The sequence below is a fragment of the Drosophila eugracilis genome, unplaced genomic scaffold, assembly GCF_018153835.1.
Source record: "Drosophila eugracilis isolate 14026-0451.02 unplaced genomic scaffold, ASM1815383v1 contig_445, whole genome shotgun sequence".
In the NCBI taxonomy this organism is placed as follows: Eukaryota; Metazoa; Arthropoda; class Insecta; order Diptera; family Drosophilidae; genus Drosophila; species Drosophila eugracilis.
In genome coordinates this window covers 1,455,734-1,593,074 of record NW_024573311.1, presented here as the reverse complement: position 1 = coordinate 1,593,074, position 137,341 = coordinate 1,455,734, and the positions used below count along the sequence as shown (strand labels likewise).

The window sequence follows — 137,341 nt, the reverse complement described above, 5'->3', positions numbered from 1 at the left end:
ATATTGGTATGGCATGACGCTTGACTAATAGCTGGAAAATTAGTCCAACTTAAAACTTAATTGGTCACAGGGGTGGGTAGGAAAATGCCATCTAATTTGGTTGGCTCAAGGGTCAAGCTGTCAAGTGAAAATCGAACCCAAATCCAGAGCCCAACGTTTTGTTCGATGTCAAAGGACCGACCTACATTTCCCCCCTTTTTTACCAGCTATACAACCAACCAACCTACCAGCCAACAGCTGTGGGAACATCCTGTGTGTGTGTGGGACTCGACATAACAATAACCATTTTCGGCTCACACACAGAAACACACAGGGCCAAACGCACAGAGAGCGCCAGGACTTTGTGCGCTTATGCTGCATGCCAGGGCATAGATAATGTATACGCACTGTGGTACGGAGGGCAGTGGGACTACGAGTCGTACTCAGCACCACTGGCATGTCAATCAACAACTGTGCAACTTGTTCGGTCTGTTGTTCTTGCACTGGATGGTCTGGCCTGGAACTTTGAGGTGGGCAGCCAAGTCGGGAAATGGGAAATTGAGTTTGCAATACACTGCCATCCCGAAAAAAAATGATAAAAATAAATGGAAAGAGAAGCGTTATGCTTTGGGTGTCCTTAAAGTTGTATAGCCAGGCACTCTCCATTCGGCTTTCACCCTGAGTTATTTTGTTGTTTTATTCCTCCTCTGCGTCACGCATCTCCCTGACAATTGGCAGGCACACAAAAATCAATTGATAACAGGTGGCGTTGGCACAGGAAACGACCTGCCTTTTCCCCCTTTTTACGTTTTCGCTTTTTTTTTTTTGGGAAAGAGTCAACGGACCAACCTGAGACAGGCATAAAAATCGTTATGAAAACACATAAAAATTTAAAAATTCTCCAGGCCCATGTGTATATAGGATGTTGCCTTTGCATGAAAACGCTTCGGGCGGCGTCACTTGTGTGTTGATATTAAGCTAAAAGGGCCATTAGCTATAAAAATACTTAAGATGGAAATATGCGCAATGCCGCGGGGCATTCGAGTGGCAGAAAGAGAATAACACAGAGCGTGCAAAAGTCGCTTCAGAAGAAGAAAAGCTGCGGATCCAAACGACTCGGCAAACTGTCACCGAAGTTGTCAACAGCAGTGCCAGTGAGATTGGATTGTTAGTGTCTGTCTGCAGGTGGATACAGGTATATATACATATATATATTTTGCCTACAGACCATGCCCACCTCTATCTGGCAATGGCATTAACATTTTGCGTATACGTAATACATGCGGCTTGCCTTGTTTTAGAAGCAATGAACCACAATTTACCAGTAAAAGGCCGAGGTTTCTATTCATATCAATTAGTTGTCAAAAGCATTCATTTTCATTTCAATTACTTGAGAGAAAGAGAGATTGTGTAGTGTCAGGTCAAATATGTAATTGCTACATCATGGCAGACCAAACACTTATGCATGACTGGCAAGGAGGCTGAAAACAATTTAAATGTTAAATAAATTTATGCAAATTTGGCCACAGTCCAAAATCGCTAAATTGCCTTCAATTGCGCGCATTTAAGGACATTCAATTTACTCCCAAAAGCCAAAATACAGTTTCTACAAAAAAGTACCAAGCGATTCCCGCGGGTTTCGCGTCAGTATTTTCAATTAAACTTTTCGCATAGCATTTAATAACTCCGCATAGTTTAAAAGTCTGTTGGGCCTAACAGACTGGGTGTTGGTACAGGTCCATTTTCAAGGGACCCACATGTTTCCTATTGCAGCTTCTGAGAGATAAATGACTTTTTCGAGGTGAGCATGCGCCTTGCATAAAGGGAAAAGAAATTTGAGGAGATGCTGAGAGTCGCTGGAGTTGGACTGACTTCAAATTTCGTTTCCTGTTTACCTCACCTCGAACAAGAAGAAACACTAAAGTTAAGTGCATTGACTAAAAGATACCTCGTACTTAGCAAACAAATTTCAAAATAGGCTTAAGAATTGCCTTCCAATTTCGCTTACTTAAGCTTTATGATTTCATTTTTACAGAAAATAAACAAAAAGGTAAAGAAAAAAGAAAACTTCTCATTGAAAGTTATTAATAATTTTTTTTATATCTTAATGATCAATTAAATTTTCAGATTTATGATGTTATTTTTGTAAAACATAACTATTATTAAAGGCAAACTGCTTCGCACTCTTCCTTATATTGAAAAATATTTGGAGTTGCTCCACATCCACCGTAAGTTAAGGGCTCACATTTCCCTTCATTAAAGACCCACATTTCAACGCCAGCCTTGCACAATCCTGTCACGCTGGGAGGAGCATTGCACATTCCTAAAAATAAATAATAATTCCCCTGATACAAAGAATTATTAAACATTTTGTTATGTGTACCTTCGTAGGGCGCGGCAAAATTACAAAATGTAAGGATGGCAATGGTAAGGAAATTAAATTTTGACTCCATATCGAATATTCTTGCTTTGATGGTTGCCAACTTATAATAAAACCTAATATGTTGTTAAGTATTTCTACTTTCCTAATGACTAAATGCTTTAATTAGAGTAGTTAAGTTCGGAAACGCTTAAATCCACTGGAAAATAAGTTAGGAAAGTAAAAAGTCGAAGTTCGTAATAAGTAAAAAGTGTTACATATTTTAATATTTGAATGTTTTGAAGATCAAATTTTAATTGACTTTTATTTTTTATCTAAGGCAAGCTGTTTCACATTCAGCTTTTAAATCAAAAATGTTTTTAGTTGCGCCGCATCCACCATATATAAAGAACTCACACTTTTTATCCTTAAAAGTATAACTACGAAAGCCAGCTTTGCACAATCCTGGTACGCTAGGAGGGGCATCACACTTCTCTAAAAGTAGACAATTAGAAAAATAGTATCATACATCATTTTTGGTAATTTTACCTTTGTCATACGCAATGCTAATAGTAGCAAAAGTAAGGAAAGCTAGGACGAGGTAAGTTAATTTGAAGTCCATGTTGTATCTCCTTTCTTTGGTAGTTGCAAACTGCTATTCAGGCTTATTACCAACGAATATATAGCAACTCAAATGAATAATCTCATTGAAATGGTCTTTTAAACCGTAGCCCGTTTGTAAAGTTTTTAAAAAATGGATGATTAAATTAAAGTGGAACGGATACCCTTTTTAAGTTGTGTTACCTTTTAACAGTTTGCTTACTCTTCAAGACCCTTTTCAAAAGTATGTAACAGCTAGAAACTAGCGTTTCCAAACCTAAAAACTATATATGTTCTTTATCAGGATCAAAAGCTAAGTCGATTAAGACATGCCCGTCTGTCCGAATGAACGCTTAGATCTCAGAAACTATTAAAGATACAATGTTGGGAAAGGGTATGCAGATTCTTGAGATAACAACACAGTACAAGTTTTCAAGCATCCTGCCACGAAAAATGTAACTAGTAGACACTTGCAGATAATTTATGTATAATTTATGTTGAAAGTTGAAAAGGATTTTATTTAAATTTTAAATTTACTTTTATGTTTTATGTAAGGCAAGCTGTTTCACATTCAGCTTTTAAATCAAAAATGTTTTTAGTTGCGCGGCATCCACCATATATAAAGAACTCACACTTTTTTTCCTTAAAAGTATACCTAGGCATGTAAGCCTTGCACCATCCTGGTACGCTAGGAGGGGCATCACACTTCTCTAGAAGTAGACATTTAGAAATATAGTATCATACATCATTTTGATAATTTTACCTTTGTCATACGCAATGCTAATAGTAGCAAAAGTAAGGAAAGCTAGGACGAGGTAAGTTAACTTGAAGTCCATATTGTATCTTCTTTCTTTAGTAGTTGCAAACTGCTATTCAGGCTTATTACCAACGAATATATAGCAACTCAAATGAATAATCTCATTGAAGTGGTCTATTAAACCGTAGCCTTTTTTGTAAAGTTTTTTAACAAATGGATTATTAAATTAAAGTGGAACGGATGCCCTTTTTAAGTTGTGTAACCTTTTAACCGTTTGCTTAATCTTCAAGGCCCTTTGTATATCCGTTATTTGTAAAGAAAAAGGGTATATTGTATTCGTTGAAAAGTATGTAACTGTTTGAAGCTAGCGTTTTCAACCCTAAAGACTTTATGTATGTTCATGATCAGGATCAAAAGCTAAGTCGATAAAGAGATGCCTGTCTGTCCGAATGAACTCTTAGATCTCAGAAACTATTAAAGATACAATGTTGGGAAAGGGTATGCAGATTCTTGAGATAACAACACAGTACAAGTTTTCAAGCTTCCTGCCACGAAAAATGTAACTAGTAGATACTTGCAGATAATTTATGTATAATTTATGTTGAAAGTTGAAAAGGATTTTATTTAAATTTTAAATTTACTTTTATGTTTTATGTAAGGCAAGCTGTTTCACATTCAGCCTTTAAATTAAAAATGTTTTCAGTTGCGCTGCATCCACCATATATAAAGAACTCACACTTTTTATCCCTAAAAGTGTATCTAGGAAAGCCAGCCTTGCACCGTCCTGTTACGCTAGGAGGGGCATCACACTTCACTAAAAGTAGACAATTAGAAAAATAGTATCATACAACATTTTGGTAATTTTACCTTTGTCGTAGGCAATGATAATAGTAGCAAAAGTAAGGAGAGCTAGGACGAGGTAAGTTAATTTGAAGTCCATGTTGTATCTCCTTCCTTTGGTAGTTACGAACTGCTATTCAGGCTTATTACCAACGAATATATAGCAACTCAAATGAATAATCTCATTGAAATGGTCTTTTAAACCGTAGCCCGTTTGTAAAGTTTTTAACAAATGGATTATTAAATTAAAGTGGAACGGATGCCCTTTTTAAGTTATGTAACCTTTTAACCGATTGCTTACTCTTCAAGGCCCTCTTCAAAAGTATGTATCAGGTAGAAGCTAGCGTTTCCAATCATAAAAACTATATATGTTCTTGATCAGGATCAAAAGCTAAGTCAATAAGGACATGCCTGTCTGTCCGAATGAACGCTTAGATCTCAGAAACTATTAAAGATACAATGTTGGGAAAGGGTATGCAGATTCTTGAGGACTGAAATAACTAACTAGTTGACACTTGCAGATAATTTATGTATAGTTTATGTTTTAAGTTGAAAAGGGTTTATTTAAATTTTAAATTTACTTTGATGTTTTATGTAAGGCAAGCTGTTTCACATTCAGCCTTTAAATTAAAAATGTTTTTAGTTGCGCCGCATCCACCATATATAAAGAACTCACACTTTTTATCCTTAAATGTATAACTAGGAAAGTCAGCCCTGCACATTCCTGTTACGGTAGGAGGGGCATCACACTTCTCTAAAAGTAAAAAATTAGAAAAACAGTATCATATATTATTTTAGTATTTTCACCTTTGTCGAAGGCAATGATAATAGTAGCAAAAGTAAGGAAAGCGAAGACGAGAAACGTTAATTTAAAGTCCATGTTTTATCTTCTTTCTTTGGTAGTTACAAACTGCTATACGGGGTTATTAACAACGAATATATAGCAATTTAAAAATTCACAATTATATGGTATATTTACCCCTGTTTGCAACCTGTTTTAAAAATTAATGATTCAACTGAAATGAAATTGAAACAATATGTATGATTTGTTACTCCTTAAGATCTGAACTAAGTAGCCCTTATATTTAAATAGTTAATAGTTAAATCATCTCAATAGAATCTGATCAAGAAGCAAAAAACAAGAAACACTTTTCAGCGACTTAAATATACCCGTTTACGTCAGAGAATAACAAGCTCACTTAAAATAGCTACTCTGAGTCTGAATACTTGTTATTTCCTCTTAATGGACTTAATATTTGAAATAACGTTCTCTGATCATAATTATATATTTGACATTATCTTTAATAATTAGCCTAATAAATGCCACTGCCAATTAACTAAACATAATTTGTGCTCAGAAATCACTTGATTTTCCATTAGACCACTAAAACCTGGCATGAGGTGAAACTTACTGAAAGTACCGGCTGAGTGCCCATCAATTTGGCAATTCCGACACATTAAATGCTGGTCAGATAAGCCCCGATGCACTCTCCAGGGCTCCTGGTGGCCACAAACACGCTGTGATGTCAGCAATTAACAGAGTCTAATCAGGGTAAACCCAGTTACCTGTGGCACAAATGATTCACTAATTGTCATTACCAGGGCAACAGCTCCGTGGACTGGATGCAGTGTGGCTCATACCAGTAGTCAGTTTTGTTTTGTTTCGTTTCAGTCATTAAAAGAGAAAACAAACTTAATGCCTGACTAATGCCCAAGCAGGAAAGCAGGAAAACAGGAGGAACTGGAGGAGGAACCGGAAAAGGAGCAGTCAAGGTGGCCAAGGCGAGCAAATAACCAACAAGCGTCGCCATAATGATAACAACGTGGATGACGTCCACAGCTGCAGGTGCTGACCCACACACAGCCATTAACACTTGCAGAAAAACTTTAAGATACAGAGGGAACAACCTTAACCCCTTATCTGCCATAAAAGTTATCTTGATAGTAAAAAGACATTATCAGTTTGATCACATTTTGATACAACAGTTTTTTTCGAGTGCCTCAAGTTGTTGAACATGACTTGGCCAACTTATAAAACCATTACGAATGACAGAAATTGCATTGGAGCTGGCATTTTAAGGAGCCAAAGCGGATTTACACACGCGGAGCTGGTAGGATCGAAATGCACGTGGGGTTAACTCGCTGCCATGTTCTGCCCGTCCTGCAATGTCCTCCTATCCACCACCAGGTGGTGCTCTCAGTTATGTGACTTTCTGCGTGCCGAAGTGTGCCCGTGTGTTGGGGACTTGTTATCCCGGGCATTAAATTGTTTGTACATGCAACAGACAAGACAACACGACACAAAAGGAACAGGAGGCGGACTATAAGTCAGCCTATTTGCTAGATAACAATAACAAAAGCTCTAACAAGCCATGTGAGCTCAGGAGGAGGAGAATGAGCTGTGCCTGGTGGATGATAGAGCCTCTCCTAGACTGGGGCTGGAACCTTGCCAGAGCTTTAAAGTAGCTTTTGTACATACGGAATTACGAAGTTGTTTGACTCTCTAAAGTATTTCTAAAGCAATATTGCATAAACTGAAGTTTACATTAAGATTAAGATCTGCCAGATTTTAAGTACCAATTAATTCAGACCCCAACTAACACTTATAATCACCCCATTAGCCATTCTTCGGGCTTATCCAGCTCTTTAAGTGTCTGCCACAGGAATTTGTATTGGCATGACAAATTATCTGCACTCCTTTGATGAAGCCACATCGCCGAGAACATTCCTCAAAAACGAGACAAGTTCGGGGGAGTTGACTCCAGTATCCAGAATCCTTGAGAGTCCTGGCTGGCAGGTATTGCCACTCCCCACTTATGTAGGTGTGCTCTTAGTTGAGTTTCGCTGGAGCGTGAAATATTTTATTGCCGATATAAATCTTGTTTATGCTCGGAAAGAATAAGAGTATAACTTGGCCAGAGGCAAGGATGCCAGACACTCCCTCTTTTCTTTATATTTTTTTTAACTGGTTTTCACCCATTGTGGCTCACTGACTTAGTTGATGTTTTTATCGGCAAAACCAAAACCAAAAAATTCGATTTAACTTAATCGAATCTGAGGCCCCGTAGAGTGTGATTCAATTCTTGGCTTGCCTAGACACTTTTCCCCAATATGTCGCCATTGTCAGACAAGTAGGACAAGGAGAATATCGGGAAAATGGGGGAAAGGATACGATGGGGTGTGGAGGAGGACTCAACTGGTAGAGAGCAGCCATGGCAATAACAGTGCAAAATTGGAAAGTAAATGTGAAAATCGTGTTTTAAATGCTTTCAACGTCAGGCCAATGCGACGGCAAAACACTTTCGACACTTTGGCATTTATCAAGTTTGGATCCGGCTGACAAAACAATTTAAAATTTGTTGCCTCGACAAAGCTGAACTAATTGAAATGTTTGCCTAGGTCAAAGTAACACATGACAGGATATCTCAAGAGTCCTGGAAATAAAACTTTAGTTTTGTCGTTAAGGAAGGCCGAGGTGGTGTGTGTAAGTCCTCAGGCTTATTTTGCAATTGTTGTTTCAAGTGCTGAGGCAAAATTAAAGTTTTCAAGTGCCTATTTCTTTTTATATACTTTGTTATGAAGTGCAATCAGGACATGATTCTTCGTAATTGGGAATAAATGAAAATTTTATTGAGAAAAACTTTAATGGTTTGAAAGTCACTGGTACCTTCATCCGAGCATAAATTCATTTTCCCACTTAACCGCATCTGTTGTTAATTAAAACCTAGACTGACTTAGAGTAATACTTTTATAATCACCATATGATTGCATATTCCTTCCATCTGTTGCTTGAAATTAATATCCTTAATGCCTTAAATTAAGTAAGCTAAGGACCGCGACTAGCCAGCTTAAAATGTGCTCATTAAGAGTCGCTCGACCGCAGGCCAGATGGAAATGAAGTCCTCTTCCCTTCGCTGCTCTCGCCTTTTTTCCGCGTTGTCATTTGCTGCTCATGAGCGTGTTAAAACTGCGTTGAAATGCAAATGCAAATGTCGCAGGCCATGAGGCAGCTCAGTTTTTCCGCTTTTCCACCCACTAATCCACTGCTAGCAGCAAGCAAATGGAAATGCTTATAAATTATGCAAGGTGTTTTTTGTTTGTGGGTGGGTGGACATCTGGCGGGCAGCAGACATTGTCATTGTGTTTATCCTTCATTTGGCAGGACTTGCTGCACTTTAAGGGGAGGGGGTGCAAGTAAAGGACGAAGTGGAGAGGCGCCTTGTTTATTCTGGCTGTGTTGTTGTTCTCCTAATAGCTGCGAGCATTGACTTTTGTTTGTGTTTGTGGCTTGTCACCAAACAGGACTAAAGCTTCTGCTTTGGCAGGACTCAGATGTGTCGGTAGGCAAAGGCGGGGCCAGGGACTGGGGTAGCTGACAAAGAGTTGTCAGATTTGCATCACAAAGCAAAAATCCTGCGGCTGGTTTTTGGCAGCTGGCCTTAAATAGTGCTTAAAGTTAGACAAGTCTAAACTAAGAATGTCCCATTTAAAAGTATATTGCAAATTAGGTACTGGCGTACTCCTTCTGCATTCAAGCCTCATTGACTTTCTGCATTTCAATTAATGCAAATGTCAGCAGACCGATCTAAGAGATTGCACTTCCAGCGAACAGCGAACAGCTGCATTGCGTCTAAATGCACGCGAAGAAAAAGGATGTTGACGGGAGAGTTACAGGATTCGATCTAGTTCATTACTCGTATGACATATTTTTAATATTTTTATTAGTTTTATTATTAAGTTAAGTTACTTATCTTAAACTTTCATACTAAACTCCAACTTTCCTAAAGTTTAAAAAACTTAAAATGGTTCATACATTTAACATAGGATCGGCAGAAAGTATAGTTCCTTATTAAAACAGCTTTAAATACATTAATAAGATCGGCGATTTTAACAGTTAACCCAGTTGATTTCTCACCCCGAAATTGGTTTGTTTTTCCCTCTGTACTGAGCCTGCAACAATTAGCGTGATTTTCAACGGCTGATGCAGCCGGAGAGAGTGAAAGTGGTAAAAGCGCTCTGGAACGAAATGCAAATCAAGCGATGCCTGCACCAAAAACGACACACAAACAAATCGCCAACTGCCGCAGTGCCAGCCGCTGCCTGTCCGCATTTCGAATGCCACAGAGTTGCAGCAATTCCAACGAATTCAATTTGTCTCCAGGGAGGAGGAGGATGAGCATGGTGAAGAGGATGAGGAGGAGCGGAACTGATGGGACTGCCTTTGACAAGTCGCTCCGCCAGCGTCACGTAAAAAGACCCCGGACGCAGCTCCGTTTCCTGGTCCTGGGTTCCTTGTTGCCGCCTGACACGTGTGCAACATGCAGCTCATGACAGACAACTTTGTTGCTGCTGCAGCTCATTTTTAAAGGGTATATGGGAATATTAGACTGATAGAAGGCAAATCTATTTTTAGCTCTAAAAATAGAATTTAAATCAGGTATAATTTATATTTTTAAACTTCTAATAATAGCCCATTTGCTAATTTATTGATAATTTTTTAAAGGGTATTCAAAATCCCTAACGTTTTAAATTTTCTTTTTAGAGTCAGTATCAGCGACGAGGTAACCGTAAAAAAAAACACCCCTTTCAGGTAGGAGCAGAAAAGTTTTCATGGCTAAAACTTTTACGCGCACGATTTGACAAGTCAAGCTGGTTGTTGCTGCTGGCATCTTCAGCCGAAGTTGGTTGCCACATGTTTCCGGGCTTTCTCTTGCAACCTCTGCCCCTCTGAACAGACTTCACACAATGCATTTGGTTACTACGGCAGACCCGAAAACCCATAGTTTGGGGTTCCACAAGCTCTCTTTATACCCCATACTAAACACTTTTAAATACTTATGTGGTGGTTGGATGGCTTAGGAAAGGGATAAACTTAAAGTGGGATTTACATGCAAATTATAAAAAATAAAAGAGAAACCTTACTAGTCAAAATGTTAAATAATGAGTAAATGTAGCTATCTTAAAGAGTATATAAGAATTAATAGCAATAGAACTTTTTAATAATATCATAAATAATTTATACATTTATTCTTTTAGATTTAGGTATGTATTAAGTCTACGAGCACAAGCAGTATAATATTTAATATAAAATTTATAAACTAGCATAAACTACTTTCTCAATGTATAGTTTGTTAAAGAAAGAGTAAGAACTTAGAATCATAACTTAGTGGTTTTAATATCCTTACTCTGCTGCTGGGCATCCTATTCGAGTATTCGTTGTCAAACCCACAAGTTCCTCTCGTTGGCCCCTATCTTAATTGGCGTGCGTGTGTGTAGTGAGTGTGAAAAGTTCATTAAAGTTTCACGTGCGAAATTATATAAAATTTTAAGTGCATGACTTGGCCGCGTGTCTGCTCCCAACAGTTCCCTACAGCTCCTGGCTTCCTGCCACAGCCCAAGGGCTAGACGGAGCGTTACGGGGCACGGAAGTGCAAATTATTTTCCCCAGACATTTTGCAGTTGTTTACGCTTAATTGCTACCGCCATTGCAGTCATTACTTCATCCTGGAATGATTTATTATTTAATTGAAAAATAAGTGCTTCCTTTTGTGGGAAATTTTTTAGGGAAATACAGCATAGTTGTTGATGTGAGAATCTTTCATAACGAGTGCAAATTTAAATTAATTATATTGTCTCCCTTAATCACCAACAAGTGGTCTGTCCTTGGCTTTCGTTTTTTAATGACCTGTATAAATATTTATGCAAATTGCCTTCCACACGAATGATTTCAAAAATATTTACTTTTTAAAACCAAATTACCCAAACCACAAAAGAACACTCTGCCCCCGCCCAACCCGTTCAAATGTCAAGCGCACAATTTTGATTGATTTTTCTACACGAACGCTTTCAATTACTGTGCCCCCCAGTATCTGACTTTCTTCAGTCCTATCTCCATCACTATCCCTTCAAATGAACACATCCTTGTAGCCTACATTTCCCTCCCTCAAATACAATAACCAAAGTCATGCTGTGACACCTCCAGTCATGCTGAATCCTGACCCACGCCAACTTGTTGCATCCGAAATCAACTGTGATTCCCGGTTCACTGGAGAAATCACCAATAAAAAAATGCGAACAGGATCTGGAATTCTCTGGCCAAAAACTGTCAGTGACACTTACAAATTGGATTTTCGACAGCGGCAACAAGACTTGAAGGACACACCATTATCGCATGCTGGCGTAAAATCGCTTAAAAAGATATCCCAAATAAATAATGTCGCATGTAAATAACAACAAATCAATTTTTAAATAGACAAGATGAACCCGAAACACGCACAAACAAATACGAGACCCCATTCCTGACAACAATGAACCCTCTTCATCAGTGGGCTTAATGTATATGTGAATTTTTTGGAACAGTGGTAGAATTTAAACTAAAACTAAACTTTTCTAAGTGTATATAAAAAAAGTTTTGACTTCATTTTTACCCAAAGTTATTGGATGCAGGAATAATATTATTTCTTCAAGTTAAGTAAAAGTAAAAGTTGTTCAGTTGTTTTAAAACTGTAAGAATCTGATCAATAACCCCAAAACCTTTTTTGGGGAAATAGAGATTTACAATCTTAGTTTTTTTTCAGATTATTAATATATATAATGATAAATTCATAAAAATATTTAAAATTTCTTGCGCTCAAATATTGATCCTTAAAAAAAAATATTGTTCCTTATAGATTCAAATAGAAAAGTATGCCTACTAGCATGAGTTACCACTGTGCCACATGCCGTTTAGCAAAAAGGTCTTTCTCCGTGTCAGATCCAGGCACTTTCACTTAGCCGATGCCAATGGCTTTGATAGAATCAAGTTCACAGTGGGCCGCCAGGTAGCCATTCATCTCCCGCTCAGCCCTCCTCAGCCACTCTACAAAACTCAGAGACAGAGGTTGTTAGCTGACTTTTGGAGGGAACTGTGTTGTTTCTGGGCTGTTCATGCGGTTCAATGACATGGCCTGACTGAGGAGGACTTGGGCGACGGGCCGATTTAATTTTGATTAATTGCGGTAAATGTTATGTTAATTTGCTGGCACTTTTTTGGATGACTGCCTGGGCTGCCACGCCTGTCAGACTGTCTGGCGACCGATTTTAGATAAGCGGCTAATGTGAGACTATTAGTAGGCGGGTCGGTAAACTAATTTTCTCCCAAAGGCTGTCACACATTGTGTTTAAGTCTGTGTGCGTGTGTGCAGATTTCTCTGGGTTGACAAACACTAATTAATTGCAATGAGCTCCACTTTGAAGGGGTTTCCTTTGACGCTTTTGGCTTCTGCTGTTGATTGGAGCATGCTAATTATCGAGGGACTGTCAATCATTTTGAAGTAAGTGGGTGAATCTGAGCTTAATGGTGATTAAACATATTGTTAGGTTATTTGCTTTTAATTGATTAAGAATTTTGATTAAGAAACTAACCGAGAATACTTCAATTATAAAAAAAGGAAGGCATTTATTATAAATGGAAATTAAATGAAAATTTCGAACATAGTCGGCTTAAATCTAGTTTTCAATGATTTTTTGGCAATAAACTTTCAATATTGACAATTACACTTTTTTGTAAATCTTTTAAGTTTTCAAACACATATTAAACCTAATAGATGGAAAGCATTGCAGTGGGCCTGGCGGCCTTTTTTGAACTGATGGGCTGCCAGTTTTTCCTTCCCCAACCAAAGGATCGCTGCTCCCCAGCTCCAGATTTGGCCAGCTGGATTTTCTTGGCTGCAACGGTGTGTTTACTATGGGATATCTCCATCTATCCTCGTCGATTTATGCACATGGGTCGTGCTTGGCGTGTCCTGGTTGAGACTATGGCAGCCATTTTTATAGCGGAGTTGGGCACCATCGTCATTTGGTGTGGCATCGAGAGGTTCCTGTATGGTGTGACGGATGAGATCTTGCATTTGATACGAAATAGCTGCCGACCATCACCCTATTTATATTGGATTTCTGGACTTATTACCACCTTTGTTAGTGGGGCCTTTCTGTATTTCGTCCTTAGAGCAACCGATAGCATATACTATATAAATAAATTCGTTTTGGAGCTCTGGACTACCATAAAGCTATCCTTGCGGATGCTTCGCTGCTATATGACAATGAACACCAGGGGCAGACGTCAGGCCTTAAAGGTATGTCAATTAACCGGAAAAATGACTAACAGAAGATCATCGTCGCGTAGATGCTCTACACCGAAAGAAGAAGAATACAATTCTGACTGACCTGTTTTTCCTATTTGGTATTCTTGTCAACCCATTAAAGGTGTTTTATATCCCCTTTAAAGAATAGTTTTTCTTTCTGGCCATCTATAGCAATAACTCTTGCTGGAGAAAGACACAAAGGCAAAGGAAAGTGTCTTTTTTTTCAGTTTTTTTGGGGTTAACGCAGTTGGCAATTTAGAAGCCAAAAGAGGGTCATCGGCCTGAGATGTTGTTGGTGTCTAATGGAAAGAAGCCGAAATTTAAGAAGTTTATTTACCCTTAATGTTGTAGTTTGCAATCAGCCTTTATGAACTTTGAAAACTGTATAGTTGGTGAAAGTTATTAACATGTTGCTATCAAACAAGTCTTCATAGTTCTTTAAGAAACTAAGCGAAAATAAGACAATTTAATTTAACAAACTCAACCTTAAATATTAATAAAAATGTTCGTTGTCTTTACAAGTTTTTTATACCAACTGATAATAAATGAATGCCATTTAATATCAAGTTATTACAGTTGTGATGCGTTCATTGTGTTGATGAAAAGTTCATGGCTTCACCCCAAAAAAAGACAGAATAAGATGTACCGATTATTCATCGAAAGGAGCATTTCTCATACGCCCTGTCAGCCACACCCTCTGGCTGTGTGCGTGGCCATAACAAACACTCACACAATACACAAACGAACACACAAAAAGGCAGCTGAAAATGAATAAAAATGGGCGTGTCAGACGAGTTGCAGACAATCAGAGAACACATTTGGAGTTTGCCATGCATTTCTCGGCAGCAGCAATAGCGGCCATATGCTAACTTTGATTACTTCTTCTGGCTTTTATCGCAGATTTCCATCCCTCCCCAAAAACATTGCTGCCATTTCCCAGAGAAATGTAAGCAGCAATGGAATAGCGCAGAGAGGGAAAGCGAAGAAATTGTATTTCATTTTCCTGGGCCTGAGAAAAGACGGAACCGGATATGCGACATTTTATCAAGTCAGGCATAAATCAGCAGCTTATGCTGGGGATATCCAGTTGGTGGTGGTGGTGGTGTGACTACAATTTCCTCGCCTTAACTCGGGTTTCACTTACTTTCGTTGTTCCTGCATGTTTGAAACTGGCAAATAATTTATTTTGCATAAATTTGCCAGCACTTAACGATGGGGATCTACGGGCACACCTATGTTACTGCAACCCACCAAACATCCAAACCCGAACCTGAAGAATAAGCGCGAGGAATATGTTCCGTGTGCGGGTCACGCTGAATTATGCCATCTAATTTGTCTGCAGGCAGGTGGTGCTCATTAATCTTACCTCGCTTATGAGCCGCTACGCTGTCTCCGTCTGTTTTTCTTGCCGTAGTACCCTCCCGCCGTAGCACACTCCTGGGACTCTGGAATACTGGGATCCTGCTCTGCAGATAAGCTCTTCGCCTTGGCAGCGGGCTCACGTAGCGGGTTTTGTGATTTCCTTTGCCCGCTTCAATGCCAGGCGTGGGATTTTACATGATACGCTTTTGGGTTAAGATGCATTAACTATAGTTATCATTTGGAGCATATATAGGGTCTAATAAATAAGAAATAAAATAAAAAAGTAAAACTATATAAAAAAAATTACAAAATATAAAATGTATAATATATAAATTTGTAAATATCCAACGAAGGTACAAAAATAAAGATTTCGATTCAATTTTATATTTTCTTTTAGTTAAATAGATTAACTGTTGATGGCGAAAAATGTAAACCGAAAACCAAATACAGAAATCTAATAATAATGAATAGCAACTTTTTAATATTTATTAATCATAAAACAGGGTATCTATATACCTTATAGAATCCGAAGTTGTGTAACTCCGCCCGCATAGTTCGGCACCTGACTCCAGCCTAATGCTTAATGGATTTGCGCTTTGATGTGCCAACTGCCTGTACGTGTATCAAAATCGTACAGGGATGTGTATATGGGTATGTGTGTGTGTTTTTGGCCTGGTTGTAAGTGGTTAAGTGTCTATATTAGACGCCATCACTTGCAGTTTCCCATTTCTAAGGGCCACATGGTATTTTTTGCCGGTGTTTTTTGGTCCATTTTACTGCAAAGGTGGCAAACATAAATTTCCCTCTAAATGGCCTTATGAGGGCGGCCTCGAAGCTGATCCTCTGTTTATGGCCTGGCCAAATGAAAAGTGAGTGGGAGTCGAATTCGCATTTGGCTGAAACGTGTGTGTGTGTGTGGGAGAATGCCTCATGCTTGGCCCTTTTAAATTAAAAATCCTGTCCGTGGCTTCTGTTTGGAGCGGCCCTGAAATTGAATTTTCCTTCCGCCCCGGTTTTGATTAGCATAAAATGCGGTACGTGTCTTGGTTTGCCTGAAAAACGTGTGGTAATGGTGAGGATGATGATGGGTCCGTGTAGAAAAATCATTGAAATATTGAATGCTTTTTCAAAGAATTTTTATTTCTGTTAAAATGTATTTCGTTTTTGTTTTTGCACACCACAATTTGTTGTTGTTTATTTATTATTTACCATTTCCGGATCTTATTATTTTTCAACATTTAAAAATTCGCTTTGTTTGTAAACAGTTTTGGGTTTTTTCTTCTTCTGTTCTAGACACTTTACTTACAATAAGTATTGTAGAAATGTTATTACACTGCACTGTCGACATTTATTTTTAATGAATTTTAGTTAGTGTTTGAGATTAACTATATACATACAGATTTATTCTTGCAAAAATTCATGTAATTTACGTTCAGCCGGGCTCTTGTTTCCTGTCTGTGGTGGGTGATTTCTTTCAAAAGGATTTATTTCTTGAATCGATTCTGTATGCAATGGTTTATTTCTGCCACTTTTTGCATTGACCGGTCTAAACTTAGTTATTTGCTAGGCAAAAGTTAAATATTATTTTAGTATCCCACTTGTGTTTTTTAAACTAACTATATTCCTATTGAAACAATATTTATTTCAATGAGAGTTCGCTGTCCCGCTACAGCATCTCTTATATCAAAAGATTCATTTCCTCTTTCATTTAAGATTATGTAAAATTATTTTAATTTAACCTTTAGTTAAAAAGTTTGCTCAAGAATTAACAATACATATTATTTACTCTTTTCAGAATTTTCCTAATTTTGAATTTTCGGTTTGGTAATATAGGAAAACGTGTTTGGTTTTCTTTCTAAATTGAACAGTATTTAAAGCAACGATTTCCTTATACATTTTTAAAGTAATAAATCTATATGGAAACGAGAAAAAATGCTTAATCGGCAAGCCGAAACCAGAAATACTCTTACACAACAATTAGGCAATTATTTAACATTTTAATCAGAGTTTGGCTAAGTTAATAAAGAGTAAATTTAGAACGACGCACATTCAGACCAACGGATTTGATTACACTGACTAATTGGAACCACTTCCCTCACCACAGAGTTCGGCCCATGATATCTAGTTAAATCTATATGTCCAACTATTTTCCATATACACTTACAACGAGCTTTGGTTTTGGTCGTTAAAAAGCCTTCAATTTTTTTTAAGTCTGAATCAAAATTGTTCGTCTTCGTTTGTTAATCATTTTTTAGCACATCAAAAACTATAAATATTGGACCAAAAATTACCATTGAACCTTATTTAAAGTCAAATATGTCTTCTACTTTTTTTTAGCTTTTCTTTCATGTTCAGTTTCATTTTCTTTTGGTTAGTCCTTGACAGTCATACTCAAATATTTACAGTTCCATGCGTTTAGCTTTTCTCATTTTCCAGCTTTTCTTCTATGAATACATAAATCAATTAACATTTATGGGAATAAATGTCGAAGAATGAAAACTTAGCACTGAGACTCCACAAAATACTTATTTACAAGGTCAACCACACCATACGGACCGCTATCAGTGGTGGGTGGGATTGAATGGGTAGAGGATTGAATGGGTCACGATGGGACACCAAGGACACAAATGTCGTCGCCGTTTTAGTTTTTGGCTGTCGTCGTTGTCGCCGTCTTTTGTGTGCGTCTTGTCGACACAGTTTTTGCTAGCAAGTTCATTGAAATGGTGGCAGTCAATGTGTCAGATAAACAAGCCCTGTGACACTTTTGGCCATGATTCAGGGTCTGATCCCGGGGAAAACGGAGCGTGCGAGTCAAGTGTGGGAATTTATAGTTGGCCATGCAATTTTTGCTTCCCAAGATTTGCACAATAAACACCTTGGACTTGTTGTTGTTGGATAGAGTGAGAGTTTCCCAGGACCAGGGAGAGATGGTGCTTTATCGCTAGTTGGCTGCACAGAAATGGTCACATTTATATGGGAGGATATGCGGGTAGCTACTCTTTTGACCCCCGTCCATCCTTTGTTTGCCTGGACGTGCTTGGCTGCATGGATAGTCAGCCAGCCATCCACCCACACACAGGCATACAATCCTACATGCACGCTGCCAATGACAGTTGTCAACATGACAGTTATAAGGACACTGATACAAATGTTACGGATGTTTGTCTTGGCCAGACAAGAAATGTTGTTTGTCGGATGCCGTAAGTAGAGAGCAAAGATTGATTAAAACAGCTGATAAATGGGTGCGAAATGTGAAATGTCTGCTTTGAAAATTAATGGAAAGTTTTCAAAAGGAAAGGCAGTGACATAGGGACTTACTTTAAATTATCAGTTTAGTTTTAGGAAATTGTTAAGTTCCGTAATTTATGATTTTGAAATTTTTATAAAGTCACATATAATGCTTACCATTTAAGAACACATGAAGTTAAATTTTAGAAACACTATTTTATACTTTCTTAAACCGTTGAGCAATCGAGCTTAACTTGTCATAGATTTTCAGTAGCTAGACGTTTAATTTTATGTACATTTTGAGAAGATTGTAAAATTTAAGATTGGAAAACAGAATTATTGCAGTGTTAGCTGAAAAAATGGTTATAAATGTAATGGCCGCAAACTGAAAAATAAAACAGAAATCTTTCTTTAAATATTCATCATGGGATATACCAGAAATTTAAGTAAACAATAGAACTGGGCAATAGTTTGAGTATGATTGACCGTGGCTTTAAAACTTCAAAGGATTCAGGACCTTGTGCGACTTCTTAACCGATTAAAGATCCTTTCAGCATTAAGTTTAGAGTAGCACATCTAAAGATTCATTCACAATACACATACATTAGAATTCTTACATCTTTTAAGCTTTACCTTACTTTCACCGAGTTGCAGTTTTTGGAGCAGTTTTAGGCAGTTCTGTCAGAAGTTGGTAAATCTTATCTTTAGTGCGGGAAATCCCAGTTAATGTCCGGCAATCAATGCCTAGGACCTATGTAGATTCCACCCAAACTATCGCCACTATCGCCGCCCACTCCACTACCCTCACCGTCCTCATCGACCTCATCGTTATCCAGAAGACCATCATCCAATCCGATGGCTTCCGTTCCGTTCTCCTGGCCACTCTGACCATTGTTGATGGTGGCTCCCTCGTAGGTATCGCTGTCTTCGACGAGGCAGCAGTCCCCACACTCGTCCGTCGAGGAGTTGATTTCGTCGCTGAGATCGTCCAACAGCGTCACCTTGGGAGCACGAAACTCATCCTGACAGCCCATTGAGACTCCCGCGGAGGCAACCGAAATCTTGATGTTACAGTTCGTAGAGGCGTGGCAGGCATGGGCATGTGGAATGGGCTGCTGAATTGTGGACACCTGGGATGCACCTCCGTGAGCTGCCCGGAAACTCAGATTGGGGGTTCGCTGACCCATGCTGGCCATACCGGGTGGCATCTGCGTATGCGACATACTCAACGTGGGCGGGACATTCAGCACAGTCGCCCCACTGCCCGTCTTGTGGGGGTGGGCGTGGCCCGAGTACATCAGCTGGTGCGTATCTGAGGCTAAATTGTGGGCGGTCAACTGCAACGGATGCTGATCCTTGCGTTCTGTTGAATGAAGAAGGGAGAGAGGAGAGAAAAGATGGCAACTATAAACACTTCAGTTTGCAAAGTATCTGAAGGATGCGGACACGGAAGCGGAAGTGCATTCGAGGACATGTCGGCGATTGGTTTATCGCCTCCACATTGTGCAGGCATCTGTAAGGACTTCAAGTGAATGAGCCAGCACTTCGCGTCCCTCAGCACTTCCGCCTTTCAGTGGTTTGGTATTTTGTGAATGGGACACTTTGTACCCTGTCTTGAAATGAAACTGGGTTTCTAACGAAGCTTTTTATAATCAGTACGGGAAATCAAATTTAAATGAATAAAATAAAATGCGTTGATTGTGTTCTATTCTATGTAGTATTTCTTGGTCTGCAAGTCCTTTGTAGAGGGAAAACTGTTTGGTATGGTTAGTGCTTTCTAATTAAGTTTTTAAATCTTTGGTTTGGTGGTAATTTAACACAGTCTTTAACTTATAATGTGTGTTTTAAGTGCATTAAAACCCTTTTTCACTATTATCAATTAGCGTTGAGAATAAAGTAATAAAAAATATTCGGCAAATTTCAAATATTAATGAAACTTTGGCAAGGTTATTTTTTGACTTTCTATTATTTATTATAATTATTATTTTTACCATGTGATTCTTAGTGGTTAGTGATTCTTAGTGGTTATCATCATTAAAATTAAGTTATTATTACCAAATTTTTGTAGAAACTTTATGTAAAAGACTCATCAAGATTAATAAAATTAAAACAAGCCAATAACAGCCCTTTATTACCAAAACTAGCAATCAGATTAGGGAATACTCCCCGATCCCAGGCTCTACTTTTTTTAAGAGTGCAATGTATGGACGTGAAAACTTTCCCGTGACTCCCTGCCCTCGACCTGACAAGAACCATTGTCCTGGCCATACAATGGCTCTCAAACTATGTATGTGGTTACAAGTGGGTTCAACTGCGTTGGCCTCACCTTTTCCGCCGTCTCCCCCACCGCCCCACAATTATCTGTCCGCAAAACTTTCAACTAACGTTTGGCCTGAAAGGGGGGAGACTCTTCGTCTGACGGCGGAGGAATACACATAGCCGAAGGAAACCCATCATCAACTCACCCAGGGGGCCAAGAAGTTTCGGCTGGAGCGGCAGCATGAAGTCGTGGCCAGTCGTCGCCGCCCGCGGCTGAAGGCTCTGCACCGCCGGCACGCTCAAGTAGTCCGCTGCAAAGTCAGAGGAGGCGGCCCGGAAAAGCCGGGGAAATGCGTTAGTGCCGTCGGAGCAAACAATGTAACGGTGGCCGAGCCAAGGCAAAATTTTCCCCCCCAAAACAACCGAAAAGAAAACAAACACGAAAGCAACATGAAAAAAAGACAGCTAAGAAGGAAATGGAAAACCCAAGGCGGTGTGGGTTTGGTTTACAAAACTTTAAAAAGGCACGCAGCTAAAAATTTCTTCTACATAGCATTCGGAAAAAAAGAAATTTGTAGGAAAAAGTGAAAAGTTGCGAAATAATTTTTAATATTTCTATAGATAAAAACACTCACATAAATAAATATATATACAACATTATCAATTCTATCAACAGGCACTTGACGAGCGGACGTGAAAAACTTTTAACTTGCCATAATTACAAGTGGGGGAAAATCTATTTGGAATCAACTTTAAGAAAACAAAGTTTAATGGAGGTTTTGTAGAAAGAAGCTAAAGAAAAGGTTAGTGGAAAATAAATGTATTAAGCGAAAAAGAAAACGATAAGAGCATTGAAGTCTTTATATACGCTGGACAAGTAAAAAAGTTAAAAATCAGTTTAAAGTCACATTACATTATTCGAAAACAAAGTTTATTCTGGTCTTTAAACATTCAAATCTCTGTTTTCCTCACCAAACATATCTTATTCAAATTTAACCAATGGAAAGTTGTCACAGAGAACTCCTCCACTTAACAAGGCAATCCATCAAAGGACCTACGTTTCTGGAAAACTTTTAACTGTAATTGACAGTTGTTGAGAAGTTGTTACCGTGAAAATTGGTTTACTTTTGCAGTTCGTATTTGAGCTGGTGCAACAACTTTAAATATTAAAATTAATTTGCCCGTGCTCCCAGAGCACTTGGTGGTGCAAAGAACAAAATGAAATTGCAGCAAGTGAAAAGCGATGAGGAATGGTTTTGGATTTTTTCACAGACTCTCAGATGCCTTTAGGTGAGTGGGCATCGGCGCCCACGCCACTGTCGGCCTTAATTGAAATTCCTCTTTCTGGCCATCGTCGTTGGTCTGCCTTTGGCATTCAGTCTTGGCCCACTGTGGCCATAAATTGTTCAAGCCTTTCGCCCATGCCTTTTTCTGAAGAGTAGCTCTGTTTGTGTGCATTTGGTAAATGACCACTACAAGATCGTAGAAATAACCCGTAACCCTGTTACCATCCAGCAGCCACTTGGCCTGCTAATGATTTAGTTGCTATTTTTATGCACCGCAATTTGCAACCTAAAAGTGGTAAGGCAAAAGCTTTTCCCCCTCTCCTTTCAAGTTTCCACACCTTGACATAATGCAAAGCAGCTTAGTGAGAAGAAAAGAGTAGCGAACAGGAACCGTGCCAAATGTCACCGCTCCTGCATTTCCGGCAAACAGAGAAATGTCATTTGCCCCAGTTCAGAACGTGCCAAAGTATGCAACACTTTTTCTTCTTGCCTTTTTTAGCCAGAAAATGGGGCCAGTTGCGACTTCTAAGCGGCTTATAAAAACTTTCGCTACGTGTGAACCGTTCTTAAAATAAAATAAAAACAACAACAAAGAAAACGTTAAATAATTACATTGCTCAAAGCATCTTAGATTGATTTTAAAATGCTTGACTGCCCCTAAAAGTGTTTGTAAAAAGAATTTTTGCCCCGAAAACTGGAGGAAAAGATGAATATATAGTTTTGGTTACTGTTAAATTTTTCCATATTTTTAAGAAATCATTTTAACAAAGTTCCTTTGCGGGAAATTACTAGAAGAGCTACAATTAAACTTCTATCATAGCAAACTTTAAGCCCCTGACCTTTTCTATGTATAACTACAGCTCAAAACTTTAATCTCTTTTTCGAATTAGCATTTATGGTTCTTTTTTCTTTTAACACTTTCTTTCGAGAAACCCTGTCCTCTTCTTCCCACTATACAACATCCTAGTAAGTTCAACAAAGCAACTTTCAACTTTTGACTGAATTTCTTAATTTTTTTTCTGTGCTCTTTTCACAAGCTCACAACTGGCTGAAGAAATTAATCGCCTTTAGAGCCGCAAACTGCCTTCCGTTTTCCCATTTGAGTATGGCCCCAGGTCCTTATTTTTCCTGGACAAAAGAAAAAGGAAAAGTCGAGATTTGAGCTTGCACACTTGAGCTTTTGTGGCTTTAATTAAAATGCACATCATGCAGAAATTTTCCTGACCAGGTTCCTCTTATTATATAGAATTTTTTTTTGACAGGTTTTCCTTTCCCATTTTTTTTTTTAACATTTTTTTTATTCAATTTTATTTTATTTTTCTTTTTTTTTTGTTCAGTTCGTTTGTGAGGTGGGCTATTTTCCAGCGCTTTGGTGGACTGGCGAGAAAATGGAAAAAGTTTTTCAATTTGTTTGACGATAAATGAACTTTATTTCTATATATGTTTGAGTACTTAAGTGTGGGCGGGAGCATATAGAAATGTGTGCGCCGGTTTGGCCTTTTTGAAATATGACATAAAAAGGATTTTCGCCTAGAATAATAAAATTGCAATTAAAGTTAAATGCCGAAAATAAAAAGAAGTTACCAAAAAGCTTTTAATATGCAAATAAACATAAAAAGTTCTTCCATTTCTTTCCACCCCCACGATTTGTGTTTGTTGCAACCTCTTTTATTGACTGACTTTCGGAGTGACAAAGTTATAGCATTCGGGTGAAATTTATAGCATGCAATAAATTTTAACAAGCCCTCGGCAATGACACTCGGGATTGGGGAAGTCTTACCCTCCTCCTATAGGACTAATTGTAGGAGTCTGTAAGAAGATCTTACTGAGGCTTTAAAGGAAATACACTGGGAGCTAAATTTGTTAGTATGGCATAGGATTTCAGTTAAAATTTCTGATAAATAAAGAAACCTCTTTAATTTATTATAAATCAAAAGGGCGTAAGGATTTCGATAATTTGATTTTGGTCTTGAACAACCTCTGTAATAAACAAAGTAATAAGTTTATTAGTTGTAAGTCATTAATAAAACTAAAGGTAAGTCAGTCAACGAAAATATAAAATATCTGCACATATTTCACAGATTATAACAAATTGGTTTTTGAAATATTCAATTCTATCCTATCTTTTTTTCATTTCAATAACGTGTTATATCCAGATAGTTATCATTATTCAATTTAAACTAATTTTCACTAAATGATTTTATATAAATATACATATTTTGTGACTTTTCCCTAAATGTAATTTGAAATAATAATTTATCCTTCATTAAAGCTACGATTTATAAATATATCAAGATTTTTTGCAAATTAATCTGTAAAATAAAATTCTGTAAAAATAAAATTAACAACCGGTGCTTAATTTTCTGAGTGCTTTCAAAGGCATAAAAAGAAAATTTCTGCAAATGGTTAACAAACATTTGTACACGTGCAGCATGCCAAGACAGAGACATAGGGCGACAAACGGGTAAGAGTCAAAGAGCAAAAAGAGAGCGGTGAAAGGAGAAAGAAGAAAGTAGAAAGGGGCATGAACAAATAGACAGATAGGCACAAGACAAGACAACACTTACAACTGATGAATGAGGGACCGGCGGTGGCGGCTGCGGTTGCTGTGGCAACGGCTGCTGTGGCAGCTGAGCCTGTTAGCGATACCGGTGACGTCATCGACGACGACGCCGCCGCCGCTGCCGCTGCCGCTGATGCGGGGCCAAGGCCAGGGGCGTGGGCGTGGACGTGGGCATGACCATGGGCGTGACCATGACTGTGGGCGGGCGGGGGCTGGAGCATAGGCACTTGGTAGGTCATTGCCGACATCGGCGTCGGATCAGCCACATTCGTCGTCGTCGTCGTCCTTTGCGCAGGATGTAGGCCAATGACATTGATGCCGTTCACGTTCACGGTGCCTGGGATTACGAGTATTTACCGCCGGACGGATGATGCATTTACATTCGGATACACATATACAGCACACGCATTCGTTTACATGTTTGTTTTTTTACACCAACACACACAAAAAGTAACAAGTACAAATACAAATAGACAAACATTAAAAGAATAGAAACAATAAATACAGTTTTAGAACAATATGCAGCATCATTAAATTTATGGGAGTTTAGGTTTTAGGGGTAGGAGAAAATGTTAAAGTTTTCAATTTTGTAAAACCCCAAAAAGAAATTTATATAAACAGACACTTAAAAATTTAGGGATTTTAATTAATTAAAAGCAGTTCGAATGGTGAAATTACACATAGACACATTTAGATAACAAAATTTATTGTTTAGACAATTTTGAATAAATTCAGATGCGTTCTATTTTACCAATTAAATAAAATAAAGTTTTTTGAAATGAGTAAAAAAATTAAGAGGTTCGTCTTCTCTCTGTGTTTTATAATCTTTCAAAGGGAAAGTTAAACTAATAGTACTTGTCCACCTCAAGTCAAATTTGTAACTATTATTTGTATTCCCTGGAGGCTATATAACGACCATAAATAATCGGGATTATCTCAAGTCAACAATAATGAACTTAGCCGTACGGCAAAGTTAACTCAGCAAGGGAAAATATATCCACAAGCCGGAATTGGGAGCATTAAGCAAAACCGAAGCGATTATAAATCCTCGTACGACATTAAATTTATAACCCTTGGTGAATCCGAAATTGCTCTGCAATTGCAGCTGCTGGTGGCTGAGGATAGTGGGAAATCTTGTCCTCGGTTGAGTGCATATATCCACTTAAGTCCTTTGGCCTCCCATCCCCTACCCAGGGGGCCCGGCAACCTCATCAGCATCCAAGCCACTCGCATGTGGTGAAAGCCCTGCCTTCAATGCTTTTGAATAATCAGTAAAATGGAAATTTACCACATGAAACTCCCCAAAGGGAGGTGGTAGAGAAGGGATAGGGGGTACAATCTCCGGGGGAAACTGCAGCGCCCCGGGGAATACTAAATGCTAAATAACAGCTGACTCGCCCAGTGAAGGGTGCATAAATAATAAAATAATTAAACAAGAAATTCAATGAAATTAATTCAGGCCCCAACAGCGAGGGAAAAGCAAGAGCCACAGCGAGTATCTGTGTATGTGTGTGTTTGTGTGTGAGTATCTGTGTGATATATGCCGCATGTGACAGTGTATTAGTTTGTAGCACTGAGACTGCTCTAAATATCTGCAGGCCGAAAAGCAACAAAAAAGAAAATTAAATTTAATACAATCTTAAAGTAAGAAAAAGAGACAGACAACTGAGTTAATGTCGAAAATTCCAACATTTTTGATACCCTGTACTCGTTTTTTTATATACCTTTTTAATATAAGAACCTAAAAGTAATCTTCAATCTTATGCTTGTCAAAACCACCTTGTAGTTCCCTTGAATTTAATGAATTTTCTGAAAGATTGAGGTTTTTCCGAGTACCGGGTATGCAAGAAGCCAGCAAGCCAAGACTCACCGATTTTGGCACCACCGAATGCATCCTTGAACATGGGCGCCCCTGCAGCGGGGTGACCCACAGCATGGCCACCGAGTCCTGGCCCTCCTACTCCCACCGGACCAACGCCCCCGGCCACCAATCCCGACCCTGTGGGTGGTGTCTGTTTAATGGCATTCGTCCTTCCGCGGTGCGGAGCAGTTGGCTCCCTTTTGCGACGTGGTTGCTCCACGGGCAGGACACGTCTTCTCTTCTTGGGCAGTTTGGAGCGAGCCTGGGAATTGAAACACAAATGTGGGTAAACATCGCGGACAAACAGCTTTCCGGACCGCCATCTAACCTGAGTGTGGGAGTAGAACATGGAGAAGTTACTGACGATGACTGGAACGGGCAGGGCGATGGTCAGCACACCGGCCAGAGCACACAGAGCGCCCACGAACATGCCCGGATAGGTCTTGGGCGCCACATCCCCATAGCCCACGGTGGTCATGGTCACGATAGCCCACCACAATCCCAGAGGGATGCTCTTGAACTGGTTGTCGGGATTATCCTGGATATATTCATATTAAAAATTGTTATTAATGTAATTATTTTCTGTGGAAATAATATTTTAAGAGAACTTTTGATTTATATATATAAACTTAAAAATAAAAAGTTTTAATTTTCTTTTCTTGTCTTTTTAACTATTCATTTATATTCTTTATTTGTTAAAAAGTTGTAATCATTGTTAATTAGCCTCACCTGCAACTTCTCTGCATAGTAGGCCAAGCTGGCAAAGAACACAATGCCCAGAACCAAGAAGAATACCAGCAAGGTAAGCTCCTTGGCCGAAGCCTTGAATGTGTGGATGAGGATTCTCAGACCCGGTGAATGGCGGGTCAGCTTGAACAGCCGCATTATCCTTACGATGGAGAAGGCCTCCAGAAGACCCGTATACTCGCCCATCCGCTGCATTACGTCCGTGTAAAAGCTCAGGGTGGCCGTAAAATCAATGATATTCACTGGAGACTTAATAAACTGCCATAGATTGGGCGAGACCTGATTAAAATGAAATAAGATATCCCATTTTTAATATATTAAGTAATAAATTCTAAGTTTTAAATAGTTTTTTGTAGTTCATCTTAAATTTATATCCATTTATATTTCCGATAACTTACAATCAGCCTGATGATGACCTCGATGAAGAACCAAACGTTGCACACCAGTTCCACGTAGAAGAATGCTTCATGGGGCTGACCATAAGTCTCGATCCATCCGTGCTTTCTTCTCCCATTGTGACCCAATATCTTCTGCTCGATGAACTCATTCAGGCTACTTCCATTGATAGTTCGTTTCAGTCGCTGCCGTTGACCGCCCTTAATGGTGGCAATGGGCGTGGACTGGCCGGGAGCGGTAAAGTTGCCACTGCCGTAGCTCGTGTAATTCGTGACACGAAAGGTGGGTCCGATGCTGCCGCTGGGCGGCGTGATACTGTGCTGATGGTACTGATGGGTCTGAGGTGGTTCGCCCATGGGATCGTGTCCATGTGGAGGTCCTCCCGCACCCGGACCATTGGCATCGCCGGGACTGGCGGGCAGATCCACACGAAAGCCAGGATGGGTCTTCAGGCAGAATGATATCACAGAAACAAATATAAAGAAAACCGACATGCCAGCAACAATCTGTAGAAGAAATAATAAGTAATGATAAATATATATATATATATAAAAGTTAAAACCCACCTTGGCCCCCGTGGAGCTGGAGGGCTCATCGAACATGGCCCAGATCTTGGGTTTTAGACGCTGCCAGCAGTTAAGCTCGCCGTTGCTCAGTGCCTCCTCGAAGCCAAATAGACGGGCTATCTGCTCCTCTGTGGGCTTTTCATTTTCAATATCTAGCTTATCTAATATGGCTAAGGTGTTCTATAGGAAGATTGAATAAATGAGTATAGGTTCCAAAGTCGAATAATTATATAACTTACTTGCGTATCGCGATGTATGCTATAGGTTGACCAACAGCAAGGTTCTACCTGGTTAGAGTCGAGTCCCCAGAATTCCAGCTCCTCCTCGAAAAGCGGACCACACACGTCAGTTGGATAGTGCAGTTTACCAGTTCTGCAAATAATAACAAGGAAGTTAGCTTTTGTTTAACATATCAGACATCCTTTGTTTATTACAAAATGCATATATACAACGTGCCAGAAGATACTCAACCTCCTTCTACTGTCTATTAGTAAAACATTCTAGTCAAGCAATTTGCTCATAAATTTAAATACCACTTAGCTCGGTCTTTGTTCTCCAGTTATTCAAACTTGAGATGCCTTGTTTGCCTGGAATCTCATTAAGACAGAGCAATTATGGCATAAGTAACCTTTGACTAAATGCTCTCTCTCCCCTCCCCATCTCTATCAACGATTCCACTTTTCCGACTCTTTCAACCGGTCAAAACAAATTCATGGACTTGGCCAAGCATGTAGAGGGCTTAGACCGAATAATATTATGGCCAAAACGGCACGTCTGAAAATGTGGCTGCAAATTGCGCAACTGAAAGTCAGAGAGAACGGGTGTGGGTAGGTATCACTTGCATATGCATGGTGGGAAAATGTGTGGATATGCATTGCATCCATGTGCACCTGGTAGAAAAAAACAGACATGGTCATTCCACACCCACCTCTTGACCCCCTTCTCCAGTACTTGGCATATTCATAATGCTGCCTTGGCCATTGTTCCATTCTCTTGGCCAACAACAATTTGTGATGCTTTCAATCCTCTCTTTCTCTGTATAAGAGTCTGTGTGTGTGTAAGCTCAAATTGCAGTAAATGGCTGTAAGGGAGTTCAAAAAAAAAAAAAAAAAGTGCCAAGGGGTAAGGAGGGGAATCGTCCTTGTCCACAGTTGTTGGCCAACTTGTAATGCCATATCAGCTGCCGGACAGTCACCGAGTGCGGGGGTGAGTCCTTGGCTGGTTTTATTTTTGGATGATATCTTCACTTTCCGCCCTTTTTACCCCTTTTAACCCACTTTCCACCCGCCCATACACACACACACACACACACATAAGTGTGTTATTGTGTGTACGCCACGTGTGCGCATCCTGAATGTCCTTTTTTGTGCCGGTTTTTACCAACATATTTCGTGCACAACTTTTTCACTCTCTTGTGCTGACCAAACTTTTGTTCTGGTTAAAAATCATTTCGTACCATGAATTCCTTAAAAAAATATTTTTAAATAAAATAGTATGAACGGATATGTCACTGTGTGTACGGACTTGGAAAGTGGCGCTTTTATTTCGCGAGATCCCGATCCAGCTCCATTACTGAACTTTGACATTTTGACACGTCCGCCTGAATTTTTTGGGTAATTCTTAACCGAACCAGTTTTTTCCACAATACCCTGTAAAGGCCTTAAAGGAAGATAGTGAAAGCAGTCAAAGCACTGCTATATTTACTGCTGATATTTAAACAATTTTTAATTATTCAAAAAATTCTTGTTCAATGTTTTAATATCCTTCTTCGAAAGTCCACTGAAGCTACCATTTTTTTTATGATTCATCCCCTTACCATAAGGTATCATTTATTTTTAACCCTGTACTTCAAAGAACACTCACTATTTTTAAATCTCATGAAGCTCACTGCAGTCATTGTCATGGCTTTTCGATATATCTCTCGTCCCACATGCACGTGGATCGTTAATTGGTTTTCTCCATAAAACCCGCAATTCGGCCAACTCTTCTTTTATGCCGATTTTTCACCATTTAAATATTTTTTTTTTGCGCCAGTCCTCAAATTACATTTTGGTGAAATCACTTCCATTCTCTCTCTTAATCCTCCAACTTTGCCTTTCTTCGCTTTTTTCGTTCATCATGTGTGCATAACAAATATTACGCATACGCAGCGTGCAACCGATGCAATCAATATTTATAGCTGACCTCAACAAGCACGTGAGCCGATCAGGCGCATAAAGAGTCTCCGCGTTTAAATGTGCATAAATAATTATATCGATTGTCTCGGCAACACTCCGCTTGAGGGATTTTTCATTAAATACATATTAAGAGGTTTTTAACGGTCTTTTAGTAAATAATATTAATTGTAAAACAAAGAAAAACTACGAATAAAATCTTTAAGGAGATTAAGAAAAAGCAATTATTGGTCAATTTATTATATAATATTCTTTCTTTCTTAGCCTCTTTTAATGTATTTCTTTAAATGCCCAAATACGTCATAGAAAATCATCTACTAAATGATATTTATAAAAATATTTTAAGATAATATTTGTATTAAATTATATTTAGCCACACACATTTAAAGTCCAGCTTATACACATAACTTAATATGGCAAAAGTAATATATTTCTTCCCAAAAAATCATGGCTTTTCCCCATCGAAAACACAAATACCAATCGATAAATAACAATCCCAAAGCGCATTTTGCTTTGTTATTTTACTGCACTTTTGCTTGCTCTACAGCTTATCGATATGAAATCTTTTCACACAAATTGTCTGGCGCATTTGGTGCGTGCATAATTTGATTATATATCCCCTGAGGAGGATGAGTATCCGAAGGACCCCTAGTTTCAACCACACCCCCTAGGGGGAGACTCAGTTTCATTTCCAATCAACACGGAATGTTGCAGTATTTTTTTTCCAGATGCTGCCCTTCTTTGACACCATTTTCCTGGCCGTCGGTGCCTGGTTAATTGAGTTGGAAAACTGTTTGGCCAAAGCCCCCGGAGTCATGGTTGTTGCGGGTGGACGCTACCCTTGCCCCAATCAATGAAGATGAAGGACCCTGGGATGCTGACAGCGTTGTTTCATCCGAAAACAACTCCATCTGCAGGTGCAGCTTCAGGTGCGGATGAGGATGGAAATGGGTGATGAGCAAAACAAACTTTCATTAATTTTAAACAACTTAAGTCATCGCAACGGGGCAGACAACACCTCTACTCAACTCAGTTCAGCTCACGGCAAAAGATAAATGAGCCCGCTAATGACCCCGAAAAACGGTTGGATAAACTTTCGCTACTCAAAAACTTTAGATTAATGGACGAGGCAAGTTCGTTCTGCTCCTGGGGCAGCAATTAAAATATTAGTTTGTTTATTCATCATGGCAATCTATTACGAAAACTGACTCTTGATATGTTTTTCGCCGAGCGCCATTAATCAGGGCAATCATTACTGCAAAGAGCACAATTTGAAAAGCCAAAAGTAGCTGAAATAAAATAAGGATATCTCAGGTGGAATTTTCTAAGGAAAAATCTTTCAGTTTCCCCCTCACACTTTTCCTATCCAAAGTAAATGATGTAATTACCATGCGCTCAAGGCTACTGCTGCCCATTAACAGTCATTGCACGTCTAAACAGCTTTTAGTAGCTTAATTGGCCCGACACTCACCTGTAATAGTTGAGGATTTGGGTGAAGACCCCGGGGTGGCGATCGAAAAAGTATTCATTGAGTACTGGATCATAGTTGGCCAGGGCTTCGGTCAGTCGGGAGAGACGTGTTGCAGGGATTTTCTTGAGCGTGGCCTTATAGGTTTCATATCTGCAATAAATAGTAATCATTGACAGTTAATTTTTTTGACCAAATTAACTAATAAGTCAAACAAATTAGGCCAAAATGTATGTATTACAATTAATAACTTAACAAATTACTTAAGCCTTAACTATCCCTTAACCGCTTCACAGTCCTGCAGAAAGCTCCTATTATATCGAGCCATGAAATCCTACCCCTGAAAAAATAAGCGATAAAAAAAGGTAGAGCATTGCAGTGGGCAAAAAAAGACAAAAAAAAAGGAGAGGGTCAAGCAAGTGTAAGCAAAACCCAGCCATAAGCCATTTGCATACATTTCGCTTTATTTTTTCCCATGGCTCTACGCGGCCATTCCTATTTTTTCGACCTCTCCCCTTTTTTTATATTGTGTGCCAAAAGCATAAAGCATTAGGGTTTTGGTTATGGTTCTGGCCAATGTCCAAAGTGGGTCACGTAGATTTTGGTCTAGAATTTCCTTTTGTTTGATTTGACCTTTGACAGAGATCATTACCGCACAAAATTGATGGATTTCTTCTATTCATCCTGTTTGACGTCTGTTTATGTTTGCTGACCAAACAAAAATCAATTTAGTACATGCTAGGAGATTTCCATGATTTGAATATGCTAATATTCGAGTGTGAGATCTTGAGGTTTAGTATTTCACTTGAATCACTTTTCATAAGTGTTCTCAATTAAGTATAAAGATTATAGTCATCACCATAAAACTAAACCATTAAAATGAAATACCACTATTATCCCCAATCATCACATGCAATCACAGCAATTCTACTTATTTGCAAATAATTACCAACAGTTCTTGATATTTCTCCCATTGGACTATTTAATATCCATTCCCAGGAAACATAAATATATAACAAGTGTTAATTATATTCCCGCCATTGGTTCACCTGGGCAACTCTACACACAAAGTATCATAACGCCACACATACAAACCAAAACTTAATTTACGTAATCATCCATAAAATTATACGAGCACAAGGAGCGACAACGACTCCCACCAGGCGTAATTAAATTCAATTGAAAGTAATTTCCAACAAATTGTTGTAAATTTCATTTTCACATTTATAACCCACACATTCCCGGGGCCGGAGCAGCAATCCATGACATTTAAGTGCGTGTCCTGGCGAAGCTGAGCTGTCCATATGCAATTTATTTTTTACGCCAAACTGTTTGCTCTCGGTTATTAAATATTTCATGCATCTGAGGACAGGCAACCGCAGCGTTGCGACAGCCGAATCATCAATAACAGGGTCCGCCGCATAACAATTGCCATTAAAGTTTATTCGGGCGGTTTGGCGTTGGTAATTGGCCCCGGCGGAGGACCAATGGACGGGAATTGAGCCGGAGTCGAACAAATGTTTGCTCAGCCTCCAATTTCAATTGTATGCAATTTTTTGGGAGCGGCCATCGTAGCATTGTATTGAATTAGTTTTTCCGACTGTGATTGGTTTTTGTTCGTTCTTTTTCGGTCAACGATGCGTATGCGTGATTCACTTGACAGCTGTGCTGAGCTTTCAATTTACGACTGGAATAAATTTCGAAAGATTTTGACAAATTGGCCTAAATCGTATTTAATGAATTATGTTGAAATAAATTTCCTTCCTTTTGTGTGGCCCATCAATTTTGTGCTTGTAATATGACTGACAGCCGAAAAGTATGCTAAAATAATTTGTATAATGCGAGTGGTATGAGAAGAGATGGAAAATGTCGAAAAATCAGCTAAATGATTGAGTGGAACAGCGACCAAGCAAACATCAAAATAACGATCAATAAAATCGCATAACTCGAAATCGGACATTTCACTAATGCTTTCTGATTTTATTCAATGACTTTTGTGTGAGAAAATGCTGTTTTTTGTTAGTTTAATAAGCCGAAAAGAGCAGTAACAGTAATAAGCATTTAGGGGCTTAAACTCAAGCATTTTAATAATTTACAAGCATTGGGACAACTTATCAGTATAAATTGAGTATTTTGGCCATTTAAAATGACTAATTATTATTATTATTTTCAAAGTATAAATTGTTTAATTTAAATTCAATACACATTTATGTTTAGAAAATTTCCGTGGTTGGTAAACATTGTATAAAATTTTATTTTAAGAACAAATTCAAAAGTTTATTGATTGATTGGCGTAGATGAATGCGGAAGGTTATCAGCACTGCACAGACTGCTTTTATTTCACTCTATTTTAAATTGATTTCCTCTAGTTATGAAATTCCAATCAGATTCTTTTCTATATAAACTAAAAAATAGCAAGTCATCAAGAACGAAAAACATAAAATTCTAGAATGTTTTTTCTTTCTCCTCTTTAAACGAAATTTTATGGTAATTTATGCCGTGGTGGCCTGCCAAGTTAATCTATCCAAAGCTTCCATAACTCACTTCAACGCATGGCACTTTGATAAACAATATTATTATATTTCCTCTCCCGCATACAAAACAAGCCAACATGCAAATGCAATTTAATTTAAGTATTTTTAATTTCTGCTTATTTTTACTCTTTGTTGTTGTTTTCTTTCTCTTTCTGGTTCTCCTTATTAAAGAGATTGTTAGTCTCTAGTGCTATCTCACTCGGACATCATCAGCGACTATCAGTGTTGGCAATAAAGCTTTTTAAAAGATTCATCTACTTTAAAAATTTGTTGACATAGTTAGATATATATCTGTAAAACGCCTTAAAAATAATATTTATGACTTAAAAATATTAAATAAATTTCTTAATATTATATTTTATTCTTTTTTTGTAAAAATGAATCATTTTCAAAGGTTTCCCATTTATTCATTGATTTTGTTGTCAAATAAATTCTACAAATTTAAAATTCTTTTCCCAAAAATCTTCAGTTTGGCTATTTTTAGTTTGGTTATTTTTTTAATGCGCTATATTTGACAGCACTTGCGGTGTGGCGTGAGCTGCCGACGAGACTCTTGAAAAGTTCCTCCGTAGTTTTCGCGAACGGCAACGCTGCGATATAGAGTCAGTTGTCCGACAACCACTGAGCAATTAACACGCAGTTCTAGTTTTGCGTTTTAGATATTTAACCCTCTATTCCTTATCCGGAAAACTAAGATCAGAACAAAATGCTGCGCGTTTTGAAGACCGGTGCCTTGCTGCGAGCCCAGACCAAGAACTTTGCAGCTGCTGTTGCCCACTATTCCGCCCTCCCAGAGCCACAGACCTCGCCCGAAATTCTCTACACCGGGGTAAGTCCAAGCACAAGATCATAAAAAAAGTGAAAACAATTATTGGTGAATTGTGACATTAATCGCAAACTTAATCGGAAGAATTAAATCAGCAAGAAAGAAAGTATTAAACATGTTTTTGAGTTGACCTTGAGACGTTCAACTGCAGCTGTTATCGCTCAGAGCCCCTCCTCGAATGCCCTACATATGCGGAATCAAGTTTTTAAGGTTTTCCAGTTTATGTTTCCCCCTCGTTTCGTTCAACGAAAAAATTGGCAAATCAACGAAATGCGAGCCACATTCACCACATTCAGATCACGTACACCAAATGTTTATCGGCAGCTGTGGGGGATTGTAGGGGATTAGGCTGCCTAAGCGAATCGAAAGACCGGCCACTAAAAAAATAGACAAAAACGATATGGCATAAGCAAAAAAAGACAACAACAAGTTCGCCGGCTATATTTGTTGTTATTTCTTCGATATTCGTTGTTTGCCATTCCCGGTTTCTTTGTTACGTCAGTGCTGCTCGCACAAAAAAAAAACAAATTTGTTTGCCGCGAATTCTCTTCATTTGTTCTTCTCTTTACTTTGCGCTTTCATTCCTTCATTCCGCCTCCAGGGAAATTTGCATAAATTCTAGCAATTTGCTATCTTTATTTGTGTTATCTTTAGTGTCACCAATTAGAACTAGCGGTCGATGGATTTAATTGAGAGGGGATTGCGGTTGGGAAACTTATTGCGTATTTTGTAGACAGATGTGGCATCCCATGAAATTAAAGCATTTGGAATTAAGCTAAATCACTATTTTGTGGGACTAACTAATTCATGTTCAGATATCAAAGCACATTAATAAATTTCAAAAAATTGGTCTTCAATATATTGGATTAATACTCATAAAAAGGTTTTTTAATATTCAGCTTATTCTTATACTCTTATAGAGTATAAAAAATCATTTTAATTTTAAAAGCATTCGAAAAAATATGTACTAAGTTGATACTTAAATAGTAATTTATTTAAACTATTTTATTATAGTTTACATGCTCGATTGTAGCCTAGGAAACACACTACCTAAAATCTAATTAAACTGTATTATTAATTTTATTTATTACCTTAAAAAAATGTTTTAGGGAGAACATTGCTTAATATTTTGTATAATAAGTAAAACAAAAAAGTAAAAACTAGCAGGAAAATGAAATGAAATGTATGAAAATATTAAGTTAAATCAGTTAAGACAGTTAAATCAGTTTATAATTTTTATAGGTATTTTTTACAGTTCAATAAATCATATACCAGAATCTTGTAATCTATTTCCTGAACATAAACATATCACCCCACCATCTTTTACTCCTCGAAAACTTTCTTATCTGTTGATTCATCTAATTGTATTTGTTGCTATTGGCAGTTTCCATTCCTTATCACCAGTAGCCTTATTAATTTTTGAGGGTCCCTTGCTATGTAGATAACATGGCACACTTTATAAAATCGGACTCCCTCATCAAACCTGTTCAATCGTCTAGCCAAATTCACGAAAATTTCATACACGTGCCTCCATCGCTATATTTATGTTTGGCTGTGTCTGGTGGAAAGTTTTATATTCGCAAGCACATTGTGAAATACAAAAGTAGATGTATGCAAAAAAATAATAAAAAAAGAAATAAAGCATGAATATAAACAGAAGGAACTGAGGATGACGTGAGGGGTTAGAGGCTGACTTCATTTCAATTCTAATCAGTTAGCCGGTAAACGTTTCAGATTACACGCGTTGGGGGTTTGTCAGGTACACATGCTAACTGAACAATCAGTCGATTGCGATAGAGAGAGAAAAAACACGCACTACTAGCAGCTAATAATAACAAAAAACCAGCAGCCGAGGGGCTTATCTTATAAATAGTAGAGGTGCGGCTTGTTTGACACTCCAATAAAACTTAGTAAAACGTAAAAGAATTCAATATTCGAGATTATAGAAATGATATGGTGGCATTAACTGATGTTATTATTTCTTTATTGCAGCTGTTCATCAACAATGAGTGGCACAAGAGCAAGTCGGGCAAAACTTTTCCCACCGTCAACCCAACCACAGAGGAAACCATCGCCGAAATCCAGGGCGGTGATAAGGAAGATATCGATATTGCCGTGAAAGCTGCCCGCTGTGCATTCAAGTGAGTGTCAATATCTGATTTTAATTAATTAGTTTTATTTATGACCGTTTTGTGTTATATAGGTTGGGATCCCCATGGCGCCGTATGGATGCCTCGGACCGTGGTCGTCTGCTCTACCGCCTGGCCGATCTCATGGAACGCGATCAGGTTTACCTGGCCGTAAGTATTAGTCACATTCGAAATGAAAAGCAATTGACTATAAATTTTTGCGTGCTAACACGCCCAGGTTTAGTCAAGTCTTTATTTATCAATTAACCTTTAAGTCTCTTCTAAAGTCATTTTAATTCTCTTAAGCAATTTAAATCAAGGCTTTATAGGAAAACATTAACTTTACTTCTTGCTTAATTTTCGGTAATATTATTTACAATCTAAATTATATATTTTTTTAACAGAGCTTGGAGACCCTGGACAATGGCAAACCATACAGCATATCCTACAACGTGGATCTCCCGACTGCGATTAAGAACCTGCGCTACTTTGCTGGATGGGCGGATAAGAACCACGGCAAGACTATTCCCATGGATGGAGAATTCTTTACCTACACTCGCCATGAGCCTGTTGGTGTTTGTGGACAGATCATTCCCTGGAACTTCCCCATTCTGATGATGGCCTGGAAACTGGGCCCAGCTCTGGCCACCGGCAACACCATTGTGCTTAAGCCCGCAGAGCAGACCAGTTTGACTGCTCTATACATTGCTCAGTTGGTGAAGGAGGCTGGATTCCCAGAGGGTGTGGTCAACGTGGTGCCCGGATTCGGAGGAGCTGGTGCTGCTTTGGCTAACCACTGTGATGTGGATAAGGTGGCCTTCACCGGATCCACTGAAGTGGGCAAGCTCATTCAATTGGCTTCGGGAAATACCAACCTGAAGCGGGTGACTTTGGAGTTGGGTGGTAAGTCGCCTAACATTATCCTTGCTGATTCCGATTTGGACTACGCCGTGGAGACTGCTCACTTTGGTCTGTTCTTCAACATGGGTCAATGCTGCTGTGCTGGATCTCGTACTTTCGTGGAGGACAAAATCTACGATGAGTTCGTTGAGCGCAGCGCTGAGCGTGCTAAGAAGCGCACTGTGGGCAACCCCTTCGATCTGAACATCGAACAGGGTCCCCAGGTGAACGAGGAGCAGATGGAAAAAATTCTCTGTATGATTGAAACCGGCAAGAAGCAGGGTGCCAAACTGGTTGCCGGTGGCAATCGTCCAGAGGGTCTTCCCGGCTACTTTGTCCAGCCAACAGTGTTTGCCAATGTTGAGGACGACATGACCATTGCCAAGGAGGAGATCTTCGGACCCGTTCAGCAGCTGATCCGCTTCAAGAAGCTGGATGAGGTTATCGAGCGAGCCAACAACTCAGATTATGGATTGGCTGCTGGCATTTTCACTAAGGATCTGGATAAGGCCAACTACATTGTTGGCGGTCTTCGTGCCGGAACCGTGTGGGTAAACACTTACAATGCCCTCGCTGCCCAAGCTCCATTTGGTGGCTACAAGATGTCTGGCCATGGCCGCGAGAACGGAGAGTACGCCCTGTCCAACTACACGGAGGTCAAGAGCGTCATCGTCAAGGTGCCCCAGAAGAACTCCTAAGAAGGATGCGTTATTTCCTCCACGAGGGAATGGTTAAAATGGTTCGCCCTGTTTAGATGCTCTAAATACCGGCAGTAATCTTTTACTTTACACCTACGATCTACATCTCCTTATGCACATAGGTATAAATACATTTGTTGGATATAACTACTTGTCTACGGCCAGTTTCTGTATTCTTTCCATTTGGTTAATTCAGTTTAATTGTAAGTCTCTGATTTAAAATAAAGTTTTTTGAGAAATTTATAGATTTTAAAAAGCGGCTCTTTATCTTAATGGTATTTACACTTAATTGTACTTTTTTCAAGTTCAAAGTATGAAGATAAATTGATAAATTACCTAAATAAAGGCAGTTAAAATAGCTTTGATTCCAAGAAATCTATAACAAGGTCAGCTATTTTCTTTAGCAATTTGAAAGTTGCTTTTCTGTTAGTGCCTTTTATACTCCCTTTTGCTCTACAGTTTTTTATAGTTGATCACAATGTTTGCCGATAGATTCTTGGCTTTGTTTATGGCACACTCTGAACTGAATGTCATTATTTTGCTTATCCAACAACACCGAGATAAAGCAAACAAACACCGAGATACTTCCTCACAGCTTACACTGCACGAAACATTGATTGGTTTAGCTTAGAGCCAAAAGCAAATGGAAAAGTGAACAGCTCGGGGAAAACTACTAGGTCGTCCATCTAGGGGAAATAAGCTTACATTTATTTGCATTTATTGGCATTTTCCATCGTTTTGTTTTACCCCAGAATGGTTTGGTGTGTGTGTTTGTGAGAGTTTGTGGGTCTGTGTCTGAATATTTGTGAGACTTAGACACACATATCAGGACACTAACTCTTACACACACAGCAGGTCGTCTTTCATCCGACATCAGGGCCAAAAAAAAAAAAGAAAAGTTGTCCATTAGATTGGACAGCAGCTGAGCGTGTCAAGTGTTTTGCGGTTAGTGCAAAAGTTTTTCTCTTATTTTCCACTTTGTTATTTTCGAAATTGAATAAGCGCATTTGTATGCAATTTATTTAAAATTTGTATTTCAATTTATACTTTGACCTAAGGCCAAAGTGCAAATGGTTATTTGCTTTATTTATTGCCTGGCATTGAAAACATCACTTACATGGCTGCCATTTGAATATTTAAATCACATTTTTGCACCGAATTATATTAATATATTTAACAAATTTCTCATGTATTATTTATGAGTTTAATTATTTATTTGAAGTGTAAATTATATACAGAGAATTTCCTTTGTGATTTAAAACACAAAAAAACGATGTTGTTTTACTTTAAAATGAAGTATAGGTTTGCTTCAAAATGATTTATTCTTTTCAGATTCCTCTTTTCAGTTTGTTATGCGCTTAGTTTGCAATTTTAGCTTTGAATTTTATACATTTTTTTTTAAATCACAAAGCAGCAGAAGTATGAAACACTATTAATCGTTTATGATTCATGAGCTTAAATATTTCATAGCAGAGTGCATTTATTGCAGAGTGAAAACTTGTCCGAAACTGAAATTTATTTTTTATGCCGTTTGCAAGCGCTACAGACCTAATTCAATTTTTGCTACCTTTTTCGAATCGAACAAAAGGAGAATCAAAACTCACTAAGCCACTCACTACGTATACGCAATTATTTTATTTCACCTCCTGTATTCAGTATTTTGGCCTTGTTTTGTTTTTTTTTTTTGCCAGTTATTTTAAATTGATTTTCGCTTGATGGCAACCATTCATACAAATTCAAGAATGAAAAAAGAAAAAATGAAAATCCCAAGCGTATAAAATGGGCAGGGGGAGAGAGTGTGGAAAAACTGTTAAAATTGCAAATGATCCATGGGCAATTTTAATACACCAAATGGCAGGTGGCCAACTTGAAAAAAGGCGACTAACAGGACTTTAGTTAGGGGGTTGGAAGGGAAAGAGAATTTTGGAGAAAGGAATGATGATTGCCAAAAGCGCAGCCGTGCGCATTGAGGCGCGTGCACAGGTGCGCTCGAGCGTTGTAGTTCTTAGTTCAGGCTCGAATGCGGGCCATAATTGAAAATCATTTTTCACCGGACTTAATGCTCACCCAGAAATGTTATAAACTGCTAGCCATACTTTAATTATCCTGCTGCACACCAAAAAACTATAATTCAGAATTTGCACTCTACGGTCGAAAGCAGCCAAAAAGAGCGAGACCCAAAAAACAAGTATCCGCCATGATGGTCATTTTGCAGGAACTTTTTTTCCTTTCCCTCAGCCAAGGCAATTCAACTTTATCGCAGTGTCTACACTCGATTACATTGTTATGTTCACAGGCTGCCAAAAAGAGGGAAAAAATCGAAAGAAAAGTAACTACTCCCATCGGGACATCGAAGAGATGCCAGCACTTTGATCATTAGCCGGAAAATGACCACGGACACGGTGCAGATAAGCCAACAGGGCAAAAAAAAAAAAAATAAAAAAAGAGCAACATAAAGAAAAAAAATGTCATCAGGAGAAGGGCAAACAAAAGGCTTAACAAGGATTAGCAGTGTAACCCAGATCAAAAAAATCTTAATGGCTGATATGAAGCAACTTAAATTCTGGAAGCCCAAAATTATGCAACGATATTTGCGCATTTAAAAATCGCTAGGGAAACGCTATGAAAACGCAAGTACGCCATAAGTGAAAAATCAAATTGGGTTCAGCACACTCGTTCACTCACGCAATTGCAGCGCACTTAACCCAATAAAGTGCCTACGATCCAGTTTCAGGCCAGATGTGTCAGCATATTGCCCCAACTCATATCCCCATTCGTCCTCTCTGCCAATCCTCCGATTTCCCTTCGTCGTTGGCCTATTACCTCCGTTAACCAGGCTAAATACTCTGACACAGGCACATCGTCGTTTTATGGCCGTAATGCGATTTACGCACAGTGGGATAAAAGGGATAATAAGTGAGGCAATCCGATGAAGTTGAAAGGGAATGTGGCAGAATAATATAGTCAATAATTTATGAAATTTCATAAAAAGTTGACAGATTCTTGGTAAAATTTTTCATTGTACCTATTTGCCAAGATTCTATGGCTAATGTATAATATATTTCTGCCCTTTAAGCCAAATAAAATTTGAACGTAATAGTTAGTTAAAAATATCTGCACTACGTCTGCTTCAATATCGATTGATTATTTTATTTTAAGCTCCTTAATTGACCTCAGCCACTCGGCCAAATCAAGCCAGTAATTAAAAATTCAACATAACCCGCATTTGTTGGATTTGGTCGCCGCAGATGCCATCGATTTTCACACCATCAACGTCAATAGCGTGAAAATGCGCAAAAATGCTGTTGCAGTCAATAAGGTGGAACTTTGTCGTCCTGCCACACCAGCAACATTCTGTTACACCAACAACTACAACAGTTACCATTGCAGTAACAAAAAGAGCTACCATTGCTGCTACAAAAGTGAAAACGATGATGGCTTTGATGCCACTTCAAATGGAAACGTTCCCATACATCATACCAACCTACCTACAGCTCGACTACCAGCTCGTCTGGTTCTTAGAACCCACCGACTGTTGCGGGCCTTTTGTTGTTTGCCGAATGCAATGGCATTTCCGTGTCCGCCCCCTGGCCACGCCCTAAGCTACACATGTCGCACACGAAAGCGGCAACATCAGTGTACCCTGTAAATCGTAAATTGGCAATGTTTCTACGTTATGATTGTATAAGATTGAATCATTTTTAAAATATGTCATCAATTTTTAATATCTAAGAAATTTTAAAGGTTTTATATATTCTATTCTCAAATTTCTAGAGATTATTTTCCAAAGGACAGTTAACCTTCTATAAATTTCCTTGTGTAAATAACATATTTCTTTGTCAATATCAAAATATTTGTAAGATATTGACCTGATAGGCTTAAAGTAATCTGATGATTCGGAAAAACTGGGCAATGAGCAAATGGAAATGCATTCAATATTCTTATCTACCTCAAAGAAAACTAAGTTATTGGCCATTTGGTTTATTAAATTCATAAATTTGGTAGCCAAGCCTATTTGCAAAGCTAGCCAATTAGCCTTTATACCAGGTACAGATAGGAGCAAAAATAGCACAATTTTCGGAAAATTGCAGAAAAAACATTACAATATCATTAACTAATAAAAATATTCATTCTTAATAACATTTAAAGGAACTCCTAGTTGTACTAAAATTATGTCATTTGGGTAGAACAACCTACCGGGTATCTTTCTGTCGTGGACCTGGATAAAAGCATTTTTGGCTTGTTCGTGCTGCCTATGGCCCCGTCACCCATTTTTTTGTTTGCCGCGCTAGTCCGGAAATGTGCATAAAGTGGAAGTGTATTGCGCATTGGCGTGAGAAGAGCCATTGATGCTACAGTCTTCCATCCCCCTCCCTATCGAATACGTACTCGTACATATAACCCATCTGGGGCGCCTCCATTCCACTTGGAATCTTCTGGGCATGCCGGAGGCGCCACGGAAGCCAGACTCAGACGCTGGCGAGGTTGATGAGTTGCCAGGCATTGCATCGGCATCGCCAGCGCTCTTGGCTATTAACTTGCTCAAATATTTGCTCAGGCAGCCGCGATGCACTAGACGCTAAAAACAGCAAACATGGCCAACACAAAGCAAACAACGGTAGGGCTCACAAAAAAAAAAAGAGGCAAAAATGAGCGATAACGTGGAAGGAAAATGTCCTTTTGTAGCTAGAGTAAGCCAACAACGAGCAGCACAGCTTCAAAGGAACAACACTTTTTTGTTTGCGGAATACAAGCTGAAAGCACTTAGAATCCACAAAAGTGTTTATGGCATACATTAAAGTTTAACTTAAATTACCCAGCAGAATTTGCAAAATATTTTATGCTGGCTTACGGCTTAGTGTCATAATTAAGCCATAAATATGAAAAAGAGAAAACAAAAAGGGAGGCTTTTATTAAAGATTCTAAAATAACAACTTTAAAATTCTGTTTTATATCTGTAAATCAAATATATCTTTTACCCAGAAATCATTTCTTAAGACACCATAAATACATTTCCATTTTATTTAGATTCTATTGCCAGAAGCCTCGTTTAAGCACAGTAACTAAGTAGCATTACTCAGCCTAATAATATACCTAGAAATTTCCATGAAAAACCTTAAAGAGGCTTTTCTCACAATTGAAAATGAAGCAACGCTCGAGCGTTCTTTATGAGGGACTCCGAGGAAAACAAATTTAGCCATAACTTCTAATGCTAACCCCATGACCTAGGCGAAATTACATTGAAATATATGAAGACTTTCTCCTTTTGGCAACAGGGTTACACCTCCCCTTACTCCTATTCCACCAAAGAGACCTTTGTGCGCTGATTGTAAAACCCTTTTTAATTAACTCGCACAAACTCGCGAACAAAACGCGTTCGCGAGTCACAAAGTAACACAAGCGCCCAAGCCAAAACGCGTTTGCAAGCCATTTTTATTTGGCGTTACCAGAGGCAGAAAAAGACCTGGCCCGAACAGATATTTTCCCTTGCATACCCTGCCATCCTACCTCCCTTTCACTTTTCCAAAACATTTCTGAGTTTGTTTTTCCTGGAGCCTCACCCCGACCGCTTGCATCATCATCCTTATCCTCAGCCCCTCAGCTTTACAAATTGTATTTCAACGGTTTCGCGCTTCATTAAAATTGCTGTTAAAATAACACACGCACATGCGGCAGGCGGCATGCGGCGGGGGTACAGGGAAGCCCTTGCACAAGGACGCATAGAAATAGCTAGATATACTCGCAAGGATGCATGGTGAAAAATATTGGTAAATAAGTGGCCTTCTGAAGAAGCTTCAGGGATATCAGAAATTAGTTTTGCTTTAAATATATTTTTAAACGTAAATTTTGTAGTTATTTTTACATTTGCTAGTCATTTAATATTGTCAGTTTTTAAGTTAGTATATAATTTTTCTAAGTGCAGGACTGCGTGTTTGTAAGCTTGTGCCAGCTGACAAGGCTTACAATATGATTTTGTGGTTCTGTTCATTTTTTGAGCTTGGTCTGGCTCCTGTTGTTGTTCTCTTCTGAGTTTAAAAAATTGTTCTCCGCATATAAACACACCATTCAACGCACTCGAACACACACAGACACACAACTGTGTATTCACGAACATTTGAGTTAACCCATGAGTGGAGTTGGTTTCTTTCCCTTTTGTTGGCTCTTGAATTGAGGCACTGAATTCAGACTCATCCAGCTAGTTTATAGAGTTTATTTAACTTCAAAACAAACATAAACCACAACTTTCAGAACTTTGAAATGGTTCTGTATCTCTTCGTTTCTCAAAGAAAGTTAGACAAATTAAATCGGAGTAGTTGGAGATGGTTTTAAGGCTTGTGGAAGTAATCAAAGGGAGGGTTATTCAAAGATTTAGTTTATGGGTAATATTTATTAAGCAAATAATTAAGTTTAAAGTGAAAAACAATAGAAAAATGTCTTTAAATTAGTATTTTATTTGCTGTAAACTATTTAGTTTGCTAAAAAGCTTTACAAAAAGAATATTTAAAGTTCCTTCGCAAAGGTTTTTTTAATACAAAAGACAGACTAAAATTAAAAGCAATTTCCAATCTTCAGCCCACAAAAGTCTCATCAAATTTAAGCATTTGTGACCTAAAGCACGCCTTAAACTTCTTAAAATGCGCCTGGGCCTGCAAAGATACCCGCCAGGCAAAGTGTCACTAAATCTCACACCTCGACACCCAGAAGGGTTAAAGAAGGGAATTTTTTTTTCGGCGGCATTTCTTTTCTTTCTTTTTTAGGCCATAGGAGGTATTTGTTTTCGTTTCGTTTTCAGTGTTTATTTATTTTATGGCCCTTTTTTCCGCTGAAGTTTCAAAACAACAACCAAAAAAAAAACCGACGACAACACCAAAAACAAGCTAAAAAAGAAAACCAAAAATGTTTTCCAATTTCGTGGAAACGGCAGACAGAAGACAGGCAGAGAGACCTCGATGAACGGCTGACTGAGTGACAACAACGTTGGTTTTGGGGGGTGGCTGGCGAGCAGGATAGGGGTTAAGAGGGCGATAGGCGGAAATTTCGGGTCTGGCGGAGTATATTAAAAGCCAAAAAGTTAATGAAGCGTTAGGCGCTGCAGACGTAGCCGCAATAAAGCGGTCCAAACAGCATAAAACAGCAAAAGAGCAGGAAATTTATTTATTACTTTGCTATTTCCGCCCGGCCACGTCCCTTAACTTGGCTATTTAAACAAAACAAAAACAAAACCCCAAAAAAATAAAACCAAAAGCGAGAAGCATTTCAAGTTGCTACTTCAAGTTTTGTGTTTTTTTTTTTTTGTTTTTTGCGTGCTCCTTCTGTCAGGACACGCGCAGCTGTTGATTTTAAATTGTTGTTCTCCTTGTTGGCTGTGGTTTTGTCAGCTTTTCCAGCTTTTCCCGCTTTTCTCACACCGGGTTCTTTGTTTCTCTGTGTAATAGTAAGGGTGTAAGAGTAAGTGAGTGTGTGAGTAAAGCGGGAGGACTCGCTTTGGGCCATTGTCTTTGGCACTTGCCTCTAAGCGGCTACTTGAGCAGTGAAACCGGCACGAGGAGCATTTGCATTTTACTTCTGCTTTCACTTATTCTTTTTTTTTGCAATTTTTTATTCTTGTACGGGTGTTGGCTTTCATTTTTCAAGATTTTTTTTTTGTTTTTTTGCTGCAGCAAATGCCGCAGAATGCTTGTCAGCAATTTGTCATCCTCCACAGCTCGTCCTCCCACTTATTTGTTCCGCTCTGCAGCAGCAGGACAATGAGCCATTTTTGTTGCTTTCCCCGCGTAAAGTTGAATTGCAATTAAAAAGCAGTTCAAACAAGTCGATATCGAAGTTAATTTGACGATTAAACAAAGAGGAAGATGTAATTGCAGCAGTAAGGGGCAGATTAATGAACTTTTAAGTTGAAATTTTGCTTATTTTTTTTGGTAAATTAAAACTAATTAAGGAATTTAAGTTGATTGATGGTTTTTAAGGCATAAATATATAACTATAAAATGCCCAGGCTATGCTTTGTACCTAAAATATATTTAATATACGCATGTTAAAATGTTTAAAGAATGCTTCTATCAATTGAATATAAAATACGAATCTCCTCTGAACAAATTAAAGCTTCTAAGATAAAAGTAAAGGAAAGCAAATCAGCATTTATCTTCTGTTATGAAGATGAGCCTGTGATCCTGTGATGGTTGATGTCGCAGCCCGCTTTATTTATTGACTGTTAAACTTTTCATTAGCCATTTCGTTTAATTCGCACACAATGGCGTGAGATTGAAGAGGGCACTGAAGAGGGCCAAGGAGAGCTGCGGGGACTAAGGGTATAAACCCAACAATGGCGAGGAGAAAATGGCAGCGGATATACGCAGCATCACAAACAAACAACCAGCGGCACTAAGTATAATGTATTTGTGTTGAAAGGCAACCACAGTGGCAGCTTTATTGCCAGTGTGTGGGTGTTTTTGTATGTGTGTGAATCAAAGATACAATCAGTGCGCAATTGTCTGCGTTGATGAGCAGCAGGATCTGGGAGTAGCCCATTCTTAGACCTACCAATTCCCAAGCCTTGGCCCATACAATATTTGCTCATCTGTTTCGCTTTTTGCTCCTTCTTTTTATCTTTCTCTTTTTTTATGACAAAAAATGCCTCGTAATCACAATGATAATCATCACACATCTGAAATACCAATGGGAACTTCACGAAATTCATATAATTTCTATTATTATTGGGCTGAATGAAGAGCTTTTTATGCTGGTCATGATTGAGTTTGAGATACAGAATTTGAAATACACTCATGAAGTTTAAAATCATTGAATTTAACATCAATGTTATATGGAGAACTAATCATAATTTCAATTCACTTGATAAAATACATTATTTTCATATCAGGATGTTTAGTACATTTGGTGAGCCATCCTATAAAACCATCAAAAACATTCCAACTTTAATTAAAATTTGATTTATTTTACTTTCATATGGTAATTATTTGAGAATTTATTTCTCTTTTAATTTTTATTACCCACAATAATGTTCTTTAATGTTAAGCGAACTCTGCCGCTAAATTAAATTAGATTTCAGTTGCAGTTTAACTGAATTTCTGTAAAATTCATGCATTTTGATTTAACATAATCGAAACGGGCAGCCAGAAATGATTTCCAGTGCTGATGTTTGGCCATAATCATCTGTATAGTTGATGTGTAAAATTGGTAAACCTATTGATTTGCAAATGAGTAGAACATCATTTGAATATCGTCTCTAATTAGATTCCACATCCAATTCTCGTACACAGCATGCAAATTCTGCAAACATAACTTCCAATATGAACTGTGGATTATTAGTACATAACAAGGATCATGTGCCGTTCTCATTTGCAAAATTCTAAACAATGAATCGCATTTTCCTTGTTTTCCACAATTCAACAGAACTTAACCTGCTTTCCTGCTCCGCTGAGCCGCAAGTATTTTAAGCGCATTTTCTTCGTGTTCCCTTTAAGGCGACAACTTTTGGTATTTCAAATGCGAAACTTGGGGAAATAGCAAACAATTTACAGCAAAATATACTCGCCTTGCAATGTATTCTATTTAATGCTCACACTAACAATGCCTCTGTATTCATGTATGTATGTATGTATGGGTGTGCATGTATTATTTGTGCTAAAAACGTCGGCAAGCTGACAGCATGATGCCAGTCAGCCAGCGATGGCCCGCATAAGTATGCTACAACATTATGTGTATGTGTGGAGTCTAGAAGAATACTCACACACATGCCTCTAGCTTACTTACACTCATGCAGAGCAGAACAGACAGGACTTAAACAAGCATTCGAGTAGTGTGACATATTACAACACCCCCATTTTTCCACCCATTTCGCCTCTATTGCAGTCCGCAGACCTTTAAGCGAAACTGAAACCGAAGCCTTCATCTATTTAGATGGCAAATGTCGGTGCGAGTTTTTCCCATACATATATATATTTTTGTGCAGAAGAAACTATCCACTAGAAAAAATATTTAAGTTAAAAATTTTCTTTTAAAAAAGATAAATAAATTAAATAAATTACTATTTTTGAACTTTTTTATGGCCTTTTATTCAAAAACAAAACAAAAATGGTGTCAAAGCTACCTTTTCCTCCTCATTTACCACATCCTTACATAAATATTTACCATTTGCAGTTTTTAGCTGAACATTAAATGTTTACCCGAGTGCAGCATTTCAGTGCTGCACCCACAAAAACCGCCTGATGACGCCACATTCAAGTGATTCTTTGTGTGCCACAATATTTTATTTATTTATTTTTTTAAGAAATGTGTCAATTTAATGGCTTTGCTTTATGGGCGTGGTAGATTTGAAAATGGGACTGTCCACCCACGCAAGAATGCATTTTCCCACAATTTTCTACTCTCTGTTGATATTTCATTCTCTTTTTTGTGGTCATTGCTGTGGTCGATGGGTAGAAAAAAAAACAATATAGTAAAATAGAATTTATACTATGATGATGCAATTGCAATTGCATTGTTAATTTTGCAAAGTGCGGTTAACCGAGCGGGAAAAATATGTTGCCAGCAATAAAATTAACCCGCTTTGTATGGGTTAAAGTGCTCCCCGTAAAAAACATGCCTGAGTGACTGACAACAAAAAAAAAAAATGGCTTAGAATTTATTTTAAATGTAATTGAAAACGTGCAAAAAATACCTTTCTGTAAGCTGAAAAATAAAAGAAAAAAACAAGGAAAAATATACCATGGGACTTTATTCTTAATCGCCCCTCTCACATTGCCCATTAACGGAATCATAAATTATTAACTAGGCACGAAAATCTGCAGCTGGATAAATGCTCTCAGCCAGAAAAGTGCGCTCAAGCAGACAAGGGCCCAACTCGAGGGAGGCTTTCATATCATATATGGTATATATATCCCCAAAAAAAGCACATCCATACACATGAGAATAATGTTCATGATGACGATGATGATGATGGAGATGGTCCCGATGACGATGCTGATAATGAAGCGTACAACTCAAAGCCAGAGCACAGTTATTTACATGAAAGTACATACAGAAACTCAGACTAAAATTGAACGACACTCACACTCACTAGAATCAACATTTCCTGTTGTAATACACACAAATTGTGAACAATTTTACTAGTTCTATTTTGTTTTTTTCTCATTTATTCCTTTTCATATTGTTGGCAAGGATAACAGATCCCGTATCGCTTCCATTGTTTTGCCAGGCGTAATCACAACAATGCCCAAAATAATGACGGAAGTACATGGGTACTATCCTGGCCCAATATCCTGTCCAACAAAAACTACCGCCCAAGTGAGCAATATTGGATTGAATGTCGGTGTACGAGTATTTCTATGGCAATACAAATATGCTGAATATATTAAATCAACAGGATGTGCTACGTGATTTGGCAAGGCCCAAGATAAATACAAACAAGAGTCAAGCCAACTGTGAGCCACATAAGTTTGGAAAGTTGAAACCAAATGTTAGTTAGGAAAGCCATGAAAAGAAACTTAAAACCTTTTATGTGGATTTTTTATAACCAAAAAGGTAATGAAGCATTTCTAGTCATTTGACTCTATAGTTTTTGCCTGTTTTCATTTTGTGTGGGAAACGTTCTGCTGCTCCAATTAAAATTTCTTCATTAAATTGCAAAAATATATTTTAAATACTTTTATTTTTGATTTTAATACATTTGGGACATCAAAGGTCCATTACATAGTTTAACTATCCTAGTAATTTCTGTTTAATTTAAACTCAAACTCACCTTATTCCGCCCACATTGAGTATAATCCGATTTTCGCCATCCATGTTGCATGCAACAGTTGTGGCAACAGCAGCCGCATGCCAAACTAATTCTTTGATGGCCCGCCAGCAAATCGAACAAGAACTGCAACACCTCTCGAATAGCTTTTCACGTGTTGTAAGCTTTATATTTTAACCAAAAAAGCTGCCACAAAAATATATGTGGATGTTCTCGCGTTCAACACGGCGTATGAGCAATCTGCAGCCTTGGCGTAATACTTTTTAATTAGACTTGGGCTCAGGTTGCACTTCCTCCTCCAACTACTCTTAGCTCTTCGCTCAGCACTCATTCACAGGTCACAGTTTGTTCTGCACTTTGCATTTGGTGGCTTTGGGTTTATGGTTTTAACTTGTCCTATCTGCATCGTCTCCTTCCAACGTCATTTTCCACTTCTGGCCCTAGGCGTCTCGTTTGTCCTTTGACTGGAAATAAAAACGAAACAAAATGGATACCAAGGACTTTAGTCGAGTAATATGCATACCGAGATTGGGTTAATATCTGTGCAGTAATGCGTTATGTGCCCTTAAGATATATTCGCTTATGTAGATGTAAATACATTTTATATAAAGTGCATTAGATGTGTATGCAAATCCCCGATGCGCAAAGTGCGCCAGCTTCAAAACTATTTTCCTTTGACAAACGCAAATTTAATTATATATTTTTAGTGCAAGGAATTTCTCAAGTATTTTCTCAAGGAAAGAGCTATTAGAGGTTGGTATTTTAGTTGCAAAGTGGTTGACATTGTTGTGTGTTTAAAAATTGTTGGTTTGAATGAAGATAATGAGAGAACTCTAGACTTTAAGATTTCCAAAAATCTGTCTGAATTATAGTTGAACTTAAACTTTATCCCTGGAGCGAGTTTACACCTTTAAATGACAAGACAATAAGACCAATATTATGATGGAAACTATTTGTAGATGATAGCTGCCCAGAGTTAAGCTACTTACTTGCAATTTATCTCCAAAACTTATTCACAAATAATTTATTTTATTAATTTTCATAAATACAACCTTATAAACCTTAAAAATACCTCCACAATCGTTTACTTAAGAAAAAACGATAAAGCAACCTTAAATTTTTAAAATGTAATATAGAAAAAACACATCTTTTGATGAAAGACGCGACTCATCGTTTCACTTTGTCAAATACCGGGAAGAGGCAGCTGAAAAGCCTGATATAAATAACATATACGCCACGTAAAAGCCTGAGGAAATTTTCAAAATTACGAATGAAGCGAAAAAAAAAACACAATACAAAAAGAAAAGTGAAAGTTAACGTTCAAGGAAGTCAAGGAAAACGTTAGGCCTCATCACTGCGGCAGTTTAATGGCCCAATGATGTGGCCAGATATGGAGACAGACTTGCATTGGAAATTCCTATACATATATATACTATATATAGTAGGTTCAGTTTTTTCTTTCTTTTCCCTCTTTCATTTCGGTCGCTTTGGCTGAGTATGCAAATTTTTTACTTGGCCGCACTTTAGCAGCATTTGGGCCAAGACCCGGGAGGAGCAAGCCGGGGCCATGTGTTCGCTGTCAAAATGACAAAATGTTGGTTAAGTGCGACGAGAGCGCAGAGAAGTCAAAAGGAAGAGTACGAGGGTAAGAGTGAAACAGAGAAGAGGTAGTGACAAGACCACTCCACCGATCAACTGACTGAGTGACTGACTATATAAAAAGGACACTCAACGGGAAATACGGCTTGCAGTCGGAATGAGATTCCGAGTGAGCAGCTGGGGCCAGCATCAAGTGCGTCATCAATCTCGGCGGCGTTTAGAGAGACTTTCCATTCATTAAGTGGCTGCCGCCGCCGAGGATTGACAGGAGCAGCTCCTCATCGCTGAGTGCTTTCAGTTCGCGCTTTGTCTTTGGGTTTTGGTTTCCTCCATCCTCCATCCTCCATCCTCTCACCCTCAATCCCACCATCCCTGTACCTCACGGCTGCACCGCCTGTTAGTGGCACTTCTCAGTCTCAGTCTCCGCCTCCAAGGACCAAAACCAAGGACCAGGGATCCACCGATTTTCCCCGAAATCAATCATTTGCTCAACGAGGCCCGGCATGTTCGAAGACGGGTCCTATCAGGTCCTTTGCTCGTTTCCCTTAGAGTCTTATGCCCAAATGTGTGTTAAAGTGAATAATAAGTTTTTGCCAATTTCGTGTTCTGATGGAAGCGATTTGTTTAACTGCCTTCGGGGAATGTCAACTGTTATTTGGTGAAGGGTATTGTTTAACAATCGGAAAAGCTAAGGGAAAGTGCTGGTTAAATTGGGCTTTTTAAATTTTCAAGCAGATCTTTAAGTTTGACAGTGAGATATGTATTTGTTTCAAAAGGAAACCCAAACTAGTTTTCATATATTTGATGTCTTAAAAAAATCTATATTCCTCAATTCCTCATAAACTTCTATACTTTGAGTTTCAACCATAAAATTTTTATAAATTCCAACTCTCTGTGAAAAATTTAATTTGGCGAGTGCAAACAAAGCTTATCAATAAAGCAAAAATAAATGGCCTGAATAAATGGAAAGTTTGCGTTACACGAATTTCCCATTTTAATTGCATAAACGCAACGTCACTCATACGCCACATTAACCCAACTGTTTAAAGCAACTCTTTTTCACAGCGGAAAAAAGCAAAAACAAAAAAACAATGAAAAACCCAACTAAAATGGAGCAATGAAAATGGACGCAGATAACGCTGACTCCGAGTCGAAATCTGAATCAAATTCCGACTGTGGGTTAGTGCCATCGGGAGAAGCAAGGAAAATTCGAAACAATGCTGCCCACAGGCCAATCGAAAAAAAAATACACTAAAGTCATTCCAAAAAGGGAGGGGGAGAGGAAAAGTTTTGCTGAAAACAAAACTACGGAAAAACTAAATAGAAAAACTTTCGGGTCAAACAAAACGTTTCCCTTTCTTTCTTGCTGCAGAAATAATGTGCAAATGAAGAGTGCAGAAAATGGCAACACACACAGACCCATAAATCGAGTTGCGTTTCCCTTGTAAATTAGAGATGCAAGAGGTCCCGACGCCCGACGATTCTGGTGATGATGGAGAAAATCAATGGCCAGGAAGCGGGCTCCTTCGGCGTCGCGGGAAAACTATTGCGGACAAGGTCAGCCCCAGCTCAGCTCAGCCCACTGTACAATTGTCCAGAACGGAAATAGACAGAGCCAAGAGCCAAAAATGAGGGTAAGCTTGAAGGGAAGTTGGGAGGTAAACATTTGGAGAAGGAAAAAAAAGGAATCTTCTCTGTTCCTAATATCGAAAAAAAAAGTTTTTAAGGCAAATCCTTTCATCTTATCTTAAGAATAAGCTTTAAATTTTACTGTACTATTATTTTACTATTTAAATTTGAAAGTTATTAGATTTGATTTTCATTTTATAATTTTATCTATATTATATACATTATATATATATATATATATCTCTATAAAGTTAGTTTAAAAGCCACTACCATTCCATAAAAGGGTATATAAAAACTGATTGCAAGGCTCGTACTAAATGAGAAGAAAAACTCTATCTGACTTGTTTGCTGGCAGGCAAAATGCAGCCAAATGACAAACAATCTAGCTTCAGTCTATTGTTTGTAACTGTCTGCCTTGGAATGCATTATTTATCAGTTTCAAACAAAAGTTACTTAAGTAAAAATATTGTGAAAAAGTTTGCAAACTAAAATAGACAAGTTTGAAAATAAAAGAAGACATTCGAACTCACTTTGGATAGGTAAAGTTAAGTGAGTAGTTTTTGAATAAAGGTATATATTTAAATAAATTTTAAATCTATAAAAGTTAAACTTTGATACATCAGGTGATAGGCAAATTGCCCGTTTCTTCATCAGTATACAAAAATCGTACAACAAAGGATGCCTGATCAGAACAACAAGCGAGGCCCTCAATAATCCGACAACGGAGCAAAAAAAGAGCATTGGCCCATGATAATAGCAAAAAAATTCCATAATTCGTTTGTTTGACCAACTCCACAGCATCCTGGAGGAGAACAAAGGGAAGGACCAAACGTAATCGCAAAAACATTGGCCAAGGCAAAAACCGACTCAGCAAATGGGGCGCCTAAGTAGATGTTTCATGGGACACCAAGGGGGGAAAATCGTGAAAAATCGAATTATGAATACGCTGAGACAGGGAAGGAAGAAAAGCAAAGGGAGAGACATAGGGTGGCAACGTCATGCAGCGCATTTGAAATCATTGGCCTGTACTGAATGGGATTATCCTCAGAGTGTTTGTTTGTTGTGCTGCTGCTTTCGCTTGCTTTTAGCCCGAAAAATATGATTACTATTTGGCAGCAGCTCCAACTTTATGGCACTCAAATGCCACGCCCTCTGAAAGAGTGGGGAGATTGGCGTGGGTGTGGCTGCTTCCTGGATATTTCTCCTACCATCCTTTTGTTAGGCATTAAATAATAGACCATAAGAAATTGAATTGTAATTTATGCCATTTATTATTCCTACACAGCCCAAGCCCAAGCCGTTTCGTATGCATGTGAAATATGTTTGACAGATGCATAAATAATTAGTGGGAGGAAAGCAGGGAGAAAGGTTTATTACGGGGGTGTTAAGAAAATACAATATTTATAGAAGAAACACAGAAGAATTAAGCAAATTTATGTACTCTACTGCAGTCAAAGGAAATGAACAAGTTTTTTTCTTGAAGCGATTATTTATAAGTTAAATCTGTTTTCAAGCCATAAAGAAAACTATCCCCTTAAAACTAAACGCAAGTCTCTTAAACTAAAATCAATAACCATTTATTTATGAATCAAACGAAATTTAAACATAATTCTCTAAAGTAAACATTAAATATAATCCAAAAAGGCCAATGAAAAACTCACTCTTTAAACTCCCCACAATGACAAATGTATCAATTGAAGAAAACTTGCCACAATCATTTCTCTCATGAAAATTCAGTTGTAAAACGTTTTCGCAGAGACCACTCATCGATAAATACTTTGAAGTAAAAAAAAGAACTAGAAAAACGAAATCATAGCATAAAGATTTATTATCGACATCCGCAGCAGCTGTCAGCATAGAGTGAAATTTATGTTTTTCCTTTTGATTTTCCACCCGATACTCAAACTTACTTTGCTTTTTATATATATATTTTTGTGGGAAACCATCGCATCAGTCACCGCTCATTGGCAGTTATGACCCGACTCCACTTCACAGCGTTTTTATTTTTGCCTAACTTTTTGAAAATCTCTTCAACTACCTAGGAGTTCTTCAACAGGATGGCCTAGAAATAGCAATGTTTTCACATAACCAACATTCACGTATAAAACTTATTTTAGTGCTTGCTTTTCTGCGAAAATCCCCACCATTACTCTTCCTCAGCTATTCCTTGTTGAATGCAAAAGTAAAACTAGAGAATTTTCCCTTTTTTTCGTGATGTTTGACATGTAAAAATATTTGAACTAAGCCAGCCAAAATGGAGGGGCGAACTATGTGTGTCTGAGAGGAACTATTTTCTTTTCATTTTCCATTGCCGGCACAGCACTTATGATATATAATAGACCATGGATTTCACATAAATTATGTGAGTTGCAATATACAGAGAGAGAGCGAGAGAGATACTGGCAGTGCTCTTGAAGCGACCTATTTATACTGCTGGCATTGGAATATTGAAAAATATTTCATTACATTCTACCATTGGAATATCGCAATTTGCTCGGCTGGCAAAAGTATGCTTAGTTTTTGCTTCTGTTTCTGGTTCGCCGAATGTCCCTGCTGGCCTTTAATTAAAAGCAAACATGTTTGCCTGCAAACCCAAGGCAAACATACCAGACTCTCCCTCCGCCCACTCACCAGCCGTACATTTTATTTGCCATAAAGTAAATGTTTTACAGACTTAAATTACATTTTCGGCAGGGACTTGCCCATGACCATTTCCTCACCTTTGTCTTTTGTGTGTGTGTATTTTGCATCACGTGTCGAGATTTCAGCTTAAATAATTTGTTTTCCGTCGGAAAATCATGTTTTGGATTTTGTTAAATTGTTTACACAAGCCCTGCTCTCAGTGCTGTGCTTTATGTAAAACCGATTTTATGGTTTAGCCATATAAACATATAAATTAAAAATAAACCGCAGTCCTTGATTGAAGCTGCGGTAATGCAATTTCAAGGTTCAATAGCTTGTTAAAGTAATTAAGAGTCAATATTTTGACAAAGCTGTTTTAATTTATGTTTATTTGTTTAAAAAAAGATATTTTCTGAGAAAAATAATGAAAGATACCACCACTTTTACGTAACTCCCTTCGAAATGATCTGTGAACTGATTGCTTCTTGTCGCCTGCTATCATCAACCCTATCATTTCCTGACATAGTTTCCATATAACTACTCGCAACTTGGGAATTCTTATCAAGCCCACATTAAGTCATGCGGAATGTGGCAATCAGACCGCAAAAGAGTCTTCGATGAGATCACGAGCACATGACAAATGCGCTGAAGTTAGATGCATGGAAACGCATTTCTCTTAGGGCGACACGGCTTTCACATACTTAAGGAAAACTCGGTTATGTGATGACGTCAATGGCGGGTTGTTTAATTAAATTTTCAAAGTATTTTTCATGCTCTTAATTGTGTCAACGTCACTGCCAGAGAATTCGAGGTGGTGGACAGAGATGGGTTGGGAAAAATGCAGCAAGGCCGACGCTGTCATTAAGCGCAGCTTCCGCAGGAGCAAAAGAAGTGGGTGGAGCCCCGGAAAGTAGGCTACACAAGTCAGTAGGTCACAGACATGAAAGCAGCAGCACCAGCACCAGCATGCTGCTGCAGCAGCGATAGCAGCTGTTGTCGATGACAGGCCCCCAGCTCCTTTTTCGTTGCCCATAGGCATTTCGAGGTCCTTTTCCCCCCAACCCACTTCGCATCCTCATGAAGGGGGAAGTCTTCCGGTTGATGGCCGCCTGTCCCCGCAGGCAGCCCAAAGGAAACATTTTTCTAGCCACTCTTCCCATGGCATTTTCTTGGAATTTCATTGCAAATATTTTTGGGGTCATTTTGCTAACCACTTTCTATCCAGCCAAGGGGAAACTTTACCTTTAGTGGCATTTTTCAAAAACCTGTTGGCCAATATCTTGAGTTTATGCTGTCAGCGAAAAAATCAAGGCGGATGGAACTTTTCCATTTAGGCAAGTTTATCCCCGTTCTTTATTAATAAAGGTCTTGAAAGTTCTTGCGGCTTACTTCTAGATTTGCTCTTAGCATAAATTAATTGGCAAAACTTGCGTATTTGAGCAAAACTTTCTCTTAAAATTGTTAATATATATGCAAGTGAGTGAAGAAAAAAAAATTAATTAAAAAAACAAAATTTAATTAAGTTTCCTTTTTGAAAAAATGAAGAACAGAAGGGAATGCATTGATTTTTAAATATTTAAAAATAAAATTCAGGTGATAAAATTCTTATTTTAATTAAGATAAATCACGTAAACATAAATCAAAGAGAAAACTAAATGGATAAAGTAAGTGACATCCAGGGCGATACGCGCCAAAAAATTAATGGAGTTTGTCAATAGCCATTTAAAAGGAAATTTACATCCGCGACTTAAACTGAAATAAAAACCAATAGGAAGATTAAAAATGAAAGCCCCAAATTATCTGTAACTCGTTGATTAAAAATGTATTGATTAAATATTAAAGTTTTGAATTTAAATTTGTCTTTCTTTCTTCTACTTTTTTTTAGGTCAATAACCTAAGTAAGTTGAACTAAAAACCAAAGGCAGCCCCAATTCCAGCTAGTGCCTTCCCTACAATTAGAATTTTATTTGTTTGCGAGTCATTTTCCAATTTAAACATAAATTATTCATATTGTGTATACGCCCCGTTTGCCATAGAGCAACACTTCTTGCTGGCGCACTCTGAAGGATAAAGCGAGATAGAAACCAAAGGCGAATGACAGTTCGATAAAGCAAAATTACATGCCAGTGACGACAATGACAATTGCGAAATTATAAAGCAGGCGAAAAGCCATTAAAGGACATCGCCGTAAAGGACATCGCCAGTGTTAGCGAAACACAGTCCTCAGATTCTCATTGTCCGCTGCATTAAGCTCACGACGTGCAATAATCTGAACAATTGTAGTTTATGCCTTAATTTTTGTTTCCGTACATGTTTTATGACCAATCCGTCTCGCTCCTGGCCCCCCTTGTGTGTCTTTCCATCTCCCTCTGTCGCCTTAATTACATTTCTCGGGACTGCTTCACTCTTCTGTGGTTGTCTCCTGCTTTGTTTTATATCCTTTTTCAGTAATTTACTCTCCCCATTTGAATGCCGCTGACGTCTGCTTTACACAGGAAAAAGTGTTATGGCTTTTAAAGGATTATATTGTAACTAAGGAAGTATAATATGTTTTAGTGAAAGTTGAGGAAAATATTCGTTGCCTTTGTTTAAGGATGAACATTGATTATGTCTCTAAGAAAGGTCTCTTCAAAATCTATCTTTATAGGCATTTTAACCATCACGTAGTACCCTCATGTCCCGAATGTATATCACACTTTCTTACCGTGTACTAGTACCACCTTTTTGTGTGCCTGTTTACTTATCTAGCAGTGTGGATAAGTTGGTAGTTAAGTAGTCTAGGTTATTTCATTCTTGTTCTTGGTAGCGCCTCATAACTCAATTACAATGCATAAAGGATTTTCATTGCTGGCACGCATCTCGCATAAAGCGGAAAACTTTGATGAATGTGAAGAAAGTTAACTGGCATTTCTTGGTGGCTTTTTACAGCTTTTGTTTTCTTTTTTTTTTTTTTCGTTCAACACTTGCGACTATTTTGTGTTTATGTTTATTGGTCTTGGTGTCTGCCTGCTTGGTCCACACATAAAATGTCACCAAAGTTGACAGTAAACAAAAAAGTTTTCGGCACTGCAAAAGTGTCTCGCAAATGTATCATGGGCATTGGGCCAATCTGAAAAGGCCATAAATTAAACCTTTTTCTGTAGCTGGCCAGCACCAAAAAAGAAAAACTAAAATAAAATAAAAAAGGCATGTACAGCGAAACAGTGAAAGCGGAAAATTTTCCCAGCTGAAACTAAAAGACAAAGAAATATTTTAAATTTTGGTGCGTTAAATAAACTATCAGTTTTATTTTTTATCATTTAATGATGTGTAAATTTGTAAATTTATAAATCTGTTGACTTTATTATAATAAAAATATTTCTTCTTTTCAATATTTCGATTTAACTCCTTAAAATTACATAACGTTTATCTAAATAAGTTCGCAATTTCCTTATCATTACCCCATAAAATATATTTAATTGCCTGGTTATCATTTTGCTAATTCCAAGTTGCCATAACTAGACCACCATTACTATAGATAATCTCTGCCTGGAAAGTTGAGCTCATTGGAGACCGAAAATAAATTCAAGTCGGCACAAAGGGCCACCTACATTTTGGCTGATTTATTTTATGGCTCCCAGGGTAGTGGGACAAAAACCGAAACAGCAGCAACTAAAAGTATTCCAAGGGATGACATTAAGGGTCCGGGTCAGGAAAACAAAGTCGACAGTTTGCCCCCAAAAAAAAGAGTGGAACTTCAAAACAAACTAGACAAACTTACCTATAACAAGTCCAGGGCGGCTGTTTTTTAATCCTTTCCGGCAAACTTTCAACTTAAATCAGAAGCGGCAGCAGATTTGTGACTTTTTATCGTATTTTTTGTATTTTATTTTCGTAAGACTTTTTGGCCGCACTTTAACACTTCGGGAAGACGGGGAACCTGTTAGTCCCAAGGACACCGTCTCCACACCTTCACCCTCACTCACACAACGATAAACGCGGCACTGACATATTGACACATTCCCAGCATTCCACAGATCCTGCCGACTATCCGTTTGCCCATTCAGGCACTAACCGTTCGATTGCTGGCACACTAAACAGTAACCAATTAACCATTTAACCAGGTCCGATCCGAGGCTTTTCCAGCTGGTTCTTGCCGCACGCACGTCCACAAGCGAACTGAAACCGAAACCAATAACGGAAAACTGAACGCAGCGCGCAGCCTGCCAAAAGGACATGCCGTAGTACTATACGTAGTAGGCCGCGTGGGCTACTCGCCTTCGGGCCCTCGTGCCCCATGAGCTCTCGGGGAGCCTTCGCGAGGACCATTAACAGGATGCTGCCGGATGAAGTTGCCGAAATGCAGAGAGAGAGCGGAGCTTTTACCTCTCAATCTCATTGCCATGTGTGGTGAATAAAGTTCGGCCATGCACTGAGCAGAATTTTTAAAGATAATTGTGGGTTTTTATATTTGATTTAAATTAACATGTTTTACTTTATTTAATAATTACAAATTATTCTTAAATTATTACAAATTATAATACTAAAACTAGTGGGCACTTAATATTTAACACTAAAAAATTAAAAAATTACCTATTTAGATGCTTTTTTTTTATTTAAAAATTCAATTTACGACTTCGTTTCTGTCATTACTTCATATTCCATCTATTTTAAATATAATAAAAAATGTTACTCAATGAAATCTTAATAAAAAACTTCAAAAAACTCAGTCTCCGTGAGTAAGTTACATCAATTGGATGAATAAAAACTACATTAAAAAGTTTTATTATATATAATTGAGTTTACGACCCTCTTTCTGACATCAAAAACTACCAATAATAAATGATAGTTTATAACCTTTTTTTGTCTTTGAAAAGTTTTTTAAGCTTTTCCATATCAGTAAAAAAACCAGATATATATTAGCTCTAACATCTATAAACAAGTTCAATAAACTGTGCGTAATAATGCGAAAAATATCGTTGACTTCAATCGATGAATTAATATTCTGTTCCACTGGCAACCAAGTTGAATTCAAGTAGCAATCTGGCCAAGAAATCCAGTTTCCTCATCATGGCAACTACATTCCAATAATAGTTATTAAAAAATAAGAAAAAAAACCCAATCAAAACGAACAAGCATCGAGCGACGCAGACGGCAATAGTTGAAATTCAAATATGAATGCAAATATGCTGGGACAGCTTTTAATAAATGCAAAGATCGGCAGATCGACATTATCTTGGATGGATGGGGAGTAGCACTGGGTGACACCTACAGCTACAGCTACAGCTGTAGAAAGGTGAAGAATTCTAATCAAGAAGTACGGAAGTCGGTAGCTTCTAAGGGAGAACTCTTAACATTCGACCAATCAACGGAGATAACCACAACGGAGATCTCTGTTAACCGTGTACCGCGTGATGTTAACATGGCCAACAAGTGCGGTTTAATTACGTTTCTCTCTGCACACGCTCTTGCGATCGAATAGAGTCTAGCCGACTCTCTTAGCCGGATCGTTTCGGGCCGTTATCACCTGCCGAAGCGGTCGAAACGAGCCGTTCAAAAGGGTCGAACTGGGCTAAAATCACACTCAGTCTTAGCGGGTTTTCTTCGGCACACCGCTGGCTATCTTCAAAAGCGCCTTAGTTGCATTCGCGTCGAGTTAGTTGCGGTTTAAACGGCGAACGGTTCACATCTATCTAAAGTTTATATATAATTAATAAGCAGAAAAGGAAGATATCCCTAATTTGTAAGGACTTTGCACCTGGTAGCCTCAAGTGATTGGTTTCCGAATGTATTTCAAGCCACAAGTTAATCTCAAAAGCAATAAAATTCGGTCGCGTCGGTTCTAAGCAAATAGTATTTTGTGATATCACAGTGCCCAGAGTCGTCTGATAAGTGAATTAACTCGGGATAAAAAGCCAACAGAGTGGAGGAAGTTCATCATCATCACAAAGCACCGAACACAATTCACGTAGGCCATAAATGTTTTAACAGTGTTCTCCATAAACATTTTATAAACACAAATTTTGATATAACCCTAAACTTACAGTGATGATAAATGTGGCGAAATCTTGTTTTTCGAATATGAAATAATTGGCCTTCTAATTATTGGTAGTAAAATTGATCTTAAGAAACCAGATTTTGGTTTTTAGTTGCCAGGCGAAAGATTTTTCATTGCAATTTGAAAAGATCTTGGGAATATTAAGAGAATTTTTTACTTTTCAAGATTTGCTTATAAAATCATATGACTAGTGTAAAATAATTAAACTTTTTAAGTGGAAAATTTTAATCATTATGCATTTATTCATTTTTTAATAACCAATTAACCAATAAATAAAAGATGAAATTCATGCCGAAATGAGTTTATTTTTGGCCAAAAATATGAATAAATTATAATTTATGATGGGAAACTTCCATTCGACGCTTTGACTGTCTCCACTTCCTCCCACCACTTGTCCACTTACAAACGGCCTTGACATTGAGTAAAATCTCATAAATTGTTTCTTGCCCAGTGCAAGGCACAGCGAACACGAAAAATAATTCCTCCATTCATTTAACCGTAGAGATTCTAATCGCCAAACAAGAAAAGGCCCTCAAGATTAATCTTCCAAATGCATGATTCACAATTCATAAATTACTGTCGAATTTTTCAAGACCTTAACCTAAGCAAATACAAAAGGTTTGGGCTTTTGTTCTGCACTTTTGCCTTTTTTTCACGTCGGCACGTAACTCGATTCCTCTAAGCATGACCCGAAGTTTGTTTTGATTTTGGTTTTGTTTTGTTTTGATCGCGGCTTGTGTGTAAAAATAGCTCGACGAAGACTGGTCAGTCGAAAAAACCGGCTGACGATGGGTACTAGCAATAGGATGTATGGGAAAGAACCTGGCTCAACGTACGGGATGCGTGATGTCTCAGGGATTTCCAAAGAGAGAGCTGTGTGAGGGGAACCCCAAATTGGCCATCGTAACACCGGACCTGCGATAAGCCGCTTAAAAACCTTCCACTTCATCTCCGCTTTTGCCATGATTTTAATGGCATTTCACTCTTCCACCACTGCCTACCCCAACATATGTTTGGTCATCCAAACAAAAAGATCGAAAATGCGGTCAAGCAGCGACTAATTGTTGTCAAAAAAAAATGGCCAAAACGGTGAAGATACTCATATAAAAATGTCTTAAATAAATCAAATTATAATAAACAAGCCCGATAATTATATGTAAAAACGTGAAGCGGAAAACACTCTTGGTTATTATGCAACTTTTTACGAACGTGTGATTCGGTAGTACCTCAAATAAAAAAAAAACTTTCGAGGCAAAAAAACAAAAATATAAAAGCAAACTTTGCATAACAACATTTTTTCTGATTGATTGCCAAAGAAATTTTTAGGGTAGAAAGAAATTGGCCATTAAACGAGTCAACAATGCCGTTTAATCTGATTGAATTCGATAAATGAAAAAGGTGTAAAAGCCACTTCAGAATGCATTTTAAAATGAAAAGCTTGATTGGATAATATTCGTATTTTCATTGGCAGAAACTGTGAAAAATGTCAAGAGCTCACTTAAAAAACCCATTACAAGATTTAATTTAATTTGTAATTTAATCAAGTGGGCTTAAAAATTCCCAAGTATTTCTTGAAAATCTGAGCTTTAACTCGATCATCTTAAATTTCCATTGTTCTAGTTTCTCAAGATTTAATATGTAAATGGTTTGGGGATCTCCAGCTACTGTGGTCATTCAAGGGGAACCGTAACCCTAGCTGGCTGGAATTTTAAGAAAGTATAAATAAATATTCATTTGGTCACCGCAAAAGAAAATCACAAAAATTAATTTCCTAGGTGCTAATTTAGAGGGAATACCCTGCTGGGATTTTAATGACAGCTCCAATCAAATCTCAGGTCTTAGAGCATATTCTCGTACACAATGAATAAGCGTTCTGACCACGTGACTTTTGCAATTCAGAATCCAAGAGGCATGTTAATCGAAGTGATTGTATGTCGAAAAGTATTAGAAGTTAACTCATGTCAGCACAAAAATACCAGTCAGAGCCACTTAAGAAATTTGTGTAAGATGATCAGAATTAATTGAGCCAAAAGTCACCTAAGGGAAGCATTGAATAAATATTTGAACTTTGATTGATTACTCATTTGATTGAGCCAAGACTCAACCATTAATTAATATTTTAGTTCCGCTTGGCAGCAGAATTAGATTGCTCATAAAATGATTAGATCTTGTTAATAGGTTTTCAATTTCGGGTTTTTTTTCAGCTTGACTTAAATGAGGTGCCACGTAGCCGGGTACTTAGTTCCTAATGAACGGAAGTGCGTTAGGTCCATTTGGCCCTTAAGGTACTCGCAGTACATAAATCTTTAAGATGCTTTAAGTGTTGTCAAATAAAAGAGGAAGTCATGGGGATAGGCAAAGGAAGGTGTCTACTGAACTTGGGAGAAGTCTGAATACTCTGTAAATACTCTGTTCTTAAACCAGTGAAGTAAAATTAAATTTAATATTAATATTAAAAAGGAAATTAGCCAATACAAATTAAGGTCAGAAAAATATAATTTTTACTTTATAACTCTCTTGTTTTTGGTTTATTATTTAACATAAACTGTAATTCTTTTATAGCTCCGATTTTTGTAGCACTAAAACTTGTTGATTATTGTAATAAACCCAGTTTTGAGGGATAATTTTTACACCAAACACTCTGCTGAGAAAATTGGAGCATAAACACAACTTGATGTATATGAAAAATGTCTTGAGCCATTTCTTTCGCATTTTCTTCCCCAGCTACGTTTTTGTTTTTCCTTTGCTTTTCATAATTTATGCGCAGTTTTCTTTATGTGTGGGCTGATGGGGCTCCATCGGACTTTGGCTTATAGACACTGGACCCATTGGCGGACGTGAGCTTGTGCCTCTGTGTGTGTCTGCACGCGTGTGTGTGTTTAAGGAACAGCGTGCTAATTAATTAAATTCGTACGTGCTTTGTATGTATGTGTGTATGAGTGAATGTATATATGTATTTGTATATATATATGAATGTGCAACTGTCTTGAGTTGAGCTGGCGAATCAACTTGCTGGCCATGTGCTGATAGGACCAACATCAAAAGCACACACATGCACAACGTGGCGTATGAGTGATATTTACAGTCGAGCCGTAAATCATACTTAACTTAATATACAATATATACCACCCAGCTCATATGCTTGGCCTTTTCGGCCATGTGCGTGTGCTCCTTTCTTTTGCGGGGCGATGACGAGGTCAATACAGGATGCTAGGCTAATATGGTTATAGGGTTAGAGGATATTCCCATTGATTGAGTTTGGCAATAACAAGAGAAAAACAATTTGTGTAATTGTTATTGTTTATTAGATGAAACTCGATTAGGCAAAAGAGTTTGGGCTGGAGCTGGGAGTGAATAAGAATTAGATTGGATTATTTATTAGCCTGAAGAGAGGCTCTTAACAAAAATAAACTAATTAAAATGTAAACTTTCTTTTATTTAACCTTTATTCCAACATCTTAACTGGCCTTGAATAGGGTCAACGCCTTTCTTTTCCCCATATACATCAGAATTTGTCTTCAATGAAATATAATATAACAACTTCAAACCGAAAGCAACTCGTTTCATAAACAATCAACAAGACCATCTGCCAAGCCATTCAAATATAATTGGACAATATGAAAAATATTCCAATAATATTCGAAATTAAATGCTCCAATCGGCAGCTGAATAAATACATTAAATAACAATATTAAGTGTAATTTATATCACAACTTGTTCTAATAACAGTCGATGCTCATTTTGTGTGTCCCATTTGCAGGCTATTTGTGGTTTAAATCAACAACAACTTCCGCATAACCACATACAAAAGATCCAAAAATATTCAATAAAAGAGAATCATAGCCAAAAAAAAAAAATAAAGTGGAAGCCAGTGAGCAACAATTGGTATAAAAACCAAAACAATAACCTCAAATTGAATGAGCGTAAGCCATAATTATGACCAAATGAGCCAGCCCAAAACAACAGAAACAGCAACAGCTAAAACAACAAAACGGCCAAGGACCAACAACAAAATGAGGGTTGTCAACAGCAGATTAACAGAGTTATCTCGGTTAACAGTCGTCTTGGCAATGCTGCTGCTGCAGTTTGTGAGTCATGCCAGTGGCTCGCAAACTGTAAACCAAACAGCGGGTGAGTAAAAAGCATTGGAAATAATTTGAGAGGCATATGATTAAGTTTTAATAATTTTAATATTTTTTTAGTTAAAATTTATATATTTTTTAATATTTATAAATTGTATGAGATACTTTATATTCAAGTTTTATTTTTTCATTATAAAAGTCTTATTTTATAAAATATAGAAGCTAGTTTGGTTTATTTTACCCATTAAACTTAACTATTTTTCTCAGTGTTGATTAAGCACAACATGCATGTAAGCCTCCAGAAGCTTCACGTGGCAATTAACGCCCAGCGACCTTGGCCAAAATTAATGCCGGCACAAGCATTAACACCAAGGAAAAATATATACAAGCATATATATTTTCTTTAGACAATGTAAACAGCGGTCGCCACTCACATGCGAAAAATAAGTATCTGCCCACCTGGCATGTGAATTTGCGTAAGTCCGGCAAATAATCAAGCAAGTGCTTGATGGTTAAAACAAACGTCGGTAGCCAGGCAATCATAATAATGGCCATAACGAGCCAATAAACGATGCAGCCCAACGTTGAAACCCCCATACACTCACACTCACCGAAAAACAGTCAATAAACGCGGCCTTAATGCTTAACTGACAGACATCCGCCTAACGGAGTTGGGTATATATGTACGACGTACGTGCAGCTCACGCATATAGTATAATTTATATGCCAAACAGCTGCTGACATAGCCCAGTCTCCCTTTAAAAAAAAAAATAAGGAAAAAAGGAAAAATATAGGAAAACCCAACCAGGATGAGCTGGAGTCCCAGATGCCTCGAGCTCATATTTCACTCCACGACAAAACTGTTGATTCATTCATGAATAATGTGTTTTGTTATTGAAGAGGTTTTTAAAGTCAGCCATCAAATAAAAAACTTCTGGTCTTAGCTTTTCTCAAAAATGTATATTATTTGTTACTATAAATCATTTACCTAAACTGCTAAGAATGGGCAGTCGAATGTGTAATTTGTAAAGTGATTTATTAAATTCGTATGACAGCTCGTGAGCTTTAGGAAGTTATAAATTTAATTTCAATTTTTTATATGTGACATAATTTCTAGGTGTTCACCAAATGGGAAAATCTAATTTTAAACAATAATCCCGTTTCAGGGAAGGTCTATATATAGTTTAAAAATTATAATAACTCTGAAATTTCTAGCTGTTATTTGTAAGTCATATTTCTTAAATTAGTATTTTCTTTGCCCTAAAAGACTTAACAAGAACTTCTTATCAGCTTATCAGTTTCTTAATCTTAATGCTCTGCTCTCCTAAAGTTAATTGTTTTTTAATGAGAGTGTATTTTTAACAGTGATTTTCCGATTACCAATGGTCATGCCTTTTAATGATTAGAATTGCGAAATACTTTTTGTTTGTTTGACTAAGTTAAGCCATTTTCAAGACCACAATTCTTTGTGGGTTACGTTGGGATCTATAAAGATTACCTGAAAATATCGAATTACTAGCTCATGCTTACTCATTTCACATTTCCAAAGGGCAAATACCGAACTGGAATTAGCCGCGAAAATTATAGACAACTACATCTAGCGGGTCAGGTTAACCAAGTCGATCCGGATCTTGATGGCATTTTAATTTGTATTTTATCGCCTTATTGGACGTGTGTGAACTAATTTACATACGAATGTCGACACTTGTCGCCTTCTCTATGAGCAATCGCATTTGATACCCATAAAGACGGCTAAGGAATGTCAATTTAATATTAAACGGTTAGTAAGCGGATTTATTAATAGTTTTAAGCAACAAAGTTAAGTATTTTGACAGTTAAACGTTGCTATAAAATGTTAAATAAATACTTTAATAACATTTTTATATCTGCAAAACTGGTTTTCATTTATATTGTGAGAATAATACCCATAGTACTTCTCACTTTCACAATCATTCGCACTTGTCCCTCCCCATTTCTGACTCAGAGTTCAAGGCACCTGAGGCCAAACAGTTAGCACGTGTAATTAACAATTATTAACTAATAATAGAAGTCTCAAATCTGTATATATGTACACAGAATTCCCAAGTGTGAAACTAAGCCAGGCATTCAATTAAATGAGCTATAAATTACGAATCTCAGGCGCGTGATATGCCAACCAAAATGACAACCAACCATGTTTTGGTCTCAAATTGTTTTTATTTGTCTTTTCTTTTTTGTCTTTTTTTGTTTATGACCCACTGAATTATATTTGCTGGGTGTTTATTTTTATCACTAAACAATTGTTTACCAGGCTAAACAAGAACAAAGCCGAGTAATTACTCAAAAGAAATTTTCCTTGAGCTGTCTATTTTTAATATGTTCTAGGGTAGTAAATAAAATTACATTGATAAATCAGGGTAGATACCCTTTGGTGTTTAGATTATAAAAAGCTCATTTAGTAATGTTTATATTGACATTATTTTAAATCTTATTTTAGATGCAAATACTGTTTGTCTGTACCACGAACACAACACCACTTACCACAAGGATATCGGAGCTGTGTGGTTTGCCTCTAACGATCCTTGCCTGGTATATTCCTGTGCTGCAGGTGTGGCCAAGGATCCACAGGCCCATATTGTTGTGAACCAGGTCGACTGCAATGAGTTCTATTGTGAAGTGGTAAGTAGCATATTAACCATATCTCTAAAATATATTATTCTGATCCAAGTTTTCTATAGGGTTCAGAGCTGCGTAGTGTCGAAGGCAGCTGTTGTGGGGAGTGTGTTAGGACCCACTGTCAACACAATCATACCCTTTATGCAGTTGGGGAGTCCTGGCACAACGATGCCGACTGCACCCTTATCGAATGCGGACGTTTGGACAATGGCCAAATCATCATGAACACCTACAAACGGAATTGTCCCGAATTGACCGAAGACTGTCCAGCTTCAAGATTAGAGGAGCGAAACTGCTGTCCCTACTGCAGACCTCTGCAAACAGCAAGGATTGAGGAACTCCAGGATAATGAAGAAGAGAATACAGATGACATTTGGACAGCCGAATGGTATCGTAGGCATCCCTGCAATCGGGATTGTCAAGTAGGAGCCGAACCCATGACCTGTCACTATACTTTTGTGGTGGAATGGTATCAGACCTTCTCGAAGGCCTGCTACGATTGTCCAAGGAATCTAACAGATTGCTACCGGCCACATTGCGTCATGGGTGATGGTCTAGAACGAAGTATCACTGTGGTGAATCGCATGATGCCTGGGCCAGCGATTGAAGTCTGCGAGGGTGATCAGATTGTGGTGGATGTGAAGAATCATCTGCTGGGCGAAAGCACCTCGATACACTGGCACGGGCTGCATCAGAAGAAGACACCCTATATGGATGGTGTTCCACACATCACCCAGTGTCCAATCACTCCACATGCAACCTTTAGATATTCTTTCCCAGCTGATCTCTCCGGCACTCACTTCTGGCACTCGCACACTGGAATGCAGAGAGGAGATGGTGTCTTCGGTGCCTTAATCATCCGGAAACCAAAGGCAGTGGAACCTCATGGAGGACTCTACGACTTTGATCTCAGCGAACATGTGATGGTTGTCCAGGATTGGATTCATGATACGGGTGCAAGCATATTTTCCTATCATCATCACTCTCGGGGTGATAACAAGCCCCATAACTTGCTTGTGAATGGAATTGGAAGATACTATAACCGCATTTGGGCCGAAGCCAAGCAAGCTCATCGCAGAGCTGAGGAGAGGACCTTAACACAACCAGTGGAACCCCTACCCAAATCCCAAGTGGACTTTGTTCAATCTCTGCCAAGACAAGCTCGTCTGGCTAAGACGAACACCACAAAACTCTTTCCCGTCCACTCCCGCCAGAAGAGAGGTAATCTCAACGAGATACCTTTGGAGCTAGTTCCTCATCAGGTGTATACAGTTAGAAGAGGCTTCCGTTACCGCTTCAGGATCATAAATGCAGAGTATCTTAACTGTCCGATTGTGGTTTCGGTAGATGGTCATAACGTAACAGCAATCAATTCGGATGGCTTTGATATCGAGGCCATGGATGTGGGTTCTATAGTAACGTATTCCGGCGAACGATTTGATTTTGTGCTGAATGCCAATCTTGAGGTGGGAAACTATTGGATTCGATTGAAGGGTTTGATGGACTGCAGCGAGGTCTTTACCTCCGCTTTTCAAGTGGCCATCCTTCGTTATGAGGGAGCTCCGGATGAAGAGCCTACCGCAGAGCTTAGTTATGGCCATAAAGCCGAGGGCATTGAACTGAATGTGATGAACCGAGGACCTGGATATCCGGATACCAAAACCGTTGCCGAAATGAGAGCTCTACCCATCTATGATCATGTATCAGGCATCGATCATGATACCCTTAAACCAGAAGCGGACTACAAGTTCTTTATTTACTATGACTTCTATACCAAGAACAACCCAGACTTCCACGACAAGGATCTGTATGCCATGGACATGGAGATGACCCAGCAGAACCGTCTTTACACTCCCCAACTGAATCACATTACCCTAAAGTTCCCATCGCTGGCATTACTTCCCTCGAGGAGTCAGCTGAAGGATTCGGACTTTTGTAATGAAACAAGTTTAATGGACCAAGGCATCGACTGTCGCACAGAGTTCTGCAAGTGTCATCATGTTCTGCAGGTTCCTTTGGGTGCAGTTGTCGAAATGATAATCGTGGATGAGGGCTTCCAGTACTATGCCAATCATCCCTTCCATTTGCATGGTAATGCCTTTAGAGTCATGGGATTGGAGAGATTGGGAGAGAATGTGACCATTGAAATGGTAAGACTTTCTACTTAAATTCATTTTTAAATACAAAAATAAAATTTTATTTTCCTTTCAGATCAAACAACTGGATCAGTTCAATTTACTCAAACGAAACCTGGACAATCCACCCGTCAAGGACACAGTTACTATTCCAGATGGAGGCTATACCATCATAAGATTTGAAGCCTCCAATCCTGGTTTTTGGCTCTTCCATTGTCACATCGAGTTCCATGCCGAGATTGGAATGGCTCTGGTCTTCAAAGTAGGTAATGACGATCAAATGGTCCCAGTGCCAGAGAATTTCCCCACCTGCGGCGATTATAATCCTGATCTTAAGTCTGGGGGAAGTACTGAAGATTCGGGATCTAGCAAACCATCAACAGTAACTCCCCCAAGTGCTGGAGGCCATGGATCTGGATTAGAACCCACTTTCATAACTCTGATGATAACCTTTTATGCTAGTGAAACTCTATCAATAAGATGAGACCTTCGTAAGAGACCACAACCCAAACTTGCCAAGCGAAATTCAGAGATTATTTATTGACGACGAAGGAAGAAAAACCTGGAAATCAAATTGATTTTGATTGATATAGAAAAATATTTGTAATCTAGCATCTGTATATATATTCCATAGCTCGCATCGTTGTAGCCTAAACATCTGTGATTGTCTAAGAAAACGTTTAAATAAGTAACTTCAACTTTTAATAAATACAATTATTAGTGTTTTTATAAGATTTATTGGTGTTTGAAATGGGGAAAAACTCAAAGTTTTGAATAATCATTAACCCTAAAGAATATAAAATCGAAAACCATTTACCTATAACAGATACATAAAGATAGAAACACCGCATTTTAGGCCTTTACTAATGCTTATCTGATTTACAACATATATAAAAGACTCTCTCGTTTCCTAAAACAAGTCTGATGCAACTTTCCCTAAATATTGCAAGATAGTCATTAGCAAATTCTAAAAGTTTATAATGAGGAACATTGTCGAAATATTGAAATGCCGTCAGGTGGTGGCGGGAGATCGAGAGATCGGCTAAACCAGCCAATGCCCTGGATGTCGATAGCGGTCTTATCTGGTCCCCACTGGCAACAGCTGGCGACGTTCTTGTTGTCGTCTTTTCCCAACTCAAAGTATCAGCAATGTGCAGGGACCTGATCTTCCACCCATTGACCCATGGAAGATAGCCGAAATTATGGCGATGTTATTGCAGACTGCGACAAAGTAATCAGAGCAGATGCGCTGGACATCTGGACTCGGTGCATCTGGGCTGTTATATAAGAACAGACATCTACTGGTTCCAAATCAGACGGAGTCAGTCAGTCATCTTAACACATTCCTTTCCAAGCCAATCCCAAATAACCCAATCTCAAAACTCAAAATGTTCGACTGGACCGGTAAGAATGTTGTCTACGTTGGCAGCTTCAGCGGCATTGGCTGGCAGATGATGATGCAGCTGATGCAGAAGGACATCAAGATGATGGGCGTCATGCATCGCATGGAGAACATGGAGATGATGAAGAAACTGCAGGCCATGAATCCCTCTGTGAAGGTTGTCTTCATGCAAATGAATCTCATGGAAAAGATGTCCATCGATCAGGCGATGAAGAAAATGGGCCAGATGATGGGCCACATCGATGTGATGGTCAATGGCGAGAGTGTGCTGCTCGACAAGGATATGGAGATGATGATGGGCATGAACCTGGTAAGAAATCCCTGTGAAAAATGCTTTTTATTTTCTATAATTATATAATTTCTTCCCCAGACTGGCATGATGCACGCTACGATGATGGCGATGCCTTACATGGACAAGACCCAGATGGGCATGGGTGGCATGGTGGTCAATATGTCATCCGTTTATGGGCTAGAGCCTTCACCCGCCTTCCCCGCCTATGCCGCTGCCATGCACGGCGTCCTCGGATTCACTCGCTCCATGGGTGACAAAATGATCTACCAGAAGACCGGTGTCATGTTCATGGCCATGTGCCCTGGACTTACCAACACCGAGATGATGATGAACCTGCGCGACAACGTCACCTGGCATTATGCCGAGTCAATGGTGGAGGCTATGGAGAGTGCCAAACGCCAAATGCCCGAGGAGGCTGCCATGCAAATGATCCAAGCGATGGAGATGATGAAGAACGGCAGCATGTGGATCGTCAACATGGGACAGCTCAAGGAGGTCATGCCTACGATGCACTGGCAGATGTAAAATGGAGTTAGCTCACAAAGAGTGCCTTGTTTGAGAGATTGTAAAATATTTGTTAAAATAATATAATTTGGAAGTTGTTAATGAAGAACTAAAATCTTGGCTCACAAATGTCTTTATTTTTAAATTATTTTTCTCATTCATCGATCTCGCTTGTAAAATGTATTCTACATTTTTAGTTAACTAAGCAACCATTTCCATTTAATTCTCATCAGTTTTGCATCGACAATCAGTCTATAGGCTAGATCTTTCTAAAATCAAACAAAATTGCAGTCAACGACAACTTATATTTTTATCTACAAAGTGTTACTTTAGATATATATTTTTACAAAATTTACACAATTTGGTTAATTACTAAAACTCTAACAATGTCAAGTCATTGCATTTGTTGTGGCGTCGAAATGCCGTCATTTTCCATTCCGGGTGGCCAGGTCAGGGTTTCTCAAAGCAAGGACTTTTCTATTCCTCATTCTTTGGGATTTCATAACTTAAGGCAACCAAGCTGTACTACTTCAAAAAGGGTCTGCCCCAGTCAAAGGACATCTGTGCCAAAAAAGAATATGGGCATTTCTCGAAAGAGGTCTGCCTGCAAAAAGAAAAAAACATCTTTAAAAATAAAGGCCCAGCAGCCAAAACCCCTCTATAAGGCTGTAATTTTAAGGGAGATGATCAGACTAGGAAGACGTCCAAATGAAATGTTCAAAAAAGGCTGCGAAGAGCGTACCACTAGCTAAGAAGCGCGTTTCCAATAAGTATCGTGTAGCTGAACGTCGGCCGAAACATCCTGCTTTTTCGCAGTAAGTAAGACAAAAGACTTTTAACAAACGATTGAATAATTTTTTAAATTTATCATAAGATCGTACAAAGCCCATGGAATTGAACCTGGAACTGCAGATGAATTGAAATCTTACATAATAGATTGTGATGAGGAGCCGAGGACATCAGAGCAGGAAGTTGAAATTTATAATCATTACTATTTAGAACCTTCGACAACTTTATATAAACCATCGGAATCTATGATGATGGATTTAGATGAAATTCTCGATGAAACAGCGACACCTATTTTGGAAGAATTAGATTTAATAGAAGATGCGTCCATGGAAACTAAGTCCATCATTAGTATTCCAAAACAGAGACCATCGTACTTTGAATGGTACATATAAATTTTAGCTATTGAATAAATAAAATAATTAGCATACGTTTAACGAATACAAGGTGTATATTATATTAGTTACATCATTCGATTTGGTAGATTTCTTAAAAAGTAAAGTTCATAAAAAAAAAGAGACCTCAATGAGGTCCTAATTCAGTTTCTGAACGCCACAAATGGCTCATTGTCGTAGTTTAACATAAATTTATTATCACATTGTAAAATCTGTAAGGTAACAGCCAGAGGGGAATCCAAATCAATGCAAGCATAGATTTCCCTCAACCCTCCGGTTAAGTTCATTATCAAAATCAACTTGATTAAAGCTACGGTTTCGACGGATGAACTCGTCTAATATCTCAGCCTGGCACTGGCCTACCTCCATCACGGATCGCCAGTCGGCGACGTTCTGTGGCACTTTTTGATCCTGCAGTTGGACAAACAGCGGTTCCAGGGGGCAGTTGTAATGACGCAAGTTGGCTCTCACATTCCTGGCTGTATTAATCACATGGTAACAAACTGCACACTCAAACTTGTCAAAGAGTGATGCTCCCGCAGACGTATCACCTATGTGGTATTGACGTGTGATAAGACTGTGTAAGAGGTTCTTGTTTGAGATGGGGTTTTGCAAGTTTAGTTTGTGCTCGCGATAAGAATCATACAGCTCTTGGTTGTCCGCTAATTGTGTTATATACTGTGCCAACGCCTGTGGGTTGGGAAAGTCGTTAACATAAATCGCCGACTTCTTATTCGGCTCCCAATCCTAAAATATGCAAGGATTATAGTTAAGAACTGTTGAAATTGGATTATATCTCACTCACTCACTTTTATTGTAGGGGATCCAAAATAAATAGGAATAACTCCCATAATCAAAGGTCGCCAAAACTTTTCGGTTATATAATCAGGGCAGGCAGCATTTTCAATGGCAATCATAAATTTGTAATCGGACAAAAAACGAAGCAATTCCGGTGAATAGAGATTATTCAAGTAATCTTTCTGCAGGCTGCAACAAATCAAACAAAAAATGTTTATATAATGATTTCTTTTATAAGCTAGGTATTAGTTATCGTTCAGCTGTGCGTCGTGCAGATGAGCTTTCCCGTTGCCTTTTAGAAGGCGTTTCATAGTATTCCTCCAATTCGCGGTCATCCTCGGTCTTATGCTCTTCTTGATTCGCATGAGCCTCTTGTTGACAACAGCAGATCTTGGGTGCAATTTGTCGGTTAGAAGAAAGGTTTCCTATCTGACCATGACAACGATGACATGGCAAGGATCCGTACAACCGCACCCAGCACTCTGAACAGCAGATCTGGGGGAGCTCGGTGGCTCTAGGTGAAGTCATGGTTTTTTCAAATTAAGTTTATGTATACAATATGCTTGTTATAACTGAGTGGAGTACAAAAAAGGAAAAGCTTACTTGCCTTTCCGGCAGATCTTTGTTCCTTAGGCAACTGCCGAACGAATCGATATTGATAAGTTTCATCAACTCCTTCACGTAATCCTCCCTACCAGTCATGGTGTCGCAGTCGCTTTGAAGGAACACCACTGATGGCGAAGGACGATAAGCAAACTTTGACTTCCCGGCAAACGAAACATAATAATCCTTTGAGGTAAGCGCCTGGCCACTGGGTAAGTACTGCGTAGTCAGCGGTAAGGTGCTAAAGCGGCTGAACGTCGAGGTGAAGTGAAAGTGCCGCAAGAACTTATCATTGGACGCGAAAGGTACGTTTCTGGGTGATTCTTCATGTAGCAGAGCCCAAGCATGGCGATTGCCACGGGGAACAGGGAAATCACCAGTCTTCATATTGGACCCATAAAATAGGACGCCCTGTTGAATGTATAAGTGATATTACATTGGTTGTAAGTAAATCTTAGATAAATTAAGTTCTTTACAAATTAAGTTCCTTATCAGTAGTTCTTATAACCAACAAATACAGTAGATTTTTAGGAAGAAAATTATTAAAATTAAGTTACATGACCAGCTATTTTTAGAGCATAAGGCCTAACTTGTACCCTCTGAAATAGCGTCTCAAAAAATCATATTATTTACATATATTCTTATCATTTCTGCCGGATGTGGAGTAATAATTATATTTCTATTATATCTATCTACAAACCCGGGCCTGTGGAAGACGGCTGCGCTTGTTGGTGATGCGGCAAGTGTTTATTCCGCACTTTCGCTCCACGTCGTGTGTCCATGTCATGTCCCTGGACCACCAGAGCAACTCCACAGGACTGTGAGAATCTTCGTAGTTCATGATTTTATCGCCGAAGAAGAACACAATGGCTAGCCAAATGGTCAGCATTACAACCAGTGCAATGCAGCGGCGCGGTGTTAGCCGCATTGCTGTCCTTGAAGTACTCGTTTACAGGATAATAAGTATTATTTCACAAATTTCCTTTTAGATTCAAAAAGCCGGTGAGCCGCTATTTCGACTCAAGCGGCTAATTTTCGACTGCCAGCCATCAGCTGATTTTTGCCAAAGCGTAGTGCTGGAAAACGACCGATTAATCTAGTCACACTTTGCACGGCTCGACTAGGTATGTAACATTTGATGGCATGATGGCATGGAAAAATATTAAATTTTTTGGATTTGATTTTAAATGTATATTTTGCACTTAAAGATTTACAAGTTTGAAAATATATTACCTATCCTGGTTTAATAAGTAATATATTTTACTAAATTAGGGTTATACATTTTACATTTTAAAAGTTATAAAATTTATTTCTCTTTTATTGTATAAAAATTTTAAACATACAACAAGAGCATCTTTTACAGATCATTTAAAATTTTGTATAGAATATAAAATAAAATATTATAATAATATAAAAATTGTATAATAAAAATATTGCAAAAATATTATAAAAAATTTAATTTCTTTGAATTTATTTTTTTTTTCATCATGCGGATGGCATCATGCACGCCTTACCGTTATCTACCCTCGCCAGCTGTCATGCAACCAGTTGACGCTTTGCAACACTTCAGTTCGTCATAATATTGTTCCATTTACAATTGCTCAATTAAGAGACCGAAGCAACAGAAACACCCAGAACTGTATCGAAATGAGCCCATTCCACATCGTGTAATCAACCAAACAGATTGGAGTCATCGCGAAGCATTCAAAATGCAACATCTGTCGAAAGAAGCCAACGAGCGAAGGTAGAAAACAAACATTGACATAACACGTCAACGATTGGGAGCAGGCAAACCACCAGGGAAACCATACGGCGCGGCACTCTAATCGCAGAGCATGTGTTATGGCCACGACAAGATCCGCCGGAGAAGCCGCCACGTCCGTTAATTCTGGAACGGGAGCAGGAAACTCAGCGTTGAGGAAGCTGTCCACGGCCAGTGGCAATGGAATCACAGGTGGAGCGACCGCTCCCAGCTGGCAAAGTTGCTACTACTGCACCCGGGAGCATTTCAAGACCATCAGCGACTTTGTCAGGTGAGAAATCATCATCATTATTCCATGTGTAGTACATTTTATGAACAGATTTTACGACCTAGGAAAAGTTATCTTAAATTAATGTGTATGTGTATGAGGTTAGACGACTTTTAATGAGAAAATGCTGGCAGGTAAAATTATTCAGGCAAGGTACAGATAATTAAAATTGTATACTTTGCTGAAGTCCATATCTGCATAGCTTTTATTGGTTTCCAAAAATATCTCCATCTGAAAGTCAAGTCAAAAAACTAAATCCCTACATTATTATTTTATATTCAAAAAAATTTATTGCTTAGGAGAACTATAGTATTTTAATGTTTTTATAACTAGATTGTAAAAAGCTGTTTCTATATCATTCAAAATTTTAATTTATTTGAAATAATTTGTAATTTATTTATAATGCCTAGTTTAGAATCCATTGGATTTGTATATGTTTATCTATTTCCATGTCATACTTTGTTTGAATAACAAAACGCTTATACATATAGTTTATAACCGACACATTTTGTCGTTCAACTCACTAACTGAATCATAACAAAAATATTCCACTTTATTTATGACATATAATTAAGCATATTCTCTTATTACACATTTTAGTCATCTACGGAATCGTCACTGCACTCGGGAAGGTGGCTCCTTTGTGTGTCGCTATGGCTTCAATGGAGTCTGCGCCTCTCTACCACTGGACGGAGTCTCAGATCGTGACTATGACGCCCATGTGGCCAAGTACCATGTCAACCAGCACACGCGCGAGATGCCACCCGAATGGGGTGTCTACTCGGCCGCCCAGAACCTGCCAGCAGTGCTCAACGATCCCTCTCGCGGCAAGCAGAGCAATCTGTTCACCAAGAAATGGGGTGAGCACTTTGTGGAACGCAGTCATGTACCAGCCTCCCCCGATTACCGGATATAACGCATGCCGATTTTGCGGTCTATCTGGGCAGCATTGGGAAGCGATATCGCTGGCATGAGCGACGACAGCAGCAGCTGGAGCGTGATAAACCGCTGGAGAATGGAGCACAAGGAACACCTGGACCGGGAAGTAGTGGTCAGACACCCACTCACTTAAGCTCGGTGCCGGAGATCTTTTTAAAATCACAGTTGCAGCTACATCACCCGGCCACTTTCAAGCAGGTATTTCCTAATTACATGCAAACGTCGGGTAGTAGTCCAGAAACCCATCAGCAAACTGGACGCCAGCTGCAGGAACAGCTTAGTCACTATCTGGACATGGTGGAGGTGAAAATAGCGCAGCAGGTTTCACAGAAATCAGCTGCATTCTTTCATGCCATGACGACACAGCATGCCATTCTAGCTGAAATGGAGCAGGCCGCGGACCAAGTACGTCAGTTGAGAACAGCATTGGCCCAACTCCATAGTCACTCCGTTGTCGACAGTTTTAAAGTTCTACGTTTTGCTCAAAGAAGACAACACTATAACCTTACACTGGACAAACTTCGACTGATGGCCACTGTGCACAAAACGCAACCAATGCTGCAGCTTCTTTTGGGAACGCAGGATTATGTGGCTGCCCTGGATTTAATAGGAACCACCCAGGAGATCCTTTCTGCCGAGCTGCTTGGCATTCACTGTTTTAAGCACCTGCCCATGCAGCTTAGTGAAATGGAGAAGCTAATTGACAAGATGCTGACCACGGAATTCGAACGCTATGCAGCCGCGGATCTTAATCGACCACTGTCAGATGCCCTCCGAGAAACTGACAGTGTTTGCGCCGAAGAAGACAAGCTGGTGGCTATCGTTATGGGTCTGCTGCGCAAGCAGAAACTTCTCTTTTGTCCAGGCCTACCAACAAGAAGCCATTGCCACCATTCGAGCCATCGTAAAGCAACTTCTGATTGAGGTTTTGGCGCGTAGTGACAGCGATCAGGAGATCAGTTTAACGGGTCACGGGGAGCAAGCCTTGGAGCTCACCCTGCCCGAGTGGATTGCCCTTCTCCAACGCTCCAGTCAGGCCTTGGTATCTATTCTCGAACGAATTAAGGCTGTAGTGGGTATAATGCAGCAAACAGCGGACGCAGCTGTAGGTGCTCAGGATGCAGTGAATCTTATAGATTCGGAAGCCTTTCTAAGTCCTGGCCATCATGAGCAGCTGAAGTCCCAGTTGCAGCAGCTCCTTCAAGCCGTCTGCAATTACTGCCATGAGCGTTGCGCCAATATTGTATCCCCTCAGAGTTTGGAAAAAAGTTCAGCAACTGAACAGGAGCTCTCCCAGCTCTCTGAGATTGTGGATCAGTTTAGCGAGACCACGCGAAGCATTTGTGGAGTGGCCAGTGTGCCCCTGCAGTTGGCCCTAAAAGTCCAAGCCTCGCGATACGCTCAAAGATTTCATTCTGAACGAAAACAGAAATTGTCCTTACTTCTGGATCAGGAGCGCTGGCGGCAAGTGGATATTCCCCACGAGTTTCAGAGGATTATCGAACGTATGGCCGCCGGGGACTATGCCAAACCGGAGATGGGTAACCTGATAAGCAATGGCTCGGGTAATCCTGTACTCTTGGTGGAAGGCAAACAACCATACACTCTGGTCAGCGCTTCACTGATGCTTATCCGAATGTTGTACGAATACGGTGGAAGTGCTCATAGGCTGCCTCTGCTAGCCAGTTATCATGCCAGGAATGTGGTGGACCTGCTACGATGTTTCAACTCACGAAGCTGCCAACTAATCATCGGTGCGGGAGCTATGCGGGTGGCTGGACTAAAAACTATCACTAGCACCAACCTAGCGCTTGTATCGCGAGCACTTCAACTAGTCCTTTGGCTGCTGCCCAAGCTTAAAGAGCATTTCCAGGCGATGAGTGGTTACGAAGCCATCGAGCGTGACTACCAGGGTCACATCAAGGAGATCGAAAACAAGATTCATGGGATTGTATCCGAGAGGTTAGCAGCACAACTGGAAGCATGGGAGGCCCGACCACCTATACCCTCGCAGACCTTCCGTCACATCTCCCGACATCTGGTGAAACTTCACGAAGCCATCGCCGGAGTTCTGCCAGAGGCACAGATCCACGAGATTTACAGCGTGGTACATCGAAACTTCAAAGACAAGCTGCGGGAACAACTTCTAAAGTTGAATGTAAACAACAATGGAGGTCCCCAGCACGGAGTGGTGACATCGGAGCTGACCTTCTACATGGAGACGCTGCGCACACTAAAAGCTCTGCCCGCCGAGCAGCTAGACAATGGGATTCTGGAGGAGATCTGGCTCTACTGATCATTCCCAAGTATTCCAATAGGTTGAAGCGGAAATCCTCCGACCGCCCAGCCCAGTTCGTCTTCATTGTTTGTTATCCTTGTTTTATTTATAGAAATTCAATTGTCGCGTCCATTCTGTCTATTTTGTTTGCTACTGTACATTGCTTGTACTTTTATTTTCCGCCCTACAACAGAAGCAAATAGAAAATGTATGTCTTTCGTTGCACATTTTTATGTAACACTTAAGCTTAAAGTCGATGAAGGCTTATGATTAAAGAATAGTAAATAATCAAAAACTCGTCGAAATGCCTATCTATCAATGGAGGGCTAATTTTAACATGTTCCTTTTGTTAGTATTATAACCTTTATTTCTATTTAAAGTAATTGGTTAGTTTATGAATACGATTGTGGATAATAAATAACCACATTTTATTTCATTTATTATAAATTCTGCTGTTTATAAGTTGTGGATGGATGTGGATCGTGGACGTTAGGAAAAACTATATTGCACTGTTTTTATTATTATATGAAATAATTATAAATTATAAATTTCATTTAATGAGAATTTAAGGGAATAACATTTGGTAAACCATTAAATAAATTCTATATAAAATTCAAATTTGGGAACTTATTCTTTACAAGAAATTCAAATTCATATTAGCCATTCACAGCGACTTTAACGGCTATTTTTTTCAGTAACATCGACAAGAGTTGCCAGACTGTAAAGGTTGCCAGTGGTAACCGTTAGAAATGCCCAACAAAACGCAGTAGTTACGTTTTTCTTAACTTTCCGTGCGATGCGCTTGCCGCAAATCTTTAACAGTCTGCAAAAGCGTTTTCAAAAAATGTTTGAAAAAAACAACGAGGGCGGCGACAGTGCCAAGCCCAGCATTCAGGATATTGCGGGTCGACTGGCGGAGGAGCAGCAGCGACTACGTCAACTGGAGGCCACTACGATGCCCAAGGAGCGGACACTTTTGGTACTCGGAAGCAAATGTGTGGTAAGTTTATTAAGTTACTTCCCAGCAAATAATAGTAAACATTATGAAACATTAGAAAGTAGAAAAATATGTATTTTTTAATATATAAAAGTTAAAAGATACATATGTTAACAAGATACATAAGCGATTAAAGAGTAAGCATTTATAGAAACAATGTTGGAAGATAATCATAACATTATTATTGATTAAAAATCTAAATTTCACCAAAAAAAACTTTTTTTTACCAACTTTTCAGGGCAAAACGACTGCTATTAACAAGTTCTTTGATCGCGAGGAACACTCGACGCGCCCAACTTTGGCATTGGAATACAGTTTTGGCCGAAGAATTGGCAGTGGAAAGACACCTCAAGTGATGAATGTTTGGGAATTGGGATCCCTAGACAATGCTGAGCAATTACTAGAAGTTCCTATGAGGACACATGGTCTGCAGCAACTAGCTGTCTTCATAATGTTAGATCTCTCGCAACCACAAAGATTTTGGACTGATTTAGAATGTGCCTACAAAGGGCTAAGGGATACGGCACAACAGATGATGCAGGACCTAACACCTGATCTCAGGGAGATCCTTGAGCAACGAACAGTGGAGCGAATGGGTCAGCAGAGCAAAGAGGATTTGGGAAATCGTGAGCCGCTGCCCTTTCCAGTAGTAATTGTGGGAGGCAAATACGATATATTTTCCGGCTTAGATCCAGCAATCAAAAAACACACCTGTCGCTGCTTACGGTCAATGGCTCACCTAATTGGTGGCGCATTACTATTCTATTCCCAGCGAATGCCCAAGCTGGCCAAGGTTTTAAGAGACACCATTAGCCATATGGGTTTTGGAAGTCCCGCTCATCCGTTCCGCTCTCATGTCGTGGACTTTAATGAACCTCTTTGCATTTGGTTTGGTACAGATAGTTGGTCAAAGATTGGAGATAGTGAAGTACAAAGTGTGGAGGGGATTGGAGCCACATTCGGGGTTGGAGTGCCACAATTAGAGCTGGAGAAGCAGAAGCTAGAGGAGACTCCAGATCCAGCAAAGGATCCTGGTTTCAAGGAGTCCCTCATCGATGAAATGCGATCGCAAAAGAATGAGGAACTAGCTGGTTTAATGAGGGATGTCCTCCTCCGTGGCAAATTCGAAAGTGTTCAAAATTAATAAAATGGTGGGATCAATCAAAGTTGTGTACCTCAAAGTATTAAAAAATAATAAATATTTAAATGATATAACATGATTTTTCTTATAAGTACATATATTCACCGTAGAAAGCTCAGAGTAAACATTCAATGCTGACGTATCTGCGATCAAAATCAAAATTACATATAAAGAATACCTTAACCTCTGACTGGTTTAAATGGATCCAAAAATGTCTACAACAGTCTCACCCAAGGCTCGTGTTATTAAAATTCTGAACCGGATTGGAGCCCGAGGTATTTTCACTGAAGTCCGGGTGCAGCTGGTCGACCAGCCCAAGATGCAATTTATGCGCACTGTCAAAGGACCCGTCCATCTCGGAGATATTGTCGACTTCGAGGACACCGAACTGACTTGGCAGTCCTCGCAGAAGAGCAAAAGCAACTTCGGTGATATTTGCTAGACTAGAGATCATTAATGAATTATCTAAAACTAACCTTGTTTAACAAAATATAATTAATTAATATTTGGGAAGAATTAATAAATTTCAATTTAGGGTAAGGCACAATCGGTCAGTATAAAAAGACGCGTGTATCTAATTTAGTAGAAACTTTGAATTTAAATTCCCTTGATTTCCCTAGTCTGGCAACGTCATTCCAGGGATGCGATTGGACTATTTGACAATCACAAGTTGTCTAAAAGTTTACCGTTGCGAAGGGCGAAATTTTAGCGTTCTCAACCCTTTGCGCTCTCGCTCTCCATCTCGCTTGCTCTTTTGGAGCGCTCAGTAGCTCCAAGCGGAAACCGGCAGCGACGCCGACTGCGCTGCTTTTGTTTCGGTTTGGATTTGGGGCTTTCAGTTATATTTCCAGCTCGGGCGCTCATTCGCAGTCAACTGCTCTCGCGTGGCAGAGCTCTCGACGCGCTCTTTCCTCGGCGGTCGTGTGTGTGTGTGCGTGCACGCGCGGGTGTGTGTGTGTCATCTGTTTGGTGCGAATTTTTTGGCAAAAACTCCAGTGCGAGTTGTAAGAAAAATTATAAAATTATGCCAGCCCATCAAAACATGAGAAACTTTGCTCCAGCCCTGAAACATTGTAATTAAAACCAGCTCAAAAAATATAACAGAAACAACAAAACCCCCAACTTCGCACCGTAAAGTTTCTGCGTTGTGTAATCAGTCCGAAACGGAGTTTCTCGCTTTGTTTGTTTTTCTCGGCTTTAATTTCGGCAACAACAAAAAAACATATTTTTAAATTGCTTTAAGCTTGCGGAGTTTTTGGTTTTGTACAGAAAAGCTCTGCTGGAACTTCAAAACTTGACAAATAAATCATCACAGGTGAGTAGGAATAATAAATTTCATAGCCAAGTACACACACACACGTATTGTGCTCCAATTTTGGTTGGTGGGTCACAATTGTAGAAAAAACAACAACTAGCATACCCCAAACACCAAATTATCGATTTTCTTTTGGGAGCTCCTTTTCTGGCGCTCTTTTTTTATATATTTTTTTCTGCGATTTTATTCCTCCACGTGAGCATGTATGCGTGATTGGTGTGCTTGCGTTTGAGTGTGTGTATTTTATCAAGAACAGAAACTGTTTTCCTGCAGCTTACCGTTAGCCGAGCTGTCGCATTTGCATTTTGTCACATTGCCAAGGCAACGCTACCCAAACGCCATATGGACGCGATCTGATACCCTATTCAGTTTACTATTACTTGTGGTATTTCTATAGTCCCATGGGTTTTGGCTACTTCCTTATCAAAGGTTGTTTTTTAATCAACATTTTTCTTAGTATGGAAATGAAAGATATAAAAGCATATCGGTGAAAGCTTAACAAATGGCAATGTTTTACATTTCTGAGACGCCGTCTTTCTTTTTTGTTATATTCTCCAATTAAAAAATGGTCAAGAAACAAAGGTTAATACATAAATATTTTTTATCCCATAGAAACTTTGTAGAATATGGCAACATATTTATGTACATAAGAGTATACAGATCTTTTACATACAGTAGCCACGATAATGGTTTAAAAGTCCTTTACCACTTGTTGTTTAAGTGTAATTTCACGCTTAGCGAAATCGTAAGGGTATTTAATGGCTGTCATTCTAGTTTTAGGCTTTTTATTCCATTTTGTTTTCCCTTGATGTTTATGCATGTTGGACCTGCGTCGCTTGCATTATTGGGATTTCTTCGTTTATTGTTGTTCCTTTATTTGGTGTTTTCATTATTGGCACGCTTTGCTGTTTCTTCTTTCTTTATTACATCCTTTGACCCCAATCGCAGTTTCGTTTTGTTGCGATCACCAAAACAAGCGAATAAGTATTGAAAACGCCTTCGAACATTGATGTCAACGCATTAGCCTCGTTCGTTAATAAATTATGGATGTTATGACTTCAGAATTTCGATTTAATCTGCCTTATTTGGATATATACCTACGCTTAGAATTTGAATCAGAAAAACAAAATCGTTAATTGCCCTGAAGCGTTCTATTTATTGGCTTAAAAAAATAACAAAGAAAATAAAATGCTTTAAAATTCACCATATTTTGTATCTTTGACCTGAGGGCGTGGAAACCAAAACGTATCTATGTGCCTTAGTGGCTCGCTTGTATGTGTGTGCGATGATTAATCATAATAATTTGTACTAAGACCCCTTAAACCATGCCGTCGGCATTGACTCTTGGTAACAGTAAAGCTCCTTTCAGTAACATGGCTTATGTTCATTTTGGCATTGGTTACTTTCGAAAAGGCTTTCAGCAAATACAATGACCTTACTTCATACATGTATACCATATATAATATACATATTTGTTAATACAGATAAAGCATGGCCAATGACTTGCACTCGAAAATGTTAATTGAACCATGAGAGAGCGTGTAAATTAGAACTTTGCCACATATACACGAAAAAAGGGGCGATAAAAAGAAATCTGCTAATTAACGCTTCAAAACTGGAATTTTAAACAAAAAGATAAATAATAAAAAAGTGTGAAGCGAAGATCTGGCAATCAAGTTTATTAAGAAGTTGAGGAAGGAGAAAAACAAGTGGGAGGGCGATCAGTTCAGAGCGCAATCAACATTTATTATTAAATGTCAAATATAATTTAAGATGGCAATTTGTCGCAGAACGAATTATTTCCCTTTTTGGTCCGCCTGGCAACTGAGATGCGATTGCGGGTAGGGTAGGGTAGGGAGTCAAGCGGAACAGATCATGCAAAATAAAAGATACAATTTGCATACAAGTTTATCTTATGATTTCAATTAAGGCAATGAAATGAAAGATTAGAGAATACACAAAGTATTTGAAGATTAGCTGGTGAATCTATAAATTAAAGTATGAGCTTTTTTAACTACTTTAGCAGCTAAACAGACTTAGCTACAAATTTTTTATTTTAACACTTCTATAATATAAATGCCTTTTCTTACAAAAACGAATATATCATCTTTATAAAAATATAAATTTTCATAATTAAATGATATTTTATCTTAATAAATGCAGTACGTTCCGCCTAATGCGAACTGATTAAATATAAAACACACAAAAAAAAAATAAAAGTTGATTTATAAATTCGTTAGTTTGGTATCATTCAAATTTTATTGAAGTAATTCTGTTAGAGTTTATTTAATAAAGATCATAATTATTACAATAAAGCATTCTTAATGCCCAAATAATTTACATCTTTTTTTGGGTAGCTATTCAGGAAAGAGTTATGTAAAATTTGATTACGGCAGAAGGGCTTTCGTTAAATATCCAACGTGTCTCTAACAAGTAATCACCTTCCGGATAGGCAAGTACTTCTGTTAGATGGTGATTGATCACGTTACTGGAAAGTTTGTCCACAATAATATCATGCTAAAAAGAAGTTAAATATTTTAGAATTTTTAATATAATAAATTAAAAAAAAATTATTAAATCCTTACATTATATGGACAGGAATGATTCATGTTTGTGGCTTCCTTGACAATGTCAAAAAAATATTTTGCAACCGGACTTGACTTCTGATGAAGGAAAAAATAACAAGCATCTACGGTTTGGTTATATAAGAAAGGCCTGTATCCATTAAATCGCTTGTAGAGTCCAAAATTAACCTATAAAAGAAGTTAATTTCACTTTAAGTTACAAACTTAAATAATGTATTTATGTACCTTAACTTTAGTAACTGGAAGGTTATGCAGTATCATCTTTCCCGAAATGTATTTGTAGGTTCGATTTACCGACTTTAAAGTACAATACTCAAATTCCGATGTATAATTATCCAATGATATACACTTTAAGTTAGTGAATTCCACTCGTGAGGTGATCTATATGTTCAGTTTTTTAAATAAAAATAAATTTAACATTTTCGATTTACTAACCTCTCTTATTATTAACAATAGTAATAGAAAACGGAATGATGTCATTGCGTATTGTATAGATGAACTTATTAGAACAGCAATCACTTTACCTTTGACTTGAACTAGTTTATTCAATTTAGTTTTGCTTTTTAATAATTTGTTTTGGTAGTTATTGATCAATGAAATTAGGTTTTAATGGGTTAATAATTAGGACTTCACGTGGCGAATTAAAGGGCAATGTAATTATTTAAAAAAAAATGTTAGCTTACTACAATGTTAAACAAAAATGTGCCACAAAAACATAATTACACATGAAAATCAGTCAGTCAAGTTTCTGAAATTGTCGAGTGTGTTGTGACTTTGCTTAAATTATATTGATAGGCCTTTTTCGATGGAAAATAGCTGGTAATATTATATATATAATAATAATATATTTATAAATTTAACCTTGGTTAACGCTTTACTTCTGAGTAATTTCGTTATCAAATTTACTCAAATTAAATCTGACATTATTGATTCAAAATTCGCTTATCTAACTGATACGGTTAAACAATAAAATCTGTTTTATTTCAATAAGTCCAGATTGCATTAAGCAATACATACATTCATATACCCTATGATCGTATTGTTTTGGTAAATTATAAATTTCATTCATTCACGGCCATTAAAATTCAATCAAGACGAGTCTTGTTTGGTTTATTTTTGAATAATCGTTTTTAGGGTAACAAATTTTAGATAAAAATTTAATTATTTTAGTCTCTGTCTCTATATGTATTTTAAGAAAGAGACAGGTACACCTGGACTATTATGGCTGGGTTGTCATTGAGTATCCAATGAGACTCTAACATGTAATTTCCTTCCGGGTAAGCCAAAACTTGTGTAGAATGGTAATTGATGATTTCAGTGGATAGTTTATCAATTATAATATCGTGCTAAAAGAATATATATTAATAATATTACTAGTTAAAATAGCAGCATAAGACCTTACATTATATGGACAGGAATGGTTGAGGTTCGAAACTCCCTTGATAATGTCGTAAAAATACTTGGCAACTGGACTGGCCCTCTGGTTCTTAAAGAAAGTGCAAGCATTTATGGTTTGATTGTACAAGAAAGGCTTATAGCCATTAAGACGTTTGTACAATCCGAAATTAACCTATAAAGTTAATAAATATTATATATAAAGCTTAAAATATATACCATATGTATGTACATACCTTTGCTCTGGTAATTGGAATTTGATGCAGCTTTATCTTAGCCGTTGCGTATTTGTAGGTTCGATTTATCGACTTCAAAGTGCAATATTCGAATTCAGCTATATCCTTGTTGACAGTGTCACACTTCAAGTTGGTAAACTCCACTAGAGAAGTAATCTATATATGTCTGTTTATTATTAAAAATTACATTAATTATTTTTGACCAACTGACCTTTTCCATTAGTAGCATAAGCACCAAAAAAGGAAATACAAATTTTGCCATAAGGTACATCGTGCTGTTTTGATGAACTTCGAAGAACTAAAATCAATTTGTGTTCTCTTTTGAATTAATATTTAAATTTAGTCATTTTTTGCCAATAAAATTTGATTTTAATGGTTTAATAATTATTGCTTCCAGTGGCGGATCATCGTTTTTTATACCCATTACTCGTTTTTTTTTTACTCGAACTTATTGAAAAAATCGCCAGCAATATTTTAAGCCATACTTACCTTGACTTTAGATTATTTCTTATTATTTCTTATCATAACCAAATAAACAGCAACCATTTGATAACTCAGAAAAAAGTTCAAGTCGTAGAACTAAGAGAATAAGGAAAACCTTTTTTTGGCGTTTTCTTTAATTTATTATCGACAAAGAATAGATAATATAAAGGGTAGATGAAAACCCCCGCTTTTGTCTCCTAAGCTAGGAATTTATTAAGATTTGAAATAAACGATTGCTTTTTGACTTTTCTAAAAGCATATTGATAAGCCTTTTGATTAAAAATTGTTGGTAATATAACAAAAATGTAATCGAAACGATGATATTGTTTTATTTTCGATCAAATTAGGTCTGATATCAAATGATGATTACCAAAGTTTATTTACATAACTGATTCGCTCATCTAACTGTTAATATTTTAAAAAGTGTACAATGTCAAAAAGCAGTACAGATATTAATATAGCCTATATAATTATTTTGGTAATTCATAAATTCAGTTCATTTATAACCATTAAAATTCAATCAAGGAGAGTCTGGATTATTTTTTATTATTATTATAAAATAACAAAAAAAAATCAGGAAAGGGACAGGTATACTTGGACTATTGCGGATGGCTTGTCATTTAATATCCAATGAGACTCTAGCATGTAATCACCTTCCGGGTAGGAGAGTACTTTTGTAGAATGGTAATTGATAATGTCAGTGGAAAGTTTATCCAGAACAATATCGTGCTTATAGGAATAAATATATAAAGAATATTAGTATTTAAAGGAATTTTAAAAAAGCTTACGTTATACGGACAGGAATGGTTAATGTTCGAGACTTCCTTAAAAATGTCGTAAAAATACTTGGCGACAGGACTGGCTTTCTGATGCCGTAAAAAATTGCAGCCATTTATAGTTTGATTGTACAAGAATGGCTTATAGCCATTAAGCCGCTTATACAAACCAAAATTAACCTAAAATAATCTTTAAAAATACAAACAGATAATGTCTATAATGGTGTTCTTATACCTTTGCTCTGGTAATTGGCAAGGTAGGTAGCTTTATCTTTGCCGTTATATATTTGTAGGTTCGATTTACCGCCTTCAAGGCGCACTGTTCGAATTCGACCATATCCTTATCCACAGTGATACACTTGAAGTTGGTAAACTCCACTCGAGAAGTGACCTATATTTTTGATTCCTGAATAAGAATTATGGAATATTTTGTATTTACAAACCTTTTTTATTATAAATAATAGCACCAAAAATCTAAGCAATATTTTAGCCAAAAAGTACATTGTGTTGCTTTGATGAAAGTAGAAGAACTAAAATCAGTTTACCAAAATAAATAAATAAATAGGGTTTTAATGGTTAAATAATTATAGCTTCCCAAATGGCTCAAAATATTAGCATTTGGACCAATTTTTGTTTTTAAACGGTCGGTTTATCAAATATATAATTATTTTAAGCTTGCTTTATAATATTTGCTAACAGCTCTTGCCATTCGTAAACGAACACAAACGAAAATAAAGTCAAGTCCTAACACTTAAGAAAATTAGGTAAAGGCTTGAAATGGTTTTTTTTTGGTGTTTTCTTTGATTTTTTATGGCCAAGGGATATATATCATAAAGTGGGTGGGCAAAAGCCCCCGTTTCTGTCGCCTAAGCTGCGACTGTTTGTCTAGGAATTTATCAAGATTGCGACCAACGTAGCTGCTTGCCATTGGAAGCATCAGCAAGAACACACAGCTAGACGGGCAGGAACAAGCTTCTTTGTCATGCGAAATGCTCGTAAATCTAATGGCATCTGCGAGATACAAAGATACATTCGCCGAGCGCGCATTATGTGCATAAATATTACAGATGCGTCTTCGCCCCCACCATCCAAATGTCATCTGTCATTGGAAATGCAGAAAGGCCAGGATGGCGTAATGTCAAATGTCACTAAAGGATAATGCAACATTATAATACTGGCTGATCGATAATGCATATGTTAGCTGGTTAACTCGGGGGAGTTGAGAAATACATATGATTCATTTAAAAAGTTCCCATAACAATAAAAGGCAGAATAGCACCCAACTCTTACCCTTAAAAACTTTTCAAATCTACGATTGCATTAACTTTTCATAGCGGAAACTTAAAGTTAACTTAACATTAATTAACTGCTCCCGTAGCATGACCGGGACTGACCCTTCCTTAACCATGTTCAGAGTACAGAACCAAATGAAATCACTGCCCTGTCCCAGAAAAAAGGTAACCCAGTTCCGTGGAGCACAATGAACTGAACTGCAATCGCCGTGAATGTTGGAAATGGGAAGCTACTGCAGTCGCAGCTCACTGAAGCATCAAACGACCAGAAGGTGACTTAAAGCTGCTACCCGGAGCCTTGAATCAACAACTTCCGATTCCACTCCACACTATTGCAATACACACCCCTTCCACTTCATTCCAATCCGTCCCGCAATTGCATTCTGTGTGCGTGCTGAGTACGAGTTCGAGTATCTGGTAGATACGTACGTTCTGGCAGTCTCAGAGCTCCATGGTCATAAATGAGCAACCAAGCACGACAGCAGCGCGGCATCGACTGACATCCCACTTAGAGACTGAATGTGCTCCACCCGTAAATCCACATTTACGCTTCTTTCCCCTGTCACCCACGGATGCAGACCCGATCTATAGCTTCGTCGGTTGACAAACGCGAAGTGTGCATAACTTTTAGTAGAGCATGAAAAATTAAGTTTAATTCGATTGTAGGCAGTTCCCAGATGGCTCTTCGTCCATTCCATCCACCGGTTGACGATCTGCCTCTCTGCCGGCTGGGTGCAGTTTCGTTCGCCTGGCAATTAATGTGTGATAATTAAATTGTGATATCAGCTGAACAATTTACCAATTAAAGCTGCAAAGAGTCGCTGATGATGATGATGATGAAAGCATAAAAAACTCTTGGCTAGTAGGTGGGAATGCTCATCAAGATGAAGTTAAAGAAATATATTAAGAAAATATTTGTTAAGGGTCTTCTTTGTTTAGCAACATTTTGGAAGCCTAATAATTGTATTATTAACCTTCTATATAGTCATTTAATCAGTTTTCAATGTTTTTATATTTCCCATTTAAATAGGTTTCCTTAAGACTCATCCTCTTAAGACCTGACCTACCTTAGAAGTTTAGCTGTTCCCTTGGTTCCCACGTCCTTCATTTTCTCAACGTAACTCAAACTGAACTTCCTTTCCTATTTTCCCACTACGTTAGTTCATGATCCAGCTAATGAGCAATTTAGCAGGAGCCGCTCATTCACATCCTCGACCGCCATCCTTTCGCTCGCCAGAAAAGGCAGCGAAGCGTTAAGGCAACTGTCTGGCGGGCAAGGATAATGCCACAGACACTTGAGCTGGGATGTGCTTAGGTCAAAAGGCATGAGTTCTTGCCGAGGGAAATGTGTTCTCTGCCTAGAAAATTTGCATGTTTTGCACAATTTCTCGAGCAACCCCCTTGGCTAGGTCGGCGCCCAATCAGTGAGATTAAATTTTTGGTGGTGACTGCTTATACTTTATGAGCAATTAATATGTCAGTTAGCGGCTTGGACAGATTGATGGGGATGGTGTTGGCTCGATTCCGAGCCGAAAATGAAAAGCAAACCAAAGCAATTAGATGGGGAACTGTCAACGGCAGGCACGAACTGTCTGAAACTTGGAAAGTTTTCCTTCATTTTCCTCAACGTGGCTCGTGCTCGGCACGTTTTTGCATGATTTCCGGCACACCCTGTGTTCGATTTTCCATGCCGGCTTGCTGGGGTTAACAAGGACACTCCCTGGCATTTCATAGGCCGCTACGAGCGTGCGGCACATTATCCTTAAGCGTCGCCGCGGCACAGCGCTTGTCTTTATGTCCCAGCTACAAGTGTAAATGCTGAGAACAGCTTTTTTTCCAGCTCCGTGACCCTTCGTTGTTTCTCTGGAGAAAGAGCAATTGGACTTTGGGGGGAGGTGTGTGGGTTGAGAATCAGGAGGTGGCATTGGCGCGTGTTCTGCCCAACAAGTTCCCGTGGGAATTGCCAAGAATCTCATATCGTGGGCGTGCGAACAAATTTCTGTACCCATTTCCTGTGGCTTGACTCCTTTGGCAAATGTCAAACGGGATTTAGTAGGGTTGATTTGGTTTGATTCTAAGGTATTTTCTCTAGATTTTCGTTAGGGAAGAAGGTTATTATACTTAGATTTCTTTCATATATCAAATATCAATGAGCTTACCAAGAATAAAACCATAAAAAGAAGGAACCTCTTAATCCCTATCGATTTTTCATACCTTAAACTCCCGAAGATTTTCTTCCTTCTCCTTCTTAGGTCTTCTTTTTTGATTTGTTTTTCTTAGCCAATAACCAAACTTTATCCGGCCAATCAATTTCCATCAATTTCACCTTATTCGTTACCTCCATTCCTTGAGCTGAATTTTATTCCTGGCCAGAACGGTGAGTTCTTGTTCTTTCCACTGAAACCAAGAAAAGCAATTGCAAAGATGAGAGGAAGCAAATTTAAAAGCCAACACCCACATGTGGCACGAATATATGTAGGAAAGACATAATACACTTCAGCCCAATCAACCTACAGGCAAAATGAAAAAAAAATATATATATATAAAGATAGAATTTCAACAGAGAGAAGAACTTTAATGGACATCCGGCTTTTATTATGCTTAGTCTTATTATTATTGTTGTTTTCCACCTTGAAGGTGTGTTCTGCTGCTGATGACGAAGAGGAAGAAGCACCTCAAGTGCAATTGAAAAAGCCAAAACCACAAAAAAAGAACAACAACAAAAATAGAAAAAAACAATAATAAAAGCAACTACGAATGTTGATATTTGCGTTGGCAAAGGAAATGTCTTTGGCGTGGTCGAAGTTTAGATGGAAAACGAGAAGGAAAATCCAGAAGACAGTAGATATGGCTTTTAAGAATGAGATGGGGGCTTACAGAGGAGCTGGAGACTGTTTGCCTCATTAAGTGGCTGACAGCCTTTGGTTTATGGTCTTTTCGACTAGATGGAGGATTAGCAGTTGCAAAACTTTTATACTATGTTGGTGTCTTTGGCACTTTTGCGGGGGTGTCGGTGTTTGGCGTGGTCTAAAACAAGTTTTAGGCGCCTTTACGGCCATCATTAATCTTGTGGCATGCCCGGCAAAAGCATAGAACACCAATAAACAGGGCCACGCCTTGGCGAGGTGCTCGACTTGGATGCCTTTTTTTCCTTTTCTTTATTGATTCACTTGCGGGGGCTTGAAATTTACCACCATTCCGTTGTACAACTGTCGGGTGTAAATTTAGCTAAAACATGTTTCCTTCGTTAAACGGAATAAGTGATAAGCTGATTAATTTTAATGGCAATTAAACGTCGTTTGATGGAATACAGGAAGTGTAATGAGATAGGAAATGTAGGGAGGAGAGGAACATTGAACCTTAGGCTTATTTCTATAATTAATTTGAATCCTATCTCTTGATTTTACAAATTCAGTTTGTCAGTCTTCTGATAAACTAACTTAAAAAAGCCTTTCATTTTTTCTTTCAATAACTTAAATATCATACAACTTCTTCGTTAAGAAAATGAGACATTTTTTTAAGTTCTCCTTATAGCAAAAATCCTAGAAAGACTTTCAAATTTCCAGTCTCCTGTCTGAAAATACACACAATTTGACATTTGCTTGAAACATTTTCCCCCTGCCATCTCTCAGAAGGTAAAGTGAACTTCATGAAGGGAGAATCTGCAAGTCAGAGAAGAAAAAAAACGAAACGAATTGCATTAATGCAATTTTAGCATCTGAAACCGTGCTGAGGAAAAACTAAACGGGCACGTTCCAATTGGTGTCCGCGGTCGTTGTCAGCATTCTGTGTCTGCATCTGGATCTGCATCTGCATCCAGTGAGGAGACCCAAATGGAGGGGGGACAAATGGACATCCGACATGCGAGCCCGGAGTCCACTGGAATCGTTCCAAGTTGCCAGCGCATGACTCCGGCTATGGTAGTAGTGAACAAAATAATAAAGAAAAGAAAAGAAAATGAGAAGAAAACTGGGGGATATCTGATGAAGAAATGTTGTAAAATGGAATTGCATTACACACACTTTAGGTGCCATTTGTGCCTCTGAGGGAGAGTGGGTAGTAAGAAAAGCTGAAGGCAAAGCCATGAAGTTGATGATGCGCCAACAAATTGGATGCGTAATGGTTAAGCGAGAGCCGAGCCACAATTGAGATATTTATAGTTATGGCCAATAGGGACTTGGCGGTACTCCCCTTTGGCTGAAATTTCACTCTGTACCACCACCTAATGGGCGAAAGTTGGCTTGCTTAATATTTCTAGCAGGCATTAAGCTAAGCTGTAAAATTTCTCACTAACTTTGAAACTGAAATCTTAAAGGTCTTAATGACCTGATACCTGACTCCGCTCTGTAACACAATCTGTAAACAATTTGTTCAGAAAACTAATTAATAGCTATGGAAATATTCAAGGCAATTTCCCGGAATTTAATCTGGAAATATTTTCACTGGCATTCCGAACTGACTGTGCCCTAGTTAGTTAGTGCACGGGCGTTATTAAATTAAATTCCAATAAAATTGTGTTTCGTTCGCACGCTGCTCTCGCGTACTCACCCCTTCAAGGTTTCGGTGTCCTCTAATGCTGGTATTTATTTAATTTTTTTTACAGCAATCTTCTTTTTATTGCCTCTAATCCGTTAAATGCTTTTTAATTGCATCTGCAACCTTATCCCAGGGACACTTGAAAACTCTGTTTGGATGGGCAGAGGCAGGGAAAGTGGGCGGTTAGGTAGAAAATATGGTTTGGAAAAGAGGGTGGTTGGAGGGTTGGAAAGGCGTGAGCAACCCCAGGCTAATTGGTTGGGCGTGAAATGTGTGTGAGTTTAATTTTTTAGATCTGGGAAAACTGTCATCCCCTAAAAAAACGAAGGACCCCTACAATTGTAGCTCTGTGGGAGACGAAATTGATAAAGAATGGAGATGCAATCAGCCAAAGTAAACCACTTTTTAAAGGATTTGGAAAAACATTAGCCGCAAAATCTACTTAAGCTAGGTATGATAGGCAAACCTCTTTATAAGATTATTGATTTTGGTTAATATAAAAGGGCTTACTAAGGCACATTAGCTTAGAATAACATATGCTTTAGCAATCCTATATATTATCTTAAGCATGAATCAAAGGCTTGATTTTTCAAGTCATTACTATTAGGGTTTAGGAAAACTTTAGTCACAAAATCTGCTTAAGCTAACTATGATAGGCCAATAATAATAAGAGAAGCTACTAAGGGTCATTGACTTAAATAATAATAAATGTTTCATATATATATATTAATATAATATTATATAATATATGAGTTTTATAAAAGTATTTTGATTCGGGAATAAATTTTCTCAGTGCTTTAACTTTTAGCCACTTTAAGCTTAAGTTCATTCAACCGCAAACCGAGCTTAGGCTTAAACTAAAAGCTCTTTCACCTGCCCGACACAGCTTTTAAGCCCTCGAGCCACTCAAGTTTTGCGGCTCATCTCGGCGACGTCTCAAGAACCCACTCAAGAAATGCTCATAAGCCCCAAGCTAAAACACACATGTTAATATTTACTCGGCCAACTGTAACAGCTCGTAAATCTAAGGGCCTTGTGCTAATATGCACACATACACATACATATGTGCGAAGTATGCACATGCAGTTTTAAATTAAAAACAAATTGTGAACACGAGACTAAAATGTTAGAGACAACATGACCCTAATGACCGTGGGAACTTTTTTGCAAACGTCACTGACATTGTCAGCTGAGTGGCCAGATGTGTATGTGTGAACTTGGTGAGCAAGCTCTTAAGTTCTTATTTTAAGAGAGGCTTCAGTTGGAGAATTGCCAGCATAAAAATGTTTTTGAAATTTTGTAACGGCAACTGAACTGGGAGGGTTGTATTTGAGAATATGAAATTTATGCTTGTTATTTTAATTTAAAAGTAAATAAGATTTGAAAAATTGTATTTCTAATTAAAAATTGTTTCTTTCTTTCATTTCAGCTTTTCCAGATTCAATTTTGAAACTAAAGGGTAAGTAATTTAACATAAATTAATGAGAGAGAAAGAAACAAGTGTGATTTTTTAACAAAACATATTCTAATTCCCAAAAATTATAGCGAACATAAACAAATAAAACAGAACTACGAAAACATAAAAGAACCCTTTTAAGGATAATCATCGAAACCAAAACCCTCTCAATTGATATTCCATTATGTATTACCCTTTTTGAATTGTCGCCAAATTGTTTCGATTATTGCCCAATAATTGATTTGTTAATCTTCTTGTCTGAAAATGGAAATCCTAAACAATTGACCTAACAATTTGTATTGGTAATTGGCTTCTTAATCGCAATTACAGGCCAGATTGGGTTCAATTCGAGTGAATTGGATTGATGATTGCATGGGCTTGGATTACTCATGCTAACCTATTTGAGCGTATTTGTTGCCATTTTGTGAGCCTTTCAATGCTGCATTTTGCGCATTTTGATTGAATTTTTGATTAGGTTGCACATATGGCTTTTGTCTGCCCCCTCAAAACCCCATTGACTGACATTGATTTCTCAGCTTGTGGCCATTTCTCTATTTTCTCCATTTCCCCAAGCTGCTTCTTCCGCTTTACCTTTCCCATTGTCTGACATTATCTTTTGTCTGCACATTCCAGCGGTGGTGGAGTTATTTGTTAGCGGTGGGCGGTTGATGGTGTATGGGCGTGTCTGGATTCCAGGGTCTATACATTACTATAGCAGTGCTAGCTGTTTTCATTATGGTTTATCTGAAAGTGTCGGGCAATGACTGGTATGGCTTTAACACATTTAACACGTGGAAAAAACTGCATATCATCGAAGGTGGTTAAAGTTTTAATTAGTTTTCAAGATAAAGAGATAATGATTCAGAAAATTTGATATCAGTGAGCCAGTTACTTGATAAATTTAAATAGTTCACAATTTACGATTTCAACAAAGTCTCCACTTTTTAAAAATAAGTTTGATGGTTAAATATTTACCTATATATATATTTAATACCCGTAACAATTACAATAATTGTCATGTATGAATGCAGTTTCTCTCAGTGTATTTCTTACTTTTTTGCATCGATTGCACCAATTTGTTTTTTCCCCCATTTAAACTGCGATAATGTTGGCGTGATTGGGTGGCACACGTATGTAGGTAGCAATGGTTTGTTCCCAATAGTCTTGATACCATTTTTTTTACTACCTGATTTTTATGTGCTACCTGGATTAAAGCCGCTGCTGCATTGCAATTTTTCGCACGTTTCATTGCTAGAAACTCTCTCTTATTTTCTATTTACTGCGCTCTCACGCAAACTCTTGAAGATTTATCTATTTTTTGGCATTATCTATTTTTCTCTTTAGTTGGGACTTTCTCTTAAAAAGCAAACAACGACCTTGCTTCGTGCTCTTCGATTCTACGGTTTCCGATATCGCAATTCGATCGATCATTTTGCCATTGTTGTCACGGAATTTAGGTTGGGCAACTAATTCAAATCGATAAGTTCAATACATTGATTACCGAGCCTTGATTACTGTTCAGTTAATCAGTTTTCATTCTTTTCATTTGTTTTCTTTACATTTTTCCATTGGCATTTCATAACCACTTGGCCATCATTTGCGTTGAGTTCAACTTTGGCACTGTAGATAACTCTCTTTAATGACTCTCTTGAGTGCCATAATCACTTCCATTCAGACAACTCGCTCTCCATTCTCCATTGTGGAACAAAAAAAAAAAAACTGGCAGCTGCAGAACCAACGAAACCAACAACTGGTTTTGAGTGCCCTTCTATCGATAGATTGGGGGCTATCTGAAATAAAGATTTGGCAAAGAAAAATATGTTTTACAATCCATATGTTTAAATTGGAATTTAAATATGGAAAATTGCTGAAACAAAAAGTTTCTAAATTAATCACTATTGTTTATATTATATAATCACTACATTATAGCCTCTTTAATCCGTTAAACTTAAATAATAAGAAATAAATCCCCGTCTGCCAAAACTGCACATCTGGTCTCTTTCGAAGAAACAATTTGCAAAATTTTTATAAGTAATTAATAATCCATTTTCTTAAACCTAGCTTAGTAAATATGAAGACGGGCTCGTCTTTTCCTAGAATTTTCCCATGACTAAGCCCAACCGCAAACCTCTTAAGCCAAAGATCAGCAAATCGCGATCTTCAAATGCAGCGCATTTGAGTTTGTACCTAGCCTAGATACAATTTACAACCTTTCTCGTTCTTTCAACTGTAGTTATCTTTGTCGCACTCTAGAAAACCTACAAGCTGCAGCAAAGCGTCGCAGTTTTATCATTATCACAACAAATACAAACACAGGAGAGCGGAGGTGAGATGGAAGAAGCAGAACCAGCCGACGGCGTTGTTGGTAATAAATAAACCAAATGGAACTGAGAAAATCCTCAAACGTGCTCTTACACTGAAAAAAGTGCTATGGGGTTTAAAATTATGAGAAACGAATTATTGCAGTTTGACAGAAAATTAAAAAAATAAACAATTTAAAATACATAATAAATCTAAAACTAATTTTTGATATTCATAGATGGCTTAGATGGATTAGATTTCTAAATAGGATCTAATTTTCTCCCAAGATTTAAAAAATATTGATCATTTTGATTTTAACAGAATGGTTTGTTCTTAAAGATTCTGCAAATCTTCGATCATATAACTTCTTCCAGTCAAATCTTAAATATTGAAAATAAATTCTTTAAGAATCTCTCGCAGTGCTCAAAACGCACACCACCAAACACCCCTGCAACAGCTGTCGCTCTCTTCTGCTCTTGGCACGCTCACTCTCTTCACTCGCAACGGCGGTGAGCGATTGTACCGAGTCAGCACAGTACAGTAGAGCAATTTGAGCCGCCGAATCGAGCTAACCGCTTACCGCTTGCCGGACAAACGCGTTCCGTTTTCCCTCCGCTTCCATTCGATTTTGGCCACTGTCGTCGTCGGTTGTCGAAATGTCCGCGTGAAGATAGTGTTAACCTTTTCCACTACCAAGGGGCGGGTCATAGTTAACATTTAAAGTTAGAAATCCTTTGGGCCAAAACAAAAAAAGCGATCCTAACCATCCATCCATCCATTTACCGGGGTCTCTTTACGGGGGATCGTTGTGCGTTTTTTATCGGTGTCACGTTGTCGCTTTTTCGCTATGAGTGCTGTGCTGAGGTGTTCTTGGAATCCGAAAAAAAATAATAAATAATAATAATAGTTAAAAGCAAAAACGTTGGCAAAAAATCCACTGAATGAGCAAGAAAGTTATATAAGGCCCGAACCGGATTTATTTATTTAATTATACATACAAATGTGACCAAAACAAAAACAAAAAAAAACAGACTGACAACAAAACACGGCTTTGGGATATATACTTAAACCGTAAAACCAACCAACCAACTCAAATACAAACCGATCCCGATATATATATGGTAAATGTTTAAACACAAAAACAAAAAATACAACTACAAAAAACCAGTAACAACAGCCCAAAGTTGAGCTTGACTTAAACTTTGGGGCTCAGGCCGAAGTCAAAACGAGTTTTTTGTTGTGCAAAATCAGATTTGCATATATGTAATTCTTCCACGGCCATGTTGTTGTTGCTTTGACATTTGTAAAAACATTAAATAAGTTTTTTGTAAAAATTTCAGTTCTTGACGTCTTCAATATGCATTTGTTTAGAATACTTTTAGCAGCTGTCCAAACTGACATAGAATTTCTATTTATTTTCAAATTAACAAACGTTTACGAAAAACATTACTCAATGTGAATAATCAGGGAGTATATTCCCATTAACTTTATATAGATGCTGGCAATTTGGAATAAATTACTCAGCTAAAAACTCAATAAATCTCCACAGTTTGCACTTGAGAGGAGGGTTAACAAAGGAAATAAATAGAGACAATTTGCAATTAGCTGCTTTTGGCCATATCACATGAACGTATATATATATAATATATCTCTAAAAGTTACGATTGACTGGACTCAAATCGTCTCCAGTCTCTCACGTCTGTGTGCTGATGAATCATTTGCCATGACTAAACTCTATAAACATTAGAAATTAATCATGTAAATGTTTTGATCTTACGTTTTTTTTTTTTTTGGAAATTTAAAAAACATGATCCCACAGTTTATAGTTTTTAAAGTTATATGTACTCACCACAAGCGTTTTCCCAGCCCTTTTGTCAAGTTAATTTATTTTAATGTATACTGTGTGCCAAATTATTTGACTGTCAACTGCATAAATTACAACGATAACAAACAAACCGAAAAAAAAGAAAAGTGGAAAATGCAAAATGGGGAAAATTTCCCATTGAAATGAGTAATGAATTGGGCTCTGGGGCGGGTGAGAACGAAACCAACTGAGAGTGGGTGAAAATATATTATAATTACAATGTAATTAAATGCCAACTTGGCCCCGACTTTCACCGCAAACTATGGGATACTTTTGCTTTGCATATTTATGCTCTTGAAGTTGATTTACTTGGAATGTTCTTGAAGATCTTGAGGTTTTCCACTACCAAAGGGCTGGCTCCCCCTGATTTATGCTGCATTTTTTGGTAACAACACAGCCAAGCAGCAAGTACCAAGCAGCCTGAGTAGATTATAAATCTCAGCAGTTCATAAAAACTTCAGGCTCAAAAGCTCCAGCACAAAAACCATTCAGAAAACATTCCAAGAAAAGCATGAACAAGAAAATTAAAAAAGAAAAAACTGGTAACAAGCCAAGGCAAAAAGTAAGAACATAATGCTACCTGGGTGCAGTTGGACTTGAGTTAAGCCAACTTTTCGGGCTGGAGGAGCCGAGTCGAATGGAACCGGTTTGGTAGCTGGCTGCTGCCTCCAGCCGCCGCCAGCCGTCGAGTCCAACTTTTCTCACATGCCTTTCGATTATGCCAAGCCGACGACTGCATTCTTCGAGACGCGGCTTTCGCTAAACGTTTGGCTAAGACTACCAAGTCCAGCTCCAAGCAGCTCCCCATCTTCGAGCTCCATCCCACTGCACAAGTTCAACAGAGTCCCGGAGAGAGAGACCTCAACTTCAACTTGATCGCTGTTGCTTCGGCTTTGGCTGCATAAAACTTTAATTTCATGGAACTTCCTTTCTATTTTTATGCAGCAACGCAGATGATTAACAACAGCAGCGGTTAAGAGCCAACAAAGAGAGACGTTGGACAAGTCAAGAACACGGGAACAAGTCCAAGACCAACTCCAAGTCATGGTGGCTAGCAAGCCAGCTAGCTGTTGCAACTTCTTGGGCCATTAACTTGGCTTTCGAGAGTCGGGACAATGCGGGGATATCTATCCCCCCCATTGGGGTCCCTGACATTCTACATTCTGCATCTAAGGCAGGAAATTAAAAATGCAAAAAATTGGATAATTATGCATGTAAACGTTTTGTCATTAAGTTGATACTTAAATGCGGCTGCTGCGATTATCAGGCATAATTTTTTATAGCAAATTTTTGCAATTAATGCACCTGGAAAGACTAGAAGGGGGGTTTTCTTTTGTAGCTACCTCCTCTATAGCCTAGAAAGTTAGCCAGCAAATTACAATTATGAACTTGAAAAGGTATTTGAGAGTTTTGTAACCTTCTTATTCATTCTTGACATTTTCTTGGCCTGCTAATAGCTAACTAGCCGTGAACCTGAACAGCAAACATTTCGCATTAATGCCAAAAACTTTTCTCGCCTCTCGAGGGCTTCGACTTAATCGACACGCTAAGTTGGTATAATAACTTGGCCTTGGCTTTTGCTACTGGCTAAAATGGCCCAAACCGCAAAGGCCTCAGAATGTCAAAGGGCATGTCTGAATATGATTACAAGTAGAAATCACTTGGCTTCCCTTTTTATTTATATAAGTTCAATTTCCGGTCTGTCAGTAACTAACTGAAACTTTGATGAGGGATTAAGCTTATATAGGAGATAGTTTGTCAGTTTCAGTTTGAAAACAAATTAAAAAATGTCAATATGTTAAGTTAATTACTAGCTGCAGTTGATGTAAGATTCAATTAAAAAACGTTTTGGTATAGTTAAGCCATTCTGGTTTATTAGACTTTAATGAATAAAGAAAAATAAACTGATTTCGGGTTAACATTAGTAAATTGATTTCCTATATATTCCATATTGAATTTGCGTAGTTCTTATAGATGTAATTACTGTAGCTTTGATAACTATCCTATCGCCATCATAATACCTAAATAGAATGTTTATTTACCTGGGCCAAATTCTTTGATGTCCCCAAAATACAGTTGGCACACCTGTTCACCTGGCTTAATAGGGAAAATAAGGCGGAAATTCGCTACATTGTTACTACGCCCACGCGACACTAGGATGGCTTCTTTTTGGCCGAGACTATTATATAGGTTGTTTGTTTAGTTTCTTATCGATTATTTTCATTGGTTGTTTGCACTGCCTACTTTTCGGCGCTGGCACCCGGAAATTGCTAAAGCAATTGGCCAACAGCTGCTGTTTGAATGCCTATTTACCTGGAATCAACACAGAAAAGCGTTGACAAATGGAATACAGAGGGTGGAAAACTAACGTGGTTACACTATTGTGAGCCATAAAATTGATTTGCCTCTTTTACTAACTACCAACTATGGCAATCAGAGCAGAGAATGCCACTAGGAAAAGTAGTGGGAGATAGCTGTAGTTTTGGAAAATTGTCAAGCTTGGTTGATTTTCCACACCGTCCGTCTCTCGCAATTCAGCGAATTGAGTGAGTGGACCACGAAGTTGCCTTCCCGACGACCTTTACCGTCATAAATCGGTTGGATAATCATCTAAACTTAGCAGTTATCTAAACATAGTTGCCGGTGATGTCACGTAGCTTTCCACAAAACTTGTAAGTAATCAAAGCCTCCTGTTTCTCGCTTATCAGAAAGTCACTCGACGTTTTTTAAAAATCCCTTTCCCATTTTAAATCTGTCAGATAAAAGAGGTCTTCAGCCAGTTTCTTCGTTTGCTTTTGTCTGAGAAAGAAAAATATTACATCTTGTGTACTTTGATTACACGAGTTTTTCTGAAGATCAGCAGTTGGATAAATACTTGGAAGATATATAGTGCCACCAAAACAAGGCTCGAAATCTTGTTTTATAATCTTATACTTATACTTTTTTTCTGCCTTATTTAAGCTTTTGTATCCAGTTTCAGGGGTATGCTTATAAATTCAGTAAAAGCATTGAAAAAATTCAAATTAACTTTCATGTGGAAGTTGCCTTAGGAATTTGTTTTCAACGCATAACAAATTCTTGTGCATATCAAAGTAGTTCTTGGAAATCCCCAGTGATTTTCCTCTCTCTCTCTCTCTGTCGGCTTTTCCTGGCTTTATGACTTCTGAATGCATAATGATAAATGTGCTTTGGTTAAATGATTTGTTGTTGAAATTTTCTTTTTGTTTTTCCATCTTCCACCTTGGCGTTATTCAATTGCATATTTTAATGGCATTAACGTGTTGTTGGGCTTGGAAACAGGTTCTTCGGAAATTTCGGATATCTTTTGTTAAGTATGCCAATGTGAGTTGAGTCATCGTAATATCCATTTGCATAATGGTTGTAAACAAAACTTGTAAGAGTAGTTCGCAGAAAAATATTTTACGTATATAAAAGTGACTGGGTTCGCTTGTGATTAGCTCTTAACATCTGCCAGCTGGCAAACAACAAGGATATCAATGATCTGCGATCATTCTGTTAAGACACGAACCAAAAAGGGAATCCGTTTACCTGAAAATCGTGGCAAATCGAAGTCACTATGTCGAGAACAGGAACAGGCGGCAGCATGTGTGAGAGAACGATTCACCACTTAACTAGGCAGGACTCTTGAAGAATCCTTCGTGAATCCTTAGCCACGTGCAGTGAACATATGGCAGGATCCTTGGGTAAGCAACCAGAGAGACAGAGAGAAGGAGAGAGAGACAGGAAACCGAAACAACAACTGCTGGGTCAGCAGCGGCTGCATTCGTTTTCAAAACGACAGATGCAAACAATTTCGAAGGTTTTTTGATGTTGTTACCCGCTGGAAATGTTTTCACCGTTTCACATGTCTCGTGTTCGCCAGCACAGAAGAAGATTTCTTATAAGGTATATTATTAATACCTTTCGTAGTATATCCCCATTCTAAATACACACATGTATATGGCTCGCAGGCGTGCCTATTGTTTTTATTTTCCTCTCTGCCTGCATTTTTACTTCCGTTCGTTGGGTTTTTGAGGTTTCTCTCAAGTGTTTTCTGCTGGAAATTCACGTATTGGAGTTTGTTTTGTCAAAGGACTGTGTGTATACTGGGGGAAATTTTACATAAAGATTGCCTTGTTGTTTGTTTTTCAGATATATATATGAATATTAAACTGTTCCTGGGAAGGAATTTCAAAGATATATGCCCTAACTTTTAGCTCTTGGATATAAGGATAAATAAATAAACTCTTTAAAGGAACTTTTTTGTTAGTATTTTATATGTTTTAGGTAACATTTTAAACTGGCATTGTTAAGTGAGTAGCAGTTTCAGTTTACACCACTTTCCCAGTACTCGAAGATGTCTCATGTATCTAAAGGCTCCTTACAATCTAAGCTTAATGCGATACATCTTTTCAGATAGTTGCATTTCCCGCTTTTTGCATCTTTCCAGCATCCCTAGAGGATAATCTATTTTCTTTCTCACACATACCTTTTCCCACACCCAATGGCCCATTTTTAGGCTATATTCCCACATATATAGAACCAGGTATGGCAGTCGCATAATGGTCAGATCAACGCCCAATTGACAGCTAATAATTATGCAGCAGTTTTGAACAATACCCGCTAGTATAATGCATTCCCTGAATGACAAAATGAAACCCCTGCCCATGTTCCTGTGTAATTAGGACCCTGCCTGCATAGGACATGGGTGCATAGGTATTCCCTCCCCTTCAATCCTAGCCATTTTAGGGGTGCATTTGGGTCAGCGTGTGAAATAGCTAAGCATCCGTGCATGAAGTAACCCAAACGAGGCGATTCAGGATTCTCAAGATCAGAAAGGATCCTTTATGCGAAATCCCACGGAGTTCAAGAAACTCTTTTTCCTTGGCAAATCATTTTCTACCCTTTCGCAGCTTCTATTCTTATTGTCATTGTTTTCTGCGATTTACTGTGTAGCAAGAAGACGAAGAAGAAGAACAGTTTAATTGCGTCACCAACAAGAAGAATGAAAAACAAAATTCGCATACTTCCCTTGAAATTCCAAAAGTCTCGGCTAGAGGCTGTGAAATCTCTTTTGTTGATGTCTCATTATTTACGTTAAACCTTTTTTCGTTTGCGTTGCGAATTCTTTGCGCACTTCATTGGTTACTCTTGGCCATAGCCAAAGCACAGCCAAAGTTAGCTGTTTTCTTAGAAGATTTATTAGCCAGTTAACTTTTTGGCTTGCCCAGATGTTGACCTGTCTTAATACCTTGCCACTTTTCTTCTTAGTTAGTTGAATTTTATTTAGAAAAGCTTATTAAGGGTTAGTCTGGAATTTATGGGTCTTGAGGCGACAAGTTTGATTGCCAGTGTTTGATTTTTTAATTAAGGGTCTAGGGTAATATCTAATTTTGGTTAGAAACAAACACTATAAGTACGCAAATTAAGATTAAATCAATAAATCTCTATTTAAAAATCACTAAAAATCTATAAACTTTGCTTTGAAATTCCCCCTGGCTATCAAATAATCCCCATTTCCGCTCTTAAAATCCTTGTGGCCATGCTTCATTGCACCTTATTATGGTCCCTAATTGAAGTCATTATCGTTGGACTCTCTCCCACTAGCCATAAAAAATGTAAAAAATACACAAACTCACTCGCACACAACGTTTAATTGCTTCACTAAATATTCACACAACGCGTTGGCTGATATATTTCAAATTTATTTTACAACAAAAAAGAGAGAAAAAAACGATAAGTTCCCACGACCACCAACACAAGGAGGAGCATTAAAAATTATAAATTCCTGCAGTGAGAGGGCAACCCTCACAGGACGAGGATGCGAAGAGGCCAAGAGGAACCACCGATGGTGGTGGTGTGGTGGTTGATAAGACCCCTAGCCCAGCCAAAAAAAAAAAAGGAGAAGGACAGCAGACAGACAGAAGCGTATGGCGGGAATAATTATAATTTTATATCAAGTACTAGCAAAAAAAAAAGGAAGGGAAAGGAAAAGGAAAGGAAGCCATAAAACGTGTATCCTTTGCTGGCCATCACTTCAGCGTGTGAAACTTTACGAAATGCAGTTTGTAATGTTAGTTTTGACATTGGTCTTGTCATCCAAGAGAAACTCATTCAATGAAAACCCAAAAGTGAAGATAATTAATAGGGGAAAATGTGGGGAACTTTACATAGTACTTTTAATAAGGAAAACCCTATATGGGTAGGGAATATTAATGAAATGAAAATTCTGATAAAATCGCAATCAGAAGTTTGAAAAGTCAGCATCGAAATGAATATTTGTGTAAAGCATCTCTTCATATCTTCATATTCTGCAATTTCCCACAGAGTAGCCCTCTGCAAATAAAAAATCCAATTACTATCTCTTCCCTTGCCTTCCTTTCGATTTAATCTCTCTGTCCATAACCAAGGGGAATCCCCCCAACAACCATAACCAACAGCAGACTGCCACATCCTGAAAGGACAATCCATAAAACTGATGGAAATGCAAGTTTAGCCTACATTTTTGCATAGAAATATGAAACTATTGATGTGGGGAAATGGGTTTTGCAGGCTATTATCCTGCTAGATGAAGGGAGGAAACTTTTCCAATGGGATTTCCGAGGTGTCACACACACACGCTGAAAGCCTAGACTGTTGGAAAAGTCATCGGCATTCTGACCAGAATGCAACAAGTGTCGTTGGCCTTTTGAGGGCAAAATAAAAATGTAATTACACTTTGCCAAGCTCCCACTCTACAACGCCGCTTGCTATTGTGGTTATGCAAGACAAATTACTGATCATATATTGTATAGCTATAGGCTATATAGATAGATATATAAAAGTGTCATTGACTGGGCTTGTTTTGTCATCCCAGGGTTAATTGTTTAATGCTAAATTAAAAACGAACTGGAAAAAATCGCCATGTTCTAGCACGGCATTTCATCGGACAGCCATGTGGCATATGATTTATATGCGGTATCTCTGTGGTCCGCTGGGCAGCTGTGAAAGAGTTTAATGAATTAATTAGGGTGGCTCCCAGCAGAAGAAGAATGGTCAAAAAGGTCAACAAAGTGCCAGACGAAATTTAATTTGCAGTTGGGATAATTATTTACCCAGCAATAAACTTCAGTTACTTTATAGAGAAGTTTTCTATTTTAGATTGGTTTTAGCCTAAAAAAAACTTCCCCCACTTTATGGTTTTCTGTTTGCTTTAGTCATGGAAAATAAGCGCTGATCTAGCTCACCATATTAATTACCGTATCACAAAGAGAAAATAAATATGTATGCTCGTATCAGGCAAACATTGATAACGTATATATATGGATGTATATAGATATCTCTTGCTCTCCATATTTTATATTATTATTTTCCCCATTTTTTTGTTTTCTTTTGTTTTTCATTTTTATCAAAGCAAACTGCAGTTGAATCTGATTCTCTGGGCAAACACGTACACAGATTTTGCGTCTGGAACCTGTTTCGTGCCTCGCTTTTTGGTTGAATGAACCCTTCCGGATGGTGCCCCTTCCCCTGTCTCACACCAAAACCCTTCATCGATTGTTGTCATTTCTGAAATCATGTTTACTTTTAGTGCGTGATTTGGTTTTTATTTTGGTCATTTCTTCTCTACTGTCTATAACATGCCTAAGCCATGAATCACAGTTATAAAACTTTAAGACAAGTTTAGTTCGGTTTTTATGTGATTTTAAAGTGGTTAGTTAAGGAATTTCTCTAGGCCTTTAATGGGCTAAAAGGAGTTTTATAATAACTAATAATGCTTTATATTCAAACTCTTTTATTACAATACCATTTAAATAATATTTTCCATTGCCAATTTAAGACCATTAAGCTGGTCATTATATAGAATATAAAATCAAATAATTGTCCTTCGTTCGAGCAGCCAAAATGTCGCCTTCGGGCCTCTGAATTTATTTCATTTGTATTTTTTTTTATTTGTTGCCCTTTCAGTTTAAGTGCAAGAACTCAGAAAACTTTTAAGCCAAATTCCAAGAGCATTTGTAAATCGTTTCTAGCCCACACCAAACACTTTTCCAATAAACCTCTGACCCACTTTAAAGAAAATTTAGAGGCTTTTCGTGTTAAGAACTCGATTAGCTTGGATGGATGGGAAAAATGCAGTCAAACAGCATCTCGGGAAGAAAAGTCAACGCCCTTCTTCAAATGCCTTCCTAATGAAGCCAGAAAACCAAAAGCTAAGCTTTAAATGTGGGATCGCCCTTGCCTGCTGCTGCTGGTCACCAAGAACCCAACTTCTGGCCTTCGGGAGTAAATCAAATCTTTAAAACTGGTTTCGTAACCATTTACAGTTAACAGCTTAAGTGCCCAAGAAGAAAGTCTTTCAGTCTACAAGTTGCAACGGCATTCCAAAATTGAACTTTACAATTTTGTGTTCAATTTGGAATCCGAAATAAGTTGGACAAATAAGCCCAATTAGCTTGGCCAGCTTGACACTGTTTTTGGGATAGTCAATTAACATGGCCATACTAATGGGCGAAGAACGTGGGATATCTGTTTGAAGTGTGGAAAAGTTTTTGGGAAAACTCAGTGGTGGGCAGTGGTGACGTTGACTTTGAGACCTTTTTTTATAATGGCTTTCATGTTCTAAGAGATTTAGACATGCAAACAGCCAACGGACAGCCAAGAGATTACCCCTATTTAATTCACATAAATATTAGATAATATTTCAAAGAGCTAAAACACGTTGGGTAACGTTGTTTGAGTGGGCTTATCTTCTGCCCACTTTAGTGCTTTTTATTAAAAAAAATTAAGAAAATAGAAATGTTAGAAAATCGAAAATATTTGTAGAATCAAAGTTGGTAGCTTTTCTCGGACAAAGTCTAGTAATGAAAAATCGGAGAGACAATTTCTGAAAAGCTAAGTGAAATATACAAAGTTTTGTTATGATTTTGCGATTAGTTTATCAACAGTTTACCGCAATACGAGGCATGTGATAAAGTCACAAAAATGTCAGCCCGTGTCACCGCAGCGCTGGGAAAACAAAAGCCTCTTCCAAAGTCAAAGCAAATAAAAGCTAAAAAAAAAAAAAAAAAAAATGAAATATTAAATAAACAATTACGTGAGACACCCGACTGGCCACGCCCATGGCTCACCGCCCACACTGGGCGATAAGCGATTGGAGGCCGTTGGCATTAATTGCTCCTCTTGACTTCAGTTCTAGTTCAGGCCAAGCCGTGTAGGTTGGTATCTCTGTATCTGGTCCTGCGAAAAGCTTTTAATGGATCGCAGCTATTTGGGGGGGCACCCAAAATTATTTTTTTATATCTAATATTCGAGGGCACTTCTCTGATCTCCATTCAATGACAATCAAGGGGGCGTCAAAACAAATACAAAAAGCCGTTAAACCAAAGTGGTTTCATGTGTCGATAGCGATAACGAGGGGTGTGTGACTCATGCATATTGAAGACGTCAGCGCTGATAGCCAGTGATATAGCAGACCCCCTCCGACGTATCCAAACTATAACCACAAACACTCTCTCTAAACATTTTCCAGATCGCCCATCAATTTAATTTAATCAAAGAACGTAAATCAAATTCAATGAACAAATAAATTTGCGCACTCCAACGAGCCAATAAAAAACGGATCAATAAACCGAAATACATTTATACATATATAAACTAATATCTGGCAACGCTGTTAGTTTTTGGATTGTAACGGTTATTCACGACAATTTACTCACGCCCCGAAGTCGAGGCTTTTGAGTAGGCATGGGAAACTCCTCGTCACACACGCACGAACCACTCGAGCGCGGCTTCACACGCGGAAAATTCGGTGACGTTAAAAATGGGGTAGGTTTTCAGTTCCATACGATCAAAAGTTCTACAGAGGGTTGAACTGCTTACAACTCGCACTTGTTTCGATCTCTCTCTCTCTCTTCTATATCGTTTCTATAACTTACATAACTTATAATGCCTTCTTATCCCTTAGAAATCCGCTTCCTTCCGATTTAGCAAGAAATCGCCGAAGAAAATGGATCGTCTGCGTCGCTCTTTTCGCGACTCCTTCAGGCGTCGCAAGGATCGCGTTCCCGAATCCTCGAAGCCGCATCAATGGCAAGCGGATGAGGAGGCCGTCAGATCGGCCACCTGCTCTTTCTCTGTGAAGTATCTGGGATGCGTCGAGGTCTTCGAGTCGCGCGGTATGCAGGTCTGCGAGGAGGCACTCAAGGTCTTGAGGGTAAGCAATCAAATGGTTATTTTATAGGAGGTCTTGGAGATATAAAAATGCTTTTGGGCATACTAACGTTTTAAGTTCTTAATTTGATCGAATTTTAATCAATTATTCCTGAAAAAATCAACTAGCTAGTAACTTATTGGCAGTCAAAAATTTCCATCAAGTACTACGTTTTCTTACTTATATTTGAATGTTGATTAATTTATTGAGGATTTATTTGTCTGATAACGATATATCGAAGTTGCTAACAACTTAGTATTAGCATTGAAGAAGACAGTTGCCAAGCACAAATTATCACAGTGGTCACTCACTGATTTATTATTTCAATCAACTTTATAAATATAAAAAAAATAGATTACCTATTCTTCTCTATCTCCAAGTCCTTCAATATTACTTACCTAACTAAATCCTTTAATAATAAATAGTAAACCTTTTTAGCAATCCCGCCGACGCCCTGTCCGAGGACTACTTCATGTCAGCGGAGATGGCTTGCGCGTGGTGGACGATGAGACCAAGGGCTTAATAGTGGACCAGACCATCGAGAAGGTCAGCTTCTGTGCACCGGATCGGAACCATGAGCGTGGCTTTAGCTATATTTGCCGAGATGGAACCACTCGTCGCTGGATGTGTCACGGTTTCCTGGCGTGCAAGGATTCCGGCGAGCGATTGTCTCATGCCGTGGGCTGTGCTTTTGCCGTTTGCCTAGAGAGGAAACAGCGTCGTGACAAGGAGTGCGGCGTGACGATGACCTTCGATTCGAAGAATTCGACCTTTACGCGGACCGGATCTTTCCGCCAGCAGACGTTGACGGAACGTCTAGCCATGGCCACGGTGGGCACAAATGAGCGAAGCGTAGATGGTCCGGGATCTGCAATGCCAGGACCACCAGCGGCCACCGTTAAGCCTTACAATCCCTTCGCCATCGAACGGCCACATGCTACGCCGAATATGCTGGAACGTCAGAGCTCCTTCCGTTTGAGCACAATTGGCAGTCAGTCGCCATTCAAGCGCCAGATGTCACTGCGCGTCAATGATCTTCCGTCCAACGCCGATCGTCAGAGGGCTTTCCTGGCTGCCGCTGCTGGGAATCCGTTGCAAACGCCGCTACGAAGTGTATCACCAATTGCCGAGGTTTCGCCGGCTAAGAGTGCTGGGGCGGATCCGTCGGCGGCCGCCGCTGTTGCCGCCGATTCGGTGAGCCAACTGTGCCAGGAGCTCAGGCAGGGTCTCTCCTTGTTGACCCAAACGGATGCTCTGATGGCCGCCGGCGATGATCTGAACTTCAACAACAATCGCAGCATTAACCAGAACATCATTGCCGCCGAGAAGCAAGTTCAGCATGTAATTTCGCACAGCGGAACGCCTACGGCACAGGTGACGCCCCGAATGGCCAGTACCACGCCCACTTATCAGACCCTATACTCACAGTCGCCTACCCGATCAGAGCAGAGCATCGAAACCTCAACGGAGCTGCCAAATGCCGAGCAGTGGTTGGGTCAGGTGGTGCGTAGTACTTCTCCGGCTGCACCCAAGCGGCCCAGTTATCTGGCCAATGTAGGCCGAGCTCAAACACTGGCCAGTGGCGGGGCGGCGGGAGCTGCAGCTGGAGCTGGTGGCCCAGATGATCCATTTGACGCCGAATGGGTTGCCAATGTGGCGGCAGCTAAGCAACTGTCTCCAGATTTGCCGCTACCTAGCACTGCGCGCTCACCTCTGGCCAGGCACAGCACCAATCCGTTCATCTCACCGCCTAAGGCGCCGGCGCAGACATTCCAGGTGCAGCTCTAGGCAGCGAATCCCGGGGTCACCATGGGGGACAAAGTGTGGTTCGCTTGAAAAAGACGTAACTTAGTTTAAAATTCAGGGGCAGGATCAGGATCAGGCCAAATGCAGAAGTTGGAACATAGATGGATGGATGGCTGGATGGATAGGATGGATGTTATCAGAGATACTTAACGCAAACATAACTAATGTTGAATTATGCATATAGAAAAAATATAAAAACAGTTACTTATACACGCAGAACGCATCAAGTACAGTAAATAAACCCATTAATGGCGCTTAGCACTAGGCCAAAACTCAAATAGCTTCGAGTAAAAGGAAATCATTAGATCGTAAGAGATCTTAAACCGACTATCAGTCTTATAAGAAAGGTCTGTATATATGAAATTTTACGACTTGCAACTTTCAAAGACTTGAGTGTAATATTTCACAGTGTTTTCCCAGATTAAAAGACCGTTTTTAATTGACTAGACTGATAAAGGTTAAGATCCCTTAGTCACCCAACAATTGACCAAGCTACCAAGTTACCCACGAAAGTCCACCATATAAAAAGTAAACAAAAACTAAAACAAATGGCACCCTAAATCTTAAATGATAAAATCTGTATTATACTTTGGTAATGCCCTTCCACTACTTGTTGATTGATCCCACTAAGAATAATGATTAAATACAGATTATGTATGTTGATATGTAAGTAACTCTATGTCTTAGAGCCAATTATTATTTTGTCAGTGTACGACGGTTCACCGTTTTTATATCAAATCTTTAATTATTTAATTTAATTTTTAAATGTGTACAAAATGTATTATACTTAAATTATAAATATAATTTTAAAAAAATAAAACAAAAACAAAAGAAAACGAAAACGAAACAAAAAATATAAATAAACTTCAAGTTATTTAAACTTACAAATCAAGCAGCAAAATACAATGCAACTAATAAAGACGATATAGAAATATTGATAAAAATAAAGTTATATAGAAATCTATTACGTATATTGTAAAAGACAGAGCAGAGAACAGAAATACATTCGATTTGTGTGCTTAATTCTTTAATTTGTTTTATTTTTGCGGACTGTTTATAAAGATATTCCCAATATATTTGGAAGAAAAAAATAAAAAGCCACCTAGCCAATGCACCAAATGTAACTTATTATTGATTAGATTATTAATCAATCTCTAGATAGAATCAAACTGCATAATGAAAAACAAAGTCATTGTTCCTAAGCCAAGATTTAGGAGTCAGTGCACACTGCAGTGAATCGCACTCATACATATTTACATATATCTACATATCGACTACCCTCAAACCTAGGCAATGGTTTTTGTATATATAATGCATACATATATATATATATATATATATATATATAAACAAGTCGTTGAATGATTTATACATTGATTTGCCTTGCAAAGTGTCACCTGGCTTTATTTGGACATGTTACTTACTCTTTTAATATACAAAATCTGCACTAATGTAACCTAAGGACTACACCAATTTGAGTTGTTTTTGACAAATTTTGTCTCTAAATTGAAAATTCGATATGCAAGCATAAAGAAAAAATATACATATATTTATATTTAATATTAGCTCATATACACAAATAGCAAAATTAAAAGGAGACCGACAAAAATGTCGTTTAAAGGTCATAATGATATTATTGATCATTCATTTGAGAGTTAAATAAACGGTATGGAAATACATAAATAGTCAATGCAAGTTTATGGTCAAAATGTATTAATGATATTTAAATTAAATAAAGGGGACTATTTCTATGAACCTTCGATTTCAATGTTCCCTCGTCATCTAGAGAGGGACCTAACTTCCAAAATAAACCGTCGATGACAGATGGCGCCTAACTTCGATAAGTTATCAGCTAAATGCTTACCACCAATACAAGCGTGCTAAGTAGTGCAGAAAACTGTTCATCCCTTAGGGTTAGTTATCTTATCGCTTTAAGGAGTAAATATTGAGTTGGCAGAAAACAGTGTATTTTACATGTATGTAAAATGTATATATACATATAGCGGCATCTATTGCAGATTTATAAAATAGCGACATCTTACATTCTACGGATTAATATGAATCAACGTTTTTTTTTTCAATGTCTATGTCTTGTGCTATTTTTATGACATAACTATGTTTTCTGCCGATATTAGTCCATGAAGTTTCTATGTATTTAAGAAGTCTAAAAATTTTATAAGGTTGTTAAATTCAGATGTACGGCTATCTAATTTAATAGAATCTATTATACGTCTGTTTGTATTTCCCCATAACGTTGTATGACACCATAAAGTTAAATCACGAAATCTACATTTGAACTCTACACATTAATATTAATATTAAATATGTAAAATACTGAGTTTTCTGCCAACTAAATATTTACTCCTTAAAGCGAGATTACCAATCCTAAGGAATGAACAGTTTTCATCACTACTTAGCACGCTTCTATTGGTGGTACGCACTTAGCTGATAACTTATCGAAGTTAGGGGCCATCTGTTATCGACGGTTCATTTTGGTAGTTAGGTCCCTCTCTAGATGAAGAGGGAACATTGAAATGGAAGGTTTATACAAATAGTCCCCCTTAACTCTTAAATCAGTACAAATGAAATCAAATAAAAAAATATAATTCATTTAAATATCGTTAATACTTCTTGACCGCAAGATTGCATCAAAATTTATGAATTTCCATACCGTTTATTCACAATATATTTCCTTTAACATAAATTTGTAAAATCTTTAAAATAAAAGTTATTGATAATTATTTTTAAGAACTCTCAAACTGTTCATAAAAAGATATCCTCCAGTGCATTGTCAAAGTGTTCACCTATCATGATTTTGCTATAAGGTATGTGTTCACCATAAATCATTTTCCTGACCAGTGTAAGTCATACAAAAACCATAAATTATAATATTCAACTCTCTAATTAGTTGTTATTAAAGGAATTTATTTATTTTTATTGTAAAGTTCCCTAAGGCGGGTGTGTCAATCGAATTGAAAAGAAATCCGAAGGATTTTTTTGGAACATTTATGTTTCTTTGAACTTTTAACTATGAATGAATTTTTGATCTAAATTCTTAAGCCTGTTTTCTGTTTGAGAATAAATATTGATTAAGCCAAAGGACATGCAGGTAAAACCTGCAAAGAACTTGCATGTGCCCAGAATTTTCCACAGAAACAATTTTTTATTTACCTAACACAAAACAATAAAATATAATATCACTGGTTATAAATTCTACAAAATGAATTTGACTAAACTATTACAAACTAAATAGTAAATCGAAATATTAGTTTTTATTTGAGACCTCGCCGGAAGGTAAATAGGCCTGATTCTCGTAGCCAGCAAAATTGCCCAAAACCATTGAAATGCGCGAAGGCGAGTGTTGAATGCCATTTCCGGATTTATCCAAATCCATTTGGCCATTTGATTTTGCACTGGTTGGCAGTACGAAATTAGCATTACGACAGCGTCGATGGAGAAATAATCGAAGCTTAAAGAAAGCAAAAAGCAGTACGTAAATGCAACAGGACAGGATGAGTACGCCAATGACTGTGATAAAGGCATCTTGAGGTTTCCTCCAATCAATCACGAAGTAGATATAAGGCATGCCCTTCCTAGGAAAAAAAATGAAAATTAGAAATATTGTATTTTATATATTACATTCATAACTTACTTATTTACTCCTCCACACAAATGGTAGATATACGAAAAGATGGCAAAAACAACTCCAAATAATACTGGCAGAAAGACATGCAGCAATCTCAGGGGATGTGCCACTATCCACAGATCGACGAACATGCAAATTGAGTTAAATGCATGAGTGAGAACATTCGTGGCATCCAAAGAGCTCTCCTTAGCTATGGGAAAATAAAAAAAAACGTTAATATCATAAAACTTATTTGCAGGAACAACAACTCACCATCATATAGAATAGTCCAGTAGATAATGGTGATCACTATAGACAGCACCAAAGTTATGATATGCATACTCCCAATACACTCGAAAATAGCTGAAGGAACTCTTTATGTTCAGGAGTTTATCTGGTTTAAATATTACCACTTTTAAGTAATTAATTAAGTTATTTTATACCTCTACTTACCCGCATATTCTGGATGATAATGCCAGACTGTGACTAGAACAGCACCCAATACGTTCGTCAGCATGCACATCCAGATGCCCCAGTTGGTCATGTAGATGAAGTAAAGCCAATAACTGCTTTTATCATCGGCTTCTGGCCACATCGAGACGATTACCACGACTACAAAGAACAGGGCCATGAACCAGCGATAAAACAAGTAGGCCATACTTTTTGTACATGACTGCCACTGGAAAGTAGTAAACAATTTTTAATAATTATTCATAATAATTTAGGTTTTTATTTCCCTATAAGCCCTTGACTGTGAACCAATAATTTATAATATAACATTTATTAATTATGATTTATTAGTGTTTATTTTCGCAAGCTAATAAATTATTATAATAAATTAAAAATCCATTTAAATAATGCAATAGTCTCACTATCGATGTGAATTTTCGATCATATTTTCCACATGCCATCTACATATATATTACACCCATATCTATTCTAAAATTTTAAGTTCTAAAGGTTAAAGGGCAGCAATATGGAGAAGCGCAATTTGTTGTAACTATCGCATGCTTAAAGTATAGCTTGCGACCTGACTTGCCGCACAGTCTGTAACGGCTTGCGGCTTATGAATATTTCAATACAGTAATTTAAAATGCAAGATCAATCAATGTACACAAGTCAAAGTTTACTCTCATACATATATATCAGAGCATTCATATACTAGTAAATATATATATTTTAATATATTATAGTTTATATTTGTAGCCAAACAGAGCCCCCTTTTTATTTATACTGTGACTAAAAGAAGTCATCAAATATGCTTAAGGTAAGTCCAGGTAAAACGCCGAATGCCTTTTTAGCTTTGTTAACGAGATTCGATTTGGCTAAGGATTATGTACAAATTGGCAGATTTTTTTATGGGGAGGTAAGATTGCAGTTTCTTTAAGTTAGTTAGACATTTGAGTGATTTAATATTTTCATCTTAAGCAACCTTATCTAGATCTTTACCTATATTAATCTTAATAGTTCTCCTATAGCCCTAGCCCAACAACCTACACTTTAAACTGCCCACCGTGTACATTGACCCGCCGCCCGAGTGCAAAACAAATAAAAACACACCTGCTCAGGTGCGTGCCGAATGGAGGCGTTTGTTTTCTTTCGTAGGCCCCAAGGACGTATCTATTTGTAGTATCGTCAAAGTTTCATTGAACCATTTAAACTGACCCATCCTGAAAGCCCATCCTTACCTGTGACTTGACAAAATCATCGGGCGTATCATGGTCAAAGCCGCAGCTCTTCCGCTGGAACTCCTTCTTCACCGGATGCACGATCACCTGGAGTTTACCCATCTTGTTAGCTTCTGTTGGCTTTAGAACTTGGCTAAGTTGTGTTGGATTCGATCGAGGGTTCACGTAAGCAGACAAATCACGCAAAAGTGATTATGCAATCGAAAGCGTGTTTAGCAATGCCATTCTCCGAGCTGCTGTGCTTGTTTATTGCTTATCACGATTTGCTGTAACGAAAACACAGTTTTAAATATTTAAAAAACAAAAAATATTATAAAGTAATTAATAAATTTAACAATGTATCCTATACTAACCATAATTTATTTTTATTTTGATTAATAAATGATAAAAATATAAATGACTTTTTCTAAAACCCATTTTTCAAGTCTTAGTAAACATTTCTAAAAAACTCATACGTATTCCTCCAGACTTTACTCACAGTTCTCAGAATCGTTGGCAACAACTAAACAAATAGTTCCTATTTCAGCATAAATATTTTGAAAAAAATAAAAAACATTTTTTGTGATGGAGCTGGCAGGTAAATTTCTAAAGCCCGTCTGGCGGCCAATGAAGCAAGGTGAGCTTACCACAGAACCGTACTTAGATTTACCCATTAATCAATATACACTCGCTGGACTTAGTGGCACGTCTCTATTGCGAGAAGCCGATGCGGAGTCTAGTCTCTTTTCCTGTTGCCAAAGTGGAAAGTGGAAAGTCCAAGTACATGATGGCCCACGTTTACATCCACGGCGAGATGGGCAGTGCCAAGCAGGTGATTCGTACCCATTCCAAGGCCAAGTACCATCGTAAGTTAGCAATATTTCCCATAACCTTTCATGGTGACCTTATGCTGTTCTTCCTAATACCAATCCAAAGTTGATGTCTACGATGAGTTGAAAAAGGAAGCCGAGGCCATGGGCTTGTGCACCCAGGGGCTAGGAGGTGGTTACTTGGTCCATGACAAGGAGAAGAAGTACATCAAGCTCTATGGAAGATCTCAGGCTTTAGGTAAGGCCGACCATGAGGCAGCCAGAGAACTACTGCAACCACTCTACAACGATCACAAAATTGATGCTGAATCTGGCGGCATGGAACCCTAGATAATCTTTACTCTACATTTTGTCCTTTTTCGGTCCAGCCAATATTTTGGTTTTAACATTGTCTAAAGTTATATATTTTATAAATTTTGGTCTTAGGGCCGAGTGAATAATTTACGAAAATTAAATTTGAATTTCACAAGGAATTTGAAATGTGAATTAAGACAGTTTCTGTAGTTAACACTGACCTCTATTTTTTGGATGGTTTCTCCACCATAACATTAATGGGTGCTTAAATCTGGTCGGGCATGCGCAACCCCTCTGACCCCAAAAAGAGTTACTAACTAATGTGCAAAATGCGAGACAAAAGTTACGAAGTCTGGAGATCTGGACCTAGTAGTCGGTTTAATAGTGCTAATAATGCCACAATTGTATGATATTATATATAGAGGGAAGGGGGATAACGTCATTTATGGATCAATTTACCACACAGTTCATTCGCTTCGACGGCCGCTCTATTATTATATAGTCAGTGAATAATTATTCGCTTCGCCAGGCTGGCTGACAGAGAGACCCTCAGCAGTTCATTGTGTATTGCCTGTCATTGGACGACCATTAATTGCAAAAAATAACAATATAAAGTTTTGCAATAAATATATTATTTAGCACACTAAGGTCGACTATAGAACTCAGCTTGTCGTTGGGCCATCAAGTACTTTATACATGGGTATAAAGTACTTACTTTATACATGGGCATAAAGTACTTAAGCTAGTAAAGTGATTTTACAATAATAGATAAAAAATCTTTGTTTTTCATCTGATTACCATGGTAACCTCGGCATTCCCTCGATAAGATATTACTCACTGCTTAAAAAAGAAGAAATCTCAAGTCATAATAAAAATATAATACTAATTAGCTAGCTATAAGCAGAAATTTGGGTTTACTAGAAACAGAATCACTTCGAACAGCTTTGCCGTCTGAAACTCTAGACCCTAAAATTGAATTCAGTCATAATTTTCACGGCAATTGCGCTTGCTTGGCGGCACAAACATCGCGCCATATCCCCCGAACTTAATTGTAATTACTTCTCTGGAGTATACACTCTGATATAAACATTTCAAGAGTGCGCTGTTCATTGTCCCTGAACTTGCACGAATGCCGCCACGCTAATGAAACTTTTCAACGAGAAACCCAAAAACAGAGCTAAGGAGGGCGGCTAATTCAGTTAACAAACTCTTAACCATCCACCTTGGTGGCCAAGACAGTTTGGAGTCTTGTTTAGTGTTCATTTTATTTACACGTTTTTATTTGGGCTGTCGCTTGAGCTACATTTTCGTCAACAAAAGAAACCAAATAGTAGCTGCCTTCCAACATATGTTTACAGTGAGTGTCGAAAAAAACGTAAGGTCAGAAATACTTGTTTATGAATATGGCTTTTATATTTTATTTTATTATTATAAATTTATGTTAGTTATTAATCACAATTAAACATTAATTAATGATTAATAAAAACCTAAAACTTATACAGATTTTCTGCCTTGTTTTTCTACTTGAGCTAGTACTTATGAAACGCACTGTAGGCATATGATATATAGGTTTATAGGGCTTGATGTTGTACCACATTGAACCTTAAAACAAAACTCGTTGACCTTTACAAGCTGTGTAAATAATAATTTTTCGTCTTTGAATGCCGTCAAACCACTTGAGTGAATGGGCCAAGTCAAAAGACTTAATATTCCCATAACATATCTATATATATATATAACTCCCTTAAGATCTACATACTTGCGGTTTAGATAAGACACGTCATCTATTCAGCAGTCACAATCTTTTCAATCAACTTAATAGAAAGTGAAATCAAAAGAGTTCAACGCCATTGAAAAGGCATTTCTTATGTTAATGTCAAAAGCATAGCCAAACTTTCATATGAGTCTCAAGTGGTTGGCCAAAAGTTAAGACGAAATAGCTAGCCGAAAATCATCATAAAAATTCTTAAGTTTTTTATCAGCCACATTTAGCCGCCAATTAGCCAATTGTTAAATCCCGATTGGTCTATATAATTAGTCTGCGGGTTGTTGATTAAAGACAAAGTTCCAATAATAAAAAGATAAGAATGATTAGTCTATAAGAAAGCTCTTTTTCTCCTCAATTTTCCATCATAACTTATGCAAAGTTTATACATTATATTCTCAAAGTCCACTTTCTGTTATAAAATCAAACCGGTTTTTGAAATAATTGCCATTATTGGATTGAACGAGGTCAGTTATTGTACAGAAAGTGTTAAAATTTAATTATCTCCCCCGATAATCAAGCGGAAGCGAAGAAAATTATTAAAGTGTTAATGAATGTACTTAAAATATTTGTGAGAATATAAATATAAACATAAACAAATCTAGCTTGGCCTGTATTTAACACCAAACGTTAACTAACCAAAGTAAACCTGTGGAAAAATGCCAACAAACTAGTTTGCTAATGCATACCGGTCAATTAGCCAACATTAAAGATTCGATGGATGTTAAAGCCACATTTGCAGATCTTACATAGTTAAGCACTCACCTTCAACTAATTTGAGTATGAATAATTTAGTTGTCCAAATTTGCAAAGCCGCTCCTTGGAATTTGTTGTTATTTTTGGTGAACAGGAAACTTATAATCGCTCACTTAGCTGCCTTTTTCATTAACGTTTTTTTTTTCGGGACGTGCCTAAAATTTCAAGCGAAGCATTAGAGCCAATATGTATGCGCGGCTAGCAGTGCGAGAGTAGAAACTCTTCAATAATATATGTACATTTGAGAACAGAAATTTACATTGAAACCCAAAGCAAGGAAAAAGACTGTATAACTTTATTTTTAAATTTTGGCAAAGATTTGCAAGTTTTTATATAACTTTCAAATGAAATCTTTCGGAAACCAAAAACGGAATGTATTTCTGTGTGAAAATCCCTTAACAAAACTTTTTAGAACCTCGAAAAGTTATTTTAAGACAAAATGTACATACTAAAAACTAATTTGCAAACTTTGTTTGAAGAAATTTTTGCAGTTTAATTCTTTAGCTCGTTATGCTTATTAATAGTATATTTGTCGTATATAGTAAGTTATTCACTAAATAAATATTTGCCTAACAACTTTGATTTACTAAGCACAAACACACATTTTGAAAGATCTTTTTAAGATTTTTAAAAAGAACTTTATTAGGTTTTATTCATTTCTCCTTAAAGTTTCTTCCAGCTAAATTTATTTCTTTTTTCTGCCTTGTACTTTGTGGCTTTATAAACGCGGTCTTAATTGTCTTTTATTTTTTTCTGTTTTTTGGCCCGGTTGGTAATTTCTATTTGGGTCACCACAGCAACAGCCACAACAACAACAACTTTGCATAACGGTAACCAGCGATTTCGAGTTTGTTTGCTTGTTTGCTGAGCGTTGCATTTGTAGTCTGTTTGAGTATTACAACAAACGATCAATTCACATTCACGCACCGATGCACCAGAACAGCCAGAGAAATAATAATAGCAAAAACTTTAGTTTTACTACTAAAAGTAGTCGCACCAAAATCGCAGAACTGTGAACGGCAAAAATCACGACTTCTCGCTGCGAAGAACGAATCAAAACTGATCGTAGCTTGCGTTTATTTTTCTTTGGTTTGATGGAGTCGCCGCGTTTTTGGATCGTATATCGTAATGTCGTTGTAGTGATATATCGTAAGCCCTGATCGGCTGCTGCGACGCCAACGCTGACGCAGCCAGGTGTGTTTGCCCATGTGTTTTGTCGTTGAGAGAGGCGGACATAGAGAGAGACTACACACAGAGAAAAACTTTGTTATATATTAAAATAATAAAAATTATTCTTTAGGGAATTATTATACTAGACAAAAACACGTTTTAAGAAATTTGGTTTGTATTTAAAAATATTTGTTAAAAATACGACCACGTAAAACAAAAACTATCAAAATCAAGAAATCTACTTAGTCACCAAATTTCCAACGTTTTTGTGCTATCAGCACCTCAAATTTATGGAATTTTATTGCTTTTTAAATGTTGTTTTCATATTTTGTTTCTTTTTACCGAAAAGAAAAATATTTTTAATTAAAAACATACCTATGTCTTTTTTTTATGATTTTATAAATAAATACTTATGTATTTTTACATGGAAATGGTTCACTTTGCATTCAAGAGTTATAAGCAAAAATATGTAAATGAAATGTTTCGGAAATTTTAATTTTTAAAGCATTTCGATGTTATCAGTGTTTTGGAATAAATGAGATTTCTTACCAGATTTAAGAGTTATTTTAGGAATGTTCTTATTTCCGTTTTAATTTATTTTTCTAATTTTAAAAAGAAATTTCTATTTCACTATACTTTCATTCTTCTCAGTGCTTGGGTATTGACAGAAGATAAAACAGACATAAAAACGATGGATGCTTTTTGGCTCTGTTTTCTGTCCTCCTCTTTTATCCATTTTAAGCTTAATTACTCGCTCACTTTATGCTGTGCGTTTCTGTGTGTGTGTTTTTATATGGCAAATGTTTGCAGTCAAAATAAATAGAAGGTTTTACCTGCTGGTACAGTTTTGGGAAGAAAGAGAAGAGAATTCCAATCCGTCTTTAATGTCCCAATGAATCAAGTTAGTTTCGTAATTTAGAGAAAGAACGTAGAACTGTTTTTAAGAAAAAATAACCAGATTTGTAATCTAATTGCAAGATTACAAAGAAAATGCTTATTCACTTTTCCATTCATGAAGACAAAAGCCTTGAAATTGGGTTGGGAAAGTAAGCAAAAAGTCTGAGCTCTGGTTAACCAATTCTTTGTGCCAACGAACTTGTTCCACTTTGCGGTACCTATACATTTTTATAACCTTCTTTTATAAACAGAATGATTTAAGATAAAGGTTTAAGCTTTTTAAAATTATTTATAAAAATCTGCTTAATGTTTAATGCTTAAAGTGACAGCAATTATAATAAAATGTAACAATGTCTGAATTTGCTTTTATATGTCTATAAAGAGTTGAAAATATAAAAGCTTATTTAAGATATTATTTAATATGCTTGCAGCTCCTTTAAGGAAAAGCAATCTCGTATTTGTTTAATATTCTATTTTTGTCCACACTTTGAAATTTCCATAAATTAACTCCACATTCCTATAGTTATATACACTTTCTTTTATTCCGACTTTTGTTATAGTTTCGTTATATAATATAAGTTTATACAATTCCATTAGACTCTTAATCCATCTCTTAAACAGGATAACATAGAGTATTTGTAACAAATTTCATTATCATATAATATATATATTCCATATATGTAGTAACAATGCTTACTAATTAGCCTAACTAAACCAATTCAATGTTAAGGAACCAGAAGATTAAAACTTACAATAGCAAATACTATTTATAAATAAATGCATGCGAATGTGTGATGCGACTCCCTCTTAATAATGCTTTTAAATTTAAGATGAATTCGAAGTGAGATGCTGGCGATGGTCTTGGCAAATGTGCGGGTGTTAATGAGGTGATATTACATGACTGTAACTGGCTGTATCCCTCATATCAGACCCACGGCATGGGGAGTCCAAACCACACTGAATGCCCTATTGAACATCCTCTTCATCTTGTAGACACCAAAGAGCAGCATCCAATAGCAGATGATAAGCACGAAGATGCCCACGAAGGTCACCAGACAGCGGTTGGGATTGTTCCAGTCCAATATGGGATACACATAGTGATTGCCAAATCTGCAGGAGTATTATATATATATAAAATATAGGTGATCAGTACAGAACAGTAAATTATGTGGGTTATAGTTACTATATACTCACTCATCTGTTCCCCCGCATAAATGGTAAATCAGAGTGAAAATGAAGAAAAATATCGCCAGACTCATGCTGTACACCACATGCAGGATCCTGAGGGGAAAAGCTATGACCAGGAAATCTATCAGCATCATTACACTATTCAGTCCATGAGTAATCACGCTAATTGCAGGGTATCTCATAGGCTTATCTGTAAGAGTAAGGATAGATATATGATATGGCTAACTATTAAAATGTATCATGGAATAAGTATGGAATAACAATCCAACTTCTTTATATAAATAAACTAAGATATTGCATTACACTCACTCATTTTTCCATGGAGGAACACCCAGTAAACTGTTGATATGATCAGAGCCAGCGACAGTGTCATATTGTATAGCCACCAGTAGATTTTCAGACCCCTTGACGTCTGCCCCTTGTGGGCTGATTCCTGTACCAGACTCCGGGTATTCCTATAGTCAAAGTGCCAGCAGGTGACCTGTACGGCGGAGATCAGCATGGTTATCGTGCACAGTCCGAATCCCCAATTGGTCATGTAGATAAAGAATTTTCCATCGCAAAACTGAACGATGATGCACATGATATACACGCCCAGGAAAAACAGGGCCCAAATCCAGCGATAGAGCAAGTATATAGTGTTGATCTCATCTTTTTGCCACTGTAAGGAGAAAGTTAGTATTTGCTTTGGTTATAAAATGTATTATATTTAATTAAAATTTATTATTTAAATAGTCCAATTATCTATTAAAAACATATATTTAATCCCATACTTCGTTGCTTTAATAGCGAATATTACTGGAATTTTCACAAATGCTTATCGCCCTAACCAGTCTGACCCTTACAAGATGATCTATTAGGGTCTATGTAGTATTTTAATTAAAATATTCCACACCTTTGCCCGCTTAAATTAACGTAAATAAATACTTAATGCCAATGACAGCTCATAATCACGATTCATGTCTTATCTTTTCCAATGACGTAGTCAGAATTAGGGAATGTCTAAGTGATTTCGCCTTCATTTGAGACCAATTTTGCGTGTGAAATATTATTCAAATTTGTTTGTTTTGAACTTCAATATTGCGGAAATAAAATCAGTTGATTAGAACGATTACGCGGGCCTTCCATGGATAGTTTATGGGCATGTTGTGTGTCCGATAAGGCCTAGAAAATTTATGGCATGCGCCAAGACTGTTGTAGTCTGGTTCCTGCTCTGATTTGATTAGTATTTCATTCGTGGAAAATGTACATTGGAATTACAATAACTTTCGAGGGTTCTCAGAACTTTTCAATTCCTAAGAGATTTGATTTTAAGACGTAAATTACTTTGGGGAATTTTCACTTTAGAATGACTCATTATGTTGTTATGTTAGCGATTTCGATTTCGTTTTTTTTTTGTTGATACTCACAAGGAAATAACAAAAATAGGGCTGTTAACTAAGTTCTTATCAAAGTTGTTATCTACAAGGCGTGTGGCAAATGACTTTTATCCACATAACTCAGTTATTTGTCAAAGTAAATGTGTAAGTTTTGAGTAAGCAAACAAAACTAATTTTCATTCTATAGGAATATTATTTGATTAGCTTTCAGTAAGTTAAAAACATATTTCCATATCTATATAGGTTACATTTCTAAGTACTAACTAATGTTCATGCTGCATGTGTGATGTTTGTTTGAAACCAAACAGCTTTGAATGGGGAGTAGCTTTTAGTTTAGCTGTGCTAATTAAATTCGAATTAATTAACAATGCTTGCGTGTACTCTGTGTTCTCACCATAACATTTTATGTTCTTTTTGTGAACTTCGCTTGTCTGCTTAACCCATTCTAATGAATTTTTGGTATATAAGCCAGTTTTACCTCTGCTTTCTTGTTGTACACTCGTACTTAATGGCAATGCCCTGTGGGAACTCAGTTTATGGTTTTTTGGCTAATGTATTACTTTTAACTGTTCACTGCTTAAAATACACATTTACAGGTTTTTCAATTATTTCTATCTAATTGCAGTAATTTTAGTTAGATTGCTGTCTGTGAAGCTTATGGCTTAAAAAGTTTTGGGTTTTACAAATTCCAACACTGTTAACCCTTTTAGCTCTTAATTTTTAGCAAACACGTGCCTCTATGAGTTGCAACTTTGAGGCTTCTCTAATGATAGTGACTAGCTATTTATTTTTGCTACTGCTATTTAAACTGGTCGTATGATACCACCTGAGTTATTACACCACCACCGATAATGTCTCATATATTACGAGTAAATAATTACGGGGAACTGCCCTCACCTGAGATCTGTAGAACAAATGAACCCGATTGTAGGCGAAGCCGAAATTCGCCCTTTGCAATTCCTTGTTAAAGCTTTTGCAAAAGTCGTCGAAAAGTTGCATTTCATATGGTTTTATATTTATATCTTTATTTATTTATTTAACTGGTTTTATTTATTTAGCTCCCTTATCGCGCGTTGTGTGGGGAATTTTAGTAGGAATTTCTGTGATTGTTAGAAGCGGAGACTTCCGACCCGAGTCGCGTTTAGCCGGCTACTGACTTCAGCAGTGCTTTTGAGTTATGTTTACGACTGACACGAGCACTGGTTCTCACTTTGGAGAGAGCTTGAGAGGGTGAGCGAGTTAAGGCGTGCGAGTAAGGAGCGTTGCTGGGATCTCCAATCTCTCCACTCTGCTGATCTTGAAAAAGTGATATTTTTGGGTCGGCAAGGGTTAGAATTCTGGGGTTATTTGCGAACAGTTGTTGTCACCACACCCGGCACGCGCACTCGATCGCTCCAAAAGGCGGACTGACTGCCGGATCGATTCGCAACCCGATCGAAAATTGGTGATCGCTCGATTCCAGTCGGCAGACGATCACTACATCGGTTGCCTAACGGGAATTGGACACATTGACTGCTGGCATATCATGCTTTATAGGGAGCTATCATTATCATCATCGTCACCAAAATTCAATTTAATACAACAATAATGTAGAGCAGTCGGCTGGCTAAAGAGTGTCAAATAGCAAGTACCCGCCCTCTTGCTGGTGGGAACCGTTTTACAGACTTCCATTATATCAGTCATATTATTGACAGCTGGAACGCTCGGATGTATGAACATCTGTCACGATTGACCAGCACTGAACTTGAAGCCACGGAGGTCGACCAATTAAGATATCCATTTAACATGTACCACCCAAAAAAAGCTAAAAAATAGCACTTGATGCCCGAAATTCTAGCTGACCTACGTTTATTGAGGGCAGACATGTTCCCAGTGCGATAAGCAAAGTACGCTCTTATCTAATCCATCGCAGAAAGAGAGAGCTATTATGCACCTTAAAACGGCTAATTAGTATTTAATTTAATAAAGCTTTAGATAAGTTCTTTACTCAGATAAGGGTTAGGTGCTAAAACTGATTTTAGTTCATCTGCAAACAGTAAGCTCAGCATAAGGTATCAGTAGAAAGTTCTTACTATAATTGTATCAAGCTATTGGTCCTTATTAGTTTTATGTTTACCTAGATAAAGAACATAAATTAGTTAATGTACAAAATTATTAAATTCATTATAATTTCTTAGTTGTTATAAATATTTTTAATCCCATACTTTGTTGCTTTAAGAGCGAATATTACTGACATTTCCACAAATCCTTATCGCCCTAACCTGTCTGACTCTTACACGATGATCTATTAGGGTTTATGTAATATTTTAATTAAAATATTCCACACCTTTGCCCACTTAAATTAATGTAAATAAATACTAAATGCTAATGACAGCTCATAATCACGATTCATGTCTTATCAATGCCAATGACGTAGCCAGATTTCGCCTTTTCGATGAGATTTTTTCAGACTCATAAAATTACTTACTGACCTTCAAGACAATCATTAGAAATCTAATATTTATACGATTTAACTTTATTTATTATGGTTGATACCCTCGTTTGAGATATCCAGAATCCTCAACCCATTTTTAATTTCTAGCTGGCACATTTTAGCCACTGAACTTGGATCAATTTGAGCGCTTAATAAACGCGCAGCATCGATTACATATGGACATTCCTTCGGAATGTTTAGCATATCAAATTCACACCCAGATCGTAAATATTATAAAGAGCAACTGGTTCGTTACCCCTATATCTGACCTTGCCATTGGCCGGGAATAAGAAACCGAAAGTGCCGTCGGCATTCGTTGTAAACTTCCTCTTTTTTGCATAAATTCAATTTACCTCTGTAATTGAAAGTCAATTCCAGAAGAAGACACATTCTCAAATTGACCTTTCGTCTTGTTTCTGTGGGAATGGCTTGACAGCAAGTTTATTTGAAGGAAATTTTCCGTTGATCGATAGTTGGCGTTTTTTCTGATTACATAAACAAGAAATTTGATATTAGTTGTTTACAAATAATTTGGATTTCTCAATTAAAAATTCCACACTTGGGACTTCCCACGAATTTCGTTCTGAAGCTAGTAAACAATTCACGAAATTTAATTTGATAGGCTTATTTATAATATATTATCAAACACCTCAGATAAGAGGTGTTTTTGGTGATTTCTAAAACTAAGTAAAATGTTTCAGATTGTTACTCCTTTTCATATAGATCATAGTTTTCTATCAGAAACACTGATGAGGGGTCCCGTTTACCTTTTACTCACTTTTTCTCTTCAAAATATATTGCATATCTCAAGGCGTACATGAGATTTTTAGTATATGTTTTTGTATTTAATCATTCATACTAATATTTTCAATGGCTAAACTAATGCTGAGCTTCACACTAGAAATTAAAATCATATTCAAAAATTTAGTATTTAAGTATTTAGTATTTTCTCTAAAAGAAACACCCTGTTTATACATTCATCTTTATAACAGAACTTTTATTTCTTAATTGACTGTTTTACTTATCAGAGAACCAATGATTCATGAGCAAAAGTCAATTTTTAAAGTTGACGTCATGAAATGATATTTTTTCTAATCTTTGGAATTGCACATTCCCCAAAGCTTTTGCAAAATATTTGCTTAGAGTCCACTAGTTTTTAGTTCCATATACATACATACATATATACATATATATGTATATAAACATATATATCAACAAAGCCTCGTATCAGTAATGGCAACAACGTCAATCACATTTCCTCCACTTTGAACATATCATGATAGCCGAACTGCTAAATTAGCCAAATGAGTTTGTCAGAAAAGGCTGGGTTACAAAAGATTAAAAAGCTAGATACAAATCAACGTGTGACTTCTACGTGAATATAGCCCCTTCAGAAAGTATCTATATTTTAGAGTTTTCCGTATCGTCATCAAGACATCTACCTACAATGAGAATACAGATCATAAGTCAATCGCACTGTGATTAGCTGGTAGATGGCCTGGCACGGAAAATCGTATAATATTTGGACTTTTTTAAGGGGCCTTTAATGGGAAGGACCTTCTCATGCGATACAGTTAAAGACACCCGAATCACTCCCTTCATTTGCTATCAGAGTTTTGGGTGTCTGTGCATTAGAATCATGTACATAAAATTGAGTGGGTGACAAAAGAGCAAATACACAAAATACCCAAAGCGATCTGTGCACTCCGGTGTGTGTTCTTTTCTTGCTGTTCGTGAGTGCGACAAACACTCGAAATGTATAAGTGTGATTCGGGTGCCGAAAAAAACACCCTTGACGTTCTCTGATACAGACGTTTAATAGATTCTATTAAATTAGATAGCCCTACATCTACATTTAACAACCTCATACAATTTTTAGACTTCTTACTTAAATAAAAACTTTATAGATATTGCAGAAAACATAGATGTGTCATAAAAATAGCACAATACATAGACATTGCAGAAAAACATTGATTCGCATTAATCCGTAGAATGTAAAGTGTCGCTATTTTATAAATCTGCAATAGATGACGCTATATGTATATATACATTTTACATACATGTAAAATACAGTGTTTTTTGCCAACTAAATATTTACTCCTTAAAGCGAACCAATCCTAAGGGATGAACAGTTTTCGTCACTACTCAGCACGCTGCTATTGGTGGTAAGCACTTAGCTTAACTTATCGAAGTTAGGCGCCATCTGTCATCGACGGTTAATTTTGGAAGTTAGGTCCCTCTCTAGATGAAGAAGGAACATTGAAATCGAAGTTTCGTAGAAACAGTCCCCCTTAATTTTTAAATCAGTTCAAATTTAATCAAATAAAAAAATAAAATTAATTTAAATATCATTTATACATTTTGACCATAAACTTGCATTGACTATTTATGAATTTCATACCGTTTATTTAACTCTCAAATTAGGGATATATAGTTATATAGTTCACAATATATTGAGCTTAAAGGTGTGCTATTTGTATGGCATATCTATGTTTTCTACAATGTATTTTAGTCTAGTTAGTTAGTTTCTATGTTTATAAGAAGTCTAAATTGTATAAGTTCGTTAAATGTAAATGAGTGGTAAAGGTTTTATAGAATGTCAATGGGCTATCTACTCGCATCTACTTCCATCACTTAGAACACTTTTATGTATATTTTTGCCACAAAATTTAATAGAATCTATTATACGTCTGTATGTATTTCGCCATAACATTGTATGGCACCAAAAAGTTATTTCAAGTAATCTACATTTGTATTCTACACATTTTTGATTTTGTAATATAAATGTAAAGTAAACAAGGCTGTGTAATATCATTGTTTGAAATGCTGAATTATATTATACTAATATTATATTATCAATTTTTTTAAATCATTTTACTAGCCATATTTCGGAAGCTGTTTTGTAGATATTTATTTGAATATTTGCAAATAATGTTTTTTCTTTACCGTTTTTATAAAATACATTTTAAGTATAAAACAATGCATTCTTAATATTTAAAAACATTTTAATATTGAAATATAAAAACAACGATTAGGTTAGATTAGACTAGATTATCAAAATATTATACATTGGTTTGAGGTTGTAGCTCGCATGTACCTCACAATCTGAGTTAAGCTAAACTAAATACAAAATCAATATAGACATTATCTTGTTTTACAATTAAAATATATGAATAGAAATAATGAACAAATTATATTTGAAATTACATTATTAAATTATTTATTTATTAAAAGTCACTAAAAAAGTTTAACAATATAATAAATCACACATCCTCAACTCAAGGATATTCCAAAACTTCATTTATCATTGTTTGCCCTCACCTTTGAACTTCATAAAACTTGCAATATTTTCATTCAAAAACTTCTAAGACAATACTCGCTCTGAATAAGCTACACCTATAAAGACTAATGAAATCGTAGGAGATCAAGACAGATGGTTGTAATTATATGCCAAATTAAACAAACAATAAAATTCAGCATTAACTTTATTCTAAGGGGCAAACGATAAGCCAACAAATTAAGCAATCCAAACTATGAACTGATTGCAAAGTTCGTCCTATTACTTTGGCCAAAATAGATGGCCAAGCCATTCAACATTTGCATTATAATCTTGGCGCTTCTCCTGCTGACTTTCGCTATGCTCCATCGCCCTATTGCTTTTTTCGCATCCAGAATATGAATGAGTGGGCCAGGGAGGGGTAGCTAAAGGAGCTAAAGGAGAGGACCAAGCGACCGTCGGGTCATCAAACATAATTACTTGGCCAAAAGGCATGCGCCAGTTGACATTTCAGTGGCGACCCGCGTCACTTTTTTGCCTCTACGCCCCTTAGACGTTCATTAGCCGTGGTTGGCAACTTAAAGGTGAGCAGCAGCAGCAGCAGCCATCTACAATCACAGACCCGTCCCTCACAATCCCTGCTGTTCCATCGTTTGCTGGCCAGATGCCTCAAGCCATTTTTGATAATGAATTTCGTTTGGCTGGCGCGACCGGTGCCCTTTTAAGTAGACTACGGTTTTTAAACAAACTGGAAGGCAGGACGAAAATGTTATGTGGCTTCCAGCCATATGATCGAGAAAAACATTCGCACACCTAACAAAAAATTATGGCAAAAACTTTTCCACACGTTTTTGTCCTCAAAATGTTTTAGATGATGATTGAAAAGCGCTTCGGCAAAACTTTTGAAATAAAGAAAATTCCAAAAGTAACAAATCTGTTCTGCTAAAAGGTTTTTCCTCACCAAAAGAAAATGATAAGAAAAGGAAATTGCAAATAGCAAAAATGTTGAAAATTATAAACATTTAATTTATTCAATTCTTTACTTAGTCCTGGCACATTTCTTAACTAAATTTGAACAGTGCAGTGTCTGAAAACCCGAAACTTGCACTTGCATCGCAATCAACTGTCAATGAACTCGGAGCAATTTTGTTAACAAGTTTCTGGTTTCCGCCCAAACGCTTCTCAACTGGACCTCCTTCTCGGTATTTGTTCTGTTCGTTGTTGTTTTTTTTTTATATTTTTTTGGTTATTTTAGTATTTTTTAGCTGCTTTATAGTCTGCAGTTGAAATTTATGTTTATTTTTTCATGCCATGCAATTTGCTTTTTGATTATGTGGACGCGGTCGGTCAGTCGACGTTTCTTGGCCGCGCTGTCCAGGCGAAGAGCAGTAAAGGAATTTCTGTGTTTTCTCCTTTATGCATTCAGGATGATGGATCTAACAAATAACTCATTTCTATGATAACTTGGCCAATTGCCCGGATCTGACTCTGGCTTCTCTCTGGCCTCCAACTTGCAACTTTCCTCGCTTTCACTTGATGGCTGCATTGTGCTTAAGTTACTTAGCTTTATGGCTCAAATGGAGATGAGTGTGCCTTTCTGTCTCTATCTCTACGTTTCTGCCTCTCTCTCTCTAGACGCAAGTTTTAAAACGCTTGGGCCAGCATTGAGTTTTGCTTATTGACACACATCTGCCGCGGAGCGTGAAAAGTCGAGGGATGAGGAAAAATAAAGTGAAGTGCTGGCAAACTGTATGCAAATGCTTTGCCCACAGAAAGTTAATATCTGTTTGAAATCAGCTTTTAGAACGAAACCGAAAAACAACCGACAACTTGGCAAAGCGGATGGATAATCATTCACAGATCTTTCTCATCATGTTTGTTAATCGGAGTTCTGGTCAATGATGTCAAAACTTAATTACAGTTTAAGCGCTTTCAAAATCATTTTGCGGCTACTCAAATTAAGCACAGCAGGCCGCAACACTCAGCAGACGTCCCTGGCATAGACGGACAGACGGACAATTATAATTAGCCAAGAGGAGAACATTGAGTTTGAGTCCTTAATCCGAAGGGTTCGGGTATCCTTGCTTTGCCTGGCTCACTCTCTCTCTCTCTCTATCTTACTCTATGCCTAGCCTTGCCTCAAATGCAAATTACATTTAAGATGCGTAGCACCGGCAAAGAGCAACTACGATTTGCTTGAGCCACCGAGATTTCACTCAGTCCAGCAAGATAGCATATGTCTCAGGGATATTTTGAATTAATTTGTGTTGTCTTAGGCGGAACGTTTAGGGTTTCTATGGCCAAATAAAAATATTTAGAAAATGGAAATTCTTATATTTTTACAAGCACTCTACTAAGCACGTATTCGCTTATCTTAAGGGATTTCCCTAAAAATTATGACTAAAAAAGTTTATTTCAACAAATTTCCATTAAAATTTTCATAAAAAAAAAAATAGCGTGAGAGGAATAAACCTTTAAAGTTTGAAAACATTTCTTGTTTGGGGGGAAAACCATTTAATTAGTCTGCTAAATATTCTTTAAAATGTAAATAAACTCATCCCCGCCGACTGCTGGTGGCTCTTCAAGCAAAATGAATAATTAAGCCTTTCAGGGTTAAGTGTTTGCCATTTTCAAACTGTTTCCCACTTTTTGGCCACCCGACCCGGCCCAACTTGACTTTGGTATTTGACTTTTTGAGCTCAGCTTATTTCAATTATGATAATCAATGCCCTCTCATATGGATTCCGGAACTTTCACCCTTAAGTCGGACTTTTCCATTGGGGATTCTTTGCATTGGAAAAACTTTTAGCGCGACATGTCACGCCCGAGTGAGGCCAACTCTGGGTGCCGCTGCAAATGTTTGTGTTGATTTTGTAGCGCACATTTTTCAACACTGTCAGGAGCCCACTCTTCCTCCTTCCTCCTTCGCCCTTACCCATGCTTTTGCTGTACTTTTCTTTTCCGGAAAACTATGCACGAACGCTGACATCATTTGTCATGTCTCCGCTGCTGCTGTGCGGGCGAAAACGCGTAAGGCAGAAAAAAAGCGAAGAGAATGGTAGAAAAACAATAGCTCGTAGAAAAGTTGGCATGTGGAAAAAGTCAAAAATGGAAAAATTGCTGACAATGCAATCTGAATTGTGCATAAGCTAAAGTTTGTCAGCCCTGTGGTTTTCACTCTTCTCTTTCGGTTTTCTCTCAACAAAAACACAACGACATCTTGGATAAACACTTGGGTTGGATATACGCCCAGGATATATAATGTGATATGGTGTGACATATCAGTGAGGTGTGATGTGATGATATCCCGAGATAAGGCGAATAAATCCTTAAGATTCTGATGCCGGCTAAGGGCGGGCTTGTTGCCAAAAAAAGAAAATGCGATGATGTATGTACCGATGTATAAACGCTATTTTTGTGGACCTTTGTGATTAATGTTCTACACGAGACTTTGTTTTCCTTTTCTTTTCAGAAAACTTTCCTATACTCGTATATTGTAAAAGCGTTCTAAACTGACATTTTCTATGTCCTTAAACCGGGTAAAACTAGTTTACTAATGATATTTACTAATGGCATGGCAATGCTCTTACGATAAATCTTACTAATTTTAGGGATCTAAGCTAGCAGCTTTATATATAATGTCTAGAGTTAAAACCAAACTCTGAAGAGTTTATACTAAACTTTATTTTTAATTTAATAATTAATAATTTGTCCTTTTTAAGTATTAGTATTATTATTATTTATAGTTTGGAATTTTGGGAATCGATAAGAATAACTTCGAATAATATATCCACGTTTATAAATGACGAAAAACAAAGCTCAATTTTAGTATCTAGTCTATATTTGGTCTTTCTAATATTTCAATACAATTTGTAAAAGATCAATATATTGACTAGATTTCCCTGATATATCTATCATCTTGAGCTGATCTGAAGATTTGCTATGGCAGACTACAAGATTTAATTAAGCTGATTAAAAGATCAGCTGGATCTGATTAAAAGATCAGGTGAAGCTGACCAGTAGAACAGCTGGAACTATGCAGAAAATCGAATGTAGCTGAATGAGATCAAATTGAGGTGACTAGATGATCAGCATGAACTGAACAGGTTATCAGCTGCAGCTGGTCAAAAAATCAGCTGGAGCTCACCAGAAGATCAGCTGGAGTTGACCAGAATTTCAGCTAGACAATCAGCAAATGTTCACTTCAAGATCGGCTGGAATTATGCAGAAAATCTGCTGGAGCTAAACAGATGAACAGCTTAATTAACTTCTTTCTGACTTGCTTATCAACATTTACGGGTTTTTTAAAATATCAAACGCAGTGGGCTGGCAAACATTTTTAAAAAAATTATTATTTACAAATTAAAAGGGTCAAAGTTAGGATTTATTTTCTAAAACTCGTATATCAACTAAAGGGCTAGTAGTAAAAACTTAAAATATTCATTTTTAA

The 137,341-nt window shown here is 37.8% G+C and overlaps 16 protein-coding genes and 1 long non-coding RNA gene across 22 annotated transcripts; 9 read left to right on the top strand and 8 right to left on the bottom strand.

The window, feature by feature from the left end:
* Positions 1–2,687: 2,687 nt before the first annotated feature.
* On the bottom strand, positions 2,688–3,317 carry LOC108108113. Its single transcript, XR_005993880.1, has 3 exons — positions 3,143–3,317; positions 2,888–3,055; positions 2,688–2,833 (listed from the first exon to the last, which is right to left on the bottom strand). It is a non-coding gene; the product is annotated as an uncharacterized LOC108108113 (long non-coding RNA).
* Positions 3,318–13,070: 9,753 nt separating this feature from the next.
* Positions 13,071–13,738, top strand: LOC108108087. The gene has a single exon (XM_017215978.2). The coding sequence runs from the start codon at positions 13,121–13,123 to the stop codon at positions 13,736–13,738; it is 618 nt and encodes a 205-aa protein (XP_017071467.2). The 5' UTR covers positions 13,071–13,120.
* A 2,496-nt stretch (positions 13,739–16,234) lies between these two features.
* On the bottom strand, positions 16,235–60,405 carry LOC108108341. The gene is made up of 12 exons (XM_017216380.2): positions 60,020–60,405; positions 50,413–50,873; positions 31,571–31,720; positions 28,165–28,297; positions 27,926–28,105; positions 27,362–27,865; positions 26,946–27,242; positions 26,545–26,754; positions 26,226–26,478; positions 24,360–24,692; positions 20,713–20,817; positions 16,235–19,610 (listed from the first exon to the last, which is right to left on the bottom strand). The coding sequence occupies exons 2-12, from the start codon at positions 50,454–50,456 to the stop codon at positions 18,985–18,987; spliced, it is 2,835 nt and encodes a 944-aa protein (XP_017071869.2). The 5' UTR covers positions 50,457–50,873; positions 60,020–60,405; the 3' UTR covers positions 16,235–18,984.
* On the top strand, positions 34,689–38,801 carry LOC108108334 (aldehyde dehydrogenase, mitochondrial). The gene is made up of 4 exons (XM_017216367.2): positions 34,689–34,930; positions 36,920–37,068; positions 37,131–37,227; positions 37,461–38,801. The coding sequence occupies exons 1-4, from the start codon at positions 34,808–34,810 to the stop codon at positions 38,652–38,654; spliced, it is 1,563 nt and encodes a 520-aa protein (XP_017071856.2). The 5' UTR covers positions 34,689–34,807; the 3' UTR covers positions 38,655–38,801.
* A 1,436-nt stretch (positions 60,406–61,841) lies between the features above and the next one.
* LOC108108230 (L-ascorbate oxidase) lies at positions 61,842–71,902 on the top strand. Its single transcript, XM_017216200.2, is given in 6 exon segments — positions 61,842–62,206; positions 66,057–66,427; positions 68,855–69,036; positions 69,096–71,183; positions 71,245–71,619; positions 71,621–71,902. Coding segments are annotated over 5 exon segments (2,886 nt in total). The 5' UTR covers positions 61,842–62,206; positions 66,057–66,213; the 3' UTR covers positions 71,648–71,902.
* Positions 71,903–72,486: 584 nt separating this feature from the next.
* LOC108108275 (fat body protein 2) lies at positions 72,487–73,486 on the top strand. Its single transcript, XM_017216275.2, has 2 exons — positions 72,487–72,880; positions 72,941–73,486. Exons 1-2 carry the CDS (start codon positions 72,557–72,559, stop codon positions 73,385–73,387), a joined length of 771 nt encoding a protein of 256 aa, XP_017071764.1. The 5' UTR covers positions 72,487–72,556; the 3' UTR covers positions 73,388–73,486.
* Positions 73,487–74,580: 1,094 nt separating this feature from the next.
* On the bottom strand, positions 74,581–76,893 carry LOC108108267 (alpha-(1,3)-fucosyltransferase B). 4 transcript variants are annotated; one of them, XM_017216229.2, is made up of 4 exons: positions 76,649–76,893; positions 75,953–76,359; positions 75,357–75,534; positions 74,581–75,294 (listed from the first exon to the last, which is right to left on the bottom strand). In XM_017216229.2, the coding sequence occupies exons 1-4, from the start codon at positions 76,874–76,876 to the stop codon at positions 74,791–74,793; spliced, it is 1,317 nt and encodes a 438-aa protein (XP_017071718.2). In that variant the 5' UTR covers positions 76,877–76,893; the 3' UTR covers positions 74,581–74,790. The 4 variants fall into 4 exon arrangements, with proteins under 4 accessions (XP_017071718.2, XP_017071749.2, XP_017071729.2 ...); XM_017216240.2 differs by having other exon boundaries at positions 75,163–75,294; positions 75,353–75,534; XM_017216260.2 differs by lacking the exon at positions 76,649–76,893 and having other exon boundaries at positions 75,949–76,034.
* Positions 76,894–77,506: 613 nt separating this feature from the next.
* Positions 77,507–81,490, top strand: LOC108108254 (vacuolar protein sorting-associated protein 54). The gene is given in 4 exon segments (XM_017216219.2): positions 77,507–77,981; positions 78,579–78,871; positions 78,874–79,763; positions 79,765–81,490. Coding segments are annotated over 4 exon segments (2,823 nt in total). The 5' UTR covers positions 77,507–77,790; the 3' UTR covers positions 81,214–81,490.
* Positions 81,491–81,972: 482 nt separating this feature from the next.
* Positions 81,973–83,387, top strand: LOC108108069 (cytoplasmic dynein 2 light intermediate chain 1). The gene is made up of 2 exons (XM_017215953.2): positions 81,973–82,195; positions 82,431–83,387. The coding sequence occupies exons 1-2, from the start codon at positions 81,992–81,994 to the stop codon at positions 83,334–83,336; spliced, it is 1,110 nt and encodes a 369-aa protein (XP_017071442.2). The 5' UTR covers positions 81,973–81,991; the 3' UTR covers positions 83,337–83,387.
* Positions 83,388–83,486: 99 nt separating this feature from the next.
* LOC108108079 (40S ribosomal protein S28) lies at positions 83,487–83,877 on the top strand. The gene has a single exon (XM_017215965.2). The coding sequence runs from the start codon at positions 83,533–83,535 to the stop codon at positions 83,773–83,775; it is 243 nt and encodes an 80-aa protein (XP_017071454.2). The 5' UTR covers positions 83,487–83,532; the 3' UTR covers positions 83,776–83,877.
* Positions 83,878–84,426: 549 nt separating this feature from the next.
* On the top strand, positions 84,427–114,593 carry LOC108108318 (protein numb). Of its 3 annotated transcripts, XM_041819014.1 has the most exons (5): positions 84,427–84,648; positions 97,381–97,410; positions 111,084–111,379; positions 111,519–111,767; positions 112,203–114,593. In XM_041819014.1, the coding sequence occupies exons 3-5, from the start codon at positions 111,299–111,301 to the stop codon at positions 113,550–113,552; spliced, it is 1,680 nt and encodes a 559-aa protein (XP_041674948.1). In that variant the 5' UTR covers positions 84,427–84,648; positions 97,381–97,410; positions 111,084–111,298; the 3' UTR covers positions 113,553–114,593. The 3 variants fall into 3 exon arrangements, with proteins under 3 accessions (XP_041674948.1, XP_017071844.2, XP_017071836.2); XM_017216355.2 differs by lacking the exon at positions 111,084–111,379; XM_017216347.2 differs by lacking the exons at positions 84,427–84,648; positions 97,381–97,410 and adding an exon at positions 100,243–100,829.
* LOC108107959 lies at positions 87,010–87,727 on the bottom strand. The gene is made up of 4 exons (XM_041819085.1): positions 87,669–87,727; positions 87,459–87,614; positions 87,234–87,401; positions 87,010–87,165 (listed from the first exon to the last, which is right to left on the bottom strand). The coding sequence occupies exons 1-4, from the start codon at positions 87,711–87,713 to the stop codon at positions 87,010–87,012; spliced, it is 525 nt and encodes a 174-aa protein (XP_041675019.1). The 5' UTR covers positions 87,714–87,727.
* LOC108107968 lies at positions 88,424–89,135 on the bottom strand. Its single transcript, XM_017215812.2, has 4 exons — positions 89,076–89,135; positions 88,865–89,020; positions 88,636–88,803; positions 88,424–88,579 (listed from the first exon to the last, which is right to left on the bottom strand). Exons 1-4 carry the CDS (start codon positions 89,133–89,135, stop codon positions 88,424–88,426), a joined length of 540 nt encoding a protein of 179 aa, XP_017071301.2.
* On the bottom strand, positions 89,921–90,626 carry LOC108107978. Its single transcript, XM_017215824.2, has 4 exons — positions 90,567–90,626; positions 90,359–90,514; positions 90,136–90,303; positions 89,921–90,076 (listed from the first exon to the last, which is right to left on the bottom strand). The coding sequence occupies exons 1-4, from the start codon at positions 90,624–90,626 to the stop codon at positions 89,921–89,923; spliced, it is 540 nt and encodes a 179-aa protein (XP_017071313.2).
* Positions 114,594–116,224: 1,631 nt separating the features above from the next.
* Positions 116,225–119,072, bottom strand: LOC108108468 (protein rolling stone-like; the record flags this gene model as incomplete). The annotated part of the gene is given in 6 exon segments (XM_017216536.2): positions 116,225–117,163; positions 117,223–117,406; positions 117,469–117,538; positions 117,540–117,589; positions 117,649–117,874; positions 118,884–119,072. Coding segments are annotated over 6 exon segments (1,047 nt in total), but the record flags the coding sequence as incomplete, so codon positions are not given.
* Positions 119,073–119,357: 285 nt separating this feature from the next.
* LOC108108486 (sex-regulated protein janus-B) lies at positions 119,358–120,165 on the top strand. Its single transcript, XM_017216543.2, has 3 exons — positions 119,358–119,499; positions 119,564–119,728; positions 119,799–120,165. Exons 1-3 carry the CDS (start codon positions 119,448–119,450, stop codon positions 120,020–120,022), a joined length of 441 nt encoding a protein of 146 aa, XP_017072032.1. The 5' UTR covers positions 119,358–119,447; the 3' UTR covers positions 120,023–120,165.
* Positions 120,166–125,094: 4,929 nt separating this feature from the next.
* LOC108108495 (protein rolling stone) lies at positions 125,095–128,529 on the bottom strand. Its single transcript, XM_017216553.2, has 4 exons — positions 128,039–128,529; positions 126,072–126,423; positions 125,769–125,952; positions 125,095–125,684 (listed from the first exon to the last, which is right to left on the bottom strand). The coding sequence occupies exons 1-4, from the start codon at positions 128,138–128,140 to the stop codon at positions 125,495–125,497; spliced, it is 828 nt and encodes a 275-aa protein (XP_017072042.2). The 5' UTR covers positions 128,141–128,529; the 3' UTR covers positions 125,095–125,494.
* Positions 128,530–137,341: the final 8,812 nt, after the last annotated feature.

Excerpts from the sequence above, each read along its gene's own strand:
- LOC108108087 (XM_017215978.2), top strand. The coding sequence starts at position 13,121 with ATGGAAAGCATTGCAGTGGGCCTGGCGGCCTTTTTTGAACTGATGGGC.
- LOC108108334 (XM_017216367.2), top strand. The coding sequence starts at position 34,808 with ATGCTGCGCGTTTTGAAGACCGGTGCCTTGCTGCGAGCCCAGACCAAG. Across the intron at positions 37,069-37,130 it reads GCTGCCCGCTGTGCATTCAA|GTTGGGATCCCCATGGCGCC; the intron begins GTGAGTGTCAAT and ends TGTGTTATATAG. Across the intron at positions 37,228-37,460 it reads GCGATCAGGTTTACCTGGCC|AGCTTGGAGACCCTGGACAA; the intron begins GTAAGTATTAGT and ends TTTTTTTAACAG.
- LOC108108341 (XM_017216380.2), bottom strand. The coding sequence starts at position 50,456 with ATGGATGGCGAAAATCGGATTATACTCAATGTGGGCGGAATAAG. Across the intron at positions 27,866-27,925 it reads CCAGCTCCACGGGGGCCAAG|ATTGTTGCTGGCATGTCGGT; the intron begins GTGGGTTTTAAC and ends TTTCTTCTACAG. Across the intron at positions 20,818-24,359 it reads CGGTCCCTCATTCATCAGTT|CGGACTACTTGAGCGTGCCG; the intron begins GTAAGTGTTGTC and ends CTGACTTTGCAG.
- LOC108108275 (XM_017216275.2), top strand. The coding sequence starts at position 72,557 with ATGTTCGACTGGACCGGTAAGAATGTTGTCTACGTTGGCAGCTTCAGC. Across the intron at positions 72,881-72,940 it reads TGATGATGGGCATGAACCTG|ACTGGCATGATGCACGCTAC; the intron begins GTAAGAAATCCC and ends TTTCTTCCCCAG.
- LOC108108267 (XM_017216229.2), bottom strand. The coding sequence starts at position 76,876 with ATGCGGCTAACACCGCGCCGCTGCATTGCACTGGTTGTAATGCTGACC. Across the intron at positions 76,360-76,648 it reads GCCGTCTTCCACAGGCCCGG|GGCGTCCTATTTTATGGGTC; the intron begins GTTTGTAGATAG and ends TACATTCAACAG. Across the intron at positions 75,295-75,356 it reads TTGGATCCCCTACAATAAAA|GATTGGGAGCCGAATAAGAA; the intron begins GTGAGTGAGTGA and ends TGCATATTTTAG.
- LOC108108069 (XM_017215953.2), top strand. The coding sequence starts at position 81,992 with ATGCGCTTGCCGCAAATCTTTAACAGTCTGCAAAAGCGTTTTCAAAAA. Across the intron at positions 82,196-82,430 it reads TACTCGGAAGCAAATGTGTG|GGCAAAACGACTGCTATTAA; the intron begins GTAAGTTTATTA and ends CCAACTTTTCAG.
- LOC108108079 (XM_017215965.2), top strand. The coding sequence starts at position 83,533 with ATGGATCCAAAAATGTCTACAACAGTCTCACCCAAGGCTCGTGTTATT.
- LOC108107959 (XM_041819085.1), bottom strand. The coding sequence starts at position 87,713 with ATGACATCATTCCGTTTTCTATTACTATTGTTAATAATAAGAGAG. Across the intron at positions 87,615-87,668 it reads TATTGTTAATAATAAGAGAG|ATCACCTCACGAGTGGAATT; the intron begins GTTAGTAAATCG and ends CTGAACATATAG. Across the intron at positions 87,166-87,233 it reads ATCATTCCTGTCCATATAAT|CATGATATTATTGTGGACAA; the intron begins GTAAGGATTTAA and ends ACTTCTTTTTAG.
- LOC108107968 (XM_017215812.2), bottom strand. The coding sequence starts at position 89,135 with ATGTACCTTATGGCAAAATTTGTATTTCCTTTTTTGGTGCTTATGCTA. Across the intron at positions 89,021-89,075 it reads TTATGCTACTAATGGAAAAG|ATTACTTCTCTAGTGGAGTT; the intron begins GTCAGTTGGTCA and ends AGACATATATAG. Across the intron at positions 88,804-88,864 it reads TTCCAATTACCAGAGCAAAG|GTTAATTTCGGATTGTACAA; the intron begins GTATGTACATAC and ends TTAACTTTATAG.
- LOC108107978 (XM_017215824.2), bottom strand. The coding sequence starts at position 90,626 with ATGTACTTTTTGGCTAAAATATTGCTTAGATTTTTGGTGCTATTATTT. Across the intron at positions 90,515-90,566 it reads TATTATTTATAATAAAAAAG|GTCACTTCTCGAGTGGAGTT; the intron begins GTTTGTAAATAC and ends TCAAAAATATAG. Across the intron at positions 90,077-90,135 it reads ACCATTCCTGTCCGTATAAC|CACGATATTGTTCTGGATAA; the intron begins GTAAGCTTTTTT and ends TATTCCTATAAG.
- LOC108108318 (XM_041819014.1), top strand. The coding sequence starts at position 111,299 with ATGGGAAACTCCTCGTCACACACGCACGAACCACTCGAGCGCGGCTTC. Across the intron at positions 111,380-111,518 it reads TCGGTGACGTTAAAAATGGG|AAATCCGCTTCCTTCCGATT; the intron begins GTAGGTTTTCAG and ends CTTATCCCTTAG. Across the intron at positions 111,768-112,202 it reads AGGCACTCAAGGTCTTGAGG|CAATCCCGCCGACGCCCTGT; the intron begins GTAAGCAATCAA and ends AAACCTTTTTAG.
- LOC108108486 (XM_017216543.2), top strand. The coding sequence starts at position 119,448 with ATGGAGCTGGCAGGTAAATTTCTAAAGCCCGTCTGGCGGCCAATGAAG. Across the intron at positions 119,500-119,563 it reads CTGGCGGCCAATGAAGCAAG|TGGCACGTCTCTATTGCGAG; the intron begins GTGAGCTTACCA and ends CGCTGGACTTAG. Across the intron at positions 119,729-119,798 it reads TTCCAAGGCCAAGTACCATC|TTGATGTCTACGATGAGTTG; the intron begins GTAAGTTAGCAA and ends ACCAATCCAAAG.
- LOC108108495 (XM_017216553.2), bottom strand. The coding sequence starts at position 128,140 with ATGCAACTTTTCGACGACTTTTGCAAAAGCTTTAACAAGGAATTGCAA. Across the intron at positions 125,953-126,071 it reads GTTCCTCCATGGAAAAATGA|ATAAGCCTATGAGATACCCT; the intron begins GTGAGTGTAATG and ends TTACTCTTACAG. Across the intron at positions 125,685-125,768 it reads TTATGCGGGGGAACAGATGA|ATTTGGCAATCACTATGTGT; the intron begins GTGAGTATATAG and ends ATACTCCTGCAG.